The 144,179-nt window shown below is 41.4% G+C and overlaps 1 protein-coding gene and 2 long non-coding RNA genes across 12 annotated transcripts; all 3 read right to left on the reverse strand.

The window, feature by feature from the left end:
- Positions 1-14,884: 14,884 nt before the first annotated feature.
- slc6a9 (solute carrier family 6 member 9) lies at positions 14,885-85,726 on the reverse strand. 5 transcript variants are annotated; one of them, XM_079647260.1, is made up of 14 exons: positions 85,586-85,726; positions 78,717-78,967; positions 38,634-38,790; positions 35,463-35,594; positions 31,480-31,750; positions 28,990-29,122; positions 28,463-28,597; positions 28,253-28,356; positions 23,857-24,094; positions 22,724-22,858; positions 22,542-22,641; positions 22,056-22,156; positions 20,824-20,994; positions 14,885-19,743 (listed from the first exon to the last, which is right to left on the reverse strand). In XM_079647260.1, exons 2-14 carry the CDS (start codon positions 78,744-78,746, stop codon positions 19,486-19,488), a joined length of 1,965 nt encoding a protein of 654 aa, XP_079503386.1. In that variant the 5' UTR covers positions 78,747-78,967; positions 85,586-85,726; the 3' UTR covers positions 14,885-19,485. The 5 variants fall into 5 exon arrangements, with proteins under 5 accessions (XP_079503386.1, XP_079503385.1, XP_079503384.1 ...); XM_079647259.1 differs by lacking the exon at positions 85,586-85,726 and adding an exon at positions 80,294-80,451; XM_079647258.1 differs by lacking the exons at positions 78,717-78,967; positions 85,586-85,726 and adding an exon at positions 65,928-66,170.
- Positions 85,727-101,991: 16,265 nt separating this feature from the next.
- LOC307018586 lies at positions 101,992-106,912 on the reverse strand. 6 transcript variants are annotated; one of them, XR_013802450.1, is made up of 5 exons: positions 106,168-106,912; positions 105,694-105,800; positions 105,243-105,303; positions 103,271-103,394; positions 101,992-103,091 (listed from the first exon to the last, which is right to left on the reverse strand). It is a non-coding gene; the product is annotated as an uncharacterized lncRNA (long non-coding RNA). The 6 variants fall into 6 exon arrangements; XR_013802451.1 differs by having other exon boundaries at positions 105,243-105,800; positions 106,168-106,873; XR_013802452.1 differs by lacking the exon at positions 106,168-106,912 and having other exon boundaries at positions 105,243-105,298; positions 105,694-106,044.
- A 3,815-nt stretch (positions 106,913-110,727) lies between these two features.
- LOC307018589 lies at positions 110,728-113,756 on the reverse strand. The gene is made up of 3 exons (XR_013802457.1): positions 113,697-113,756; positions 111,803-111,882; positions 110,728-111,269 (listed from the first exon to the last, which is right to left on the reverse strand). It is a non-coding gene; the product is annotated as an uncharacterized lncRNA (long non-coding RNA).
- Between the last annotated feature and the right edge of the window lie 30,423 nt (positions 113,757-144,179).

Below are 144,179 nucleotides of genomic sequence, written 5' to 3' on the forward strand. Positions count from 1 at the left end.
ACGCCTAGCAGGCTCATAATTATAAGGTTGTGGTCCTTCATATGCATTCGAATATTCATGTTCAACTTCTTCTGTGTCTTCTGTGTCGAAACTAGCATTGGGATCCATGTTTATTAATACGTTACACCGGCCGCTCTCCCCCTTGTTTCCCCCATGTTAGGTCACACGCGTGAGGTCATGTGCCGAGGCTTTTTTATACGGAAGTGAACATTTCTTACAAAAACGACGCCAGATGTCACTGTAGTGTATATTTCTGTATATTTTTTTGAAAATCTAGTGTATTCATCATTTTCCTACACATTTATTCACAGGTGTCTTTAACCTGGAAGTTGCTCTTTAAATGTGAAACACCACGTTTGCAGAGAGTGATTTCAGCACCATGGACAGTGGCCTTGTATTTTATTGTGAAGGGTTACGGTCGTAAAATGTGATCCTCCTCACTCTGCCACTGACAGAGTGATCGGTTATACTTCCTGCAGTGGCAATGGCAGACAGACGTGTGGAGAAGCGAGGGGATGGAGTGAGTGGAAAAAGTGTCATTTCTGTCTAGCCAAGGGCAAGGGAATTCAAGCTGAACCGTGGCCCCCCTCCATATCCTGCAAAACCTTATTGCAGTCATAGCAAGCGGCTACACTTCATCAGTGGCTGTGAGGGAAAGAGTGAATTACTTTCTATATCCACCACTTTAAGGGCCCCTGTCTGTGATTGCTCGCCTTTTGTCTCCGAATGCTTTGTTGGAAGGACTTTAATGTTAGGGTTCAATAATAGAACATTGGTTCCCAACACACAATCCTGACAGATGAACCAAGGATTATTTTCATCAGAGGTCAGACAAGCAAGGGAGACCACACAGATAATACTGGATTAAATTACAAAAAATGTAGTCAACCAATATTACACACAAATATTTTCAAAACAAGTAAATCCTGATCGTTATAGTGTAAGGAGTGCATGGATTTAGAAAAATGTAATGTTGGCAAAAAAAAAAAAGTGGAAAATGTAATACATTCCAAAACACCACTCAACAGAAGCCAGCTCGCTGGGAGGAGAGAGACAGAACTGGCATGAATCTCTTTCACACATAGACTACAACATTTTCTAAATATAACCCATTAGTGCTGTATGTGAGAAAGCACATTTAAATATCATACGGACTGGACGGACTCAATGTGCGTGTAATGTCCGATTGAGCTTGGGTGTGAAATTAGGAAGCCTTTACATCATTGCAGTTTATCAGGCAAATGGAGTATTTCCAGTAAGTGGTAAAGCTTGTGACATGGAAAACATCCTGTTGTGTGCTAGAGAAACACTCTCTGAAGCTCATTCTCCAGACATTATCCGGCTCAATAGGAGAAAAAACTTTATCTGAATGCATAATTTGCTGTAAAGTAAAATGTATTTGACAGAGGCATGACACAAAACAAAAGTTTGCAGGGCAGAAAGTTATATGGCTATAATCGGCTACCAGAGTGCTTTTAATAATGTATCCATTAGGCCAACTTCTGCCAAGCTGTTTACTTCAGTAACTTAATGACATCACTGTGTAACACTCGCGCTTCCATTGGCTACCGTTCAATACATTGTATGTGATACATCTCTAAGCGGTTGACCAATCACAACAGAGCCAGCTAGCTAACCAATCAGAGCAGACTGGGCTCTGGTTTCAGACAGAGGGTGAAAGAGGCAGCACAGGCAGTCTGAGAAAAATAAATACCTTTTTGAACATTAAATCATGTGAACATGTCACAATAGAGGCAACAAATACAAATATCCACCAAAAATGTTGCATCAAAGTCCTCTTTAAGTGCTTTTTAGCTATCGACTTATGCAACACTTTTATCTAACCTCTCTTCTCTATTGCTAGCTGATTTAGTTCAGGTGTTGATTTCACATGTGGATATACTTTTTTGTATCAAAAAGAATTTTTTCTCTTTTGGTGAAATAAGTTGAGCAACTCTTCTGCAATCTCCCCACATGATCCTTGGTGACTGCTGAAGCAAACCCTTGGGTGCGAGGAGACAAATCCTGTTTGGATATCAAAGAAGTCTGGGAATCAAAGAAGTCAGTGAATACCCTGTGCACGAGCTGCATCTCTGATGAGGACTCGATCTCACACTAATCACTCCACAGTGGATGAAACTGTGCTGACCCACATTAAGCAGCACTTCATTAACAGTTGCGCTCGCGTGCATGCGCGATGACCCATAGCTGCGTGTGAAAAGGTTCCCATGCCTGACCAGGTACATTAGTTTGTGTCTAATTGCGTGTCTTTGTAATGCCGCAGTGTGTGTGTGTGTGTGTGTGTGTGTGTGTGTGTGTCTGTGTGTGTGTGTGTGTGTGTGTGTGTGTGTGTGTGTGTGTGTGTGTGTGTGTGTGTGTGTTTGAGCTAGGATTTTAATGATCTCCTCCTACCCCCGCTGGGCCAGCACAAGCTTATTTCGACCCACATCAGGATAATTAACATCACACTCAAGTGTCTGTAAGAGCACAGGGCTCATTTTCACCATCTTTCCTCTCTTCCTTCTGTTATTAACTCGCCCTTTTTTTAGCTCACAGGAAAAGCAAGCAATATTGAAATTCAACCTATGGGCTATTTGTATGCATGCAAAGTGTATTTGCACATTTGCCATTTGGTCCATAAACTTTGCTTACAAGTTGTGTTTTGCAGCCATGAAAAATACAAGCACCCCAGCCTCAAGCTTAACATTTTTGCTTCATGGTTGCCAGTTTGAATCCCCACATACAGTATGCAGTCAGTCACTTCCTCTTCCCAGACTGTTAAACTAAGTGCACTTTGACAAGTCACAGTTCCATTAGCTGCTCTGTGGCCAACACAAGAAGACTGAGGTTCTCTTGGCTGTATGCAGGTGCGTGTGTGTGTGTGTGTGTGTGTGTGTGTGTGTGTGTGTGTGTGTGTGTGTGTGTGTGAGAGTATGTGTGTGTGTGTGTGTGTGTGTGTGTGTGTGTGTGTGTGTGTGTGTGTGCGCGTGTGTGTGTGTGTGTGTGTGTGTGTGTGTGTGTGTGTGTGTGTGTGTGTGTGTGTGTGTGTGTGTGTGTGTGTGTTTGTGTGTGTCTGTGTGTGTGTGTGTGTGTGTATGTGTGTGTTGTGGACTCACAGCAGCACGGTCTAATAACATAAGACTCGCTTAGCCTCCATTCGACTTTATTGGACAATCCCCTCAGTGATTAGTGGAACAAATGTCTGCTCGTCGCATTACAGCTGTTGTTTTTGCGGCCATTTGTAAAGCTTTCATGTCCTGCTTGCTTTTTTATTAGGAGATCATCACATCACACCGTGTTTGTTTGCCTTAAATCACTGTTATCCCGAAACATCTGTCTAAAGAAAAATGTAATTTCCTTAACTGTTTTTTTCCCACATTTATATGGAAATTTCGTTCATTTAGATCGTTCCATTAAGCGGAAATTATACTGCACTGTTTTTTTAATACTTTGTTTTAGATGAAATCACTCCGATCCCCATCTGTCTGTGAATCAAGTCGTGAAAGTGTATCTCTGCCTGTCATTTTGAAAATAGCTCAAACCAATTTTAGTCACAAAGAGATGGATGATTCAGTCCAAATGATATTTTTCACACTGACAAAGCGCCTGCGTTCCAATATTACTTATTCACAGTTTCCATGAAAAATTAATCCTTGGTTTTTCTAATTAAAGCGCCAGGACAATAAAGGAACAAAGACACACCCTTTCAATGTAAAAGGTGGGAAAACCCTTCATACTGTAGCAGCCAACACACACACACACACACACACACACACACACACACACACACACACACACACACACACACACACACACACACACACACACACACACACACACACACACACACACACACACACACACACACACACACACACACACACACATACACGCACACACATATGTAGAGGATCGGTCTGTCGTGGCCCTCACACCTTGACAGCTTTCAGAGATTTTGACATGTGAGGTTGCAGCATAAAGGGATTACACTGATCTGTGATGAAAAGGCATGTTCCAGGCAGAGTTCTCCATGTGTGTATGTAACACACAATAAACAAGGTGGGTTATACAAGCTCATGGGCAGATCAATTGGTCTCAATAAAACAACAACAAATCTGATTCATCATAGCTATTCAACTTAGACTAAGACAACACTAAGACATACTTGTATATATTACATGTTTCCTTCTGGTGTTTTTTTGGTATGTTATTACATCATATACAAAGGCCTGACATACACAAATGCACCAACAGGAACTCTACACATTAGTGGAGCGGTGTCAGAGTAATGAGGGGCCTTTCTCAAGGACACCTCTGCAGTTTCTGGTTGGCAAACAGGCACCTCTTTATCTACTAGTTTGCACTCTGTTTTTGAGGTCCCACCAGGACTTGAACCGGTGACCCTTCGGTTCTCCAGCCAGGTCCCTACAGACAGAGCTACTGCCGCTGGAAGGTAGTTCTCCGATCGGGAATTGAACCAAGGCCGCAGCAGCAGGAGCGGAGAATCCAACCACTACAACAGAAGATCATTTGAGTTTTGCATACCAGTGTACGTATTTCTGAAGATAAATGGTATTTGATTGGTGATGCTCACAGCATTGCAAAATGACAGTTTCCGCATCTCCAAGAAACAATGTCTTCGCTACTCTGTTAAACAGCATGCAAACTGTATGTGTTGTTGTGTGAGACCCAGAAAGGCAATAGATTTGTTAGAATGAAAGATTGTTTGTTGGGAGGTAAAAGGTAATGGATATGAGCCAAGAGTTAGCTGAGCAGAGGGGTGGCCTCAGGGTTTGGGGAACTGGGATAATGGCTGGTTGGGAAGCAGGGGGGAAGGAAAAGAAGAGTGTCCAGAGGGAAAGGAGGGTTATTCTGAGTCGAGCCGATCCAAAAGGGAAACTCAAGTGAAGCTGAGCTAAGTCGGAATCAAGGCCAGGGACACAAGGCCAAAATGATAAGGACTGGAGACCAGAGCAGAGTAAACTGCAGAAACGGGAGAAACAGGATCTGCCTGGGGTAAACAGGAAATAAGCTAAAAGTTCAACACGAAAATGCAGAATTACTGAGCTGCAATCTCGCAATATGGATGTGTCAGAGCTGTGTCTTTGACGTAGTCTTGATATCTGGATGGAATGCTTCTGTGGCTTCTGATACTGGTTCTTTAAACACAACACAAACAGCTACACAGTTATATATAAAGATCCTTTCAGATAACCTGTGTTACTTCGGGATGGACAGATGGGTTTCAGGTGGTTCAGGAAGTTGCCACATTACATCAGAAAAGAAGAAGAAGGCAGTACGGAGCATCAAAGGAAGGTTACAGGATGTCTATACGGTGACAGGGGTAAACGTGCTACAACGGCCCAAAACACTTACATTAGAGTTCAGAGTTGGCCAACAATCACTGTCACTGGAAACTTCAAATGTTAGTTTTATTTGCTTACTTCAACAATGTGATCCGATTTCCTTCGATATTTTTGTAGCTAACCTAGTCATTTCAAATACTGACAAGACACTTACAATTATGAAACAGTGAGTGACAGTTGGTCAACTTTATAATTCCCCGAACGTCAACAAGCGCTGCGGTCCATGCTGTGTGCATCACTCATTCTTAATTATTCCCCGTTTCCGTTGTGTTATGAGCTTCTTTCAGCGTTTTTTTATGCAGCGCTTTTACGAAATGCTTTTCACAAAACCCTACAGCATTTCACTCACAAAACCCTACAGCATTTCACTCACAAAACACTACAGCATTTCCTAAAACCCTACAGCATTTCACTCACAAAACACTACAGCATTGCAAAAATTATGGAAAGGGTATTCCTTTAGGGAAAACACTTCTTGTTTGTGATTGGACAGAGCCAGCCAGAGAAGCACTGCTGTGCCTTGCTCTACCAGTCTACACTCCATATCTTTTGGTCCGATCGGTATGTGAACCGGCGACCCTTTGGTTCCAAGGCCAAGTCCCTGACTGAGCCGCTGCCGCCTTTGTACGCATTGTGTTGTCAAGTTGGTGAAGATGTTTCTTTGTTTGCATGTGTTTTGGCATATCTGTGTTTTTGTATTTGCAACGTTTCTCCTAGTGTAAGTGTTTTTGGCCTTTGTAGAAGGTTTTCCCCTGTTGGCCACCGTAGCAGTGTGTACAAAAAGTTGGTCAAGTACTAATATAAAAATATATTACTCACCTTTAATTATCAAAATAACTAACACCTGCACAGGTTAAAACATAACAAAACATCATACATAACATCTGTCTCTGGCACACCTGTCTTCACTCGACAATCACACACACTAACACAGAGAGAGACATGAAGCAGAGGGCTTGACAGAGAGCTGTGTTCTATGGATTTATCCGCCAGCACTAGGGAGGGATGTTGTCTTCTTTAAAGCTGCATTAATCAATATAGCTCACAGAATCAGAATGGGGAAATAGTCAGAGGGGAATTATACTATTACATTCAAATCAGTCTCATTATTTGTTGACTATAAATATATATTTTCAGTTATTTTATTGTTTTTTGGTTGATTAACCAGTTATTGTTTTTTATCTGGTAATTTATTATTTTGTTGTTGTTGTTTTTTCTCAAATTGTAGCTTACTAACACTTACGTTCAAGGGAGGTTTGCTGTATACCCTGAGTTCTTGTGTCACATTTCTTATTTCTTTATTATCTGGATTCAATGTGTACAAATAAAGAAAAAAAAAGAAAATGGACGACTTGACTATCTGTACTGTGAATGGGGTTGCTCCGGTTGCTCTTTGCAACAAAGCAGTTGCATCTGACCCGCCCACAGTTGCCTATAGAGTGGCGAAGTCACGCCCATCTACTTCCGGTCCATGGGACCTTATTTCGGAAAAACAATGGAGTCAATGGAGAGAGAAAACTTATCTTTCGATCCCGTTTGAATTGTGCCATGAATTAGAAAAAGAAATGCTAATGCTAGCATCGGCGATCGCCAATCTTTTCTACTTCATGCTATCTGCACAAATGGTTGACATTAAACATTAAAAAGACCAGGCAGTTCAGAGAGAATCAAAGGAAGGCAGGCAAGCAGCTTTGCATTACATTCTTCTGGACGTATTGCTTGTTGTGATAGTGAGGGTAGTCAATCGTTTTGTTGACAAGACAGTAGTAACGGCCATCTTGGTGACGTGTGAGACCAGAGATGTAGTTCATTGAGCGTTTCACACAAACAAATGTGTTACTTCACAGTTTTATGATACTTTTTTTTTTTTTTTACTTACAAAATTATCTTTTAAATTGACAAACATCATATCTGTAATTCGTGGCACAATTCAAACGGGATCAAAAGATAATCTTTCTCTCTCCATTGACTTCAATACATAATTCTTTCGAAATAAGGTCCCATGGAGGTCCACCGGAAGGGGAGGGACTTCACAACTCTATAATATCCTGAATTGTATCTGTGTCAATATGATGAGGTGAGGTCAAATAACCTTTTTATTGCTTAAGAAGGTTTCTAACTAAGTGAAATGACCCAGGAGTATTAAATGGCAAACATAATCATAGTGGATAGAATTCAATTCAGAATGCTAAAGAAAGGTAAAGAAAGTGTTATAGTTACCTAAATTGGGCTGCCTTGTGTTAGTTACTGTACTCTTTTACTTGAGTGCTATGAATTTAGGTTGGTAAAAGAAACGAAAAAGGGGCAGATAGATTCTCTTGGCACCATGGTTGCTTTTCTGACTCCTTTGAATTCTCTTCCTCATCTTTCCTTGACCTCATGATGTTTCCCCTCTAGGTATAGGAGAAGAGGTTAGGAAAGACATAGGACGTTGTTTTTCTTCTTAGTATTCGACTGCAGCCTTAATCCAATATTGACTCTCTGTTAGCTCTGCTCCACCAATTCCTGAGGGAATGATCCAACTCTTTAGCTGCTAAATGCTCCTCTTAGTTCACCATTTAGTCTCTATGTGTCTGTCCACTGTTTGGGTTCGAGCAGGTAGTGTACACTTCTGCGTTATAATTAGCCTAATCGGTAAGTGTGTTCAGTTTGTGTTCAGTTTGTGTTCTGTTTGTGGAGAAAGTATGTCTTTTCGGAACAATGGGCCTTCAAACAATGCAGATTTTTTCCCCCGGGATAACGTGCTTCCAGACAAATATGCTTTTGGTCCAATAATATATTTTCTGATGGGATGGGTTTTCTGAATATTGCATTTTTTTTTTTTAACAATGCCCACTCCCTGGTTAAGCTATGTTCACGATTAAGCTGCTACAATACTTTTCATGGCATAGTGAGAACTAGGGAACTAAAAGCCAGAGAGTATGAATTAAAAGTTAAACACACTTGTTCAGGGTAGCCTATAGATCATGTTTACAGGCAATTGACAATAGGAGGTCTGTAATGGGACACAAACTCCAATTCTGTGAAATTAATGAAAGTTGCAGCTACATGATGCTACTAGTACATTCACATCATCTTTCTTCTTACAGGACGCACTACTTTCATTTGATGTAAAAGTCGGCATTGGACACAAACCATGTTTAATATGGACATAAATCCAAGTACACCTGGCTAGTTTATTATCAGTGATGCTGTCCCCTGTTGGCCGATTGAAAAAATGCAGGCTTAAGGCATTTGGGCATTGGAATGACCTTTTAAGCTCCAGAGGTCGTCCCTTAAATTATAGACAGCTGTAAAGGTCCCTTGTTGTGAAACGTAAAATAAACATGTTTTTTTTAAATATATTTAAAGCATGTGTGGGTGTCATATAAATAATGTGAAAGTGTGTGTTGCTAAACAATTTCCAAATGTCATGGGGACTTGCATTTAAACAAGCCGTAACCCTAACCCTGAGGACTTTCATAAGGTGGTGATGTTACTATGGCGTTGCTTATAAACACAGTTCCGATCATTTAAATTGTGTTGCAGAAAAAAAGTATTTGTTAGTCATTCTGTGTTTGTGCTTTTATTTTTCCACCCGTACACATTGTGCAGTCAAAGGCACGTCCAAACAGAACACAAGGTGCCAAAAAGCAGAGCAGAGGTGTCTTCCTCTTCCTGGATATCCCCAGTTGCCTTCTCTTCTGTGATTTCACAGGAACTACATTACTATTGCAGACGGGTACCTTGCTTCGGAAACACAATCAATACTCTTCCATTAAGGTGATGAACGGTCCGTTTCTCCAACATTCTGCAGTCAAGACAAATTCTCAGGAACCACTGATCCAAATCAGTCAATGTGGCCATGACAGCACTAAAGCCAGGCGATGTGAAGGGTAAAGAGAGTTGCTGAGTGAGGAAGTGCAGCCAACTCCTCCATCCCTACTGCGGCAGTCATCTCCTGTAAAGCATGCTATCATTCAGCAGTCAATCCATACAGACATTTATTCCTCAAATGTAGAGCGAGGGATACATTTTTTATCCATCAGCTCTCTGAGGGTTGAATCTTGTCTAAGAGGTAATTTCAAACTAAATTTAAATTGAGTCTGGCAGATCATTAACGTAATTTTAAGCTTTAGAAGAGAAATGTAGATGTTGGTTATTTCCACCCGCTTCTGGCCTGTAATGGTAACTGACTTGGCACCTGTGGAAATGAGAAGTAAGTTCCAAGATAAAATATTTCCCCAGAATATTGTCAGCCAACATTCCTATCATTGCTTAATAGCCAACAAAAAAAAGACACTTTGCTTTAATTTATAGAAGAAATGCAAATGTATCCTTCAAGAAAGAGGAATTAGCTTATAACAGGTAAATATGTTGGGAAAAGCTTGACAAAGGCTGTTCATTTAATAAGGTCAGTGTTGTTAGCTTGCTCGGAAAAAGAGTTTGCCTTTAATTTAACAGCTGACATATTCTACTTGGGTAAACTGAAGAAGCGAAATGCAGAGTGGCAAAGCAATTACTGAGTGACTGACAGGCTTGCAGCTGAACAAGAAGCAAAACCGAGAGGACACATTCTGAATAATGTTCAAAGAAAGTCCACATTTTCCTGTGAAATAAAGAGAATGGTGTAAGTGTAAATGCCAGTGCCTGCTAAAAATATCCAATTAGGATCATTGAATTATAAAAATGGATCTATTTTAACAATTACAAATACATATTCGACTGCAACATTACAGTTTACCGCTCAAAAGCTTGAACACACATAATAATACCATAGAAGTGTCAAAGTTACAAAGATTTCACATGTAAAAGTCAATAGATACTCATTGTAAAGTTGAAAGAAAAATCTGCTGCACAAACCGCAGATGTTGATTTACAGGTGTTTTCTATGCAGGCAGGGAGAATCTAATTCAAGACATTGTTGAGAATAATTAGTTGAAAAGCTTAATCCCATAGAGTGCCTAAAGTTTTGCTAACAATGATTGTTTACAAAAGAGTAATCATTTAGCCTTTCATTTTCAAATGATAAAGCCAGACTACGAGTTCCAGTCACAATAGCTGGATTTATGAGGATGTACTTGGTTTGAGCTACATGCTAACATCCCCATGCTATCAGGTAACAATAACAATGATGTTTAGCAAGTAAGATAAGGGCATTTTGGCTCCAGATGCATTTCTTTCTGACCCTTAGACATTCTTCATGACCAACAAAGTCAAGACAGAAGTACTGCTCTGTTTTAAGCTGCAGCCGAAAGGAGGACGATAACGGTCGTATCCGCTACAGTTCTCTATCAGATAGACGGTTCGGCCACACGAGGCCGACAGGGAAACGCAGATAGCGATAACGATAACGGGTGTGTGTACAACATTTCTGTTCAAAGAAAAAATTGTAAGAAATGTTTCTGAGATATTTCAAAAGAAGCTGCTCCATCAACAAACAGGATGGTTGTCATTGCCAAGACATTTCACAAGCATGGCTCAAATCCCAATACAAGTACCTAGAGTCCAAGGTAACTATAAAGAACTTGTTTTGTCGAAAGGTAAAATAATAAATATAAAATAAATGTGAAAGTCCTAACATTGCATAAACTGGAACCAATGAGTGTTTGCTACTTCTGTTTGATAAATGACTTAAAAGTGTTCCAATGAATTATCACAATTTTTCTTTGTATCTACGGTAATTGTGACTCTTGCTATTTCTAGACCTCTGTGGTACTTTCTCATAGTAACTCCCCCTGAACTGACAAAACGTCCCTTAAACTCTGCTTTAAAACACTGTCAAAATCACTGCTGGTGCTATTTTGCAAAACCGCATGGAACAAACTGAATGACATCAGGATGAAGGACTGTCCCGTTAATTCATTAATCTCCGGCTAGTGTCAGATGATCTGAATAACAATAACATCCACTCTCACTCTCTCCCCAACCTAATTAATGAAAGTGTAACGTTGTGGTGTCAGGCCGCAGATACGTCGTATATTAAAGCTGGCAGGAGCCACAGCCTTCTCGCTGTGACCCTGAGCGGTGGCTGCATTTCAGTTCTGGTAAAGAGAAATGTCGGGAACTGGAGTCACCTTTCAAACCAAATGCACCAATGGTCCCCCAAGCTGGGCAATTGCTTTCCGTCAGAAAAAAACACTCCAGTGGCAGAAATGTCCTTCAGCAACCCCTGATACACAAGCTGAACAACACTCCACTGCAGTGTTGTTCAGAGGGAAACAGGAACTGCATACAATGATTATAATCAACAGTTACAACCTCCACAACTGCCCCCTGTCTGCTACTGTTTGGATCATACGGGCTGATTCTCCTCTTGTTGTTTCCTATCTTCTTCCAACAGCACTGTTCCAGCTGATTGTGTAACTGAACAGACTTATGTAACTGGAAAAACAGCAAGCCAATAATGAGTATAAGAAATGTTGTGTTCGTTGTGCTGACACCTAACAAGCCATTGACATATAGCTGTGTTCAGTCAGTGGCTTAATCCTGTGACCTGGTTGCACCCATGATGGATGCTGTGGCCCTGTGATAAAATGGCTTGGCTGGAGTAGCTGTGCCTGTCAAAGGGTCTCTCTTATAGCCACTGTCATGCTGCCCTCTTCTGATACCATGTGATAGTGCATAGAGAGCCATCCTGTCAGTGTTGGCCATGGAATTAAGCATAAAGATTTGTCCGTAACAATCAACAATTATGTGCACCAAGGAAGTTATGTGTCTGTCTACAGCGTTACAGAAAAAATGAATGCCCTGATTTTCATGAACTTTGGTGGAACCAATTCGAATACAAAAGCTTGCACATGTATTGTTTTTCAAGAATGAAAAAGGCGAGTTACTTAGAGCTTAACGTAAAACATCTTACTTAAAATGTATGTGATCTCCTCAACTCTCTTTCATCACCAATGTACAGTAAGTTTGACGCTCTGGGGCCTTCACAAGGTATTTTAAAACTAACTAAAGCTAAATGCCTCCATGAACTCTGCTGTGGAAATTCCTGGTTCCTTGGAGACAAATGATAATATCTTTCGTGACACCCCGGTCTTTCATTGAATAAAACATGGCCAATTTGCTGGTGTAATAGTCAACTGAGAAATAAAGGCACTGAAAAATGCTTTCACTGCTGCAACACCCTTAGATTCTTATTTCCTTTATTATAAAAAAATAATACTTGCAAAGGCCATAACCAGGTCTTTAAACAACATTTCTGGTGTTTTCAAGTCTTATGCTAAAGAGTGTGATCCACTTTAATCCAGCTACTGGACATTTTGAAGAATTTGGTTGCTAAGCCATGTTTGAAGAAAAGCTCTCCTTAAAGGGATGTCCTTCTGTTGCCTGCATGTATACTAGTTTAATTTGATGTCATGCTGCCCTCTTCTGACTCCACGTGGTAAAGTGGTTTTCCATTGGTGCTTGATGATTTCATTCAGAAACCAGGACACTATTGTTATTTAGCTGACAACTTTATCCAAAGCAACTCTCATACACCTCAAAACAGAAAATGGGGAAATATTAGTCCCAAACCACTGACTCTCTTATTAGTAAATCAGCAGATTATAACCCCTAAACCACAACCATAATTTTCACAGTCATTTACCTATTGACGATTTAGTAACATTCACATTATAAAAACAACCAATTAAATACTTGTGTTTCTGTGGCAGGAAAACCAGGTTGCTTACATGTATAGCCACAAATGACTGATTGCAAGTGAAAACAGCTAATTGACGTTGACAGCCTATTGAAGTTTAACCCTAAAAACATTTTTTAATCAAGGTAATTAACTTTCCAACCTAATGTAGTTGGAAAAAAGGGCGTATGGGCTCGACTGTGTCACATTTTAACCCAATAACGTTGGGTTTTTTCACAACAGAAGATATAAGTTACCCCAGTGCAGGAGTTACTCTCTGCCTAAATGGTAGCGTTTCAATCAAAATAGTATTTAAGACATTCAAGAACTGTTTAAATAGTTGGCATAGAGATACGCCAATTTTCTCACTTTCCATTTCACAATGCCTATACTGCTCTGCTTGCTTTCAATAAATGGCTAAATTCTATTAAATCTTCTCTCAGTTCAGCCTTGCTTTCTTCTTGGCCTCCATTTACACACCCCTGTAACTCATTTGTGTCTCTGCCACTTAATAGACGGTGTCTGTATTTCACTCCAACACCCTGACGAAGGCTTTTATCTTTTATCTGAAGTGTGTGGCTGTCAGCCATGTAATACGCTTTGTATTTTACACAGTCAAGACTTAAAGTGCCTGGGGTTATTTTATTCCTCAGTCACTGCTTCGCTTTAAAGCAAGACTATACATCTGTTGCTGAGTTTTGTTTTTGGGGAATCTTTGGCATTTATCAACCTGGAACCATTTCACCCTGGATTTTGTGTTTTCATTTTGTGTCTGAGTAACTAATGGGGACAACAGTTTTTAGAACTGTTTAGTAACTTCAAGCTCCATCAATTAACATCGAATAAATTGCTTGTTTTTCACGGGAATTCTCCTTGAGAGGTACTTGATTCGACACAAAAACCTTTCATAATGTTTCCAGACAGTTGTTACAACAATCTGAGCCTGTCAGTGGAAGAACAAGTGGCACTTTATTACTGACGTGGTGGAATTGCATTGAAGATTGCAGTCGTGTTTTGTGGCTGCAGTTTATTGCTCAATAATGGACCAATTCCAGAAATGGATGTCCCCATTTGTTCATTAGAAGCAAAAATCTTTGAAAAATTTGTCAAAAATAAAGTTAATTGCTCTGCGGACATCATCACTATGACCTGACCGGGAATGGCCTTTCTACAAGCAGGAAACAACAAATACGTCTCCAGGGGAAATGTGATGTGCTTACTTGCTGTTTAATGTTGCTTTATGTATGTAAGACCAAATTATTTGTCTTTCTGTTATAGTAAGACTTAATGTAGCTAACATTGGCAGATCATTTACATAGTAAAGTTAGTATAAGTTATAAGTAGGCCTACAGTTTTAGCCATAGGACTAAGTGAGATATGTGTGAAGCTAGCTAATAAGCTAACGTTAGCCACCATTGCAACTAGTTAGGCTATCGCTAAAAGTCCTGAATGTTTGGAATTGAACAACAGTATGTGTATGCCTTCTTAAATCTACTTTTAGTTTGTAGGAAGAACATCGATTCTTCTTTTAAAAAGGTCTATAGTTGCACTATCCCAAATAGTCTGTCATCATTTGATAATTATGGGCCATTTTTACAATAGATTCTATACTAGGCCTACAAATGTGCCAACATTATATTAGATATTTGCTGTATAGTCATTTTCTTACTATAAAACCTATACAAAAAAACAGATATAGTTCTATAATGTTTGTACGCAGTTTGAATAAATGACAAATAGTCCTTACTCTTTAAAAGTGACAACTCCATAACATGGTAACTCAGAGGTTCATTTAAAACACAGACATCCTATTTATCAAATCTGTCCCATAAAACGTTCACAGACTTGCATTTTGAGTGGTATGAACTACTTTAAAAAACACATCATGAAACACGTGAACACTGCAGCACACTGATCTTTAAAATAGATTTTATTTAGCATTTTGTAATTCAACAATTTACGATATACAGCTGACAGGACTAAGACATTTCAATGGATTTTGGCCCTAAAGGTTGAAGAACAGACATCGTTAGATTGACAGATATATATGATAGAGGATACCAGAAGGACTGTTCTCTATTCTCACTTTTTCTCTCCACTCCTCCCATGAAACAATGTACATTGGCATAGCAACAACACAGCATTTGTCCACTGACACCAGCACAGTTTATTTCAAACAGAACACTGAAAGTAAGACATTATTTACCCAACTGGGTTTCTTTTTTTCAAACGATTATTCTAATTATGTTTTTTTTCCTGTTGCTTAGACGAAAAACGAATGACTTCTTTAAAGTGCTGAAACATAATGGTATGTTTATGTGAGCAGTAGTGAGAAATTCAAGAGGTAATGTTCAGTAATTTACAGAGAACCACAGAAACAAGGTGAAGTCACAGTTCTTTAGTACAGTAGAACATTTGTGCAGTGAATTTGTGTATACAAATGGTCAAATGCTTCACGTAGTTCTTCAACATCAGTGTAAGATGACAATAGGCAATAGCATATTAGTATCTGAAGACATGGATCAGTTATGAACTATTTTCAATTGTGTTGATCTCTTTTTTTAAGTGTCCTGTAGGACGTAGTTGGTCCTTCTCTTTTAGTAGCCAGATAACTGAAGGTTTACTTTACCAACAAGAGAAATAAGTCAAAATATAATAGTCACTATACCCTTGTCTGATGGCACACAATTGTCTAAAATGTCCACATAAAACAAAATGATGTCCTGATATTATAATTCAGAGCTGCACAAGAATGAAAATGTGAGTTAATGGGTCCTGATGCTAAGTCAATGTTAGAGGCTGAGTAATTTTGGTGTTTTGATTTTGCTAATATTTAAAAATATTGTAACAGCTAGACAAAAAAAAGTTCAGTTAAGGGCCACTGAATATTAAACAGTAATGTACGACTGTTGGCACTGCACTGTGTACAATGTAGTTCCTGTGATATTGTTCTTTTAAAAAAAGCATCGGCATGTAGCTGCAGCCGCCATCTACACCAGAGCTCACCTTAAAAACGAACCATTCTTTCGTAGTTCAAGTTTCGATCCAAAGATTTAGTTTGGAAATGCTTTTTTAATATTAGCTGGCTTACTTTAACGTTTCAATGAATACTTCAAAAACAACAAAAAAGTAATGACATTTAACATTGGATAAACAATTATTAAAATCTGAAGATACAATGTATAGTTTTCTCTCTCTTCTTTTAGTACAACAATTATTTTTCTTAAAAGATAGACTATATAATTAGCAGAATAAGACTTGGCTAGTTCTGATGGGTTAGAGGTACATCGACAACACTTACACTACTCCTGCTCTACATGCAGGCTCAGCAGTACGAGCAGATCCACTACACAGAGTACACAATACACCTGACGTTTTCTACATTACACTACAAGAAAAATTACAAACCATAAAACAAAATTAAACATTACCCGCCCTCCCCGAACCCGCAAAAACAAACTTACCCCCCCTCGAAATAAAAGCAAAGATGAACACACACATACACAGTCCGATTATATATTTTTTACATTACTGTACAAAGGGAGGAAGAGTTGTGGGGGGCAGCGGAGTAATGGTAAGGGGTATGTAGAGCGATAGCATGGAAACTATGGTGGCTAAGCCTCACCTACTACAGCATGAACACTAGACAGGCAACCGTAAAAACAGGAAATGGTCTGCAAGCTGTCCCAATATGCACTGAGAATAATAACTTCGTATTGACCTTTTCAGCAAACAAAACCTCATCTAGAAAGTCCAGCACTCCTAAGATTGGAATTTTGACTTGGAGTAAGCAATATGTTTAAATTAGTAGGTGTTGAATGTATTGTTTGATAGAGCACCAGAATGTAAAAAAAGACAACTAACTACCAACCAAGGATACAATTCTCCATATATGGAAACAGCCATTGATTGCACTGTATGTTTCTCTTAACAAACCTGTTAAAAACTTGTGTAGAAATGTGCGCTTTTTCAGAAGCTCACTGTGCTTATCATGATTTATTTGAACTACTGTGCTTAGCATTGACCACCCTTCATCGCGTCCTTAATATGTAATACTTTCTGGTGTTGATTTTTAGTTCACAGTTCCACCTCTGTTGTGCGTACTACCCTGAGTGTCAGCATCACCCCATCTTGTGGATCACAGCAGGAAGTGCACTGTCATGTAAACAAAACTTCTAAGTAAATCATTGTGGGGAATAGTGGTCAAAGAAAACAAAGAATGTGCGGATATAATCTGAAGTTGTGCAACATTATTTCTGAAAATTGTTGAAATGACTAATAAGCATCAACATACAGAAATTATTCATGGCAAATATGCTTTTGTGCTTTTCTTCTTAGAATTGGAAAATAAATGAATACCTCTCTGAAATACGAAGTTGGCGCTCACATCTGCTCAGCTTGGCATAAATTCTTTTAGTCGTTATGCTAAGCTAAGCTAGCCAGGTGCTGTCTGAAGCTTCATCTTTACTATAGACACATGCAAGTAGTATCTCAATCTTCTCAGCTAACTCTCAGCAATACATTTAAAAATAGTATTATACTCCTTTAAGTCTCTCTACCCATAAATATGTTGTTTACAACCTACAATTTGTGTTTTATGACACACATGCGAATACTGTTATTGTAGCCCCGTAGTTCATCAGACGTGAAGGAACATTACAGCAAGACCTGATGCAATCCAAAACAATCCTCCCTGCCTGGAAAGATAAAAGACAAAGGAATGTATGATCTTCACACAGCTGTCTAGATGACAAAAAGCACAACTCACGTATTTGTTCTGTATTTAGACTGCCAGAAACCTCTACGACCACACTACTACAAAACCAATCCAATTGTGCATGCTATAGAGACCCCCCTCTCTGTCCCTCCACAACAAAACCACAATTAATCAAGTCACAGACGAGGAATGGTAAACACGGTTAATTATGATTCTGTCGTTTTACATGTTTTTTGTACAAAATAAACATATGCTGTCTTTATAATTATTTACTAAGTTACTTTACAATAATGAGAGGTAAAAAGGAGATGTTTACTGAGAGAACGATACTATACAGCTACATTTAAATCTACATCATTCATTTAAGATTTTTTATTCTGTATTCTTCAGGAAAAAGCTACATCTCTCTCCGTCTTTTGTCTCTCAACCAGTCACAGCTTGATTCAGAGATTTAAAAGAAATACCTGTAAATACATTAAAGGTTCCACTGACTGTAATAGACTGACACCATACCAGCATTTCTGCGATATGCAGTATATATATAATGTTGCCAAAAACATGTGCAGGTAACTCAGGTAATGTTTTTGGTAACATGCCTTAATGGGACAGATTGTTATGACCTATGGGAGAGACAGACTACGACACACCTAGCTTGGTCCTCTAGCCCGGTACCTCCTTCACATTCCCAAGATGCATTTCACTCAAAAATAATGCCTGGAAGACCTAAGGAGAGATGGCTCTCCTATGAACAGAGTTCCATCTGTATGTTTCATGTGTATGTATAGGTGATTTTAGACAGCGGGGACAAGTTAAGTGGTTTCGGTCCGCATATATTTAACAGGCCACCTTAGTGGTGTCAAGCGTTCCACAGGCAAGGAACGACAAGAAACCAAAAAGTTTGTGTGTGTGTGTGAATGCAGAGGCAGAGAATACAGCACTGTTAACTGATATTCCTCTGCTGAGTTTACAAAGTTTAAGCAGCTTTAGTGGAAAAGAAGTTACAAATGGAGGACATTTCCACAGAAATTCAGTGTAAGTCGCCATCTCAGGTGTTAAATATGTGTGCTCTGTAAGAACTTTTTGAAGAAGCAGCAGCATAAAATAACATATTTAGTCTTAAGCTGAGATCAACTATGGTTGAGGTCAGTGTGTGCTGTAAAATGTACAATAGTGTGAATGTACTGGTATGAACGAATGTATGCACGTCTTTTCCTGACCGATGCCCATCTTGCCGCATTATCAAACTGCAAATGGCCAGTTCAGGCACGGTTCACCCTGCTTCTCTTTATTACAGCACTACTGTGTATCACATTTCAAGTCTCCAGCTGTCAAAACACTGCTGCTAGAAAGTCACCAGTTCCTAAACAGACAAGGCTAACAGAATAAAGGAGAACAGTGTTTGTCTCTATGTTGCTGCATGCACAAAGCCAACAGCGTCACAATTGTACTGTACCTCTAACTGCATATGAAGATGTACACGTTTTACAAAAAAAGTGAAAGGAAAAACAAACTGCATTATTAAATTATGCGTAACAAATTAACAACCCACCCACGCACCCAATTTTTTTCCTTTCGTCTTTTTTGTTCTTCTTCGTTTTTTCTAGAGACAACACACAGATGGATAGAAGAGGTTAGGATAGATATAATAAGCCCTTACAATATGTAAAGGTCTCCAGCGAATGGGATCTCCCCCACAGAGGACTGTGGGAAAGTGGGGTGAGGATGGAGGAGAAGGAAGAGATGGTGGAGCACTGGGGGGGCGCTGCCCTGGATAGCACTGGCAGAACGGGGGCCGTCTATGCGCTGGGGTTGGGGCTGTTGTGTGTTGTGTTGGTGGAGCCGTTGCTTCCCTGGATGGTGAGGCTGATATCATCCTTCCTCTCCGTCTCCTCCTCCTTCGCCTCTTCCTTCGGCTCCTCATTCAGCTCCTCCTTATCCTTGAGGGGGCGAGTCTCCACAGTTTCTTCGGAGGCCAGAGGGGCGTAGCGGCCTGTCCGGTGCTCCCTCAGTGCAGGGCCCCACTTTGGATGTGGCCGGCAAGAGAACTTCAACCGCTGAGATAGAAAGACGAAGGAGTTACACATCAATCAGACCAATTTATAACAAGGGGAAAATGTAAGAGCGAGTCAAAAAAATATAAAAAAGCTGTTTGTTGGGCTCTTAATCCAAGATGAATCAATTCAATTAAGGACTGAGCTGGAATTTCAACAACAAGTCATTTTCATGAGAGCATAAGGTTTTTTTTTACAATTAAGGTCCCATTTATAATAAGCTTCGGGGGGTGTTGTCCGGTTTGGTTGTTGTTTCCATTTTGGTCCTAAAACCATTTCATTGGATAATAATCATTTAAATGTATGTACCGTAATTTTCGGACTATTTTTTCCCATTTTTCGACCCTGCGGCTTATATAACGGTGCGGCTAATCTATGGATTTTTACAGCTAACGGCCACTAGGGGACCTCCTAAATCTATGGATTTTACAGGTTACAGTCCACCACCTTTAACTCTATGGGCTCTATGGCCGGTCCGCGCCCCCCACCTTTAAGCGGCGGGCTCCAGCAGGAAAAGCTGGAGGCCGGAAAAGAGTGAGACAGGTAGCGCGCAAAAGTAAAAGTGGAACCGAGAGTGGTACGAGAGACAGAACGAGAGCAAGACAGACAGACATTACGAGAGCGAGACAGTTTTTCCCCGTACCACTGGTTTAAAACCGCTGCTGTAGATCACTGCCGGTACGTGCGCTGGGAGCGCACCGTTTAAGTTTGAAAGTTGAAAAGTTTGTGTGTCTGAAACGCTATGTGATACAGTACAGTTTACACAGTACATGTTCTGTAGCTACTATTGCACTAAATGGTCACACTTGAATACATTATGCAAATATGCAACTTGTTTGTTGAAATGTTAATAAATGGGAACTTCCTCAAACAGCCATCTCTTTCCCGACAATCCCCTCTGTGCACGAACCCTTACATATGGTAATTAAACATTAAAACACCTGCGGCTTATAGTCCAGTGCGGCTTATATATGTACACATCATTCAATTTAGCTGCTGCGGCTTATATTCAGGTGCGCCTTATAGTCCGAAAATTACGGTAATGTAAAGGTACAAGCAGGATTATTGGGTAACATCCTGTACCTCTCTGAAGGTGGCTCCTGGGGACCTTGAGATCTTGTAGAGGGCATAAATGGGTATGCAAAGCACCGAGGACATGGCCATGCAGAAGCCGATATACAGAGACCAGGTGGGAAACACGTAATCATTGTAGGTGATGGGCTTGTACTGGATCACTGTGAAGATCAGGATGCACTGTAGGGACAGAACAGAGACAACATGAGAAACCATTTACAGCAAGTGTCTGTATAACTAATGGAAATGATCTTAAACACACAGTATAAAACAAAAATCTATCTGTAACTCACAAAAAATAACAAATGGGTAAGGTAATAAAAAAATATGGTAAATCAGTAAGCGTTTCCCATCTAAGTTACACTAATGGAGGTAAAAGTTCAGTACAAGTTCAATCATTATATAATGGGGTGAAGGAAGATACTGGATTATATTATGTTGGATGTTATAGTAAATGTGATACAATTGAATGAACATCCCACTGTTCAGATTCATTAAAAACATTTTTAATTTTTTAGAATTTTACACACTTGGTGGTTCGTTCTTAATACCTAGACAGTTTCCCATTGAAACAGAGTATATGACTTTGCTAACAGTTTACAAATATATTAAACTGTAACCACTGTATCCTGTTACGTATTGTATCATCAGATTTTTGCCCCGCTGTAAACAGCAGTTTAGCAGCAATGTGTCTTTATTCAAAAGTTGCAGATAATTATAGTATAACTCATGACTGTTCCCAACAGCATCGAGTTTACTCTCTGTTCTAGCAGAGGCCCTGCAGAGCGAAGCATTAATCTGTGTAGTGAATTGAAAGAGAGAACAAAAGTGGCTGAAATACAACCAGTAATCCAAAACAATGCATTTCTTGGTTAGCCCAGAAGCTTAGCGCGCTAATATGTCTGCTTGGGAACTACCATTGATAGCAGCTCCATGTGTCTATTTCTCAGTCAGAAACATTTACTTTTAGAAGTTTTATGTCAAACCAAACAGCCAAAGCCAAACAGATTAGTGTTGACAGCTGCTCTAAATGTAGGCCAGGTCTCTAACAATGTGTCAGAAACTCACACTGAACGTCCTTCACTTCAAAGTCTGGTTTGATTCCTGGTATAATTTTTACAACAGGTATGTTTGCACGTGTGTGTGTGTGTGTGTGTGTGTGTGTGTGTGTGTGTGTGTGTGTGTGTGTGTGTGTGTGTGTGTGTGTGTGTGTGTGTGTGTGTGTGTGTGTGTCCACTTACAGAGATGATGACAGGGGAGATGAATCTCCAGCAGACTTTAAAGAAGAGAGGAGGAGGGAAGCCCAGCATCATCTCAACGTCTTTGAAGTATTGCTTATGGCCTGCGAATGGAACAAAAGTCATCCAGTAAGGTCAAAGTGTGATTGATCATTTTATTGATTGCGGTTATTAGTTTTTTTTTTACAATGTTGCCACACTATGAAGACAAAATAAATCATTTACTTGGAGCTTAACAGTTTGCACACCGTTGTTTGCACCCAAGTTTTTTCCCCTGGATGTGCGCACACTTGCTCTTCTTCTGACATTGACTCTACTATTGTTCTATTTATGGAATCATTTTGACAGAGATAGGATAATTCCACCACCAAACCAGAAATAACACCCAAATTGCAAAGCACATAGTCAATATTTTTCTTAAAGAACAGTTTTTATTGTCACAGAGTTTCTTTGAAGTATATAGTACCAAAAAAAAGTATTCCTCCTCACCGTAAACATACATGACGCAGACGCACATGATGCAGGAGATGATGACAAGAGAGAAACTAGCAGCGTAGTTGTCCATCAGTAGCAACCAATAGATTCCTGCCTGTACACAGAAAAAAAAGAGATTGAATGAAGACCCCATGAGAGAAAACATGCTGCGATTAAAGAGCGTGTTTGGAACGTACCCGTGTTGTGAGTGGCACTCCAAGTAAGAATCCAATGACGGCCACCGACAGTGTGACGACGGTCTTGTTCCTGATGATCCAGTCTGTTCCGATCTCATCGACGACGGCCGTCACCAGGGTCTCCAACAGACAGAACTGCAAGACAAGGGACGAAGGGTACATTTAATTTAAACATTTGAGAAACAAGTAAGTACGTTTTCTTACTTGATTAGGTTACCAAAAATCTTTATAGATCATTTGAGACGGTTTTTCCATGTTTAACAGTTACTAAATCATTTAGTGTAAAAAGGTCGGAATGTTATGAGAGAAAAAGTTCATGTTTAGCATGACATTTCTCCCATATTTAACATTTCTATAAACATGTTCAATGAAGTGCTTTACTTAATTATTACCTGTGAGCTGTGTCAAAGAGTTTCATCTAAAATATAAGGTAATTTAGGAAAAATATATATCTTTTTAAATAGGGTTGTATGAGGTACAGGTACCAACAGGAGATTGTGGTTGGAAAAAGATAAATGTTAATGCTTTAGTGGAACATTTGACAAATTCTCCATCAGGGATTGGTTGGTTTTTAAGACGGTTTTAATCTAATTTAGTTGAATTTACATTGGGCAATTCAAACATTTTTACATATCACCTAATACTAGTATGCTACCAGTTTCACAAATATGACTAAAAAGCTGGAGAGATGAATAGGCTGCAACCACTAGGGGGCCCCGTGGCAACGCTAGGCTCATTAGCTACTTAGTATTGTCCGGGATGTCAGTCATCAGAGGTTTGGTTGAAGTCTTTTTTGCTTTGGTAGATTTTTAGTAAAATGACCCAAAGTGGCCGCTATGATAAGAGCCGTTCAAAATCTCTAGATGATAGGAAAGGAGCTTTAATGCTTCCCTTTAAGAAAAGTGAGGAGATAATGTTGTCCCATTTGACATCTTTTGCCATATCTTGCTAAAATGTTTATATGGTTAAAACTGTATAACAATATGTTAAACCAAAAGGCAAACTATTAATGGAACACCACTTACTGTTGAAATTGTAAAAAAGTTATCCAATCACGTCAACATTTCAGCATTGTTTGTTGCCCTTTTCTCTTAAAATCATATGGGAAATACTGAACAGTTCTCGAGCCTCACCTGAGTCCCCAGTCCCAGAAGGATGAGCATGAAAAAGAAGAGCAGTGACCAGAGAGGGGAGATGGGGAGCAGAGTGAGGGCTTCTGGGTATGCAACAAAGGCCAGGCCCGGGCCGTGGTCTGCCACCTCGGACACAGGGACGTTCAGGTTGTGTGCCATGAAGCCCAGGATGGAGAAAATGACAAAGCCGGCATACACGCTTGTCGCACAGTTAGTTATGCTGATGATGATGCTGTCTCTGTATGGAGAACATAGAAGAAGAAACATGTTTGGGTTTAATTTAACTGCTGGATACCAGAATTGCATAAATTAGCGACTTTGACAGCTTTATATCCAGCATTGTTGAAATGTAAACTTTACCTGTTCAGGTAGATGAACGAAAAAAGGGGAAAATCGCTAAAAATGCACCAATTACATTACATTATTACATTACATGTCATTTGCTAGACGCTTTTATCAAAAGCGACTTACATACATTCAGTACTGTGGACAATCCCCACAGGAACAATTTGGGCTGAAGTGTCTTACCCAGGGACACAACGACATGTCGACTGCAGTGGAACTCAAACTTGCTACCCCCTGATTCGAAGTCTGATTGGAAGTCCAGCACTCTATCCACTGAGCCACAGCCGCCCCACATGTTTTATTTGAATTAAATATGTTTTCTACAGCGACCTACAAATAAGGTACAATCCAAAGAAGAAGAAAAAGCTTTCGAGAATAAGTGCGGTTCTATTTTACACCTGACACAAGTGCAAAAAGCTTTTTTATTCTCAAGGTAAAGGCTGACCCAGCAGCACCTGGCAAATCCATCAAATGGTCTTTAAAATGTGGACAAAAGTATTTAAGGTTGGCAAAGTGCACAGGAGTTTCTGCAATGTTTGAATCGGGACAGAGAAAATTTGAAAAAAGTTCATTGCAAGTAGGGGGAAAAAATTGCTCTCTGAAGTGCAAGGGAATATGTAATACAATAAGAAGAGAACATGCTCATTGCTGTAGGTACGTTGGTCCATGTTTTAATTTGTATTGTGATTAAATTAATAGCAAAGCAAAAAAAAGCCAAGTTTTATTAAATATGTGTTAATATCAAGATCATTTTTGATTTAAATGAAGACACAATTGTCTCAAAATCAGGGCTGTTGACATGGTGATTTTGACCCCAACTTCCTCTGTAATTCCAGCGCACAATTTCCACATAAATGGAATGGCAGTGAAATTGCATAGAGATCAGAGAAATTGCGACAAGCTACATGTATTACACTTATAGAGTGCCACAGTGACGCGTCCTAAAACCCAGAAGTAAGTTAGCATTTTACCACTTCCGGTTCCTTCGCCAAAAACCAATGCAATTTCTCCATAGGATTTTGGAAAATAGCTGGAAATAAGGTCTGTGGTTGACACAAATTGAAGAGACAGATCACGTTTTGTTCTACGACATTAAATACATCAGCAGTGACCCCACTGGGGATGTTTGAAGAGTTTACGTGTCTGAAAAATGATGGTTGTTACCAAGCGGCTGAATAGGACTACAGAAGTTGTCGCGGACGTTTTACGTCATTACGCCGAACACATAAACACTCCCACTAAGTTTGTTTTTCCCCGTGTTCTGCTTGAAAGGAAGTACCTGCCTCCTTCAAACTGTTAAAACAAACGCTTCAACTTGTACAATTTTGAATCTGTATTTTTGAATATGGATCTTAAGTTGGCGTGACGTTGAAGCAGCGACCCTGCTGTAGTTCGTTTATAGCATACATTTAGCATTTTGCTTCTGGCGACTGGATTTATGATTCGAAAATGATAAAAGTAGGGGAGACATGTGGATATTATCCGGCTGAACAAAACGTGATCCGTCTCTTAAATGTGTGTCAACCAAAGACCTTATTTCGAGGTATTTTCCAAAATCCTATGGAGAAATTGCATTGCTTTTTTGTCGAAGGAACCGGAAGGAGTTTACTTCCGGGTTTTAGGACGCGTCACTGTGGCACTCTATTGTAGACCACTGTAAATCAGTTAGAACCATCACTATCTCAGTGTAATGGCACATTACACTCAGGAAATATAAAACGGAGGAAAGACATTTTGCTGACGTATGCGCCAGTTTTTTCAACTGATACAGATAGTTCTCGCTCTATGGAAGGAACACCAATAATTTTTTCATACGTATGCCCTGTGTAGTGCACATTATACAGAGGGTGATCACAGCGGCTCTGACAGCAGCTTTGAGAAGGACTTGTCTAGGTGTTGAAAAATAGTTAGACTTATTTTTTGTACCATTTTGTCATGAAGTTATTTTAAGCAACACCACATGTGTATTTGTTTATCTTCCAAATGCATTTATAGTCTGTTCACTCAGAGTGTGCTTCGGTCCCTTTCTTCCCTTGAACGCTACTCACTCTCCCTGACTTGGACTTCAACAAGGTCATTTTGTGATTGCACAGTGTTTTGTTTCCGCACACCTCTTGTTGGAGTTATCACACAGGATGTCTTAAATGACTTTGATGCAAGTCTCTTTCTCCTCACAGACACCCTGCACTTCTGCGTGTGCACCAACTGGAGGAGTTAAAGGAGGGCGGAGAGCGACTCCACGGGGACGGAGCTGCAGAACACAAGCTGATTAGGAGGCCGTGCAGCTGTGAGCGCAGATAGAGCAACCTCCAGCTCCTGGCAGAGGAACAAATTATATCTTCAGTCTTTCTTTCCTCGCCGCCTCCATCCCCCTGATGCCCTCACTCTGTCAGCACGTGTTCTCAGGACATATTGACATATTTTCCTCTCCTTATCGCCTCCTTTCCTTCGTCTTAACCTTCTCCGTGGCCGCGCTTCCTCAGTGTTCAAGCACAGTGCAACCAGCCTCTTCACACATGTCCGAAATAAAACACTATCTCTGTCCCTCCTGCTGGCCTACCTATCTAACCTTCTCTCTTTAGACCTGTGGTCTTCAAGTCGGCTCCTGACTATTTAACCCTCGCCGTCCTCTCACTTTGTCCATCCCTCTTCTCTGATGCCACCTCATCTTCTCACTGCCTTTGCTCTGACTTGTGCAAATAATAAGATGCTGGTCTGTGTTGCTATCAAATTGAGCAGCTCAAACTTATGCATAATGAGCATATGAGTCATAATGAGTCATATTTTCACGCAGATGCTTACACTGAAACTGCTTCTTTAGGCACATGCCGTAGAAGCCTCACATCTTTGGAGAGCTTTGGAGATGCATTAATTCAAACATGGGTGGTCAGTAGGTTGTCTTTGTGTCTGACAAGGACACATTTTTAGAAATTCATAGATAGGTGCTTGGCAACTGCATTGGCTTGTTCACAATTTGAAGCCCTTTTCACCATTAACAGAACTCGAAACATTACTAGGCTTTTTGTATCGGTTTTCCCCTCAATTGAGTGTCAGCTGACCTCTTATGGGGAGACAGAGGTAAATATAGTAAACAAATAATGTATTCAACTAATGGATATCATTATGTTCATTAATTACATTTAAACTATTATTTTGATTGAAATTATTATTTGTATAACAATTTGGTGAAATTGTATGTTGAAATATGCAAATTAGCCTTAGGAAAGGTCTAATTTGCAAATGTACATTTGATGAGACAAAGGTTTCAAATTCTTGTTTCGTTTTGATGACAGTTAGTCAAAGGTTTTTACAGAAGGAACTATATTTGAATCACTTCATAAATGAGAAAATATTATGAACAGACACAAAAAATACATTTTAGCTATGTTTTTAGGATTAAATGTGATATAAATCAGACAATTAAATATATTAACAATTGCACAATAAAAAAACCTCTTATAATATAAATATGAATATAACTGGAATGTGTGATGCATGTAAGTGGAGTTTTCTGGCTCAGAGGATGAGAACAAAAAGCCTTCTACAGTTTTCAGGGCAATAGGCTGAGACAAATGTACTTCTGCATATCACCATGCTAACTTCCCCAGTTGATTGCTTTCATTAAGATACATATTTGTTGTTTGACATGAGTTCTAGAAGTAGGCGAATTAGGCATTATCCAATACTATGTGGTGCAATGTCCTGCCTTAAAGGAAAAGTTCACGTGTTCTGAAAAATAAATTACTTATTCTCAAAAAGAAAGTTAAAGGGGCCCTTTATTTTCAAATGTGTTGTTTGTTCACAGCATGTTTACATGCTGTCCAGCTCCAATCGATACGTCTCAGGAAGGGGGGAGTGTGGGTGAGTGAGACTCCCTCTACAGAGAACTTTGGGATGTTAGCCTTTGCAGACCACACAACACATTTAACACACTATAGGAAAGGGAGGACCCATAAAAGCATAATTGGTTCTTTTTAAAAGTTGTATTTGTATCCCAAATTTGAACAACTCCTTTAACACAGTCAGCTTTAGTTGAGTCTGGAGTACCAACCTGAAGCAGTTGTTGTGGAACTTGTTATAGGAAGCCATGGTAATGAGACCGCCCCATGCACAGCCCAGAGAGTAGAAGATCTGTGACGCCGCATCTCCCCACACCTACACAGCCAAAAACACAGTCAGAAGCAACACGAAAAAGTTACATCAAATCCATTCCTATCTGCAATTTCCTCTTCCCTGTCTGTTGATGTGTTTGAGTCCATACCTTTGCATCAAGGACCTTATGCCACTGTGGAGTCAGGTAGTACTTGATGCCGTTGACGGCTCCCTCCAAGGTGATGCCACGGATGAACAGGATGGTTAAAACAACGTAGGGGAATGTGGCTGTGAAGTACACCACCTTCACAAACACAAAAGTACAATTATTTATTAATAACAAACGAAATATCATCATTTCTTCGTCACTAAAATGTTGCAGCTGGTAAAGTTAGAACTCATTGCAATTTCTTTATTTACTGCGAGGTAGTTAAAGCTTTAGTTAGAGATTATCATTTAAATGAATATGTTGTATCAATATTATGAATCTGCAAAGCGGTCAGATAAAAAGCAGATTTCTCGAGTAGAAGCTTATAGGAGCATGAAGGACCTCATATTTGTGCTCGACTTTGGTACTTGAGTAAATACACTTAGTTGCTTTCCACAACCGACTGCCTTAAGCTTTAATGTCAATGAGTGTGTGTGTGTGTGTGACGTGTGAGTGTGTGAGAGAGAGAGAGAGACAGTGAGGCTGACCTTTCCAGAGGATTTGACGCCCCTGATGAGACAGAGAAAGACGACAAACCAGGACAACGCCAGACAGCCGAGAATAGGGAGACGAACCTCTCCAAAGTTCCCAATACCATCAGAGATGTTCAACACATAGTGCCTGAGAAAGAGAGAGAGGGAGAGAGGGAAGGAACGTTTTAGTTCATCTGGTTTCAGGTTGACAATATTTAGACCATTTGGGTTGTCTCATTCCTATGAAAGTTGCCCAGTGACGCATGAAGCCACAATGGCCTGACTCTCGAGAACAATAATGCCAAGATCCCTGGTGTCTTGGGCACACAGAGCATGCACACTTGCAGCCTGTTCCCAATGTTAGTCATTGGAATAAAGTATTTTGGGGCCCATTGACGTAACTCGACTGACACAGAGGTTGTAGTATTACCATTCGGCAACTACGAACCATTGCCTCAATGCTAGGCTTACTTCATAGGGACTTGACTGACTCCACCCAGGGGCGGCGGGTACTGTAGGCTAGGGAAGGCTAAGCCTTCCCAAATATTTGTGTCACTGCATCCTGGTAAAATAAAAATAAAATGTATACTGTTTGTGTCTTTGACATTAGCGCTGCTATGCAGCCACCTGTGCCCTGTACGAAGCCAGTTCAACATACCCTGGATATGTCTGAGTTATCTTAACTAACCCTAACAAACGCGCTCTCGCTAAGCGGTCCTACGACGCTGGTTATCAACTTGGTAAATCAAGCCAGGGTTTCTCTCTCCAGCTGAGAGCGCATTCACATGAAAGGGGCAGGGTTAGCTACATTTGACCAATCACAAACAGGGACAAGTATACTGACAGCTCAGCGTCGTACTTAATTATTAATGAAAAGTAAACTAACATTAGACAAATATGAACTTTAAACATCCATGATTTAAACATATAATCCAGGATACAAGCGACATAGTTGCACCTGCAAGGTGAATACAGAACAACTGGTTAAAAAATAAGTGTGTTTGAAAGCATACAACAGTTTTATGATAGCACTGCCCCATCTAAGACACGAGTGGATCTGACTTTAATTACATTTGAGTTGAGTGTTTCGTAACACTTAAGTAACAACACAAGTAAGTCACATTAAGTAACTTAATGTTTGCTTAAAATAATAGGTCTGCATATATGTGACAATGTAGGTGATGCACGGCCAGATACGGCTCGAGAAGCTGGCTCAGATAAGCAAATATGATATATTATATGATCGATGATCTGATTGATGACGTGATATGAATGATAAGTGCGACACGTCGGCGTCTTCTCTGCATACGGCAGTTTTAAACTGTATTTCCTTTATCCTGTAATATGACTTGATAGATTTAAACTCCGCACACTAAGCTCTGATTGGTCAGCAGGCGGTGCTTTCACTGAGAGTTGATCTCTTTTCTATAGACGCCGGAGGCGGGCAGCGTCAGGTAAAAAAAAGTGATTTAGCCTTCCCAAACCTGAGCCTCACGCGCCGCCTATGACTCCACCCCTTTTAATCTTCAGCTGCACTACTGTTCATAAACTTAAATAGCAGGTGCACTTTGAAAGCCCTTCATTGACTGTGTATACATATCCTATCAATGATACTGATATTAAAATGGAGTTGCCCAATATACTGAACAAAGGTACATCTCCTTCATGTCCCACACTGCTCAGAAGCTGCTACATTTCAACTTAAATCTAGTAGAAATATTTAAATGCTTGCCAGTAAAACAAGCCCTATTTTTGGCAAGCTTATAGGAGCTAAGGATAACTCACTTGATTACCTTGGAAAAATTCAAAAAACTAAAAGGAGAATTGCATTGTTTTAGCAGCCGCTGAACCTACATAAATACGAGCTCCTGTGCTCTTTGCACAAATTAAAATGCAGATAATATGCATATATTTGGCGCAAAATGTGCCTCTTTCTATGCAAATGAGCCTCATTGAAAATACTGTCAAGAGTCTAGAGGTAACTGCCTCACATTATTATAAAGAGGCTCCTCTTCATTTTTTTATATGGGATGCATTGATTGGATGCAATGACACTTCATTACATAATAATATTAAAGCACCTCTATATGTCAGATTCAACACTTCATGAGGGAAAAAAGTTGAAATACATAAATGATAAACAATTAACCATTTTGTTCCTTGTATCCCTATCATTTCTCCCTACTCTTTCATCCTCCTGTCATTGTGGGGATTTGGATGGACGTAAAAAACCCTGCAAACCTCTCCGATGGGTTAGGGATGTGATAACATTTGCGCAATAACTTTTGAGAATCAGCGCCTGAGAAAAGGTCAATGATGTGCAGATCATGGTGCTATTATCAAGCACCCTATCGGTATCGTGCCGATCCTTGCTTTACTATCTATGATGCAGATACTCCTTTACCATATTCCTGCACCTTGGAGTTTGACGAATATAATCAGAAATGGTAATGCTGAAGGACTTTGGTTTTTACTTGTCGTATTACTGATGTATCAGAGACTTACTTCCAGTATTCCTCACTGGGGCTGGTCCTCTTGGTGCGGTTGACTACCTCGGTCACCCCTTCCACCAGGCTGGTGCTAACGTTAGCCAGCCTGGTGGTGAAGTTGCTGCTAAACACGCCACTGCAGTCCGGTGTGTTCCAGGGATTGTTACAGTAGGTCCATGGCAACAAGTGTGTCATTGACTGGAAAAAGTAGTAGAAGGATATACAAATGACCACGTTGTAATAGATCCCAATGTAGGTGGAAACCACCATCATGCCATAGCCCACACCTGAAGGGTAAAGAAGACACAATGGGAACACGTTAGAATGAAAATGTGAAGCAAATGCAAAGGCTGCATCCTTAGGAAGCAAATAAATAAATGTTATTTGTAAAATGAAATCAAACAACTTTAGTGAAACTTTGTACGACTTCATATTGTATTGAAGTGTCTCAAAATGTCTAACTGGTTAATCCTCACTTTCCTGCTATAACACATAATGTGTTTGTAGGGGCATCCAAAAACTATGGGTGTTTCTCAATCTCGAGTAAAGCTGCTCCAGAGCCACTATTTCAAGCATACTACGTCATCGAGTGCCGCCGAAGTACTGTTCCAATGTGCAGTATACTTGGAATTCTACCGAGCCCGGCGTGCTTCGTTTTGAGAAATTTCGAGGCTGCACATGTGTAGACTCCGCGGTCTTAAAATCCCCATAATGCTTTGCGCACGGACCAATTTCCCCAAATCTGTGGCGGAAAATGTAAGACGGGCCTCTCATATGCACACCTGCACACTTGGTCGCCTGTTCCACTCTTCGTTTTCCGAATGCCAGGAAGTATTCTTGCCTCGCTTCTGAAGCAAGACACTCGGAAGACATGTGCTACCAAGCAAGCGTATTCGAGATTGAGAAACACCCTATGTTTTGTTAAGTTTCTCTTCACTTCAAGCTGATACATTTGTATATAAAAGTGAATTGACCTCACATTACACTCACTGGTTCTTTACATAAAATCACATTCTTAACCATGGGTGAATGCAAAGATTGCCAACACCATGTGCTGAAAGATATCTATCTTAAGATCAATATCATAAGACCTGTTGACCCACATTACATTGATAACATACAATTACAAATGTTCAGATGCTCTCACCACATGCCCATCTTATTACTTGAATTGTTGCCTGCCCTGAATACGACACCAAACATACATATTAATGTTTAAACTAAGCACAGAATGATTGCCTCTTACTGTGTATTGCTTAAGGTTAAGGTTAAGTTAGGGTTATATATTAAAACATATTATGATGTTTCATGTTTTAGATTGAGTCAGACCTTACAAATAGCAGGTTTATTTTATTATTTCTTTACCTCCACAAGTTTGATGGTAAGAAGAATACTCTTTATTATAAGCTTGATGACAACTTGATGCCCAGGAAGTGACCTGGCCCCTGCCTGTACCAGTCCAAACTTTTTACTTTTGGTCTGATCAACACTTGAACCGGCAACCCTTCAGTTCACAAGCCCAGTCCCTACAGACTGAGCTACTGCATCCAATGCTGCCCCCTAGTTTCACAACAGAAAACTGCAGGATACATTTTAAGGAACCCAGCTATGACACATTGCAGTCAAGTGCGCTGTGCAAAGTGCTAAAGGCAATTTTTGGTCATTTCACAGCCGGGCTCACTTGGCTATGAGGTAGGATCAGTAATACATCTTTGAAGAAGTTGTTTGCGAAGAAATAACTTCCCAAAGTGATTCACAAGTTTTGCTCAAACTGTGAAGTGTTTACAATGTTTAACGGTTTAGAATAATTAATAGAAAGCACACACTTAACGTGCACATAAGCACAGGGGGTTGTGTGTTCATTTACAACACTCTGATGCTGCAGGGTTAGTTGGTTATGTCACCCAGAGCCTGATACATATGGATCGACTTCAAATCCCAAAAAACTATTTTCCATCTTCTCCACCCTCTTGGACCCCCCCAAAGCCCCTTCCCCCTCCTCCCTTCTGTCAAGCGACTTTGTTAACTACTTTGAAAAAAAGGTTGATGATATTCGCTCTTCTTTTTCTGACTCACCTTTACTCACCGCTGGGTCACCAGACCCTCCTTTCACCCACACACTAACCTCTTTTTCCCCTCTCTCTCCAAGTGAGGTTCTTACCCTCATTACTTCTGCTCGTAGTACCTCCTGTCCTCTGGACCCTATCCCCTCAAACTTCCTTCAGACTATCGCTCCTGATATTCTACCGTTTCTCTCCCATCTCATCAACACTTCTCTAACTTCTGGTCACTTTCCAAACAGTCTTAAGGAGGCAAGAGTAAACCTTCTCCTAAAGAAACCCACTCTCAACCCGTCTGATGTTAGAAACTACAGGCCTGTCTCTCTCCTCCCGTTGCTGTCTAAAACACTTGAACGCGCTGTCTTTAAACAACTCTCCTGTTATCTCCATCAGAACAACCTTCTGGATCCGCACCAGTCTGGTTTCAAGGCAGGTCACTCAACAGAAACTGCTCTCCTTGCTGTCTCTGAGGAACTGCACACTGCTAAAGCAGCCTCCCTCACCTCTGTCATCATCCTTCTGGACCTGTCAGCTGCATTCGACACGGTGAATCATCAGATCCTCCTTCGCACTCTCCAAGCATTTGGAGTTTCAGGCTCTGCACTTTCCCTCCTCACCTCATACCTCAAAGACCGGTAACTACAGGGTAACTTGGAGAGGGTCCGAGTCCGACCCTTGTCAATTAACTACAGGGGTCCCTCAGGGCTCTGTTCTTGGTCCACTCCTCTTCTCTCTGTACACAAACTTGCTCGGATCTGTCATTAGCCCGCATGGTTTTTCATACCACTGCTACGCTGACGACACCCAATTAATTTAGTCCTTTCCCTGCTCAGAGACCCAGGTCGTCGCACGTATCTCTGCTTGTCTAGCGGACATCTCTCAGTGGATGTCTGCTCACCACCTCAAGTTCAACCTTGACGAGACTGAACTGCTTTTCCTTCCGGGAACAGATTGTCCCACTCTTAACCTAACAATCAACATCGGCACCTCTGTTGTTTCCCCGACTCAGACTGCAAGGAATCTGGGTGTGACCCTAAATAACAAACTGTCCTTCACTGCAAATATAGCTGCTACAACCCGCTGCTGCAGATACACGCTTTACAACATCAGGAGGATACGTCCCCTCCTGACCCAGAAAGCGACGCAGGTTCTGGTCCAGGCTTTCGTCATCTCACGCCTAGACTACTGCAACTCCCTTTTGGCTGGTCTACCTGCATGTGCCATCCGACCTCTGCAGCTCATCCAGAATGCAGCGGCTCGTCTGGTCTTCAACCTTCCAAAATGTTCCCACACCACACCGCTCCTCCGCTCACATCACTGGATTCCAGTAACTGCTAGAATCGACTTCAAGACACCGGTACTTGCGTACAATACGGCGAATGGATCTGGCCCTTCCTACATCCAGGACATAATTAAACCGTACACCCCAGCACGTGCACTCCACTCTGCAACGGCCAAACAGCTCGCTGCACCAGCACTGCGAGGGGGACCCAAGTTCCCATCAGCAAAAACACGTCGGTTTGCTATCCTGGCTCCAAAATGTTGGAATGAGCTCCCCATTGAAATCAGGACAGCAGAAAGCCTACACATCTTCCGGCGCAGACTGAAAACTAATCTCTTTCGACTCCACTTCGATCGATAGAATTACTAACAAAGAATTACTAACAAAGCACTTATATACTAATAAAGGACTGGCTTATCTAAAGCCAGTTGAGTAGCACTTGAAATGTTTTAGCTCTATGAAACCTGATGTACTTATATAATTCTGTTTTCTTCAAGTTTGTATCTTGTTGGTCGAATGCACTTATTGTAAGTCGCTTTGGATAAAAGCGTCAGCTAAATGCAATGTAATAAAAATAAAGCTGGCGGCGCTGCCAAACCCCACAAACAACAAACAATCCCAAATGTTTATTGGGAGTTCAAACCCGTTGAGACTTACCTTTGAACACGGGGCTGATCTTCCATACTCCCAGACACCCCTGGCTGGCGAACTGACCAAAGGACAGCTCCAGGAAGAAGAGAGGGATTCCACAGAAAACCAGCATAATGAAATAGGGTAACATGAAGGCACCTGCAGGAGAGAGGCACTCAATCACTGCCTTTGTCTATGATCTGTGGGGACTGAAAGTTGTATATAAAATAGACAGTAAACAATGTTATGTTTAATTGTGTAGGTTTTAGTGCTTTATTACTGGTGTGTGAGCACCTCAAAATGTATTTTCTGCTGATGGATAGTAATCCAACACACCAAGTAAACATTCTTTCAAGCATTTTTGTGTGATTTGTTGGAAAATCCTAAAAAACATCAGTCTAGTTACTGTAAAAACTCTTTTTTTTAAGCTAATGTCTAACTGCATAGTACCCTCAGCACTAAAAATATAAGGTGAAGAAAAATGGCCGCCATCATTTCCACCTCGGCAACCAAAAGCTGATGCCTAGTTTCCTGGCAACTTTTAATAGTTAGTGTTGAGCACTTTTGTGTAATGTCATCTAAAGGCACAAATTGAAGGAAATTAATAAAAGAAAGAATAGAACATAAAAAATCAAACAAAGACCTCATCTATCATGGCAACCTCCCCTGGGTAAGTGGAGAGGTCACTGCGCGAGTGTGTTCAGTGGTGCAGCAACTCTCTAGTGGTTCAGACTGGAACAGAAACCAGACAATCATCCAAAGGGAACGTCTGTGCGTCAGGACAGTCATCTGTTTTTTGAGAGTGTGTGTGGTTTTGTATATATGCCCTTTTGCAATTTGGGTAGGTGCAACCAGCTGATACCAAAACTTCCTCTGTGTGTGTAAGCTGCAGGTAGAAGCTGATGTGAGACCTACTGCCTAGTCCTTGCACATGAATTTAGGTATTTTACAAGCATTAAAATATTTGAAGCACGGAGTCATCGACTTAGAGTACCTCGACTAAATTCACAACGTTTCAGTATAGTTTAGTATTTTTCTAGGAGCCATGGAAAAAAATGTCATGATGATCCAGGCCAAAGTAATTGCGATTCACCATATTATCAGATACCATCAAAATTATGCTTAAAGCTCTTAAAATGGCGCCAAAACATACTGGAATAACTTCACGTAGCATATTGCTAAGATACAAATACTGTTGTGCTGTAAAAGATTGTTTGTAAAAATCAAGAATCAGAATCAGGTTTATTGTCCTACATACAAGAAATGTGCTTTGGTTTATACCTAATCAGAAAAAGAGGAATTACATTTAGAATAAAATAAGAGCAAATACAGAATTTTTTAAAACAATAAAATGTTCTAGAAGAATATGTACAGTATACCTATAACACATCATAAGACTCCACTGCATTGAAAAGGATAAACTGATTTTCTTAAGGGCAACATTGAATTGGTTTGCTATTTCTACATTATTATTCCTTTTATTTTAAATCAGGCTATAATGTTCACTTATCTGCCAGGAAAGCGTGCAACATAGAATTTTCAAGTAAAAGGATATTTCCGGCTATCCCGATAATGTCAATTTAGAATAATTTCTTGTTTTGTTTTATTACGATCCATGATCCTATATCAAGCTTTCCTTATTTTCAAGAAATATTAAGTACATATTTGTATCTATTTCATTTAATAAAGCCTCTTTTTGATGCATTTAACTTGATGGCAGAAAGACTTTAAGGGCTTGAATACAGTTTGTTTTAATCAGGGTCTTGTGCTTTGAATACAATGGCTGCATGGCAGATATAGCACGTCAGCGGAAGCAGCTGGATCCACTCGGTGCACTCAGACACATTTTGACAGCATTCACAGCCCAATTAACAATAATGTAGTGACGCAAATCTAGACCCGATGCCTAAAAAGACACGTTGTATTGAGGTTATGTGCATAAAGTGTGAGAGCAACATGGCTGGTTCAATCAGACAGACGTGATTTAGCTGTGAAAAGTAAAAAAGGTGCACTGATGTGGAATACAGTTGATATACAGGTGATCTGTTAAGTGATGTGAAATGGGTCAATTAGTTTTATAATCACATTCCCTACACAAGTCTATAAATATAGCTAACACTGAACACACATGGATTTATTTTTGTTTCAATGTATGAAAACCAGAATGTATTGTTTCCCCTTTTAATCCGTTTAGTTTGGAGGTTACATTACAGCTGTTTTGACTTCCTGAATAGTTTTTAAAAGCCCACAGATGTTTATTAGGAACAATTGTATAAAGTCTTTACTATCAGATACATTCCTTAATGGTTAAAGTAGTACACTGATTTAATAAATGACTAGTTTGAATACAGTTAGTTGTAAATAATCTAACATATTTCACACTAATTTAGCTGATGAATTAGCATAGTAGCTATCCACTCTTTCCTTTATGTTCAACCTATGCACTTTCTAGGCTTGTTTTGAAAAACTTGGTTTTGTGAGAGCTGTTAAGAGTCAACCATTTGCACCAGTGAACATAAACATGACTTTTGTTTCAGTCAAGTTGATAAAGAAAGCTTCTAAAATATAGCTTTACGGAGCTAAACATTCCTTACTTACAGATAGTCTACAGGTTTCAAATGTGTAATTGCTACGGGAGTTAATATCTCGGTAGCTCACAATTCAATATCAATCATTGATTCCATACCCAGGGGTGCTAATTTCAGGACATCCTCAGAGGTAGTGTGGCAAATAACACTATGAGAATATGCGTGTTATAAATATAAGAATTATGAGGTTTTTACATTTGGAAAAAATAACTGCAACTATGTAAAGACATGAAAACAAAAAGGTAACTTTTATTCACGCTAAACTTGCTCAATTGAAAAACATTTTTTGGAAAAATATTAAAGTACTTTTCTTGGACTTTATATTCAAGCTATACAAACAATAACAAGGTTACCTGCATACATTAAACTGAAAGGTTAGCTGCCTTTTTATGCCTCGAAAACTTTCCAATTATTCAACTGAATTTTCACAAAATAACACTGTTATTTTATTTATAAAAAATCAAAACGAATGCTTTGTAAATGTTACTTGGCATGTAGTATTATGACTGAGGTTCTTTTGTGGAAAAAAATATGTTTCACCCACTTCATCTGTACACCTCTCCATGTATGTCATAGGTGGTCAGCATTTTAAAAGTCAAGAAAGACATACCTCCTCCATTTCTGTAGCAGAGGTAGGGAAACCTCCAGACGTTGCCCAGGCCCACCGCGTAGCCCACGCTGGTGAGGACAAACTCAATCTGGTTCCCCCAGTTCCCTCTCCGAGAGTTTTCATCCTTCTTCACCGGCTCACCTGGAACTGCTCCATTCTACAACAAACAGAGGGACAACACATGTTAAAAGCACTTTCTTTACAATCAATCCCATGTGTCTGAAATGCCACATTTGTGGAAGCACATTCATTCATACGATGATCGAGAATAATTAACATCTTAAGGTTGCATGTGGAGTCGAATTATTCATGTTCTACAATATTCCTGTAACATACTATCTGCTCTACCCCAGAGTGCAGCATAAGGTGTGTTAGCTGGAGCAGACAGGATGTAAAGTGAAATCTGCGCCTTAAGATCAGCCGATAAGCATTTGGTCTTGTCGTCCTGATTTCGAGCTTTTCCTCTCCTCCCTCCCTCCCTCCATCACTCCATCTGCTGGCATCAGATGGTCCCTCTCCTCTGACCTCCTTCCTAACCTCAGCTGTGTCGGACTGTCTGTGCTTTTGTGGGTGCACATGAACACACTCGTGCAGAAAAATAAATACAGCTAATTGTGATGAGCTCGTTTTTGCACAATGTACTTGTAGTACTCTCGGATCAGTCATCAACAAACTGAAATTGTGTAATAGCTTTGGTTATTTTTACAAATGTTTTCAATCTTTTGTGATTTAGCTGTGGCTGATGATTCTAAAAACATAAAAGGTGTATGGCGTAAACACAGTTCTCGATGGGCAAAAGGACCATTTTTGAGGTTTGTGGATTGTGATGCTTTCCAAAAATAAAAGGTTTAAAGTAGAAGTAAGGATATTTACTCATATAAAAACTAAATTGTGGCCCTGGATTACATGTAACATTGTGTATATCTAGAAGCCAATAGCATTTTGATGCAACATTTTGAATTTGTGTGCCTACTAAAGTTATTTTAAGTTGGGCAATTCTAACATATTCCTAGTTGTACTAATTGGTAAGTGAGTTCAAATTAGTTGTTTTTTTTGGAACAAACTAGGATGAATTAAGGTGTTAATTTTTAAATGGAAAGGTTTGACTAAACCATTAAGAAATCTGGAAAGCGAATGATTGTGCCTCAAAGGTCTAGGAAAGAAGGCAATATGGACTATTAAACTAGTTATTTTTTCCAGCAATATATACTTAATATTTTGTCTGTGGTTCATAACATTCCTTGATGACAATAAAAGGTCTAAAGATTTGATAGTGGGAGTTTGTTTTCTATTTTTTGAGTTTTTATTGTAGTTCTTTTAATATGTAGACGCAGCTCTCAGGTTTATATGCATTAACAATGTCTATGCGGGCTAGGCGCAGTTGTATGCATGGAGCCATAATGAAAACGTATTTCCCTCATTCATGCTGCCTGTGTTATCTGTGTATAGCAGGGCCAGATTTCCAGAGGCTCAGTGAATGAATAGCTCGAGAAAAATGTGAATTACTTGTCATAAAAAAAAAACCCTCTTTTATGCAGCATACAGTTCATTTAACTGCAAAAACATCTTTTTAAAAAATCACATAATCTTTAGCTGTCATTGGAAAATAGACTACGTGCCTGTAGACAAGTAAACCATATACACAAGAATGACAGTTTTTCAGCAAAGTTAAACTGCTTTGTTAACAGTTTTATTTGTGGAAAAAATAATAATATAAGAGCCATAGAGAGACATTTATGTTTTGTTCCAATTACATGAAACTGCTGCAGGACAGACACCAAGCCCAGGGGAAAGCATGTTGACACACACACACACACACACACACACACACACACACACACACACACACACACACACACACACACACACACACACACACACACACACACACACACACACACACACACACACACACACACACACACACACACACACACACACACACACACACACACACACACACACACACACACACACACACACACACACACACACACACACACACACACACACACACCCACCTCCCAATAGGCCGTGCTACTTCCAACACAGAGCAAAATCTTGTTCATCAGCAAAAATATCAACAAAGCAACCACAATGACACAAAACAACCTCTACACTATGCTCCCATTGGATTCAAAGTTCAACTCTGAGGCAGCGCTAAGCACAACTAATGAGAGAGTCAGTAAAACAGCAAAATAAAACAAACAGCTGCCATGTTTTTCCCAAAGGCTTCATCTTACTTGGACTCTGGCTGTGCTTGCATGTCAGGAGGGCAAGACAAAAGACCCTTGACCTTTTTTTTGTAAAGTAGAGTGGAGGCTGCAGGTGGGACAGACAGGAAGATCAACAAACACAAGTGGTTGATAGTGAGGAGTGAAGTCACGATCACAGCAGGGTGTAAGGAGCAACCCTTTGGAGGGTCACGCGCTACAATGTCCCCGCCTGGAGTTCACTGTGGAAGGAAAAGCAGCAGAGGAGTCGTGTGCAGCTGTGTGTGTGTTATTTTTGCACCCTCTATTCGGCACTACAGCATGTACATCTGACTTACCTATCAGCAACTAGGTGTGTGCCTTTATAAGATACACAAGCACATGCACGAGTGCTCAGGTTGACAGCTTGGTTCAGGTCTGCACCCTGACAAACCAAAAGGAGAGACAACTCTGGGAATAGCAATGACCCATGAGTCTATGGTGTACACTCTTTCAAAATCGACCTGACATATTGAAGACAGGCACACGGTCGGGTTTAAATTCAGTGGTAGAGTGAGTGAGGTGAAAGAAAGTGGAGGGCATGAGTGGAGGATGTTCTTTTACAGTGATAACCAGACACTGGGCTGTTGCAGTGTAGTTGCTAAATTTAGTATCAAGTATGCTGACATTTGCATTAAAGCGAGGATGGGCAATCTGTAGCGTATAGAAAGCTCTAGAGAGCTGGTTTAAACCTTGGATGCTTTGTATTCGTTTGAATTGTTTTGACATGGTGTCCCATGAATGTTATAAGCATGCATTCAAAGCATCATTTAAAGCCATCTTTTTTAGTACTGAAAGAGCAAAACTAAATCTCAAAACAAAGCTTAAAGCCATGAAAAAATATATAAAAATTAGGGCTGTCAAGTTAACGCGTTAATAACGCAATTTGTTTTTAACGCCACTAATTATTTTAACGTGCGATCAACACATGTGTATTTGTCCTCGGCCCGCCCCGTAGTTTCAGAGCCCAAAGGCTTGACGTTGTTGTTGTTGTTAGTTGGATGGTGTTTTAAACAGCAAGCCAAGCACACAGAGATGCTGACAGCCCCGCTCCTACCGCTCGCTTGCGGCAGACCACGCTTGAAAGTTTGCTGGGGAGACGCCTAGACAGTAACAGCGATAGCTAAATGGGTGACTACAGCTTAACATTGTGGAGGACGAGGGGCTGCGTTAGATAATTCGGATCGCATCCAATGTGTCGACTGCACATCACAGCGCATTATTTTGACCCACAGTGGGAACTTCAGTCCCATGCTTCGACTGAAGATGATTACAGAGGAGCGGCATTTCGCCGACAACTGTAAACAGGCTTGTCTGTTTGAGCAACTGGCTCAGTGCAAAAAAGTAGACTTTTTTTTTTTGTTGAAGTTTTTCCTTGTACGATGTGAGGGTCTAAGCCAGGACAGAGGGTGTTGTATTGTCATACTGATATTCTGTACAAACTGTGAAGACCACTGAGAAAAATGTAACATTTGTGATATTGGGCTATATAAATAAACATTGATTGATTGATTGACAGGGGTTGGGAGAGAGTGTAAGAGAGAAAGAGAGAGAGAGGTTCCAGGTTGTTTTATTGAAAACATTTATTGGTGGGGTTGAGGAGCTTGATGCTCGTGAACCATCAGCAGGAGGAGCCTCGCTGCACACAACTTTCTCAGTAAGGTACTCAGATGAGTACCTGGAGTCAGTGTTTGGCACTCCAACTTCTGGCTCCCCTCAAAATTCCCATGAAGCCCTCTGTATCACGAATGTCAGCGGGGGGGGGGAGTATGAAGTATGAAGCCCTCTGTATCGCGAATGTCAGCTGTTTTAGCGCAGTGCTGCTGTACAGACCGATGTTAAAAGCAGCCCTGTCTGTGCACAGGGAAACCGACTCAAATGCGCTTTGTGACACAAGTGACAGTACGCATTTCAGATTGTTGCAACGCATTCGTACCTGCGTACCACTTATGTGGACCCCTGGTTATGATATTAGGGTCATGCAGAGTGAGATGAGATCGCTGTCCCTTTAAGAGAGAGAGAGAGGGGTGTGGCTTGTGCATGTGTGTTTGTGGATGGTAGAGAGACAATAAGGCATGGGTCAGCAATAGGCAGCCCATTGGTGGCCCGCCAGCAATAATATTTGGCCCGGAAAATTATTTTGAGAATAAAAATTTAAAATTAAATTGAGATTTTTAAAAACTACTTTTTTACAATATATCGGACTGACAGTCGCACATATAGGCTATAATTTACGAATAGAGAATCTACACCTGAAGAATGCTTATTGTATTTGTATCCATGTTGAGAGTGAATGACACACAGCACAGGCACAATCTGGCAGCGGGGTGCACTGACGCTGATAGTGGATCAATAAGTAGGTGGACAGCGTGTGGTGCTGAAATAGCCAACATGCGGTTTGTGGTTTGAAAAAAATAATACCAGCTCAATAAATCATTCAAACATAATGTTTACTTATATGTGAACAGTAACAAAGTTCAGTCAAAACATTGACAACAAAATCGGAGAAGCCGCTTGATCATGGAGGGCGAGGGGTGATGGTGCATATGCTGCCACCCCAGTTTGCAGCTTTGTTTTGAAAGAAAACTTGTGGCTCATCGGACATTTATGAGCGAAAATCCCTAATGTCCGAGTGCAAGTGAATGCAGCACAAGACGCGAGCCTTGTAACCCCATCCCCCGGCCCTGGCGCGAGCATGGAAATGTGATTGTCATTTGAACGGGACGGCGCAAAACGAGAAGCATTCGGTCTACAATGACAGAGACTGTCAAGTTTGGCTGTACTCAGCATTGATTCAAAACGCACTAGCTTTGGATCTTAATAAGCTTGTGAGCAGTGGCGGACTGGCCATCTGTAGAATCACAGAGCGGCACCGCACAGAGGCTCCCCCCCCCTTGACAGTTCACTAGCACCCCCCCCCCAAAGCATTCGAACGTGTCATATGTTTTAACAATCAATTACTTAAATAAGCCTTTGATTATGTTCTGGCCCGCCATCTAGTGGCTCAGAAATTGCCGACCCCTCCAGTAAGGGAACGTGTGTATGTTTCTGGAAGTGAAACGAGGATGCAGAAACACAGAGGTCTGTGATGTATTTTGTGAAACAGAAGAACAGCTAAATAAATGCCACGGCCTCCGAAGAAGAGCTTGCCTCTCTCCAGTCATTTAAGCTAAAGTGGGTTATAGAACCTGAAGCTTGTTGCTTCTGACCTCCTCGACTACGGTCTTGGAGCCGACAGGAAAGTTCAACACACAGATGGCCAGTCCGCCCCTTTGTAGAATATTATTTCAATGAGAGATCAGCAGATGGCCACTGGGCTTTCAACTAAAGACACAGCCACGCAAAAACTGCTGCATTTGTAAGGCTCCTTATGGGTACTGCAATTAGTGAAGTGCTTTCCTCCGTGGTGAAACGATCAGCACTGCACCACGGAGGAAAGCGGCAGAAAGTCATCTGGAGTTAAAGAGAGCGGGGCTGCGTTGCGTGCATGGCTTCCTTCTGCAGGTAACGGGTAGACGCGCTCTGGCGGCGGTCTCGTTCAGGATCCGAAAATACAATTTAAATATGTTTGCACACTTATTCCACTTATTCCTAGTGTGCCACTGGTTACGGTGCCGTGTGCCAATGGTGGCACGCGTGCCAGGGGTTGCCGACCCTTGTATTAGACTGTTGGTCAAGTGATACAAGCTATTTTAATTATATACCTTGGGTTGCAGAAGAACACATGTTATTTTTATGTTTTTCTGACATTTCCTAGGCAAACCAATTGATTAATTTATGTATACATAATTGTCTGATTAATTCATATTGGAAGACAAAATAAACTGCTCTTGAATGTAGCTATAAAATGTATGACGCATTCATTCAGTCCTTGCAGCCAGGTTTATTGAGTCTTATTTAACTCTATATGCTAGGAACAGGGTTAGTAAACACTCAATTATAGCAAGCATCAGTGTCTGCATTAGCAGAAAAGAAGTTGGGTTGATACATATACATTTTTCAATAACATATGGCCCAAAAACAGGATACATGTTTACATGTATAGGCCTACCTATACTGGAGATCAACACAATCCAGTAGAAATCAGACTGTATCAAACACTAAGTATTGGCTGAGCCCTCTGTTCCAAAGTTGAACTGTGTTTATAGTTTCATCCCTCTCCCCTTCGACTGACCCCAGGTCTGCCTCTCTCAGCCCAGGTGTTGTAGCCTGTGGTGTTGGCTCCCGGGAGCCCCCTGTCAGCCAGACAGACAGACCCTCCTCTCTCCCTCTCCCTCCATGTCTGTCACATGCTTCTCTGGGACCATCTGGGCTTTACATAAGACCACACATGGTCTCCCATCCGTCTCTCCTTGGATTCAGTTTGCAACTTTTTTATATTTTTCCAGGGTGTCTTCAAGTCACAGCGCGATCTTGTTTGTTCCATCAGGACAACAATGAAATTATCCAAAGAATAGCAGCAAATGTTGAACAACAGAGTTTTTAGCCCGATTTGTGCATTAACAGGACTTTTTTACAGAAAATTGAGGTTCAGAATTCACAGAGGGCACTCTTATGTTAATGCCTAGGCTGCGAGTATGCCATTTGTTTTGATTGAGATAAGAATAGGGGCGCCATGCTTGAACCAGAAAATGGTGATCCAAAAAAACATACGACGTAACTGCAATTCAGTTCAAGTTGTTGTAAGATTACTAACCGGAATAGTAAGTCTTATATCCACATATATTGTGAAATAAAAATGGTATGTGCTAGTTGCAAATGTGGATGTCACGGTTGGCCTGAATACCAAAAATGTTTTAGATGCCATACACACAGATAAGGAGCTATTCCCTGCTGTGACGGTATAGTTGGAATGTTCATCATCACAGCTTGGCAAGGCTCAGTTGCGTGAGATTGACCAGAGATTGACACGGTCACAATGGAAAAAAAGAATACTGATCTGATGCTGTCAATCAAAAAAGAAAGTTTAAGACAACTCAGAATGGGTAATTTGCCTCTACACAATTTGCGTCGCTCAACATTTTGTCACACTGAGATTCACAGATTGACAGAGCTGTGATTAGCTGGTGGCTCAATCACCAAATAATCAAAAAAAGGACAATAGGCATGCTAATGTTTATTTACGCACACCTTTGTAAAATCGATTGTTGCTATTGTAAATTAAGCACAAACAGTACATCGTTGTTGGCAGCAGAACAGTGGAAAAGTGTTTTCCATTTCGCAATCATAATGTCGCAGGTTTGAGACCAACAGTGTCAGACTGAATACACAATTCCTAACTCATCTCTCCGCTAAGCTGACCTGGAAAAGACTGCCAGCTCAGTGCCCGAAATGTGAATGAACAGAGAAACGCTGATCTGTGCTGAGCAGGCTCAGACTGGAAGTGACGGGATCAGTGTGATTTACCCCCAAAATCCTGTCGCTCCACAAAGGCCTGCAGGTGTGATGGAAGGAAAAAGGTTTAATGACGAAAACATTCAAAATCTAATCTTGAATTCTCCTGAAACTATTCCCTTAAATTCAAACTACTATGGTCAAGCACATACTGTAATTCGACCTGTCATCAGTGTTTGTTTTTTATGGTCTATAAGCAAACACACTAATGGATAAAGTGTTTTGTAAAAAAACAAATGACACCTAAACCGCACGTGGTATCGGTCTGTGGATCACAAGGTAGCCACACCCTAAAATATACACTAATTGACTTTATATTTAACTGTTAATGGAACTAGTGATGCTCCGATCACCAATTTTGGGGCCGATCGCCGGAATCAGTATCGGCCGATACTAGGGCTGCTCAATTAGTCGTATTTTAAATCGCGATTACGATTATGGCTTGCAACGATTACGAAAACAACGTAATCTAAATAAAACGATAATTTTTTTATTATTACTTCTTTTTTTCAGTTGAATTATACTTAAAGTTCAGGGTAATCAACTGTTAAAAACATACGGTTAAAAAAAAAAACTCCAATAAATGGATGTTTTCAAAGTCAATGAATATTCGCATTTAATAATCACAATTACAATTATTGACCCAAATAATTGAGATTATGATTTTTGCCATAATCGAGCAGCCCCAGCCGATAGCCGATCCCATCGAGTGGAACATAATTATTACATTCAAATGAAGTACATTATTCAAGTTTGGATAATAACACGGGAGAAATGAACGGAAGCGCTCTCTTTTCCTCTCTCCCCCTCTCTCTCTCTCCTGACAGCCTGTCAGTATCGTCTCATGCAGCTCACTGATCCAGTAATGAGTGACCCGACCGTGAAGAATAATATATATTTATAAATAGTTTAGCTTGTTCCAGAGGTAGATCAAATAGCTAAGTGTGTTAGGTCTAACTCTTAGTGTGTGTTTTGCTCCGCTCACCGGTCCGTCAGAGCGGGCGGAGCTGCAGGATTTCTGCTTCACACACGTTGCATACCGCTATTTTACTGTCTTTTTCGGACACCTTAAAATACTGCCGTACTGGTGAAGCCATTTTGGCGAGCTTGTTTTGTTTTGGCTCTCCAGATCGGCATTTATAGAGAACACCGATCGGCGGCCGATCGATCGAAGCATCCCTAAATGGAACCATCATTTATTAAATAAACCTCACTTTATAAAAAAAAAAGGAATAAGTAACAATTGAGAACATAAGCTCATCAGGAGGTAGTAAATTAAGGAAGAATTAGGTTAATTTTCTCATAGACTCCTATCCAATCGACATAACTGGAGCTTGGTTGGGATGCATCAAGGCCGCCAAAAATACCAACTTCATTTTTTTTGTTTAATCAAATAGAATAAATACTATTACTCTCAAATAGTAAACGTAGATGAGTAAAATACAAGGTTTTTCCCTCCTCTCTACGCTGCTGCCTCTCATCCTCCCTCCACTCACACTGCAACCAGAGCACTTCAGCTTCATAGACAAGCATAGACATGCACTCAAATACACCAATGGTGGAGGAACGCCAAAGAGTTTACCCATATGCACAAGAACAGTTTGACAGACGCAGCAAGAACCTTCAGACAGAGGTCTCTTCACAGCTGCAGACATGTCTGGGAAAGACACTGACCAGAGAAGTGTAGCAAGAACTACAAACGTCTTTCTAGCTCATGGCAACACACATACTTAAGGTTTACTTCCTCGCTTTGAAATACAAATATGGTTTGCATCTCTTGCACATTTCACTAGGTCAACTTCTAGGCTTAAAAAAGGTGCATTACATTTCTTCATGCAACAAGAAGGCACACAGTAGAGTGCAGAGCTCTGCAAAGGCCTGATAATCTTGCTTGCAAAATACGATTTGTAAATGTCATTCAGTTGCTGACTGTGCCTGTCATTTCCAGCCTTAAAAAAATCCATTTAGCGACACCTCCTATAGAGCGAACGCATTTTACTGACAGCTCACTGCTCTCACCCAAGCTGTCTCTTATACGCAAATCTTCCTCAATGTAACTTTGAGTTGCTCCTTTAAGCGAAAAACATATCGTCACATGCTTTCGAGTGTAGATTGAAAAGCATGATTGATTGGGGGAATATTTATTTAAAAAGGTTTTATGAAAAAATAAATGTGACTGCTGATGAAGATTTTCTTTTCATAAACGTTGACGTATACTGAGGTGGTAATGTGATATTCTTTACACCCCACAGCTGTTTTGAAAATGATCATTAACATGTCTGTATTGACTCACAGTTGCTCTCTGGGAATAATACTGAACACACAGAACCGATTTCTTCCTTTATTCTCTTTTATGTTATGTACAAATCTTTATATTTAGTTTTGAGAGGACAAAACAAGACATTTAAAAGATAGATTGTTATTTTTCTAACATTTTCTAAAAGATAAAAGGAGAACAAAATCTGCACAATATGTAAGAATTACATTACTGTGATGATTAAAATAATATATATCACTGAGGATTACATTGGAATTAGGCATAATGGTAAATAACCTTTGACAAGGAAGATGTCAAAAATCTTCTTTAAGCCTGCGTCACACTGTCCCGAAATTGACACCCGATGGACACACGATAAAGGAAATGTTCAAATTCGGCTCTGATCGTAACAACATCGGGCCATTTGTGAATGCATCTTAAGCCATCGTATGACCGTCGGTGGAGTTTCTCAGGCTCCGGCAGCAACTTCGTGAGCGGCAACTTCGTAAGGCACTCGTCGTGAGGGCATCTTGTCAAATCGTGTCACCTTCTTGTTATCATCGGTGCCATCGGGCATTCGCCCTCACTCTGATCGGGGCGAATGCCCGATGGCACCGATGATAACAAGATGCCCTCACGATGGCCTTACTAAGGGCAAAATTGACACACAAATTCAACACGAAAATTAACCTTCGCAAGGTCTTTCGGCAATTTTTTGGCATGCCAAAGATTTTGCCACCGCTCACGAAGTTGCTGCCGGAGCCTGAGAAACTCCACCGGGGGTCATGGCTTAAGATGTCCTCACGAATGGCCCGATTTTGCTACGATCAGAGCCGAATTTGAACATTTCCTTTATCGTGTGTCCATCGGGTTGTTTTATTGCACAACAAAATCATGTAAACATATTATGTAAATAACCCAATTTGTGTTCTGTGAAACTGAAAACTATATACTATATTATTTTGAAGGCGAGTTGACAGGAAGTTGTTGTTGCTATGGAAACAACATTACAGAGAAAACTTAATATCTTCTACATATAAAGACGGATAAAGTAAAGAACAAAGTCTGAAAATATCAGTACAGTATCATAGTTACTTTAACATAATTGTTTTTGTTACTTTCGTTGCAGTTGTATGTCTTAAATGTAATGTAAATGTTGCCTTTGTGTGTGGTTTGGGGCCATCTTCGTGCAAAATTCACAATTCCATATTCGTGTGTCCATCGGGTGTCAATTTCGGGACAGTGTGACGCGGGCTTAACAGAAACTGCCACTCAGTTGTGCAGATCTTCAGATTAAGGTAAATTCTATTTGATGTGCACCACAGGACTCTGCCTTTTATCTGCTGGTGGAAGCTGTCAGATCCTTCAGTCTGTTGGTCTTGGAGAACAGCAAAAAGTAGAATAAAGTAGCAAAATAGTGGCATTTATTCCCCTAAAATACCTTTTTTGTCAGAGCATAGACTTCTAGACAGACACCGGTTTACGAGGTAACAGCCAACAATTCATTGAGCAGTTTATCGAGCTTACAAAATAAATCTTTATAAAGCTTATACAACCCTAAAAAGAAGAAGTAAGCTAACGGCTCTTATTTCTTGATTTTACAGTGGTGGTTACAGGCAGTGAGTTTATAATAAAAGGCAATTGTTATGTTTTATTTAGGAATTATTGTCACAGATATAAAAAGATGCCAGCTAAGAATATTTAAGGTTTATACAAAAAACAATTTTACTAACATATTTTATACCATCAAACGTTTACATTCACAGTCTTTTTGAGAAGAGCCCTACAATAGCTCTCGAACAAACCAAAAAAGAAAAAAATCTACAACTTTCACATTTTGCTGGGAGTTTAAGATGCTGCTATACTTGAGTTGCTGATTAAGCACAATGAAATAAAGACTAGATAATGTGTTGTTCTTAAATCTAATCCCAACTCAGGTAGCTATTATTTTTGTGTATGCGAGTGGGATACAACAGTGTGAGAAAAAAAGATCAACACCTGATCCAACGTGTATTTTTTCTAAGGATTTGTAACAAACTGTTGTTATGCAATGTGCTAACTTATGGAATAAATGTATGAGGTTTAAAAAGAGACAGAAGCTGTGGTCCCAAAGCAGAACATTGGCAGTATAAACTGGCCAAATGATGTTAAACTAAGATGGAGCTGGCTAGTATAGGACGGAGAAAGGCCTTTGAAAAGGTCCTTGTGTGTGCATATTGGTCTTTGTTAACACCTGGCATTAACATGCCTCTTGGGTGATTGAATTATACAGTAAATGGTCAGCATAAATAGTATGGGTCCAGCAAAAAGGATCCGACCACTTGGACAATGTTGGAAGATGTTCTGGGCCACATTCTTTTAGAAATATGTATCTGAGATCCTCCTGGACCAAATAAAAGAACTGGCTAATCAAAAGTCCTCGGCATAAGCAGGTGGTCGTACTAAATCACGTGCCAATGGAGTTATAAAGTGCAACATGTCTGATTTTCACTTTTTTTCCCCACATCATCTTAGACTTTTTCTGCAACCCAGGGCCGCGGGAAAGGGGGGTGCTGAGGGGGCTGCAGCACCCCCATCTGTTGGTGGAGAGTTGCAACTGCAACGCCAAAAAGTTCACTAAACAAATCAATACAAATGTTTTATTTTGAGTTACTATTTTTGAGTTAGCATTTTAGTGTAAGCAGTCTATAAAAAGACTCACTATATAAGAGAAAGTGATAATGTGGTGTGCTTCTTCTGTTGCTCTGCTATAGAAAATAAGCTTGTCAGTGCAGACAAGATCAGGGATGGGAGTTTTGTGAAAGCAGGGTTTAACAACTGGCGAAAGACAGAGGAAACATTTAGGGAGCATGAAAAGTCCCATCAACACACAGGACGTCAACAAACTGGCAGCATTAAAACGAACACCGATGAATGCACTGCTCTCACAAGCTGTTGCTAAAGACCAAATTACTGCATTTAATAGGACGTTATTATACAGACTAAAGCCCCAAATGTTTTTTCTGTAGCCCCGGACAATTCTCCCTCAATCATATAATACATTAACCGTGCTTTACCTGAACCTCATCATGAGAGGGCGGCAGAATTGTAATTTCCCGTGTTCAGTGAATGCAACAGAGGCAAGACACCAGACCGACCAGAGAGTTGAATGGAAATAAACATGTCTTATTGGCTGACAGGTACCTATCATGTGAGCTGTGACAATGTTTAAACTGTCAGTCGGACTCAAGAGTTTTTGAAGATGGACATAAGAAAATGTTTTCTTAAAAAAAGACGACAATTATCATGTGGTGGCTCACACAACAACCCCAGAGCCACCACTTGAGGCAGGTAAACAAGGTATGTAAATGTCAGTAAACTTCCAAGTTATGCAAACATGTAAGCAAAGCATAAATTACAGCTACGTTGACGTTACTTTGAATCGCGGGGGTAAGCTAAACCGTTAGCAAGTAGCTATAGCTAGCCAGAGATATTAAATAAACACTTTGTCATACAATCTAAATGTAATGTTTTTAGCGTTACCTGGTGATTTCAAAGAAAGCTCTCTGGGAAATGTTGACTTACTGTTCGACATGAAGCTAGAAGCTACTTTACAGTACACAGTTGAGTCCTGTCAGTTAAAGTTTTCATAGTTAGCTTAGCTAAGCATCAAACTAGCACTGAAATATATGGATGTTATGTGACAGTATTTCTGAGAAAAAGTCAGCTGAAATGGTGGCATAGTTGCCACTGCTTTACGTGTCGACAACATGTTTGAATGTATTTGCAGCAGTAAATGTGGCTGTTTGGCCACTGACGTTGCCATAACAACACCTGAATTTAAATGTGCAACCTCTTTTTGTGACAGATTTTTGCATGAAATTTTAATTCTTCTGAATGATATTCCTATTGTCAGCTAGTTACTATGTGAACATTATGAGATGGACAGCCAGAGAGAATAAATGAAAAACAGTTGTGAAATACTAAATGACTAAACAAGAATACAGTTTAAAAGGGTAGTGATTTGTAAAATATAAGAAAAAAAAAATCTGCTTACAGTTCTGTTTCAGATGGGTGTTGAGAGATATATCCATAGATCTCTTAATTTTGCTCTCAAAGTGCACCAGATTGATGTTTTTAACTTCAATATTTAAAAAAAAATCTTCCCCCTCCCACCGCATCTCCAACTCTATTTTCCCGCGTCCCTGCTGCAACTTCCACATTTGTTAAAAGGCTCATAGAGATATATTACAAGTGCATCAACCTTGTTGGGAACTTTAGTTGGCCTGGATTATGGGAAGGAAAAAACCCAGTCTGTATTTGTAGTCTTCTTTCTGGCAGACTAGGCGATGGAAAAGCACTGCTGCCTCCCACCGAATAAAAACAACCCCACATTTGGTCTATGCGAATGGAACAATCTTGATGTGTATTTGAATATAGAGCAGAGAAGGGGGATCCGATCACAAGTGGTCACTCGAGATGCACGAGACGACACATTCTAATGCCATGTGTAAACTGACCTACTTGGAGCTGTCCACTCCTGATCGGATCACCCGATACAAGTGTGAAAAAGGCCATAACATGGCTTTGTCCCAGATGGTGTCTAGATCGAGTTGAGACCCATTGCAGTTCACAACTGGCACAATTGATCTAATCTTTAAAAACCTTTATATTTTGCTATGACTGCCAGTGACAGCATTAGGTACTTCATTTGAAATAATACAAAAAGTGTTTGCTATACTATTTATTTATATTTATTTTATTTTTATATTACGTGTTTTCTAAAGCTCAGCCAAAGTTAATAACTACTACAGTTTGAAGAAGTACTTTTCTCTCTTTGATTATGGTCTGATTTATGGTACTCAGAGCTTTCCATGACATTTCTCATATACTATTCAAGATAAATAAAAGTGTACTTTTCTGAGCAAGCACAATAACCCTTGAAATAAATAATAAAACGGCTTTATAGACAGATTCTATGTCTTAATACCAGACCCAACAGTGCATCTTGGGCAAACTTGATCAACTCTCCTGCAAAAGAAAACTACACATTTTAAGGCATAACCACTTCAAGATTGGTTGCCATCATTGAAATGTTTGTTCATTAAATTTACTCAATATTCTCTTATATTCAAATCACAATCATCTGAGTCTATGCTATCAGAAAATAATATAGCATAGAGCCGCTCCTGATACTGATTTTCTTTCCCCAGCCAATATTCAGGCCTCGGTTTTTCAAAGTGGCACACGTAATCTCCACCTATGCAGAGTTTAGTAAACATGTCTGTCTGCAGTGACTGAATCCACTCGGCTATTATAGGACAAAAAGCCCACCGGATACCCCCAAAAACAGGCCGCTCAAAGCTCTCTTTATGAGTGGGCTGTGAGGTGAGAGTAATAGGCCTAAAGACAGTGTAGACCGTGGCTTCTCAACCTGCTACCATTGGGGCCACATACCAAAGGATCCCATTGGGCAGGGACTGAATAAATTCCCCCTCCACGGCTGATTAATTGCAACCAATGGATGGGTTGTCAGGAGGAGGAGAAGGAGAGAAAGCCGAGCCCTGTCAGATGAAGGGTGGGATAGATGGCCGCCCAGAAGCTAGGGGTCACCAACAGGTTACATTATTCCTTACATTCAGAAAGTCGTTCAGCAAATCAGGCGTCATTTGTCACACTAAAACGTGTTTAACTATGCGCTTCTGTGTGTACACACTGGTCTGCGTTTCCATCCAAGTTTTGGCGGTGAGCATTCTTTGGAATTTACGCAAGGTGCAAATGAGCGAAAGACAGGGGGATACATTTCACCATTCACCAACTTTATGTCCAACATTCAGGTGTCATGTTGAATTAGACTTGGTAGTTTTATCCAGTGTACATAAAAACGTTATTTGTTGTGCTACCGTTGTAAAACAGGATCTGCAAGTCACTTGGTTAGACAGTTTGGGCCCCAGTATGTAATTCAATGGCGCAAATAAAACCTGTCTCTTTTAGAAAACATAAATAACATTTAAGAAAATAGAAGGAATAAAGGTCTATCTCCATTCTCTTGTTTGTGCTACATGATTACAATCATTAACTGAAACTGCACACGTTAGCTACTACAATCACCACACAACTTATCCTTGTAAACTCAGATGTGCTCCTTACCTTGACTTTTTCCATGGTGAGGAACTTGATGCAAGCACAGCATCAGCCCATCTAATAATCCCAATGATGACTGAGACCAAAATCTCTATGATACTTATAGCACAAACCCTACCAGGCTGTAATCCTCAAATATCTTCTCTTAGGGGGAGGAGGAGGTGGGCTAGTTTGGTTGGTGTTTTTGTAAAAAAGAAAGGAGGGGGGGGAGGCCAAAAGGGGTCCGAGAAGGGACAAGAAGGCAGGTTGTTTCTAGGGCAAAGGGCAAGGTGTGGGCATCTGATAACAGAAATATATCTTGCACTAAAAAAGATGTTGGTGCGACTTACTACATGTGCATTCACTTGTGGACATGTTTATATGTTCATCATGAGTGATCGATTATCCTACTTAGGTGTGCATGTATATGTGGGGATGTGATTTCAGGAAATAATATGAATAATCACAGATTCCCTAATTGTCATTGGATTTTCAGTAATCTCTTTGCATCTCAGCTCCATACATGGGACATGTAAGTAGCATGGATCTATTATAACATTTTTGGTAACCACTCAAATTCTACGCAATCTGTTTTGACAGTCTCTTTTTGCAATTCATTTTCTGCGAGCGTAGGATGACAGCACCCTGTCAAAGCATCGTTTAGACAATCTCCCAATCCATTTCAGAAATAGGTTGTTCTCTAATGTGACAATGGGATAACGTGAGAGCAATTGAACAAGCGAGATGCGAAGAGACGTACTGAAATAGATACGGACACTGAGAACTGAGAGAGAGATAAAGTGCAAAAGGAAAGGAGTTGTAGAGCGAGGCACAGGGGGCACTGCAGCCGTGTGCACCGTCCACCCCCCCCTCCACCCCACCCCCTCTCGCTTGTTCACTCATTTGCTTAACAAGTTCATTTGTGCGTAGGCCTTCATCGGGTATCAAGTGATGCGCGAGACTGGCCTGCGGAACTGTTGGCTCTCGCAAGCTGTTCACCTGCATCCCTCTCACCCCTACACACCCACCCTACCACTCACAAACATGTAGAGACACTGACACACAACCAATCGCAACAGCGTAGATTATTCACTGGCATACATTAGGGCCAATAGTGTGAGTAAATGGTGCGTGAATACTTGGTTCAAGCTGCAACATTTCCACGACATCAGCTGTGGAGCTTAGATTGAAACTGTTTTGTTTATTGTTCTGTTGGTTTTAGAGCTGACATGATTTGAAACTAGACAGTAACCTTAATATATTTGGGTTTCTGATTTTTTGTCAGAAGATTCCGCATTTCTTGTGTCGCTATGGATGATAGCTTGAGTATTTAGAAATTGTAAGTTAGTGCATGATGCTTTCTTGTCATTTTAGTGGCAATCTCTTCTCACCAATTGGTTGTCTACGATGTTTTAACTCCATCTTCTTGAATTAGCTAAACCTGCTTGGAAACTCAGACTAGGTGGTACAACATTTTTTAACCAAGTACTATCCACAACTTTTGCTTACAGGTTATGTAGAAACATGCTCTACCACGCAGGGAAATGTGCCAATAAATTACGATACAAAGACTTCAAAACAGACTTCTCTATTTAATGTCCTTCCCCATTCCATGGGCAGCATAAGACGTTGGCACAACACATTCAGTCAGTTGTCTGCCAAAAAAACATTTATAAATTAAACCAGAACGGAAGTTTTTATGATCAACTTTTTATTATTAAACAATATCTTATCATATTTAATATGTTGACAGGATCTCCATAGTAACACAATGTTAACAGCCAAAACCCCAAGTTATCTGCAAATCCAAGCAACTGTTAGTGAGCGTAAAGGGTACTTGCAAGGCAATGCTAATGAAGGCATATATTAATTTGAGGTCATTCATTAACAAATCCTGCTATTCCTTTTTACATTTACTTTATATCGGTTCCCTCTTTTTTCTTCTTCCCAAATACATACAACTTTCTACATTGTCCGTCCTTGTTATTCCTCTTTGTTTTATACCTCTTCACTTGAGGCTGTATTAACAAGCATCATCTGTGAAGAGTTGCCCTCAATCCTTGCACTGCAAGTGTGCAAGGCAAGCACACATGCAGCCTCAACAAGCATTATCCCCCCCCCCCCCCCCCCCCCCCTCCCAATATCCCCTGCTAACAGTGAGAATGCTGCTTCAACAAGCCTCATCATCAGCTCTTTCTCCCCTGGTTCTTGCCTCCACAGCTGGGGAATAAGCCTCATCAGCCTTTTCTCTTCACCTTTTTTTAGAGTATTGCTCACACTAAAAATAATCTTCCAAAAACCTCACCATTGTACTGCAAATGTTTACAGGTTGGAATAGTAAATCACGTTTGAGTACTGAGTTGTGTGCTCTGTTGTGATAACGCAGATCATTCATAAAATGGTCCATGTTAGGCTTTGGGCATCCCACATAGAGTAGGGGGTATGGTTTTTAATGTACCCAAGGTGGTCTACATTAAACCTTAATAATACAATCCAGTTAAATATCTTCAATGTAAAAATGTGAAAGTTTGAAGTAGACCAGTAACTAGATGTTGAAATCCGTGATTTAACAAGATTTCAAACATGTTTTTCCAACTGATCAATGTTTCCTAATATCTGAGCAAAAAGTCCCTCAATTCTTCACTGACAAAGACTTCCAGGACAAATTACAAGAGCTAATCAGTAACAACAATTATTGTGAATGTCCTTTTTTCATATCCAGTAAACCTGTATTTTCTCTTTTTTACCCGGTGTTATTTTCGACTTTACAGTAACATGGCACCGGAAGCAGGTTAATTAAGCAGTCAAAATGTTTTGCTGGTAACACATATTTTTTATATCTGTTACTTATTAAGCTAGTTTTCAAACTCTAACACCATTTTTTAGACAGCAGAAAGACGGAATGAAATACTCACACTTAAGCAAACAATCTGATATGGATAACAATGTTCCAATGCTTCATGATCACATCCTAAATATCATCAAAGGAAAATAAATCACCTCTAAAACTCCTTTTGGAAAAGAAAAGGAACAAGAATGTTTTAGCATTCAATGTATCCGGACAAACTGACTATATTGCCTATTATAACAACCTAGTGAGGCTGTCCAACAACATCATCTCTGACCCAAACCATGTTCTGAACAGTGAATATGAACTGCTACCATCTACTCGGAGATACAGGATCCCACGTTTCAATAAAGTCAGACTGAAGCACTCCTTTGTGCATCAGTCAATCCTCACAGTAAACACAGAGCTAAATCCCAGATCAAATGCACTCTGAAGGTTCTTTGAGCATGTTTTCTCTCACTGATTGTGCTGTTATGTTAAATGTTTGTTGTTTCTGTTTCCTGTATTGTGTCTGGATACTTTGTCTGTTGATGTTGGACATGGAGCTGCTGTGACGCAAGTCAAATTTCAGACTTGATCAATAAAGTATTATCGTATCGTATTGCTATGAGTTTGCTTACTTGTGTTTATTTCGGCTGTGAGCAACTTTGCTTACATTATGGGTTACTACTTCTTACGTTTACTTAAAGCAAATGGTTTGGATCAGTGGTTCTTAATTGGTCAGGCCTCGGGACCCACTTTTTCCTTTGTCAATAAATTGCGATTTATAATATATACGCTTTTCAGCATACATTATTAATTAAAGTGAAGTACAGTGCATATATCCCTTGTATCCCTTCACAGAACTAAAGAATGCTTTTAAATAAGGTTTAATGAGATGATGGAATCAAAGCTGAACTGTATAACATAAAGAGAGCACTTTCACTATCCGAAGTGTTTATGATGCGCCAGCGGACGTCATAAATGTGCGTCTGCTGCTGTGGGGAAACTATGGAAACTACAGTGTTCTATAGCGGACTACAACATGGATGTATAATAAGAACGAGGGACTACTGTGTAAACTCATCTAGAGACTCTGCACCGTGCTCTGATGCTGTTGTTTTATGCTTTATGAACGTGGACAACAGAGAAACATATTCTTCATGACCAAAGTTGGAATTGAAATAAAAAAGGAAAGTGAAACTTTTGCTCGTCACCCTCTCCCTCCGGTCCACATTAATACAAATGATCCCAATACGTATTATTGTATGAAAATATCTTAAAATCAATACAAATGTATTTATTATAAACGTGAGTCCTTAACATCTATTACTGTGTACATCACCATTCAAACATCTTTTAAAAGTTGAACAAACCCCACACAGCTCAGTGAAATGTTGACTTTATTTGATCATTTCAGTAAAAACTAACGTTCATATTTCTCTTTTTGATTATAATACTGATGAACGTTCAGAACAAAGCACTTTGGGAAGTTACCACATACGTTTTAAAAAGCTTAATAAGCACCGTAACTTTCATGATATCATATCTCGGTGAAAATCGGTTGTTTCCGTGAACGGCCGACTGTTTTGTGACGGCAAATGCTGCGGCTGCAAGGCATTGTGGGGCAGCATTTTCAATAAGGACGCACGCCTGTATACTGGAATGCACATTAATTTCCTTACTACAAAATAATAAAAGGAATACCTGGTATGCAGGATTTATTCATTAACTATAATCAGCTGCAGGTTAGTGGCAAAGTCAACACAAAAATGTAACAACTATGCATCAGTTAATCCCTGGAACGTGTACAGGGTTGGTGAATATGCTGGAAAGGAAGCAGACTCATGCACAGTTTTAAAACCCACAGACAGGCCTACGAAACTGGGAATATTTAAAATCGAACAAACAAACAGAGAAGAGGCATTTAGTGTAGACCATTCCCGGTTGCTTTTGGCCAATTATTTTAAGTACCTTTAAACAATCAAGCTGTTGAGTGCACACAATGCTTCATTCATAATTATACATATTTATAATTAAATATAAACAATATACATCATGCAGTATGTTGTATGTTTTTTTTTTAAATTAAATTTAAGAAAGGATTTTTTGTCCTGTGGACTTTTTTGTCATTTACAGATTTAAAACCTAGCTCATATTTCAGATTCTGACCAGTGCAATTTAGACTAAAAAGGTACATTTAAATAAAAGTCTGAGCCATTCTTGTTATGAAGTTCTTGTAGCTGTGCAGTTATTTCACAATAACTGATGTCGTAACAAGAATAACCTCCACAATAAATTCATTCCAGTTAAAGGTTTTGTTTGATATCAATGACCTTCCATACTATTATCGCACAGCCATTTCACAGGGGAAAGCAAATCTGAATTCCCCACAATGGTCCAGTTAGGTACGGCTTGATATAAAGAGTTCCGGGAACTTGAATAAATGGGTAACCAATACCAGTTTGGTAGAGTCAAAGTTCAGGGTCTTCCAAGGTAACATAAGATAGGATGTTCCTCGCAAAGGCTTTGCTTGGAAGCAACTATCACCTGGAGTTCTTGGGAACTTTGGTTGGTTGTTTTAGAAGAAAAATCTAACATAGCTATTTTATGTCTTATTTATTGGTGTTTTCTTTTTTTTGCGTAAAGTCGGGGCTAAACAGGCCTTCTTATAGACCGCTGAAAATAACCCATATACCCGTCAACCCCTATCCCAGTGGTCAAAGGCTTCAAGTTGAAAAAATGTTGCCCTATGCCACTGAAGGCTCATGGCAGTTAACCCTTACAATGACCCCTGTGGGGGAAACTTCTGAAGCAATTGGAGACAGGACTCAGAGAAACACAAGGAGAGCTGGAGCTTTGATGGCAAACAGACGGTTTATTTGGAGCTTCGGCCGGAGAATTCACAAGACATGTCATGGGCCACGATCTGACCACACGGTTGAGATGCCAAAAACAATTCTGAAGAACCCTCCTGTAGCTCGAGGTTTTAACTAGTTCAGAGTGTAATAATCAACATTCTTCAATAGATAGACTGATCAGCTGAGGACACTGAATCACATTTCTTGTCGCTTATGGCTCGGGGTCATCTACACCCCGAGAAGGATGTGTTCCAGGTGTCCCACAACAATAACTCTCTCTGACCGAGAGTTACGCAGTCATAAACTGATAACAACAACAAAATGCTAGGCTCTCTTAAAGGAGATAGCATGCTGCCCAAGGCTGGGCATCTGCGTCAGAGTGCAAAAGAGAACATGCAGGGCAAAATATTGCCTGACAACCCCAACCTTCTTTAAGTTTTTGCTTGAGTAGGGTAACTCTAGTATGGCTACAAACTACTTTCACCTTTCCATATATGTATACGTTACTTAAAACCCTTATTACATGTTTACATTTACACAGATTGCATGCAAAATTAAGAGACATAACAGTACCTTGATTGACAGCTTATGTGTTGCTCAATATTGAACCATCTAAAAGTTTTGACCCCCTTTAAACCCAGTCAGGATAGCGACTCACTTCCTTCACTTGTCTTAAGCAGTTATGCAAAAATGCTGTCATTTTTATTGCCCCCATGGTTAGAAGCACATACTGAGACTTCTGCGTGTCTTATTTCACTTGACTAATTTAGCAACTTTCTTAATTTTTGGGATATTGACATCAAAATGCATTCCAGTTTTCAAGAACTGTACATTTTTAGACTATATAAGTACAATTTGGTTTTTTTTATCTGAAAATTGAACTGAATTGAAAGAACCCAATGAATATAAGTCAAAAGGGTGTCTCCCCAAATGTCTCATCAAAAAACAAAGTAACTTATATTGGTTATATTGGCTTATAAAAATTAGGGGTGTATTTGGTTGTGAATTGCAGGGTTCTGAATATACTACAGTTTAGATTTGCATTTCTGGCAAGCTTCCTCTCCAAATCAACTGTGGTGGAGGCTCACATGTATTGTAGTATTTGGAGCTTTTAGCCGTCAAACATGCAATTTAGTATGTTTAGACTATGGTTATAAAATAAACATAGGCTTTTAATTATATCTCCTGCAACTCCACAACCCTAAATCCCAGCATCATTAATGTATAGCAGATACATTGTACAAATATAATCCTTAATTTCAAGCCAGTCAAACAATTGACTAACCCTAGTGATTAGGGTTAGGGCTAACCCTAATCACGTCCAAATAAGCACAGAGGGAGGACAATGATATGTCCCTCCTGTTAGGGTATTTATTCACCTTCCAGCCAGGCATTATCCACTTTAATTCCTCTAACTTATCAGTCAAGCTTGCAATTATTCGTCCACCCAACCATGCATGTATTTATTGTATGACTGTGCTTCTGCAAGGCAGCTGTGAGCCCGCAAGCTTAACTTAGTGAAGTCAGAGGGCGACTGAAGGTTAGGGCCATCACAGGGGGATGGACAAGGGCTACACACAAACAGGACTGTGGAAACCCACACAACCATATGTATTCCTGTCTCTCTTTTCCACATGTGTCTGTTCCCTTGCTTGCTAAGCCTCAGTGCAGTGAGTAAACATAGATACTTTGCACTTCCGCTCCATAAACTGCAACTCCTGCCCCCAGATGAGCAGAGTTTGTGCGTGTGTGTGTGTGTGTGTGTGGGCCCCTGCTGGCTTCCACCGCTAAATGTAATGTACTGAACTACATAGCAGCTACTATATTATATTGGATTTCCGTGGATGTTTCAATTCCAATTCCATTTCAAAAGTTTTGGGATAATGTGTTTTTGCAAAATTCCGGCTAGAACAAACACCAAGGGTATTTAATATCACACTTTGACAGCCTGCAGGGCAATACGGTAAATATGTCTACTTATTTTCCAATAGGAGACAAAAACAGAAAAGGTAGGTGTTGGAGTGCAACAGTGATCTGGATAAATGCCACTACAGCGAATAATTTCTGCTTTTCTACACAACAGGCCTCATTAGCTTATTGGCAAGGCCTGCTATGATCCAGAAAATCTGCTTATATACAATGCAATAATTTGGGTCAGTCTATTAAAGCAATTCTTTGATTTATGACTATTTCAGGCCTGTGGTATCGACTAAGGATTCAAGGATTATTTATCGTTATTTTTCAAACGAAGATTGTACAACCAAAAGAAGTTTCAGTCCATTTTTTCACACAAGAGAAACATGACAACAACCAAAACAGTATTTCCTCCCTGTAAAGCGTCTTTTACATTTGTGTCAGTAGTTACCATAAACGGCAGTTACAAAAACAGCGAGCTCTCTCTGCAGATTATATGGCAGGCATCTTAACGTCTATGAAAATTCGACATCAGAACAATTTGAAACATTGTCCATCAACTTTGAAAATTGTATTTATTTATTTAGAAAAACTAAAATAGTTTATAATCCATCCTAATCGTCTCAAAGTGTGCAATTACAACAAATACAACATGCGTTACTTGAATAAAAGGGTAGCAATAAAAAAATGTATGAAATGGCATATAATATCCTGAAACTAAATGAAGTCAAAGCAATGCGTGCTGTTGTCGGGATATGGAAATGGCTCCCGATCTGATCTTTTCTTTCAGTAAAAAGGATGTCAAAGGCAATCACCAGCACTCACTTAGCAATTAGCAAATTCGTCTGAGCTCCTTATTACTCCAATTATTAGTCGAGCATGCCCTAAACGCACACATGAACTCGGATTATTGTCCCAACACCGCGAGGTCAGTCTACCGCTGAGAGGACGGATGCGACCCATGTAATGGCCGAGGAAATTAAGAAGCGGGGCTTTGATCGGAGATGGGCAATTCTTAATTTAATTGTTTTTGCAGTCAGAAAAAAACTACTTTTGATCGGGACTTTGGGTGGTTTTAAAAAACGGTAGAAGATTCTGTCGAGAATTTCAGAGATCATGGACGTTTTTGGGTGGGGTTGGGAAAGAGGCGCTTACAGCATCAGGTTCCTACATCTAAACACAATTGTATAAATGTATTCCAAAAAGTGCTATTGGTTTGTTGATTAATAGGGGGTGTTCAATGAGTGCTTAAAAATGTATGCAACCCAATCTAGTTTCTGTAAAAATAACTACGATTGCAAAAATAAATAAACACAGGCAATGAAAAGTGGCACAATTTTTTCTTTTGCATTTTCGCTAATTAAAGCACAGAGCAGCAGCAATTAAAAAACAATATGTTAATAAAATTGTCCATTTTCTTTTATAGGTGTTTAACTTTCGGAACTGCTCCAGCTATGGTATATATTTTCAGCATTATTATAAGTTTGTGTTGTTTAACACTGAGTGAGATCATCTAAAATATTTTTTAGAAACCCACCTTTTAATGATTCAAATTCAACCTTCTGACAAATTTAGCTAAACAAAAAAGTACCTTGCCCACACAAGACCAAGTGGTTAATTCACAGAAGACTTGAGTCATAGACTTTAAACTTAAACCACAAATAATCTTTGGGTGGTTTAGAGTTTAAACATAAAGCTGTGTTCTTATTTTAATAAAATACTCTTAAATGCCCCGTTTTGAAATAATTAGCAAGTTCTAAAATAATATAGTTGAATAAGGAAGAGCAAGATATATATATATATTCATACAATTTGGGACCTGTATCAACTAATTACCTGATGTCCAATGTGACCCGTGTTGAATGTATAACACTGGTTCAAAAAGGTATGCATTTTTAACAAAAGAAAGCTTACTGTTTTAATGAACAAAGGCATTCATGTTTGCCCTCTATAAGAATAGTGACGTGACTGCTGAAAGCTGTATACATACATTAACATTCTCACTGGCCTGCATAGATAACCTTTTCCCCTCTACCGTTTGTTTCTCAATATCAATGGCAGAGCCATATCAGGTGTACCTGCATCAATGTGTCTGGTTTATGACATTTAACATAAAACACATCCACAAATCCAATACCTTCAACAAAGCTGATAAGAGTTGCTGTGGAGCAAGACGATTGTGTGAAGTTCACCGGAAAAACTTCAGTGGGTTCCTGATGATAACACTCATGTATTCATATTTATAATTATGAACCACACAGTCCTGTCAGTCAAAGCTTTGGGAGAAATAAAAAAAACGTGTGTTAACAAATAAACAAGGTCCAGAATCAGTGGAGATGTGTCCTTATTTAGCTTGAATAAAAAAAGCACCTTGGCTAGAGTCAGCGGAATAGCATGGGGACTGCTGAGTTTTTAGTTGTGAATGCATACACACAAACCCACACACACACCTGCATACACACTATGCAAATCGAAGTACCTTTAACCTCCCACTTAAAATACATTCTTGAATTTTCTGTGTGAGCAGATGTGTTGGTGTTTTACATGTGTGTGCACAAAAACTGTTTGCCTATCTTTTTATGTGAATGTTTATGTGTGTGTGTGTGTGTGTGTGTGTGTGTGTGTGTGTGTGTGTGTGTGTGTGTGTGTGTGTGTGTGTGTGTGTGTGTGTGTGTGTGTGTGTGTGTGTGTGTGTGTGTGTGTGTGTGTGTGTGTGTGTGTGTGTGTGTGTGTGTGTGTGTTTGCCTCCAGAACTGTAGCAAGCTGACTCAGCCTCGACAGTAGCAATCGGAAACAGGAGACAAGGACTTGGCTAACAGCATCAACCGGCAGCAAGGTCGGATGCACACACACACAGAACAACAAAGAAACTCACACACACTTTTTGTTTCTACCTGCCATACTGGAATCAACTGTATATCTTATCTTAAACAGATCAGAGGAGTTAATTGTTTCAACGTTTTTCAAAGTTAGGAGAGAAAAAAGAAAGCCAAGCAAAGGATGGATGTGCCAAAGTGTGCGATTAAAGCAGCTTGTGGGTGGGGGGGAGCTGGAGGGGGGTATAAATATCGCCCTTTTCTGGACACTTCGGCTTTTCTACTCTGTCACTCTCTTTCACACACACGGCGGACCAGCCCACTTCCTTACCAACCCCATCCCTCACAGCGCTGCCCAGACTTCCCACTGCAATTACTTATAAAAACTTTTCAGGGCCGCCACACGTGGTCAGGTTTTTAAAGAGCTGCGTCCCCCTCCTCACGTGGTGCGGGGGGTATTGAGTCGTCACAGACCCCCTGAATGATCACCGAAAAATAAGGCAGCGTAGACAATAGCTCGTCTTGATGAATTCAATTCTTTCAGGACCCTGTACCGTTGTCCAGGCAGCTCCGGACAAAACAATCGTTGCCTTGATAGTCCAAGAAAGACACATTCGCTCGGTTGCTCTTAGAAACTTCCTCCAACTACTTCCGAATTGGGATCTAAAGATAATATACATCTGACCGGAACTTGTTAGGTTCTCTCAGTCCAAGAAGTCTCAGTTCGAACTCTTTTAACAAGATGTTTCCTGCTGCTTAAGCTGGTTTGAGGCGCAACTAATAAGAGAAGAAAGATCAACACGCTCGCTGGTGATTCCAGTAAAAAATAAAAAAAAGTTAAAAAGCAAACAAAATGACAGCTTGAACTGACCTGGTCTGCGGTGGTAGCGGCAGTGGTGTTCGAGTCGGACATGATTTGACGCTGTGACCCAGTGGTGCTTCTCTGCTGGCCACTGTAGGCTCCTTCATTCACACCTTGTCTTTCAGTTCCGCAGCGAAAGAGGGGGGAGAACACACAGTATACCCTCCCTTTTGCCCTGGCTTGATTAATGCCTGAATTACTTTCACCTCATTTCATCTGATGGAGCTCTGCTTCCTCTCCGCCTCTCTTGCTCATTCGGCATGGTAGCCCACTCTCTCTCCCCTCTCTCTCCCCCCCCTCCCTTCCTTCTGCCATCCCGGCTGTGCCATCCCTCCCTCCTTTGCGCTCTTACTTTTTTTACTCACCCCGCCCTCTTTCCTCTCTCACTCTTTTACTTTCTCTTTCTGCCCCCTTTTTTCTGTCTTATTTCACCATTTCAGGAATATGTGCCATCCCCCCCTTCCCCCCCTCCCCCCCCCACCGGTCCCCCCTTTTTCCCCAACTCCCACCAACCCCCCCCCCCCCCCTGTCAAAAAAAGAAACACAGGAGAGATCCACAGTCTTTTCCCTCTACCTCCACAATGAATGGCTCGTTGTCACTCCAGCACCTAGGCTGAATACAGAGCAAGTAAGCGGGAGAGAGGATGGGGGCTGTGGTGATGGGGACATGGTGGTGGGGGGTGCTAAACTTCTAGTTAAGCTGACCGGAGTAAAGTGGGGGGAGGTCTCGAGCACTCATGGGCTACGGCCAAGCTTTCTCTCTCCCTCACTCTTTCTCCCAACAGATTAAAGCGGGGGGACCCAAAAAAAAGTGAGGAGCCCACAAGTGAGGAGCCTGCACGCCTTCCATCAGACTCCCCTACCTCCCCTGCCTCCCCCCTCCACTCTTTCTCCCCGTCTCTCTTATTTCTTCCGTTTGTTTTCAGAGGCAGCTGCTGCAACTCTGCAGACCACCAACAACTTCCCTTTCAGCGACACTTGACTCTTCCAAATCCTTGTCCGTCTTTACACCCTGACATTGCCAATGCTCCCCCCCCACCACCACCACCACCACCACCCTCTGCCGTGTCACACCGAGAGGCCGGCGGAGCCAAAGCCCTCCTCCTCCGCCTCGTATGCGACATGTTCACAGAGTTACACCCTTTCAAATTCAAGCGCTTCCCTCCTGAGCCTCTGTTTTGTCGCACACACATTGTTATGCCTGTTAGCCACCATATGGCTACCCAAAACAAAAAGAAGAAGTGAGTGTGAGAGAAAAAGGTAAAAGTGCATTCGCTATAGAGCTGTGAACAAAAACATCACTCGTGCAGCAGAACGAGACTCGTCGTCAATTCTCTGACAGGATTTGGTGCTGGTAATGTCAACAGTTGACAAGCAACTGGCGCCTGGCCTAATGGGTGTTTGATAGCCGGGGACAATGGTCGCTGCCGCTTGAGCGGAGGCCCTCCAGTTAGGTTTAACACAAGACGAGCAACGCAGACAGGATGCTATTCATTTGTCTATCAATTCAGAGGATTAGAATCTCACAGGGGATCCAATGAAGGAATCATTACCATATACCCGCCCTATTCAGTGTGCTCAGAGGAAGTACTGAGGGCAATGAAAACAAGTGCCCGCACCAAACAGTCAAACATCTTGACATGTAAAATGTACAGCCCAGTATATAGATATTTTACAGGGATAAAAGGCTTTTAAAATTACTTCTGTCTGACAAAATAGTAGATTAACCATCGTCTGGCAAATAACAGTTTTCAACGTTATCTTTTCTTGGGTTATGGGTCCAAACCAGTTCAGACCACATTTCATCAGTCAAACAAACAAGTAGCTTATGCAACCTACATTCAACACCACACAAACGCACACAAGCACCAAGGTACACAAGAAAAAGTCAGGCAACCCCTTAATCACTCATATATATATATATATATATATATATAGATCCTTAAGAGGATGCTCCTTCTGGCTTTTGTTTTTAGTTCTGAAAGTTACAGCATTGGATACCCAATTGTACAAAGGTATCGCACATATTGATCTTCAGGACAAAGTCATCTTTGAACTGGCCTCTATAAACAAACATACTTAAGTTTAAGCCAAGTGGCCTGAATCAGAGCTTGTAAAAAACAAAAGTTAGTTTTCCTCGCGACATGAATGCGTGTAGAGGCTGCAGCTGGCTGTTTGTGGAGGGGGAAGGATTTGTTTCATTACTTAATTACCCTATTATTTGAGGTCATTTAACTCTAATTAGAGAAGCACAGATGCTGCTGCTGATAAAAACACCAACTTGTTTAAATTCTCACTTGTTTCTTGATGCTATCTACAATACAGAACGGCCAGTGTGAGAGAGAAACAATGTGGACAAAGTGTATGTTCGCTACATGTTGAAAACCACTGAGGCCTTTTGATGTTAAAGAGCCTGAACTGTTCTTATTTGGACTCTTTAATTTACCTTCACGTCCACCGACTGCGTACAAGCATGGATTTACTACCCGTTTTAAATATGGGGCAAATATTTCCAGAAAGACTCTACTGACAATGATATTCTGTCATTCAGATGTACATTCAAAACAATGACAGATTGTCCGTTTCAGAGGGTTGCATAAACTGTTGGACGCAGGGAGGGCTACAGCTAACAATTATTAATCCTACAACTGTTTTCTCAGTTAAGAAGTTAAGCGGCGGGTTCAAAGTTTAATTTTCAGGTTTTCACAGCGATACGTTTGGATATTGCTTTTATCTCTCCATAAATTGCCTGTGCTATTGGCCTTAAATAACTCATTAAAGGATTCATTGAATATTAAAAATAGTTGATTCATCTTTTGAGCTGTAGATTCTGTAGAGTTTCCCCTGTAAACCACGAAAAGCCAACATTAAAAAGGAAAAGAGCAGAAAGACTAACATAAAAAGATCACTGAGAAGGTCGGGAAGAATTTCCTCAAGGCTTTCCTGTCAACCACCGAGCACATCCCAACATCAATTACAGGTTAACCTGGGGCAAAACACACACATCGATCAAACAAGCCATCACTAAACATACAACACATGCATCAATCAAAAGGAGATTGAGTAATAAAATAAAACATTTAAAAGCTAAGAAGGCTTCCCTTACCTGATCCTTTTTAAACTCCAGCTCTGACAAAGCAATATACAGCCTGATGACCGTAACAAATATGCAGTCATTTTAAGATTAATGGAGCCCAGGTCTCTCAATTAGGCTTTTTTACGAGACTTTAAATCAAGAATGCAGCATGATTGCAAGCAAGGTGAACTGAAATTAAGATGCAGTTTGGAATTTAAGCGGACAGCAAATGTAGCTACTGCTCTTAGTTTAATAAGGTAAGTAGCTTAATTTGACACATTGGATTCAAACTGCTTTTGAGGACACTGAAATCATTTATTTTACACTCTTTTTATATGCAACAGGTCAGCAGAAGTAATTAATTTGGCTTCAACGGGGTATTAGTGTGTAACTGTGTCATAAAAGCAGCAAATGTTTTACAATTAGATACAAATCAAATTAGTTTACAACTAGAGCAAACCATGCTTGGACTGGATGTCTGTTGAAATTGTCAGCAACACTTTTTATGATTTTATGTCTTGATGCATTGTCTTTATCGCTGTATAATCAAAGTTATAAGTCCTCAAAAATATGATGCTTTATTACAGTAATTTTAACACAGTATAATGCATTGTATAATGACTGATATGTATCATAAGACTTCATCAATTCTGTAGCTGCTTCAAAATAAAAGCATCCCGCTGTTCAGCTTGCAGTAAATAAACACAGCTCTATTATAGCTGTTCAAAAGCAATTAGTAAACACTTATTGTTCAGATATCTCAATTGGAATAGGAAGAAATAATTATTTAATTATAATCAAGTCTGTAAAATGGTAGGTTTCCTGTTGACAGCCGGCCTCAGATGCCCTGTACTTTATTTGCTTCGGGAACATTTAAAAGCGTTCTCTGCAAAGTCCACACTTCACAGTCCAGGGTTTAACATTTTGCAATGTGTATATTGCAGTGAAGTTATGGGCGTCTGAAGAGAGAAATACTGAAGTGTCTTTCAGACCGTGAAGGACAAACTTGTTTTGGGAGCCAATGACTCCATAAGCAAAGTGGAAAAAAACAGCAGGCTGGGGGTAGAGGATGAGTGACAGATGAAATCAAGACAAAGGTGAACCATCAAACATACAGACAGGGTTCCGGGAATAGAAAATTATCTCCTTTCGTTTGAATTTTTTCCACTTCATCTCCTCTCTCATGTTTTTCTCTTCTTTTTTTCAAAGCACTCTTATCTGTGTTGACTAAGAAATTCAAATATCACCAAAATGCTCATGTAAGATATATCTCGCGCATGCCTTTCTTTTATGAAAGTTTGGTGACCCAAAAGGCCAATGAAACACAATTAAATATTCACTAGGGATTTACCAAACCGTGCAATTGTACATAATGTTATCACAGTTGGAACACTGTGGGCTTTCTGTTTCTCTGTGTTTGTTTTGTGTGTGTTTCCTCCCCCAGTCCGAAGGCGATGACCTGAAGTATGAGGGGACTGGGTCCATCTGTGATAAGTACTGTTTTCTTTTTGTATAACCTGGAAAGTTATCATCTGATAAGAATTACATGTTTGCTGTTGGAATGGATCAGACAAAAGCCATTTAAATAATTGTTTGTCTAAAAGATAGTAGATTGAGTTTAAGTGATGTTACATATGCAAGTCAGCATTTACACAATTATGCCCATTCACGCAAGGGTGCCACCTGCTCAAGGACACTCAAATTCACACACCATTGGCCATGCTATCGAGAGGAACTTGGGGTTAAGTATCTTGCCCAAGGATTCATCGACATTTTGAATGCAGGGGCTAGGAATCAAACCAGTGATCTTACAATTGGTAGAAGACCACACTATCCGACCACCTTTCAATAGTAACAAAAACCAGGAGCTTATGCAACTTAGATTCCACTTTGAAGTTAGCACACAAACACACACAACCACCAAAATACACAAGGCAAGGAGAGCAAACTCCAATGCTGACAAAGCAAACTAAATGTCACCCTTTAACATGGTTGGTAGTCGGCATAGTGATGGCATTACGGGTACTGTTGAGCTTAACCACCTCCCTATGTATTCTACTTTTCCCAAAATGTATAAACCATTTTATGAACATTTATAAAAAGTCATCCGTATGACTTAAAAACACATTAAGAAGGGCAGCTTGATGAAATTGTGTGCTGTTGGTGAGATGGGCTTTAACTATGTGAATAAAACTGTACACATTAAAAGAGATATATAGCTTCTTGCCATAAATCCTTATTTCTTGTCCTTTAATATCGATGGATCAGGATGCTTTTACCCTGAAAGGCTATTCCTTGAGGGAACCAACCGCCAAGTCTAGGCTTATTACATCATCCTCGATCTATATATCTGTCCCTTAAAGCAATCTGGTTAATATCTCTTCACCTCTCGTTAGCTCAACATGCCTGTGATGGGACGTCTAACTGTGAAGGGGGCCTTGAACTGAATGAGGCGTCGATAGGCCGGACATTTTCCCCCGTCCTGAGCACTACACGTGAGGAAACGCTAAGAGAGTATGGCAGAACAGTCCAGAGGAAGATATGATAAGAGAAGTAATGACAGGATGAAATAAGCGAAGGGACGGGCCGTGAGGAGACACGGGCCGTTTCTCAATGTCGAGTATACCTGCTGCAGAGCCACTATTTCAATTATACTACGTCATCGAGTGGCGCTGAATGCTGGGCATTTAACATGCATTTAAACAGTCCTTCTGCGCCACTCGATGACGTAGTATACTTGAAATAGTGGCTCAGCAGCAGGTTTACTCGACATTGAGAAACTGCCAGAGAGAGAGAACTTCACAGGGTTGAGGTTCACAATAGGACAAGCAACGCAGAATAAAAAAGGGTAGAAACACAAAAAAGCTCAGTTTTGCAACAGCAGGTCGGCTTTGTCCAGCGCAACAAAAGGAAAAAATGTATTGAGACTGTGTTAGAGGGGGAAAAAATCAACCTTTCTTGTTCAGTCCAAAACAACCCAGCTATTAAATTGGAAGCGAGGAAAGCAAGTGTGTGAGGAAAAACAGGCATAAAAAACATCAGTTGCAGAGCAGATAAAAAGAGAAAAGATCATAGAGATGTTTTTGTTTGGAAGTCAAGCTGACCTGAGCCCAACACGACCCGACAAGGCCACGCTGGACACCCAGGGGAGAAAGACAAATGACGGAGAGGAAGACGAAAGAGCAAAGAAGAGGGAACAGAGAGACATTTCCAACGCTTGGTTTAACTTGAAGTTTTCATGATAATTTCTCTACCCATCCCTCACCACTTTGGCTGGGAGGGCCCCAGCTGTTCGGTCTTGTATAAATAGCGTGAGGCTTCAGCTAGGACCCCCGGGGAGAGCGGGGCTCATTGGAGAGAAGGCATGGGAACAAATCGGGCTGGAAAAAGCACACAACATACACATTTTGACAAACATATGGGACATTGCTGGGGATGAAAGTGAGGAACATGTGACTGAAGTAGGCCTCACGTGGCAGAAGTCAGTGTCGCGCTCGGAATGTGACGAGAGGTAGAAAAGCGGAAGGCAGAAAGAGATGTGTCATTTTCCATTCATCTAAGCAATTATAAATCGTTGCAAAGATTCTTGATCATCAGCAACTCCTCTACAAGGCGTTTGCAAAGACCGCAAAATCCCAAAACTAGATTTTCTTTTTACCTTATGACATCTATTCGTAAATATATTGGTGATAAAGATAAAGGTTTAGTTTACCTAAGGCCTTGTTTAGACTTCCGATTACAGCCCGACCGAATCAATAGTTTTGTTCAGTGTCGTTTGTCATAATAGACGACAACCGTTGCCACATCAAAAACAACGAGTGAATTTCCTGACAGAAAGCCTAACATGTTTGATTCTTTTGGACAAAACTAAAGGTTCTATCAGAAACTAACCAAATCTTATCCAGTGATGATTAATAATTGGTTAAATGATTGCACAATACTGAGCAATTTAGTATTTTCAGCTTATTGTTTTGATAGTCAGAACAGGCCCACAAGTTTCATGTGTTCCTCTTCACAAGTAGATGGTTAACAATACATAGCATTTGGAAGCTAATGAACAAGATCAGTGTGAATTTAGGACGTAAATTCAGAAATATGACACCAAATTAATGCTAATGTTGCCGTGCGACTATATGCATAGCAAACTGCTTGCAAACACGCTCACGAAAACTATGTCAATGCTGTGTTTTCTGCTGCTCCCATGTGTCAAAAACTAATATTACAGTTGATAACCGGACACTTTTATTTTCAGTAGTACATAAGTGACAACTACTGAAAATGCCAGAAAGGAAATTGGCTTGCTTTGAAAATCGAAAATCAAACTCCAATGGCTTGGGCACTTTAGGCTTGTATAAAAGTATATTGGAAAAATGATAAAAACAACAAAGAAATACTATTATGGTTACTCTCTCCCTCTAGAGTGTGACTCTAGAGGGAGAGAGCCACCGCCCAGCACTGTAGATAGTCAACATTCAAGCTGCGAAGATAAGCAGTCAATATAAAAAGTCGAATATTTCATAACGGCCTGTTTGATTGCCCTTTTTCCTTGATGACTTTATTTTCCAAATAACAGATGTTGGCTGCTGCACCTGGATCATGTTTGACCACAGTCAACTGGGAACTTTTCTGTAAAGCCAAATAGCATTTCTTGATTCCAGATCAACCCACCAATGTTACAGTTTCCCTGTCTGAATGGAGCTAAAGAGGGGAAGGAACAGAGAGGAGGAAAAGTGATAAATAACATTAAGGAGTTTTGTCCGCCCCTGAGAAAAGCACCACCCCCCCATACCTAAATATGGTTCTGAAAGAGCCTTTGAAAATAATTCAATTGGAAACCGTTGAAAATGATAATAATACCAAAGGAAACAAAGGGAGATATAAGGGTTCCATTGTGTGGACACAATGTCAGAGCCCTGTCCTTAATTTCACTGACTTCAGAGGACGGAGAGGGAGAGTCCCAATTTTTTCTGAACTTGCTTGTATTTTTTTTTTGAAGTCATAGGGAGGGGGACCCATTAAACCAGAAACAGAAAAGGAGAAGAAGAGAATCAGAAAAACGACATTTTCTGCCCGAGTCGTTTTTCCAAATGAAATCTAAAAAGGTCCGAAACACAATGGAGCCCCTTTTTTTCCCCTCTCTGTGTGTGCGTACACGGGGGGTTGGATGGTGGTGGGTTACCTTTTAAACAGTGCCCAGCAGTGGACGTGTTTGGCATTTGTGGCCCTTGTCCCTCAATTGTACGTTTGCCACAGTGGCTGCTGTTAAACTGACGTTTGGCGCTGCCTGTTCCACCGTACGGCTGCTTGTAGAAAACAGTTATTTCCTCATTAAGCTGGTAAGTCAGAAGGCGAGGGAAAATCAGAAACAGAAATCATGTCTGACTCTTCTTCCCCAACCTGCCCTTGCGGCTGTTTCTCTATATCTCTCTCTCTTTTGGTTCACATCTGTTTGTTGGCTCCTCACCCCAGAGGCAGTCAACACGGTTGCTGAGCACTCATGTTAACTAAACTGGCTCACTGGCAACTCAATATGTTTCTTACATAAGGACCGAAAGAGGGAGAGCGGGACATAATCCGTCTAGCTTCACCTGTAATAAGTGCACTCCTGTTATGTGGGGCACTTTCGGTAAAAACATAGCTCCAAAAGTCATAAGCAAATACATATATTTGGCGACTTTATCACACACATGACTACAAACAAACCAAGAGGGGGGAGATCAAATATTGTGAGTTTAAAATTGGCCCCTGGGTCACAGTTTGGGCTTCACAGTTTTGTCGAAGCTTTGAGGAAAAACAAGTTACTAAGGTACTAAACATATTGTGCATGTATTATTTTATAGTGTGACATATTGTATGGTAATTGAGGTTTTGTTCATATATTGTTTGGTAAATGACCATAAATGAGTAGTGTACAAGACTTTGCTCATGTATGTTTTATAGTGTGAGTGTGAGTGTGTGCGCCCAGGTTGTGGGTTCCAATATTTCTTCCCATTTAGTTTCCACTTCACAGCTTACAGCACACATTAGCCTCAAAACCTCTGGGAATTATGGCCACACAAACACTCAGTGACAAACTCATTCTCTCTCACATCCACGCACACACACAGATATAACACACAAAAGGCCCCTCACTCAGGAAGTAGAAAGAACTAGTGGGTAATAGGGCTGTACCCGAATATTCGTTCATTTGGGCTTCAATTTAGTTATTCGGATATTCGTTTAGTTAGTTTTTACCCCCGGTTTTTTTTCAAATTGAATTTATTGAAATCTCCAATATCAACGTAAGAGCTTGTGCCTCTTCGGGGGTGCTAACACTTAACCATAAACGTTATTGTTTACTTTCTCCATCTTTATATTTAGATATTACTTTTCTTCGTTAATCTCCGTCACGTTGTTTCCATAGCAACATCAACTTCCTGTCAACAGCGCTAACTCTCCTTCAAAATAAAAGCATGTCCATGAATTGGAAGCCAAGCCAAATTACACTTAAGACATATACAACTGCAACGAAAGTAACAAACACAATGAGATATCCTTTTCAATTTCAAAGAACACAAATTGAGTTGTATACATTAACAAATAACTATAAAGCAAAAATACTGTAGAATAACTAAATGAATGCCGTGAATACACGTGTTGAAGCGGTTCGCTGCTGATTTCTAGATGGCATGGCATTGAAAAAAAAAAGTTAGCCTATCATCCATCCTTACTATGGCATTTTAAACTTGATTGACGTACAGGTAAGCCAGTCTGAGATCCCATCTTTTCAAACACGCAGTTCACCACGCATTGGCTGCAAATCACAGACGAGCTGATTACCTAGTTAGCTAATTTATACAATTCTACTAAAGAAAGGGTATAAAATGTTGTATGGTGCCATACGGGTTCATGCACTTATGAGGGGGCCTCGCCTCCTCTTCTGAAGCGCAAATGCGGCGCATTATTATGCGCTTATGCGGTGCAATTTGTGTAAGCGCGCCACAGTTTACCCACCGTTTAGTCCACTAACACAGATTGGGCAGGGGCGGCCCTGTAGGTAGATCATTTGGGTGTCATTTTAAAAGTAGCTCCCAAGCTGAAAAAGTGTGGGCACCCCTGCTCTAAACCATTTAATAATTGAGGATGAAGAAGTCTAACTTTAAAAAGGTTTGCTAATGATATCTTTGATCAAAGGTCAGTTTAGGGGACCTCTTCCTCCATTTGGCCTTCATGGTGACTGAGGTGCAGTGGTGGTGTGCACGGCCAGACAAATAAACATGTGCTCAGTAGACAAATACGCAAAACCTACGTCCAACTCCTCCTACTCTCACATTCTCTTTACGTGTACTTAAAAAGTTAGGCTGCCAAAAAGGAGTAACTAAGGAATAACCACAAAAGAGACAGCTACCCACACAGTAAAAGCTAGTGCCAGGGCACCATCTGCTCATCCGTTGGGTGGAAGTGGTGGCTTCCAGAGTAGTCAAAGACATCGCAAGAAGATTGAGGAGAAGGGGGCTCCCTTTGAACGAGTAGGGGAATTAAGTTTGGACAGAAAGAGTCCCGGCAGAAGGCTACCAGCCGAGCCAAGCGGTAGCAGGAAGCGAGCGCCTTGTGTGTCGCGAGATTTACGGTGACGGGTACATCCACCAACCATCTGGACCCGCCATAAACACATTTAAGCAGACTGCAAAGAAAGGGCAGCGACTTCCAAAAATAAAAGGTGTTTAGAAAACATAACAGGAAGGGTCATTTTCACTCTCCGAAAAAAAAGAGAAAGTTGAGTGGATTTAGCATGTGATGACAAAACATCAAGAAGAGAGGGGGGAATGGAGGAAACGTTGAAGTAACAGTTGGCGATGAGAGGACAAGGTCTAAGATTCAGTCATTAATTCTCACTCGAACAAATACACTTTCTTTCATTCTTTGTTGTTTTCTCTGAGACACTGACATCACTGTCTAACAGGCGAGTAAACCAGTCCCAGCCCCGAGAAGTGACCAATCAGGAGAGGCGGTTTGTGAGCATGAGCCGTTATCATCATGCATGTTTACCAAGACAGATAAGGTTTGTGGGTCCGTTACACTCTAACCTCTTCAGTTCTCTTTGAGGAAAATAAGTGACTGATCAATGTTACAAAATCATTCTAAATTCTTGGCTGGTAGCTTCTCCTAGGTAATCTAATTATTATATTTTAAGAGCAAACAAAGACTACCTCGAGTCAAAAACATTTATATGACTGATAATAGGAGGTTATGGCCAAGAAGGGGGACTGACAGTCACATTTCAATGATAAAACGAACAATTAGGAAGTCAGGAAGTGTAACCAGGACTGCATTCTCACAAAATCATCCTCTTCAAATTGACCGATGACACATTTTTTATTTTCATATCAAAAGTTGTAACTTTACAAAGCTTTTATTTTGGCATTACCGAATGATTAACTGCTCCTTTTTTCGACAAAAACATCCGTGTGTTTCAAATGATGCTGTTAGATGTGATACACCTCATGAAATTAAACAGCAACCATTTAAATATGAATGTCTTCTGTTGAAGCACTCCATCCCTGTTTGCCCCAATCCCCCTATTGGATATAGGGTGAAATGGCATTCTTTACTTTGTGAATAATCTATGATAGGTCATTGTGCCATCTTTGTGTTTGCTTTCCTTTGTGTGTCTGAGGGGAGTTAATAAAAAGGTACTTCATAACTTCATATTGACCAAAGAGTACAAAAACAGGCACAACAAAATCTCTTCCATTGGGAAACAATTCAAATCTTCTGTGTGATATTAAATTACACTCCCATAGGTATCCATATCTACCCTGACAGAACTTGTCCAGCAACCTCTCAAAGGTTGATTGGCACACTGTCACTGAGCTGAAATCGCAGACAAACTAACGCAAAAAAAAGACAAGAATAAAATCTCCAGTCACCTTAAAATACTGTGAGAGAGCGAGAGGAGGAAGCAGACTGATACGCTGTGTATGCAAGCAAGGCTTCAAATGTGCCAGAATGTCAGAAAGTGGTTGGGGCTCAGATTTTGTGTTTATCGCCGTCTCAAGACGGACTGAGGAACTTGGACCACACTGAGAGAAGGAGAGAGAAGTGACCTGACTGCTAACAATGACAAACCTCAATTTAAAGCTTCCCACTTGCAGAGCATATCCCCAGTCACTGACACATTTACCTCTTGGCCTTAGTCTCTTATAAGCAGCCAGAGCACACAGAAAACATGTTTATTGTCTGATAAATGTGAAGTACTGTCAAAGCACGGTTGAGAGTTGTTAGCTGCAGGTGAAATTGTTGGGACTTTTCAGGACAGTGTTAACATTGATGAGTGCTTGAGCTCTGTGGAGAACAGCAGGTGATGACAGCTCAGTTAAGACTGAACACAACGATCACTCGGAGGTAAAATGCAGGATTTTCATTGAGTGCAGACGCGTGTATCTTTGTTGGAGGTGCAGATTAGACAAAAAGTATTACCAGAGTTAAAGTGGTTGTAAAACCTGGAGTAAACTAGAGAAACGTTGTGAACGTTTAATAAAGAGCAATGTGTTAAATAAGCAAAATAAAAGCTTGTTTGAGATCAAATGTGACCACCTTGACTTTTTGATTAAATTGGGGAAAAAGGGAGTAGAGTGAGACTCAACTGGTGGTCCAGCAGCTGCATCCCACCAGAGATGAGACTGTATCCATGTATAACATCTGCACTTGTGTGTGTGTCACTGAACAAAAGTTCAACTCACCACGATCCCGGCAAACTGCTTTGCTTCCATCCTTCAGGACCTTGTCGGCAAAGATCCCTTGCCTCTCTGCTGCCGTCTCTCTCACTCTCTGGGATGGACTCGTTCTGCCTTTCCTCGCGATCGGTGTGTTTCGAAGTTTTTGAAGAGTGTCTTGGTCCCCCTCGTGCCTCTTCTGCGTTGTTTTGCGAGTGTAGCTGGAGTGGCGTCGCCGCTTTGTGTTAATTCTGCCCTAATCCAGAAACTTTTCTATGCTGTGAAAAGAACATGTGACAGGCAGAGAGAGGGGGGGTGGAGGGGAGGAGTGGGTAGGGTGGGGGGGGGGGGGAAAGGCAACACTTTTTTTAGTTTCTTGTCCCCTTGGTCACATTCAACACAATGCTTCAGTCTTTGTACATGACCTGCTTCGAGGTAAAAAAAAATCAAATGTTTGCACTCAGAGTTTATTTAATAAACTAAGAAGGTAACTAAGAAATTAAAATTCATGGAAATCTGTTGAAAGGTTGCCGACAGAAAATTTAGAAAACATGTAGTAACAGATTTGCATTTTGTAGCAAAGCAGCTGCCATAACAAAGTGCCCTTTTGTTTAGAGAGATTAACTGTTAGGGTAACGTTTAGACTGCTCACTGACTACCGCTGTGGGACAGCCAAACTGGAAAAGAACACTCAAAAACAGCCCGGATTTAAAAGAAAGTGGGAGAAAAATATTTGAATTAATCTGAAAAGTTCAAGTTAGTGAGTCACCTCAAAGTTTGACCTTTGATTTGTATTTTTCACTTAAAGCCAATAAATATTTTTCTTTTGATTACTTTATTGGTTTAAAATAATTGTATACAGTAAAAATGCGTGGATTTATTTTGTTCAAATATAACCTTTCTGTAATGATATTTTAATCCGAAACAATAATTTGTGACTGAATTAGAGAATTTAGCCAGGATGAAGTGTAAAACAACGTCTTTCTCTAAAATGTATTATTTGTAACTGTTGTTCTGTAGATTATTCTCTTGTTTTATCAATTTGTCAATATATCCGTCACAATTTCCCAGAGCCCAGTGTGACACTTTGCGTTGCTTGTTTTGTTCAACCAACAATCCAAATCCCAAACATATCAAATTTACAAAGGTATACAACAGAAAGGACAGAAATACTTGCATTAAAGTCTGTCAAGTAATTTTTTTTTTAGACAAAAGAACTTTAATGCTTTATCATTCCCGAATTTTAAATAATCTGCTTACATCCATTATTTGTGGCTGATATACTGCAGTTCTTAGTCATCTTGAACTGTCATGTGGACACTGGAGAGTGTGTCAAATGAAACTATGCAGCATGTCTCCCTTCAACTGACTGTCATAGACTCAAAGAATAAAAAGCCTAGACAGTGTACTAAAAGCATCCCAGCAAAAGGAGAGAAAAAAGTGGTCAAATATAGCTACCATTGTCTTACAATCATACAAACACACATTTATGTGCGTGAGCGCACAGGGACCCAAAATGCCCCGGGGCATCCATCATACACAGCACGCTGCACATTGATGAAAAGATAACAAGAAACAAAACTAGGTTAAAAAGTCAATCTTACCGTCAGTCCTAAGATGTTTGAAGACGAAAAATATAAAAAGGGAAACCCCAACTTCTACATCAAGTAAAGAAGCAAGCTGAGCGGTGAGAAACTAACAGGTGTGAAGATAGAAGTCTGTGATCAAGTCACAGCACTCTGACTCAATCCCACGGGTTGACTCTACTAATGTATGTACACAAGGCAAGAGTTGACTCAAGCCTATTGGGCCATCCCAGGAGGAGTGGCAGTAAGAGGTTGACCTGACATGTCTGTCAGCTCTAATAAGGGATGTTGCAGCGAAATAAAACTTCCAGGAGCAGGTTTTAAATTGACACCGACATAAAAGCCAGAACAAACATGTTATATTTTATTCCAAGTTATTTGGCGTTTGATTTCTCTGGAATGCTTTGTTCTATTTGATAATAATATTGCTATGTTAGGCCACATGCAATAGACAACATTTTTTACTTTTTCCCAGACGGCAACTGAGGAAAGTCTTACAAGGGAAGGGAATCAGAAAGTACCTTTAACTTAAACTGTCTCTAATTAGACCCTCCAGAAAAACACGATTCTGCGATCGCAGAATTTACCGCATAATCAGCAAAATGGCGCAGATTTTTAAAAGGCCGCATATTTATCAAAAGGCCGCATAATCCCCGCATTTTTCCACACAAAGTTGAGAAAAAAAAAAGTTAACTCGTCTTGACGTGAAGTAGTGATGATGATGACGTGAAGTCATCAGCTCGCGCATCACAGAAGGTAAACACCACCGTAGAGTGAACGTGTGGAACTCACATGAGAGAGAAAACACCAAGATGAAAAAATCTGATCCATCTCATTTACCGACGAACATTTCTGCTAAAGACCGGGCAAAGCAGTACCCCGATGTCTTGCCCGAAAGTGGGGGGAAACTATTCTGCACCCCGTGCAACTGTGTGTTGGAGCATACGTCTCATACGTTCGAAAATGCTTTCTGCTGCTGCGGACAAGAAAGCCAAACAACTCACGTTCACCGAGGCATCAACCTCCAAAACCCTTTCGAGGGCTACAAGAAACGAAGTGAGTAGCCTACAAGATTGAAGCTGGTCAGATAACGAACGAGTAAATGAAAACACAATGAGGCGGAGAAGTGTGTGTGTGTGTGTGTGTGTGTGTGTGTGTGTGTGTGTGTGTGTGTGTGTGTGTGTGTGTGTGTGTGTGTGTGTGTGTGTGTGTGTGTGTGTGTGTGTGTGTGTGTTTAAAATAGCCCCATTGCTTTTACAATAAATAAACATTGAATGTGTTTAATTGAATAGGAAAGGGGTTTAACGTTAGTGGCAGGTTGTGTGTGAGAGACAATAAATAAGACAGCCCAATATTTTAAAAAGATCTATTCTTTTTCACAACTTTCCGCAATTTCACCGCATAAAATCACATAAAAACCCTGCATGTTTAATCGCATAATCAAGGATTTTAGCCCGCATAATCAAGGATTTTAGCCCCTGTTTTTCTGGAGGGTCTATCTAATACTCAATATCCGACATCGGGACACTTCACTGAACAACAAGTCTGGTTGTATAAAAGTCTAAGAGAAAAAGTACCCATATTTCTCAGTTTCAAGTCTTCTTCAGCACAGCACAATGTTTATTTTATAAGTGATTTTTTTTTTTTTGAAAAGAGTGAATGTAGCGCATTGTTTGCTTTAAGATAGGACTGCCTTCTGATTGAAAAGTAGTTACAATGGTGTTTTCTGGTCATGGTGTATTTCAGTTTCAAAGTTCTTTGTGTTTTTGTCAATGTCTAACCCATTCACAGTGTTTCCAATCCCTAACAGTATTTCTAACATTTTATCATCGTAAAATGTATTTTTCTGCATTCTGTTGTGGCCAAAAACCAAGGTGGTGACGACCAAAGACCAAGATGGCCAACACCAAGATGGCCAACGCCAAAATGGAAAACTCAAGGCATTATGAGTGTAGTCCACAAACAACTTGATTGCGTAACAGTGACTGCAAACTTAAAGAGTTTTAGCACCTTTTTGCATGTCGGGAAGATATGTTGCTAGAACAACAAGTGTTTGTTTAAAATACATACTAAAAAGGTTCCAATTTCTGATTGGCTGGGCAAATTGCAAACCACGCCCCGTACAACTCAGAAAAGTTTTTGTGAAGCCGTCTTTTTCTTTCGCATCAGCATTATTAGCATTAGCCCAGCGCACCAACGGGGAGAGACTAACTTATGGCAACACAAAATAAAACATGGGAGCAGTGGAGTGATGAGGTGTCGGTGCTTCTGGCGATTTACTCGGAAGGCTTCAGTAGAAGCTGCTGGGAGTCTTCCCAGCAGCTTCTACTGAAGCCAGTCCCCAACTCCGGGGACTTCTGGCCGGGGACTTCGGGTGGCAGTATACGCCATGAAGTTGTTTGCAGCCTGCCAGTAAATCCAAAGCGGAAGAAGAAGAAGCGACGTCAGCAGCTCGGCTCCCTCAGGGACTTATTCCGGTGTGAACACGATTTACTAGATAGTTCCAGGAAATAAAAGTTCCGCGGAACTAAGTTCCGGGAACTATTGCTGGGAAAAGTACTTGGTGTGAAAGCGCCTAATGGTCCTTTCACAAAGTCTTGCATATTGAGTTTTTACCCCATCACAAATCTTTAGTTTAGGCAGCCCAACTTACATCAATTATGCATTAGAATTGTGGAATTATTCTCCTGTTGTTGGTCAAAAGAAATGGGAGGATGCCACATGGTTACACATTAACCATCACGCAGCGTCCACACGGCAGCGTGCGTTGAAGCTTGCCGGTGGGCTTGTTTGAAACTCGACCAACAACCAATCACATGAATCTCCCGCCCCGGACACACAAGCACGCGGTTTGATTAGCTAGAGCTTGTACTGGCATATGATTTGATTGGCTGACGCTTCCGTCGAAGCTTCAAAAGTTAAACGTTTCTCAACTTTTGAAGCGAGCAACGCGAGCAAAACTAAGCGACGGAACCACAATGCAGTTCGGCAAAGCATGACGTCACTCCATTCAAAGTGAATGGGAAGAAGCGTTGAAGCTTCAACACACGCCGCCGTGTGGATGGGCCGTCATGAGTATTTCTTTGTTAGGGCTCCACTTTCTGGGGACAGGGTGACCTTTTGAGGCACAGAACTGCAACTCAAGAGGCACACAGCTCAAAGATAATTAGTTTGGTTATATTCTTAATTTTGTTAAGCCATCATCAAAGAAAAAAAGAAACTGAGGTTAAGACACATAAGAGGAACACACTTATTAGTTTCCTTCATCTGAAATACAGATGAAACACAAGTCTTCTGTGCTCCCACAATAATACAAGCTTTTTCTAGATTTGGACTCTGCATCCACACTGCAGCAGTGTGGGGTCCCTTGGCTCACCGTCTAACATGATGTATGACACAGTGGGTTCAAGAAAAGAAATAGCATCCGTTTTTGCCATTTTCAATAAATCGTGTTTTTAGGCTTGCACAGCTGTGTCTATTATCCATAATGTCAATATGCAGCAGTATGATTGGGACTACAAAAGCTCTGTTTTGTCGTGATAGACAGCGTCTTTCTTACACTGTGCACAGAAAGGTTAATATGACTTGGGAATTGGGAAAGCACTCAAAGCAGCACCAACTCTAGACTTTTGTTAAGCATCCAGTAAATAGCAAGCTCTGTTAGACAGCAGAACAAATAAGGAATTCTTACAATAAGGAAATGGCATTGGGAATGAGAAGATAGGGGATTTAAAAATTAAGTGCACATATCAGGATTTTCAATCGTGACAATCTAATGATGTTTACAGCTTAAACAGATAAGTGATGATGGAATGATGGCACTAAATAAATCAGTAAAAAAAACTCTGGCAAAGTGAATTTTTGGGGGGAATTATAATCAATGAAAATATGATTTAAAAAAAACTCTGACCATTCAGTGCATATACTCAAGAAGTGGTCAGCATGGCCACTTTGAACGCATGCCATTTCAGAGATTGCCTTGCCCCCATTGGTGCTGCTTCAGTGTTGTCAAGAATCACTTATCGGATCAACTTCTCAGAATTCTCTAATCACTTGGTTCCTCTGCATGAAGTGGCATGAATGGGTGTACTTTATTTTTAGGTTACACCCTTGTTTTTGGTGCACCGTGTTTCCTCATTTTGCTGTTTTCAAATAATCAGCCATGGACTACTTGCACATAATTAAAACTGGCCATCCGTGGTGACTTGATTAAACTTTAATTTCTAATTGTAAGAGTATATGTCTGTTGAAAGACAAGAATATGATGGTCTGGCAACAAATGCTGATACTTAACTCCACAACCTTTAGACTGAAGCAAAATGGTGTGCTACCTACAGATAGCGCACAAGGAAAGCAAACAGTGAACTCTAAGGCGGGATGAAAGAAGGCCCCTCTGTGTGTGGATATGGATATAGTGGGATGAGGGTGGACGCGTGTGTTGGGGGCTTGGGAAGCAGCCATTCATGCATGCAAAAGTACAGCCGACCCTACTTTGATGAATCATTGGAGCTGCCAATTTGCTGTACCAGTAATACAACTGAAACATGTATTTTTTTATGTCATGGACTTCATTATCAATTATTCAGTATTTATTTTTATATTTTTGTGATCAGTTATATTTGAGATATATTCAAGTCTGATGATTTAATAGAAGTGTTGGTGCTGATATAAAATCAATACAAATGCAAATTTGAAGAAAAAACTGATTTTAGATACTGAGAAGTGACTAATATTCTGAGTTGAGGTATTAGCAATAGTGTTGAGAGCGAAAATAGTGCTATCTGCTTTGTTGTTATTGTTTAAATGATGTTGCCTGGTGTGTCTTTATTAGAGTTCTGTAGTTTTTGTTTTCATTTCAATATCATAAAAAATGTTGTAGTTGATCCTTGAATATAAAGAATGTAATATAGCATGTTAGGGAATACTACAAAGTAAATCTTCCGTTATGAAAATAATCTACTCTCCTTCTTACGTAGCGTCACAACAAGGGGAGGGGGCCACGGCTAGTGCCACGTGGTTCGCTGCATTGAGATAAAATAACGTATTTTCAAAAGTCAGCATCACAATATTGATCACTTGGCATGGGTTCAACTGAGTGTCCCCTTCACTGACACGTGTTTAAATGCTACCAATACATCGATTGTCATTGTAGAACAGACTCAACATCAAACACTAGGTTGCTCCTTTAAAGAGGGAATTATCACATCATAGCAGATGGTCTGTTGACCCCCCCGAAGCCGCATACTACTTAGTTAAACCACAACCCACTGAAACACAACACACTCTCGTGTTTATGAGAAAGCTTCTTACCGCGGCATGGAGGAGATCCCTCTGCTGTTGCTGTCAGTTTGCCGGGTTTTTTGTCCGCCACTAGCTTCTTTTTTTTAATTTAAAGTTGCATCACCTTTAATCTTCCGTCTCCCTTCGTGTCAGCCTTGCCAAAAACTTCTTCTTAAGCCCCTCCTTCTTCTTAACCAAACTAGGCGGTGGTCGGAAACATGTGTGTAGTAGGGGCTCCTGTGTTGTGACACTAAACCTGGCAGACATACTGGGTGCTATCTCTACCTGCCTGACTGTCACCCATCATGTTAAATGCATGGATGTTAGATGCACGGATGTTAGATGGTGTACTTGCCATTAAGGACAATAATAATAGGCGTATATCAAAACAATTGTGAAAGAGGATTTCTACATATTAAATACAACGTGCCATATCATTATAGGAGTAAAGCTATAATGTATGTATTCTTTTGACAAAAGGCAGTTGTTTCCCCTGTAAGTACGTGTTCAGTGAAGGAATGAATGCAAGTGTTGATCATTCTTTTGTTAGAAGAGCATGCATGCAGCAACAATTCCTCACAGGACCCCGTGGGATTTTCTTGTGTACGAAATCAGATGTGATCGCATCTGTTCTGTAGAGTGAGCTTTCACAAATAATGCGAATTGCTTAAAGCCCTCCCTCAGCCAAGCCAGAGGTACAATGAGTCAATGCGATGCCCCACATAGGTGTGGTAGCCTCGGCTACTGATGATAGAAGCAAGCCTTCACATGAAAGAAAACAGAGAAAGTGAGACGGATGACAGATGCAGCCGAGGGATGGATGATGGCAATCCGGAGGTTTTGACATGCAGATTCGGGCTTTACCTTGTGTTTTTTTTTAGGGGGGGGGGGGGGGGGGCGACCGATCAGGTTGCAGGGCTGTTGGGAAGGCAGAGTAGGAGGAGACACGCAGGCAGGCGGGAGGAGGGAGTGAGGCGCTAAACATTTTTGGGTGACGGTCAAAACTGTTTTGCACAGCCTTAAATGCTTTAGGTGCACTAATGATCTACTGGTGCCTTAAAGGCAGTGTTGGGGAGTAAGTAGCAGTGGCGGTTCTAGACCAATTTCACTGGGGGGGCCAGGCTGGGGCCAGTTATTTTCTGAGGGGGGCACAATAAATGCAGGAAGAAAAAGACAAAGGCATTATGAAGTAATTGTGCATAAGAAAACAATGCAATACAGTTATTGGTATTTGTTTCAGTGCACATATTTACAGTGGCGAGCCGTCAGGGCCCTCTAGGCAGTGGCGGAGCTGGGGGTGGCCGTGGCCCTATTGGCCACCCCAAACACCCTCACCACGGGGGCCCAAACAATTTTAGAACATTAAGAAAAACATGTTTAAGCAACCTTTCCTCATTCATCAATAATTAACATTAATATAATGTTATATTGATAATGTACTCACTAAACGTACAATTCATTTAACTTATTTCTTCCAAAAGTTAATTATCCAAAGCCTCTGCCGCACTTTCTAGCAGAGAGTGAGACCATGTGAGGAGGGATGCTAGTACTTATGTGCGTACCATGTCTCAACGACTAACAAAGTCAGGCTTTCAAAAAGAAAAGAAAGGAGACAAAGAGAAGAGAGAGGGACTAAAGGGTGACAGTATGTCCCCCAGTTTTTCAAGAGAAAAGGTGGGTGTGGTCCATGAGTGGTGGAAATTAGTCTTTTAGCTAAGCGTAGTCCATTGTAAATAATAATTTGTATGTTTTTTTTTTTACTGACATTAAGTACTGTTAAAGGTTAAAGGTAGGGTATGTAAGTTTGAGAAACTGGCTCGAGATACACTTTTTGTTATATTCGAATGCTCTTAACATCCCGATAGCAATGAATATCTTAAGTACTTTGACAAAAAATCCATCTGTGGAAGCCGTAATACTGTAAAATGTACGACCAATCATTTTAGCCGGCCCGGCTAAAATAACTGGATGGCCTACCTGCCTGTCAGCCTTCCATCTGTACACAAACTTATGTCGTGCCCTCATTCGTCATGTGCACATTCGTGTGTGTTGGAGGAAGGGCTCTATAAGGAAGTGGCAGATTTTCTCCGGTCGTGTATTTTCAAATTCTAGCGATCTCGAGCCGGTTTCTCAAGCTAACATACCCTACCTTTAATATCTACAAAGAAAATGCAGGGGTTTTTAATTTCAATGCTCTTTTAGCTGACACATAACAAATGCAGGTAGATTTTTAGCAGCTATTCATACTAAATCAGTTGTCCCTCCCCCTGGTGCAAGGTCCAACAGATCCACCTTTAGGCTCAGCAGCCCTGTCCCCCCATAATGCTGAACCTGAACCAGCTTTTCTCCCAACTGAAAGAGGTGAGCAGCATTGTGTTGAATGCCGCTTAACATATCTGAAGGGAGACTGGAATACAAAATATATACAGTGGGGCAAAAAAGTATTTAGTCAGCCACCAATTGTGCAAGTTCTCCCACTTAAAAATATGAGAGAGGCCTGTAATTCATCCTAGGTATACCTCAACTATGAGAGACAAAATGAGAAAAGAAAAATCCAGAAAATAAGTATTTGGTCAATAAAAAAAGTTCATCTCAATACTTTGTTATATACCCTTTGTTGGCAATGACAGAGTTCAAACGTTTTCTGTAAGTCTTCACAAGGTTTTCACACTCTGTTGCTGGTATTTTAGCCCATTCCTCCATGCAGATCTCCTCTAGAGCAGTGATGTTTTGGGGCTGTCGCTGGGCAACACAGACTTTCAACTCCCTCCAAAGATTTTCTATGGGGTTGAGATCTGGAGACTGGCTAGGCCACTCCAGGACCTTGAAATGCTTCTTACAAAGCCACTCCTTCGTTGCCCGGGCGGTGTGTTTGGGATCATTGTCATGCTGAAAGACCCAGCCACGTTTCATCTTCAATGCCCTTGCTGATGGAAGGAGGTTGTCACTCAAAATATCACGATACATGGCCCCATTCATTATTTCCTTTACACTGATCATTCGTCCTGGTCCCTTTGCAGAAAAACACCACCCCCATGTTTCACAGTAGGTATGGTGTTCTTTGGATGCAACTCAGCATTCTTTCTCCTCCAAACACGACTAGTTGAGTTTTTACCAAAAAGTTCTATTTTGGTTTCATCTGACCATATGACATTCTCCCAATCCTCTTCTGGATCATCTAAATGCTCTCTAGCAAACTTCAGACGGGCCTGGACATGTACTGGCTTAAGCCCCAAGGTCTCCGCCGGCGGGGACCCTGGTTTTTTTTTTCACGACACTGTGTCTCAGGGCATCTTAATATTTAAGAACCTATTAACGGAAATAATCTCAGCTAACTGACGATATAAACAATTTTTACCAGAACAAAACACAAGTCTCATAAGAAGCATCTAAATGACCCCTTAGCGAAAAATGCTAACGGACATTGGCACAGAACTCAAGATAAAAGTACCCTTATTACCTATCGTAGCTGCACATACAAGATATCCGATTAAAGCTGAGGTTCCACAGATTATTTAGGTATATAGTATCATCACTGAGTGATCCGAACTTGCGACAGGGGAAGCAAACACAGACATCACAACACGTACCTTTACGGAGCTTCTAGGGAGATCATCTCACCGTAGCTGTCAATCTGATCAAAAGACGTGTTCAATGGCATTAAAACGAGAAAAAACGCGGCTGAATCGGTTAATCCATAGGTTGATAAAGTTTCTGGGCAATAATTTGTCTTATTTATAATCCATAATTCCATTTTTATGTAAAAATTGAAGAGCAAAAGTTAGCTGCTAATGGTAGCCACCAGAGTGGCTGCTGCTTCCGGTCTTGGCTATGCGGCAGTCTAACTATAGGTTACTTACGTAACCCCAGTTCTCAGAGTAACATGAAGTGAGATGTCTCACTATGGGATGCGCCTCATCGCGGAGCAAACAGAAGCATCAATCTCATTTACGCCAATTCTGATTGGCGGGTGATCTCGACGCCATCGTCAGGGAATCCACCCCCTATAAGTAGCTTGCGCCACGACGCATGCGTCATTCAAAATAAGCACCTCTTCTCGCTTCACCATAGCAAGGAGGGCCTTCTGGTGAGACATCTCACTTCATGTTACTCTGAGAACTGGGGTTACGTAAGTAACCTATAGTTCTCATTCATAACACTCTGTTCGATGTCTCACTATGGGAAATCGTAACTCCCGTATTGCCAGACGAGCTTATCTTGAAAATCACCAAACCAACCAGAACCTAACAGGTACAGCTCTGACTCAGCGGGGCGCCCAGCACTGCTCGGGCCACACTGGGAGCAGAGACGTCTAGCCTGTACAGGCGGAAAAAAGTGGGTGGCGAGGACCAGCCCGTCGCTGCAAAAATGTCTTGGATGGAAACACCCTTGAGCAAACAGCCAAGGGTGTAGCCAGACCCCGAGTCTAAAGAGCACGCAACCCGAAGGTGCCCGCAATTTCCGGCTCGTATAGGCCAAAGCAATGGTCTCTACCATTTGGTGGGAGAACCGTCGCCTAGTAACGGGCCTATCCCTGTAAGGGTTAGCCCAGGACACAAAGAGTTGGTCATTATGACACAAAACTCCCTTGATCTGTCCACATAAGTGCATAAGCACGGGCTAGACATAGCAAATTCAACTGCTGTTTCCCGGGGGGACACAGCGGCGAAGAAAATTGCCTCAATGTCAATTGGGGTATCTGAACCAACCACCTTAGGATAAAGGTAGGATTGGGCCTCAGCAACACTCTAGTTTGCCCTGGGACGAACTAGGTCCGTGGAGGATGCACAGATAGCGCATGAATTCACTGACTCGCTTGGCGGATGCCAGAGCCAGTGATTGCACTGTCTTTAGTGACAGATGCTTCATGACAGCTTCTCCCAGAGGCTCAAATGAGGTACGAGTGAGCCCACCTGAAACCACTGTCAAGTCCCATAAGGACACTAGTGACCTGGAAAATCCTGTGCCTCCAATTAGGTCCTGTGGAAATGATAGAATCACTCCACCCGGACATTGAAAAGAGGTGTGTCCCCTTTTAAGGACATCATTCCTCCCCATCTTCCACTTTCAGTCATAACGAGACACAGTGGAGGAAACTTTCACACTCTGAGCAGTGCTCATCGCCCCTCGGGAGACTCACTGTATTCAGATTGCACCACCTACAGGTCAGGTCCATAGGACGAGACACCCCGGGTGTGGGCGAAAACATCGTCCCCCCCGCCCCGGACAGAATGTCCCTGGGGGGGGGGCTGTCATGGCTGACCGCACAGCCACTGATAAATCCTCGCCTGCCAGTACATTACAGGTCAGTGCGGAACTATCAGGATCAATGCGTGGTGCTGTTCTCTCACTCTGGTCAGAGATGGGTTCTCTGAGCCAGGGGTGGGAATGCGCGCGGGAACCGGAGGTCAAACGTGCGCGAGTACGCCTACACCCAACGGTGCGTATTAGACCGCGCATTGAAAGAACAGCTGATAATGAGCATAATCTTTTTAATGCGAACAGATCTATCGCGGCTCAGCCGCGACACACCCACAGCTGACTCACAACCATTTGATGTGAAGTCCAGTCTGCATATGGTGATACGCCTCTGGGCAGCAGGGCTGTCCCGAGGTTCGTCACAACTGGTGCATGTCTCACTCTCGAGGAGAGGAGGCGACCGCGGCGCCACAAGATCAGTTTGCGTGCCAGCATGTAACTGGGGAGAACGCAAAACCTCCTTAATGGTTTACATACGATATTGTCGTATTATCCATCCTCACGATGGCATGGTGTCCTCTGAGAGAAGACATACAGCGTTTTAGGGTGGGGAACACCGCTAAAACTCTAGGTAATTTACGTGCGACCGTTGGAGGTTCCTGTTTTTCCAGAAAACCCCCTCCCAGGTCGACTTTTGTAAATACCTCTCCAGCCCGTCATACATGCGTCCGTGGAGATCGCTCTTTGCGATAAGACAGTACCCATAAGCATGCCCCGTACTAGTTAAAGTCGGGTGCAGCCGGCGGCGCAGTGCCATTTTACGCATCTCATAGTGACCACTACTCTCCGCGCGCCCTGACGCGCGGGGTTCAGTCTGAGGGCAGCTGTCCAGTGCTGAAACTCCCTCGGGGGAAGTACAGTCTGGGCTGGGAAGTACAGTCTGGACTGGGAACAACATGCTCCCTTCTGTGTTTATGATGAAACTCAGGTCGAGCAGGTGTATTACGGGGACATTTGTCCGTGTAATAACCCCCTGTTTTGACTGTGCGAGAAGCAACCAGTCGTACAGGTAGGTTGCCAGGCGAATACCCTGTTGTCTTAACGGGGTTATCGCGGCTTTCGTACATCGTACAAACCCTCCTGGACTGAGAACAGACCGAAGAGAAGCAGTCCGCACTTGTAAGGGTCACCCTGAGATGTAAGTCACAGATATTCCCTGTGTGGGTAATATGCTGGAGTGTGTAAACATGCATCTCCCAGGTTGACTGATGTGAGCCAGTCGTCCTTCTTGTCACACGAGACATATTAAAGATGTGTGAGTGAGCATTTTGAAGCCGTATCTTTTAAGATATCTGCTTGGAGCTCAACAATCTCAATATTGGCTGAGTTCCGTTCCCTCTTCGTTTGAAAACGGGAAAATACTTGGAATGAGAGCCGACGGGTATCACAGATATAGCCTTGTTTTCTATAGGTGATAGAATCTCCTCTCTCAGAAAACGGGTTGACTCTCTCCGGGCCTGTGAGTACAGAATGCCCGAGAGCGAGGGAGGAGGGGGGGGTGACATTGGGTTGGAGGCCGTAGCCTCGTGTTACTGTCTCGAGAAAGTCCCCAGCAGACATTGTGAACATCTCCTGCTGATTACTCTTTAGAGTCAGCAGAGATGAGATGTCTCCCACCCTCAGAGTCTCAATTTTGTCGCGTTCTTGGGGTCCAATCCCCACCAACACTGCCCATGCGTGTGGTGGTGGTGTTTTTAACAACCTCAGCCGTCACTGCGATAGCACGTGATGGTGGAAGCTTCACAGTACCAGCCGCCACTGCGTGTTGCACGTGATAGTGGAGGCTTCACAGCACCAGCCGCCACCACGCTTGCACGTGATAGTGGTGGCTTCAAAGCCCCAGCTGACACTGCATTTGCACGTGACAGTGGAAGCTCCACAGCCCCAGTCGCCACTGTGTCTGCACGTGACGAAGGCGGCTTCAAAACCCCTGACGCCACCACGCTCAGTGGCGGTGGCTTTAAAACCCCTGTCGCCACTACGCATGCGCGTGGCGAAGTTGCCTTCACAGACCCGTTCTAATGTCCGCCTTTTGAGAGATGCCGTAGCTGCTCTCAAAAGGGGAACAATAATAATAATAATAATAATAATAATAAATGGGATTTATATAGCGCTTTTCTAGACCCAAAGACGCTTGATAGGCGGACTGTTTATTGGTTTTATTGTTTTTTATTGTTTTTCATTTCATTTTTTGAGCTGCGCCCTCGGTTTTAGCCTGGATGCGTCAGCGGAAATGGTTTATACAGAAAATAAAACAACAATATTTGACAGACATGTGTATTTGTGCACTTGAGGACGGCGTTGAGGCAGCTCTCGAGGCAGGAACACATCTGGAGCTGGAGAACGCAGCTCTGTCACAGAGGGGAGAAGAGGAGGCCGTCAGGTTGCTCGCTTCTTCCTTCCCGTCAGGTGGCTGAGGATCTGGGTCGGTCGCGCCTGCGTGGCTAATGCCGGAATCGGAGATCTGCTCGGCCAGCTCGCCCCCGTCTCCTGCCTGGGCTGGGGACTCGGGTCGGGCTGCTGCCTCAGCTGCCTTGGTATCATAAACCGAGCAGGGTGAGGGGCATTTCGGGCCGGGGGCTGCCGTGAGACCGTCGTAGGTGGCGGCTGGACCCTCCGAGGAAGATAGAGGAGGAGGGCCTCGTCTTCTCTCCTTTTCGACTCCTGTCTCCGTTGTAGTGAGGCCAGAGCAGAGCCGAAAATGCCCTCGAGAACGATAGGCATGTCCATCACCAGAGTTGGGTGTAACGCGTTACTGTAATAATATTACTTTTGTCGGTAATGGAGTAGTGTAACGCGTTACTTTTATAATTCAGTAATCACACTACAGTTACTAACATTGCCCCGACACGCGTTACTTCGTTACTTTTATAAAATAATCACACTCACTGACAGACAAGAGGGGTTTCCGCCGCCGCAGGTTTGTATACATGTAGGCCTACGTAATCTGCGCGATTTACCCGTCCACATCTCCACGTGCAGTGCTGCATAAACATGGCTGAGTCATTTCATCTGTAAACTTCCTCAACGGGGCCGCACGCTCTCTTTTCTTGATTGCCCTCTCACGGGTGAACAGTTCAATGTCCCGCTTCATTGTAGGAATTCTGCCATGTCTCTACCACTTTAGTTTGACCATCTCTGTTACTAAGTTATGGAAAACTAAACAAATAAGTAATTAGTACCTTACCGTTACTGCGCTCATAAAGAATGATAAGAATAAGAATAATGCGTCTTGAACTGGTTTAATTAATTAGTGTCTTTAAGTTTCACAGACTGTTAGCTTGTTGTGGTAGGCTGGTAGCCTATTTTATTAAAGAGCATATCAAAAGAAAGACTTGTGTTATGTCTTCCTTAATGCAATAGTAATTGGGGGTGCAAGTGGAGTCTCGCAGAGGCAAAACTGTGGCGCACTTACACTGTAGGTGCGCCGCAGTCTGCGTGATCTGCCTGTAGGGAGGGGCGGGCCGGCCATGCGAGTAAAGTAACGAGTAAAGTAACGAGTAAAGTAACGAGTAAAGTAACAAGTTACTTTATGTAGACAGTAACGAAGTAGTGTAATATATTACTTTTTTAAAAAGTAATATGGGGACTCGGGTACTTTTTAAAAAAGTAATATGTAATATATTACTTTTTTTTAGTAACGACCCCATCTCTGTCCATCACATCCTCCTTTTCCCGGTCTGGGAGGTTGGTCCGGCCGAGCCACCTGGCTCTCTCCTGCACCACCATTATGCCCATGATCTTGACCGTGGCCTGGACCGCGCGATCTCGCCCCATAAGGCTGGCCCAGACCCGCTCACCAGATCCCCGCAGAGCTCTGCCTGGTAGGCAGTTAGCAGCGAGGAGATGTTGAGGGCCCTGGCGGACAACGCTGCGGCCTTGTAGGCTCGACCCGCCAGCGTGGACTGCAGTCGGTCCACCTTCACCGGCAGCGTGGGGTTCCTGCTCGGTGCAGACGCCATCCTCGGGAGAAGGTGAGCTACCACCAACGGTTCCATTGGCAATATGCGGAGCAGGCCGAGCCTCTCCATACGGTCACAGTCCAGGGAGGAGGCACCCTGGATTGGGGCCTTGTTACTGTAGGGACGGTCTCTCCAGGAGACCGACACCTCATCCAGCAACTCTGGAAAAACCGGCAGGAGTTGCCTCTTTCTCCTCGCTGCTTGGGGCACATTTTTCCCCTTGTAGCGGGACCTAGAGGTCTCCTTGGCCATCTCGAGCCATGAGATGTCTAGCCTGGATGCAGCACGTTGGCACACGGCCTGAAGGTCCACGCTCAGACAGGGCGAAGCTGGTGTGCTATCGTCCGGCAGAGCAGCCATCGCTCCCGGCATGTCAGCTGGAGCTGATGGTGTGAAGAGACTTTCCTCCTGCTCATCCGAGTCAGAGAGCAGGAACTCAGAGGTATCCTCTTCGTTCTCCACGTCTTCTGACTCCGGGGTATCTATCGTGAGTGTGGCCATGGTGGGGTCCAGCTGGTGGGCCCAGCTTGGTATAGCGTGGGGTCCCACTCTCACGTCCCTAGCCGCTACCGAGTACCAGCCTGATACAGGGTGGGACTCCGGTTCTGCGGCTGCCGCCGTTGATGGACCCCAGACCGACACAGTGCGGGGTTCAATCTTAGCAGGGGACGTCCTCGTGTCCTGATAGCCATCTGACGCATCAGAGTATGTGAGGAGGTCCCATCTCGCCAGGCTAGTTTTTAGCCGTCGGCGGAGGCTCTTTCGGGACATGCGGGAGCAATGCCCGCACGAGCCGGGGTCATCGACAGCCTCCTGGGCGTGTTCCAGCCCGAGGCAGGACGAGCAGACCTGGTGTGCGTCTGTGTCCGAGATCTTGAACCCACAGCCACAGAGCCTTGCAACTGAGTTCCCGGCTCCTCTGGTGTGAGGGAGAGAGGCGTCCATCTTGTCTGCCGTGGTGACGGCGTGGAGAGGGCCCGCTCTCAGCAGGAAAGTTGCCGGGGAAAAAATCTAACAACTCATCCTTAGTCCGGAGAAAAGCGACGGCATAGATTTATTTACGAAAGGGGTATTAACTGGTGTGTTAATAGCCCTAAATTATTTTTCTTCTCTGGTATGAGAATAGAAGAAAAACGTCCTCGCCGTCGTGGTATCGATAGCGAGGGAGACAAGCTAGCGGCGTGGTGTGCAGCTAGCTTGAAGTCAAAACCTTACATCTCGATTTCCGGAGAAAAGGAAAAAAGGTGAGGTTGAATGTGGTACTAACTGGTGTGTTAGTACCTACAATCTCTTCGAAGAATATCTAAGGGTAGCTCGCGAGCGTCCGTCGACCGAATTTAGCTAGGACAGCTTGGTTCCGTCTGTGGACAGTTCAGCTGTGCGGGTGCCGATAAGAGATGTGCTCTGAAGCGAGAAGAGGTGTTTGAATGACGCATGCGTCGTGGCGCAAGCTACTTATAGGGGGTGGATTCCCTGACGATGACGTCGAGATCACCCGCCAATCAGAATTGGCGTAAATGAGATTGATGCTTCTGTTTGCTCCGCGATGAGGCGTATCCCATAGTGAGACATCGAACGGAGTGTTATGAATGAGAACCATAGCCATGGGAACATGTTTCAAAGGGGGGGTGCTGTGGGGATGACACAATATAAACGGGGGGGGGGGGGGGGGGAATCCTACTCTTAACACGTAAGGAAAAAAAACTAAATTGTATGCTGCAAATGTGGTTGTATGTTTTTTTTTCTTTTCTTTTTCATTTAAAAAATAATAAAAGATACTTAATGATTACGAGCAACAACAGCGACTGGGTACTTCCGCCGAAGCCAAACTTTAATGATAAAATAGCGACTACAGACACAGGATGATTGGATACACGAACTGTAAATCCCTCCCAAGCACGGGCAAACACAATGCCACAAAAATAATAAACGCATCAACCACTGACATATTGCAAACTGACATATTGCAAAACTGACATATTGCAAAACAACCACTGACACAGGAAAAACAACGGCATCAGATCTATCTTAAAACTAAAAATAGCAATAGTAGGCCTAGGCACTTTACATGGCGTTCGTGCATGACAAAAATGTCTTACCTTATGCTAATACTCCGAAGGTGTTCTTGCGCTCGGGATTCATACTGAGGAAACTTTTCATCATGTCCTGTATATCCATTTGTTCAATGATGTCTCGTGCACATGCATGAGTGTAAGGTGTATAAGTCTTTTCTGGGACATGCTGCTCCTCAGCCAGGTTTTAAGGCGTCTGAGTGTGGAGAAACTTCTCTCCGAAGATGCAACTGATATAGGAAGCCAGTGGCGTAGCCAGGAATTATTGTGTGGGTGGGCCTGGAGAAATGTAGGTGGGCCAGGGGGAGACATATTAAGCGTGGGGTCTGAGTTGAAACTTCATTAATGATTTTAAGGATTTTTTAATGCACTAATAGAACCGAAGCATAAATTAGCAGTGAAAATAAAAACATAGGCACGGCAGCCTCAGAATGTGTGTAAAACTGACAGGGATGGGTATCGTTAAGGTTTTAACTTTTATCGATAGCGCTTATCGATCCGGTCCTTTTAACCAGTGGTGTAGTGGGAGTTGGATGCGGGGGTAAATAGTCTAATACATCTAAAATCATTGCCAGTGTTATCAGTTGCAAGTGTGTGTTTGTTGTATTAATGACGAAAACATAATAGGCAGATTTCACAGTAATTATAATAAAAACGTAGCTCAAGCATTTATGCAACTTGATTTGAAGCGTGTGTGTGTGAGGGGCAGAACCGTGTGTGTAGGGTGACCAGGTGTCCCGCACTGTGCGGGACTGCACACACAGCATTTTTATTATTTGTCCCGCGTCCCACACATTGAGACTATGTCCCGCATTTGAGTGATAGTCGCGCAGAAAGCCCTTGAGTTGCCTAGAGCAAAAATAGTTACAGCATATATTTCGTGATTTTAATGTTAACAGATCATTGATGCAATAACGTTTTGACCCAATTTGCCTGACTTGACACATGGAATAAAACATGGGCGTAGGAAGCATCCTCAATGTGGGTGAGACCATTAAACAGGGGGTGTGGGCAGGTGGTGGACCTCACCTCTTCTAGGGGGGTCCGGGAGCAAGCTCCCCCGGGAAGATTTTTTAGTAAATGTTGAAGTTAAATGCATCTGTTACAGCCGCAGACGTCCCGCCCTCGCTGCATCCGAAGAGGTGATTGGATGAGACGTTATCCAATCCCCGCCCTTTCCGGCACATTCCCCGGGGGGAGGAGTACAAGGCTGGGAACGGAGATCATTCGGGAGGCTCTGTGTTGGGAGACAGACGCCTCTAGCATTGCGATACTTCTTGTGTGTGTTATACTGTTAGCTCCCCCTGTAATCCGCAGATACTTAGCCGAGTGCAAGTAGAGTGTTGTAGCTTCGTATTGTGTAACGTTGTGATCTGTTTAACCCGTATTAGCTTAGACCCAGGTGAGTAGCACCTGTTGACCAGCTGTTGTGATCTGTTTAACCCGTATTAGCTTAGACCCAGGTGAGTAGCACCTGTTGACCAGCTGTTGTGATCTGTATAACAAGCATTAGCTTAGACCCAGGTGAGTAGCACCTGTTGACCAGCTGTTATCGTTGCCAACCATATTAGCTTAGACCCAGGTCATTAGCACCTGTAGACCAGCTACAACTGTGTGTGTGTGCAGCTTCTTGAGTCACCATTTGTACCCCGTGTAACGGGAGGGTTTTGTTGTGTTTATAAACTTCCTTGTTAAAGTTCTCTCTTGGTGTAATAAAACCACTTATAATTATTACCAATACCACTCTGGTCGTGTTATTTCCCCTTTGGCTCCCCTAGCCCAATAGGGAACGTAACAGCATCAATCTGGTGCACTTTTAGAGCAAAATTAGGGACTAAATCTATGGCAGTCAGTAGGGGCTTGGACTGTGAGCCGTAGGGTCACCGGTTCAAGTCCCCGACCAGACCTACGTTTGGAGTGTGGACTTCTACTTGGAGAGGTCCCAGTTCACCTCCTGCCCTGCCGTGGTGCCCTTGAGCAAGGCACCGGACATCCCCTTTCCCCCCTCACTCCCATTGCTCCCCGGCGCTGTACAATAGCTGCGCACTGCTCCTAGTACTAGACTCCTGGTACTAGTGTAACAGGGACAGTTATGTCTCATTTGTATATAATATATTATGTAAATATGTCTATATAATTACACAAAATCTGTGTTTATTCTTGTTTCATCTTGTGTTAATACCTGACGCAGTAGGACTCACATCAGTATGTGGAACTATAATTTTAGCGTGTACCCCTACGTTCCTTATGTATGTGACACTGTTCCCCTTTTTTTCGCGGGGTTCATGCATCGTTCTCCCCTTTTGATACTGATCTCTGTGGGAGAGGTAGGCGGCTCTTCAGCCAGAAGCAATTTCCGTGTTTTAGTGTCGACTTTATGCAATTTAAGTTACTTTTTATTACTTATTTTTGTTGTAGTGTCTCACGGGTGTTCACAATGTATTTCTGTGTTGTTTAATTTGTATAGGGGCACGTTAAAGAGAGTACTGACTGGAGAAATGTTTTCTTTCTGTCGCTGTTTCGTCAGGTATGTTGTGTTACTTTTTACGTTATGCCCTTTTGATACTGATCTCTGTGGGAGAGGGGCACGTTAAAGAGAGTACTGACTGGAGAAATGTTTTCTTTCTGTCGCTGTTTCGTCAGGAGTGAAAATAAATGTACATCCTGAATGAAGCTACACGTCTGGGTCGTCGTCTTTCTACACAACACAACGCAGAGTCAGACACAGCCGGTTACACTTGGTGCCGTGACGACCCGTTGTATCCGCGACCAGCGCCGTCTGGTCCCCGGGGTAAAGCTGCTGCCCACCGGCGGGAAGAAGGAAAGACTGGAGTGTGTGTTTTCTTTTTTCCTCTTTTTTTTTTTTTTTTTTTTCCCCCCCTCTCTTGCTGCGACGGCAGGTGCGTTAAAGGGACATGAGCGTGTTGTTCACCGAAACCTGCTGCTGCAAGTCAACTTCCTTCCGCTGGAGGAGGCCTCGGATGGTGAAGATGATGCTCCTGTGCCCGCACCTACCCCTAGCATGACCGATACCGCTCCGGCATCTGATTGGCATGGGACAGAGGTGTCCGAGTTAGACACAGCAGCTGCAACAGCTGGGCCATCCCTAGCTGGTTCCCTCTCGGATGTTGACGGGGAGGATGGCCGCACCGCCTCATGGGTCCTTGAGCAGTCCCCTTTTGATGACTCTGTTCATCCAGACCACCCACCACCTCCTTCTGTGTTGGTCACCCCCGTTTCTAGTGACCCTGCAACTGCTGTAGAGACCCCAATGGCTTTCCCAGCTCCTCTGCCACAACGGCCCCCTGCCAATAAGCGTCAAGCATCACATGTAGATGGCCAGGTTACCTCACGATTCGGCAGAGTCATTAGACCTGTGCGCCGCTTCATTGAGTCCATGGCACAACTTGAGTCCCTTCTTGAGGGTTGAGATAAGGCCGCGTGCTGTTATTAATGTGTGAAATGTGGCGTGTTAGCCATTATTTGTGCTCTGGTGATATACTGCTGTATTGAGCCTTTTTTTATTTTTCGCTCATCCACATCGTTTGGCCAGGGTGTGGGGTGTAAACTGCACCTCACCTTGTCTGTAGAGTACTGTGGGTTCTTGCTGGGCCCAAGCGAGTCCCTCATTCTCTTATCCTTTAGGTAGGAAGCTCTTATTGCTGTTTCATATGGTTTTGTTGCTTGTTGTAATGGCCAGTGTGTTTATATGTGGATTGTTTTGCGACCCAGAATTTTGCATAATTCTAGCGGGGTGAGTGTAACAGGGACAGTTATGTCTCATTTGTATATAATATATTATGTAAATATGTCTATATAATTACACAAAATCTGTGTTTATTCTTGTTTCATCTTGTGTTAATACCTGACGCAGTAGGACTCACATCAGTATGTGGAACTATAATTTTAGCGTGTACCCCTACGTTCCTTATGTATGTGACACTGTTCCCCTTTTTTTCGCGGGGTTCATGCATCGTTCTCCCCTTTTGATACTGATCTCTGTGGGAGAGGTAGGCGGCTCTTCAGCCAGAAGCAATTTCCGTGTTTTAGTGTCGACTTTATGCAATTTAAGTTACTTTTTATTACTTATTTTTGTTGTAGTGTCTCACGGGTGTTCACAATGTATTTCTGTGTTGTTTAATTTGTATAGGGGCACGTTAAAGAGAGTACTGACTGGAGAAATGTTTTCTTTCTGTCGCTGTTTCGTCAGGTATGTTGTGTTACTTTTTACGTTATGCCCTTTTGATACTGATCTCTGTGGGAGAGGGGCACGTTAAAGAGAGTACTGACTGGAGAAATGTTTTCTTTCTGTCGCTGTTTCGTCAGGAGTGAAAATACATGTACATCCTGAATGAAGCTACACGTCTGGGTCGTCGTCTTTCTACACAACACAACGCAGAGTCAGACACAGCCGGTTACACTAGGATGGGGTTAAAATTAGAGAACACATTTCACTGTGTGTGCTGTGTGCTCTGCATGTGTGACCATTAAAGAGGGTTTCATCCCTCCCAATTCTTCTTCTTCAACACCCATATAAAACAGAACTGTAAACAGATTTACTTTTTCTTTCAACATTTATTTGAACAGCAAGTGGAGGCAAAAGTGACTGCACCCAAAACAATAAACCTGCTAGCTAACTAGCCTAAACTCAGTAACAGAATGTGGGCAACACGTTCTTCTCCACAGCCGCGCGACCTATGAGTCAGATGTCACTTCCCCCTTTTCTATCCTACGGGTACAGCCGTACAGCCACTCCCCCTGAACCCTGTTTCCCTGCCAACCCCCTCGCCTATGCAAGCCCCTCCCTCTGAACCCAGGGCTCGCTACAATACTGTATATACAAACCAGCGCCATATAGATAGAAGAGTTACGACAGCGGAAGTCCAAAAACGGTTATCGTCACGTGGTTCATGCAGACGAGGATTGTTCCCCGGAAGTTCACGGCGGGCAATGTGAATGCATTGATAACAGGAGATAGAACTACGATTTTTGGTAATTATTAGTGAATAAAGGTTTTGATTTGCAATATTTATACAACAAATCGATATGTGTATGTATTTACATCAATATGTTTTAAAAAATAAAATAGAATTTACTAATATTAAGTGATAATATTAGGATTAGTGTGAACCACACCATTGGGAAAGCTTAATGTTTTGTTTAATACAAAAAAACAGGGAAAGGCTTGAAAAACACAGAGTTGAGACTCAGGGTGCAGGGTGAGGGTCTCAATGCAGGTATTCAGGCTCCATTGAATCCCCCTCTGGTTCTTGTGCTGAAAGAGGGAGTAACAGACAGGAGAAAGGGTTATACACACCTATATAGCACACCTATTGGATGGGAAATTGCCTTGGGGAGATAAGGTGTGGTCTTTGTTCCCAACTGAAGTTATGGAACTTTATTATTTGTGAGTTTAACAAAGTATGACAAATGGCATCAGTAACAGATGTGATATGAATTTCTATAAAGTTGTCTCACATTCTTGGTCATATTTGATATACAGTATGTAATGAGTATAACATGTCCAGTAAGTATAAAGTGTTTCCTAATACTGTGTATTCAACCACTATGGAATATGTATGTGGGCAGACAAAACTGAGTTGTTCTGTGTGTGAAGTAACCTCAAGTCACTCCGCAGGCACATTTTGATGCAGACCAGTTTGTCAAGACAAAAAAGGGCAAGACTAGGCTGAGAGCAGAGGCTATACCCACCATCTTCGTGCATCGCCCTGTGGTCAAAAAGAGAAGGGCCCCTGCACCACGATTCACCCCGGGACCTGTATCTACAAAGCCCATAGCTCATGATCACAGCTATAGTGTGAAAGGTGACACAGGTATAATAAGTATGAACTCTTAGTAACAAAAGTCATATTTCTTATTTTTAAGTGGTATAATATTTTAAATGTTCGAAAATCTACAGTGCCATGTCTTCTACTTACATTAGTCTCAAAGATTGAGGGAAGAAGGGATGACGAGACTGAGAGAAAGGAAAGTGAGGGTGAAGAAAGAGAGGACATGGCTAGTGAGGAGAGACAGGGAGGGCGGACACCACCCACTCAGCCAGCAGCCAGTCGGCATACGAGGGAACCAGCAGCCAGTCAGCATACGAGGGAACCAGCAGCCAGTCAGCATACGAGGGACCCAGCAGCCAGTCAGCATACGAGGGAACCAGCAGCCAGTCAGCGTACGAGGGAACCAGCAGCCAGTCAGCATAAGAGGGAACCAGCAGCCAGTCAAACAGATCTATTAAAAAAATTAAAGAGAAAATTAAAGAGCCAAGAAGGAATCACCAAAAAAGCAAAGTCTGCACTAAGAAAAATCAGGAAGGAAAATGCAGCTCTCACGAAAACAATGAAAAGTAGGGACAACAAATATAAGAAAACGTTTTAAAAAGACCAACTTAAGGCATTAGGCAGACTCACCACAAAGGGGATGAAATGGAGCAATGATACAATTAAGAAGGCTTTAAAAATTCGCTTTGCGTGCGGACCAACGGGTTACAAAACTCTGCAGGAATTGCAGATTCCCCTTCCAGGAATAAGGACACTGCAAAGAAGGATGCAATGTGTTAAGTTTGAGCCTGGTGTGTAACAGCTAACATCAATGCCCCTCCACCCGTAACATCACTGCCCCTCCACCTGCCAACATCACTGCCCTCCACCTGCCAGCACCCAGCTAAAGGAGCGCAAACAACAAAAACAAGCAAGGTATCCCGTCATGTACCTGGAAGTTTGGGTTGGCAAAATGGAGTAAGAGAGGGACTTGAAAAACCTTGGTGGCTCTCTACTCATGTTGTTACAGTTGTCTTGGTTGCAGCACTCAAGTTTTTTTTTGTGCCATTTCCACATCTTTAGAAAATATGAAATAAATGAAGTGAAATCAACCTCTTCTCTAGAGAACAAACTTTGATTTCTCTGTCTTGTGAGTTTGCAGTCTTGCAGTTTTGCTCCTCCACCTGTAACATCACTGCCCCTCCACCTGCCATACAGTAAGTTATGAAGGATTATTTGAATTATTTGAAGGATTAAAGTAGCGTGTTATGGCAGGAAAGTTAAATCTGGTATATTCATTTTAATGTCACCTTATATATATTCATGTGTGTTAAATTTGAAGGGACAAAGTATCTTTTTCCTCCCCCAATATATTGAGGTGAAGTCCTTGTGTATAGAGAGAGAGGTGAGAAGGGGACACCCTTATTTGGGAATAAGGCCAAGGCTCTGGAATGTTTCCCTCGTAAAAAAAGGGTGTGCGTGACACAATCTTGTAGCAGATGTGTATGTGTTTTCATTGAAGTAAATATAAATGCTACATGATTACTGGTCAACTATACCTCTGTTCTTATTCTTTCATGTGTGGGTACTAAATGGCTACAAACATTGTGGAGAAATTAGCTTAAACATCTTTTATTACTCTATATGAAATGGAAGCAGTTTTTATGACAGGGACGAGAGAGTTGGAGGAGGGTAGCGCATTCCGAGGAGTTTCAGCATATCAATTGTCAGGGGAATCGACTTGTTTTCAATAGAGGTGTGTGGTTGGTTATTTTGTATTAATAATAACAGTATGTGTAAAGGAAGCTGGAAATATACAATGTGAAACCTTTTATTTGAAGTAAAGATGTGAACAATAGCTCAAACAAATGGAGGGGCTATAGGACAAATGAGTGTGTTCTCCATAGGTAAGCCTGTGTGAAGTTTGACTATTTGAAAAGCATCTCTAATACTGCTTAAGAGCATAGGTAATGTGTTCCTCGTTGTTATTGATATGAAAGTAATTAACATGTATTACGTATATTTAGCCAACTATAACAACTATATCTTAAAACATACTTTTAACTTGTGTGTGGCAGTCAGGAGGCGGGAAGATGGACTCAGGGACAAAGGGCCATAAAGGAGATGTGTGTGTGCTGGCTACAAGCTGCTGTGTCGCACTGATTGGGTGCGACAGGCCATGTGTTGGTCTCTGCCAATAAGATGACCTCTGGGGGAAAGCACGTACACCTCCTCCTCCTGTGTTTTAGTATGAAAGACTGTGTTTTCCTTTGGTTCACGCTCTTGTTTTTCACCGGCCGTTCCTGAGACCTGTCTCACACGGGGGGTAGAACCTGAGCCCGGAGTACTCTGCAGAGTGCTTCGTGATTAGGAGATTGGGTGATGTATTTGTATTGTTACCTTGTATCATTAAAGCCGGATTATTGTTTAACGTATTCTGGTGTTTCTTAATCCCTTCCTTTTTTACGAATTCACCCAGCTTAGCAAACGACACGCGGAGACGAGGTTGGTTTTCAACATCCTCCAAATCTCCAACAGTTACTAACAAGATTACTTATATAATACAGTGATAGAATACATGTTTAGTATGCTTACTTATATAAAAAAGTAGTATTAAACTTACCTTGTGTTTTCACTCTCACTTAAGTCCCTCTCCCTTTGCCATCAATCCAAAATCAGCTGAGCTGCAACATTATACAGACAGGTAATAATCAACATAATCACAAGGACACAATATGGCTCTGCTAAAAACACTCACTCTTACACACACCAAAGTTATATTGATCTAATATTTAACTCCCTCCACCCCCGCATACAATCCCGTTTAGAAGCCCCTCTTCTCTAATTCAACAACGTTGGACGAAATGACATTAGGAGAACGGAATTTACAATTAAAAGGCTGTTCAACGTGTGTTGCTAACTTGATCCGGAATCCTAGCTTTATCTGTTATCTGTAAACGTTCCCTAAATCTACTAATTTAGGGATAATCCACTGACATCCTTTAATACACATGTTAATTTGAATCAGATGTACTGATAATATCCGCAATATAAATCTTTAAACTTCTTCTTACCTTTAAAAGTCCGTCACGAACGGTCTATTATGCTGCAACTCTACAGCTCTGCTAGCCTTGGCGCTAACTTCCGGGGAACGATTGAGAGGCTCCACGATCCGCCATTGCTGTAAAAAAGTGGTCCATTGGAGTGAACGGAGATGACGTAACTCTCAGTCTATACGGCGCTGATACAAACTATACAAAAGCGCCTTTACGCTTTGGAGCTTGCTTATCCATCTGTAAGCAACTGCCAGCTAGGTCTTTCAGTCACTCACTCCTGATCGTTCACTGCGCAGTCACAGCTGCTACGGGCCTGATGTGTGAAATTGAAACTGATAGATAGAACAAAGGTAGCCTATCAAAACGGCCCAGCCCAGCCCAGTGGGCCACACCCCACTGGGCTGGGCTGGGCTGGGCTGGGCCGGAACACCTGTGGGCCGATAGGATTTAGGTAAGCAAAAAAAAAAAAAAGGGAGTGGCCGGAACACTTACAAATGTGGGCCGGTAGTGTGTGTGTGGGCTTCTACTGAAGCCAGTCCCCAACTCCGGGGACTTCCGGCCGGGGACTTTGGGTGGCAGTATACGCCGTGAAGTTGTTTGCGGCCTGCCAGTAAACCCAAAGCAGAAGAAGACGAAGTGACGTCAGCGGCTCATTTGAGTAATCTTCCCTCAGGGAAAAGTACTCTGGTGTGAACGCGACTGGTACTTAGTGCCCTGGGGTACTAAGTGCCGGCGCACTAAGTACCGGCACACTAAGTACGGCAAAGTACTTGGTGTGAAAGTGGCTATTATCGTGGACTTTACGACAAGTTCCGCACGCTGTGAAGCTTTTCTTGTTTCCATAGCAACAACAACTTCCTGTCAACAGCGTAAACTCGCCTTCAAAATAAAAGCATGCCAAATTACACTTAAGCCATACAACTGCAACGAAAGTAACAAACACAATGCAATATCCTTTTCAATTTCAAAGAACACAAATTGAGTTATTTACAGGTGTTGTTTTGTTTGGTAGAGGGTCGCTTTCATTGATGTGTTTCGCACCCCGGCCGTTGTTTTGATATTCCGCTGAAGTATACGCTGTGACGTAATCATTCTTATTTATTTTAAGGGGTGGGGGTCAGAGGGCCTAGGTATACATAGGCTTGTTTGAGATGAGCGAGACCGACGCAGACCTGCGCAATTGCGATCGCCGTCTTGCTAGTGCATTGCATGATGGTTAGTCATCTTGTCCGACATGCTCTGGAGGCTCGCCTACTTAAGACCATGGGCGCGGGAAGGGGGGGGGGGGGGGGGGGCTGAGGGCGCTGCAGCACCCCCTAGCGGCAGGCAGGGGGTGCGGAGCTCCCCTGTCTGAATTATTATTTGACGGTTATTGCTGCTCCCGCTGTGTATAATCTGTGTAATATGTAGCCAATAAATTCCACATTGTTGGTAAAATAATATTTTGGCCTGCCCCGAATATTTTTTCTGTAGCCCCGGACAATTCTACCTCAATAATATAATACATTAACAGTGCTTTACGTCAACCTCATCATGACACTAGAGAGGACGGCAGGACTGTAATTTCCCGTGTTCAGTGAATGCAACAGAGGCAAGACACCAGACCAATCAGAGAGTTGCATGGAAATAAAAGTGTGCTTGTGTCATTCAAGCTCGGCTCTCTGTGTGTGTGTGTGTGTGTGTGTGTGTGTGTGTGTGTGTGTGTGTGTGTGTGTGTGTGTGTGTGTGTGTGTGTGTGTGTGTGTGTGTGTGTGTGTGTGTGTGTGTGTGTGTGTGTGTGTGTGTGTGTGTGTGTGTGTGTGTGTGTGTGTGTGTGTGTGTGTGCGGAAATAGCGCATTTAGTGTGTGAGAGAGGGAGAGAGAGAGAGAGGGACCGGTGCCAGCAGCAGGGACCGTGTTGTTAGCATCTGGTTAGCTAGCTGTACTAACGGACATAAGGAGCTATTTGTTCCACAACAAGCTGGAGGAGAGTCATCTCCTCTCAGACTGAGAGGCTCAGGTGAGCTAAAGGACTCTCTGAGTGTTTAGATAATTAACTTTAGTCTAAGTTATCTCAGTGGGTTTCAAACGGTTTGGTCACAAATTATTCAAAAGATTATTTCCGCAGCACACCTTCATATGATCATTCTAGTTATAAAAAAATAAGAGAATAAAGGAAAAATAGTTATGAAATACTATATGGCAGTAAAACAAGAATACAGTTTGAAAGGGGAGTGATTTGTAAAAGATCCATAAAGAAAAAGAACATCTGCTTACAGTTGTGTTTCACCTGGGTGTTGAGAGATGTATCCATAGATCTCTTAATGTTGCTCTCAAAGTGAACCAGATTGATGCTTTTAACTTCAATATTTAAAAAAAATCTTCCCAGGGGACCATCCCCCCGGACCCCCCTAGAGGAGGTGGGACCCGCTCCCCACTCGTAAAAAATAGCACTTTACCCCTGCCTATATGCCGTGAGCTGATTATCGAGCCTTCATTGTAACAGTCGCGGGTGTGCTCTGTGTTTCCGTGTGGGGAGTGCTTTTGTGCGTGCTCTATAGTGCCCGTAATAGTGTTCACTGGAGTCCAGCACCTCAGCACCCCCACTCAAAATACCTTCCCGCGCCTCTGCATGAAACGTTGAAATCTATCTATTCATCATTCAATTCATTCTATATTTTATTCTGTAGATTTTGTACATTACTTTTCACTTTACAACTTTTTGCACTCCTGGTTAGAAGCTAAACTGCATTTCGTTGTCTCACTTGTAATTTGTGCAATAACAATAAAGTTGAATCTAATCTTGAGCAGGAACAAATGTATAAGAAGAAGAAGAAGAAGAAGAAGAAGAAGAAGAAGAAGAAGAAGAAGAAGAAGAAGAAGAAGAAGAAGAAGCCGACTAATGCAGGGGTGGGGAACCTTTTTCCGGTTGAGAGCTACTTTCAAAAACAAGACGTGAGCTACTTTTACTCCTCTTTTTTTTTGCAGTGTATATATGTAGCACATTTCAACATTATTATATGCTTAGCTTTAACCTTCAGTACTGTTTGGGTCTGTGGGACCCGTTTCCAGTATTTACTAGAATAACATGTATGCAATTTAATTATTTTAACCTGTTTTATTTGGGGGTGGACCTCACATCCTCTAGGGCAGGGGTGCCCACACTTTTTCAGCTTGGGAGCTACTTTTAAAATGACCCCGCCCAAGTGATCTACCTACAACTCAGACTGGCTTACCTGTACGTCAATCAAGTGGCAAATGCCATAGTAGGATGGATGACAGGCTAACTTTGAATTTTTCTTTTTTTCAATGCCATGCAATCTACCCACACTACCCTTGCGATCGACCGGTCGATCGCGATCGACGTACTGGGCACCCCTGCTCTAGGGGGTCCGGGGACATTCAACCCCGGGAAGATTTTTTTTTAAATGGTGAAGTTGCATCAATCTGGTGCACTTTGAGCACAAAATGAATTTATGGATATAGGGATGTAACGATATATCGAATATCGCGATATCGCGGTAAATGAATGTCTTATGATGTGAGCACTTGCCGAAAAAGAATCTGAGCTTGTGTGCATACATTTACACTTGTATAACATATCCACGTAACTGTGAACCAAATGTACACTTGTATAAAATATCCACGTAACTGTGAACCAAATTTGAAGTCACAGAAGAAAAAAGAAAGTTTTGTAGCTTGTAGAAAAAAAATGAACTTAGTTTTGAAATGTTCACTTGCAGAAAAATACATATTTTTAAAATATATTTTCCATTACAACTGCAACTTGGTTATTACAACCTCTCAAATCAGTCATTGCAACTTGACGAATCTGCTCTGTGGCAGTATAAATCGACGAATTGCTACACTTCTTGCGATAAATGTGTCGCAAAAGTAATTTTCACCTGTAGATCAGCTGTAGATGTGGGGGGAGGGATGGGGGTTGGAGCGAAGGGACGGGGCTATCAGAACGACGAGGCTTGACTGCGGGGCAACGGTTGTGTCGCTACCAGTCCGCTGAGATGGCGCGCCAATCAACGGTACATTTTGCCCATTACTTGCCCAGTATTACTTTGAATATTATTATTGTTATTGAGGATTAAATCCGCTTTGAAGACCACCGTTTTATATCGGGCAGTTTAGCGGCAAAATAACGTCAGTTAGCCAGCTAACGCTAGCTGAGTTTATGCTAGCTAAACAAGTAGTGGTTGTAGTCTACAGCAGTAATTCATATATTATAGCCTACTGCTGAGGCACTAACGGTTGATAACTGTTTATGAAAATAAAACCAATTGAACTGTACTGAAATAATGACACGTTTTATAATTGTCTTGGGCTCCTGCTGTGTTTTTAAAGCCTTTGTAAATTATCCATGCTATTTTCTATTTAGAACGAAGACTTCAGAATCTTAAAATCCCTTGACGTTTGTATGCAATTGTGCTAAATTCAACTCTGGAATCAAGCAAATATTAATATGTTTGCATGACATTAGTTATTTATATTTTGCCATCACTTAATTATACGTTTAATACATTTAAGTCAAGCTAAGGTACATGTGATGGTAGCTAGTTAGTACTCTTACCTGTGAGGCCTCCTCCAAACAGCCTAATAACCAGACTGTACCATTAAAACTAAGTACCAGTTCTAGATCCTTGACTTTAGTTTAGACAAACAATTCAAGAGACAACATGTATTTAAAGACCAATCTTTATTTGAATGTTCCTCTTAACCTGATATATTAGTTATACAGTAATAGTATTGACAATCTAAAAAAACTGAGCAACTCAACTGTCAACTTTATATTTCTTATTGTCTAAAGCATTTATTATTTGCTTATTATTTTTTCCCCTCATATTCAGTGTGGACGGATTGAGACAGCGTGGTATCCATAGAGCTGCAGAGACTTCAGGGAGAAACCTGTGTGATGGACGTCCTGTCTGTTGGTTTGGAGAGGACTGAGGGTCTTTCATCAGCAAGGAGGTCCAGGCCTGATGGAGGAGCCCATGCTGGGCAAAGCTGATACCAACTGCACAGGCCTAGTCTGTCACGTTATTTGACTAAATGTGTTTACTTATACATGTAATAGGCTTTACACCTTCTGTCCATATGTGCTTTTTATTTAAAACATTTTTGATTAACTTTTGGTTCACATTTCAATAAATTGTATTTGTATTTGTACTCCTTTCGTCCATTATTCTTACTGAAAATGTTAGATTACACATTCACATCTGATTGAAGATTGGCCCCATTTATTTGTGATGTTGCAAACTCTGCGGTACAAGGCACAGGTGATGTGAAGCTCATAAAGTGAGGAAAATAGAAATAATCAGCTGATGGAGTGTAGATGTGGAAATAGATGCATCCCATCAGCTGACTATGTTTTTCGCCACACTTTATAAGCCTGACTATAACCACCCCTTCTCTGAGGTGTAGGCAGCGTCACAAACAAATGATGGTCCTGATAGACTACAAAAATATTCGGTGTGCAGAAGTAGTTTCTTAGTAAATGTCCTGTACTGGTCTTAAAATCTCATAAAATCAGCTTTTAATTTTCCTCTTGGATGTTCTTCTTGACCCTCAGAGAAAGAGGAGATGTCTTTCAGGCATGTCCTTTCCTAACAAAAATGACAGGAAACATAAAACATATTATTGCAGAACAAGTGTGTTATTTATGAAAGCGGTGTGTTTGTGTGTTTAGGGGCTGTTGATATAATTATTTTTTAATTGTAATCAGATTATGAATAAACAGTATGAAATTCATCAACATTGAAATATATTTTATTATCAAAGTAATATTTAACTGTTACAAAACGTAGTGCAACTGTAGAAGCTTGCTCTGTTGTCTCACTGAAAGAATAACTTTTACCACGTTTTTACAGACAATATTGAGAGATAAATAGTAGCAGTTCTCACTATGTGTTAAATATCTTTGCCTTCAATACATTAAATTAGAAAGTTGACAAAATCATATTGCTTGTTAACATCTAAATGTAACTTTTTGCATGGAAAAAACCCTCAACTTCACTGATGTAGGTGATTTAGTATTATTTAATGGAATGTATATCAGTGTATTAAAGTCAATACTTCATTTATGTAAACCAATATCTTTCTTGATTCTTAGTACAGTATGAAAAAATTGTATTTGTACCTGTGCTGAAGTTCACTGCTGTGAGGAGTCCAGTTCTGTCTCTCACTCTCTGGTCCAGCCTGTCTGCATCACCTGGACACCTTAAACAAACGGACATATATATATTAGGGCCGGGACTTTAACGCGTTAATTAAGATTAATTAATTACACAAAAATTAACGCGTTAAAAAAATTAACGCATTTTAATCGCACTTATTTTTGTACCGCGGAACGTTTCTCACTGGATGAGTTTCAGGGGTACCGATTATACTGGAGCACCAACTAACGTTCATGACTTCAGACAACAACAAACCACAGTGAACAATAGTCAAACGTGAACGAAGAAGCTGATGAGACCGCTTTGGTTGGCCCCATGGATGGGACATTTTGTTTTAAAAAACGGACGGATGGAAGCGTCGATGAGAGCAAGGTTGTTTGCAAATTATGCAAAAAGGAATTTGCATATCACCGCAGCACATCAAGCCTCAAGTATCACCTCAATGCAAAACCTATAGCAGCTAGCGTGGAAGCTAGCGTGGACGTTAGCCCGACTCGGAGTACAAGGACCCACACCCAATTCGCGTTGATCAAACAGTGGCCTATGCAACAGGGAGATTTTATTTTTCATCAGGATATTGGAAGAATAGGAGGGATTGAGGTCAATCACTGGCACTTTTTTATTTTATTTTAAATGGTACACACTTTATGTTGAACTATTTATTATGTTGTTGGTGCAACTGGCACTTTATGTTGAACTGTTTATTGTTTTGGCCAAGGTTATTGAGAGAGTTGGACTGAAATGTATTAGATTTTTTAAATCAACTGTTGGTAAATCAACAAAGTCTGTTATGGCCTCTGAAGCAACAAAGAGATGTTTTCTAATAGTCAGGGTTTCCAATGTTCTGAATGTACTTGAAAGTATTGTGTTTTACTTAAAAAACAAAGTGTTATAGTTTACAGAAGGTCTACCTACCTATAGGCTACCTGCATCTCTGAAATGTACTATATTCCTAAATATGCTATTGCTACACTTTATGGCAAAAATTGCACTTTTCTGTTGGTCTTGGTTAAGTACCACCTTGAAAGAAATAAACAAATAAAATATTCAGTCATTATTCAATGGTATACTAAAATCCATGTGAAAAAAATTGCTTCTCACTATTCTCAGGTCAAATATTTATATGTGATTAAAAATGCGATTAATTGCGATTAATTAATTACAAAGCCTGTAATTAATTAGATTAATTTTTTTAATCGAGTCCCGGCCCTAATATATATATATATGTAAAGTACCATGTGTACAAACAATATAAATAATTATCTTCTGTTGAACATGTTAGATTGTGTATTGTCCGAGTCAGGGTCCTTTTTATTTTACTGTAACTTTGGAAGTTGTGTTACCAATGCTTACTGTTTATTTGATAGCCATTTGGTAATGCAATTAATAAAAACAACAAGGTTTGGGTTTGTTCTTCAGATATGACTGACGTAAACGAGTAAGCTCAATAATGAACTCCAGCTCAACCAACCATATTGTAATATCTAAGTAATCATCTTGAAATATGACATTAATAATTGTAATATACACACATCTTATTGTGAGGTTGATTTCACATACACTACTTCGACGTTAGCTAAATAGAAAATAGCATGGAAAATTTACAAAGGCTTTAAAAACACCACCGTTAGAGCCAAAGCAGTAGGCTATAATATATTAATTACTGCTGTAGAGTAGACTACAACCACTACTTGTTTAGCTAGCATAAACTCAACAAAGCTAGCGTTAGCTGGCTAACTGACGTTATTTTGCCGCTAAACTGCACAATATAAAACGGTGGTCTTCAAAGCGGATTTAATCCTCAATCACAATAATAATATTCAAAGTAGTACTGGGCAAGTAATGGGCAAAACTTACCGTTGATTGACGCGCCATGTCAGCGGACGGGTAGCGACACGAACCGTTAGCCCCGCAGTCAAGCCTCGTCGTTCTGATAGCTCCGCCCCTTCGCTCCAACCCCCCTCCCTCCCCCCACATCTACAGCTGATCTACAGGTGAAAATTACTTTTGCGACCAATTATCGCAAGAAGTATGGCAAAAGTCAAGACCGCAGATTCGTCGATTTATACTGCCACAGAGCAGATTCGTCAAGTTGTAATGACTGATTTGAGAGGTTGTAATAACCAAGTTGCAGTTGTAATGGAAAATATATTAAAAAATATGTATTTTTCTGCAAGTGAATATTTCATCACAAAACTCTTTTTTTTTCTACAAGCTACAAAACTTTTTTTTTTCTTCTGTGACTTCAAATTTGGTTCACAGTTACGTGGATATTTTATACAAGTGTAAATTTGGTTCACAGTTACGTGGATATGTTATACAAGTGTAAAAGTGGATTGCACACTTTGTTTGTTTGTGTGGATATGTAACACATTAACATTTTAATAGCACTTAATGAGTGACTGAATGGAAATGACAGTAAATGAAAATATAAAACGAAAAAAGCAATCATGAAAATGTTTCCAATAAATGAATACAATTATTTTTTACCACTTTGTTGTTCAGATATATCACATATTTGTAACTAAAGGATACATGAATTGAAACAAAACACAGTTTAAACTGAGGAGTGACTCTCGTGAGTTTCATTTATTTTCTTCACTCCGCTGGGGTACTGCTCTCATGTCAAGAACAAGAAGCATGAGATCAGTGCATGCACTGCATCGTCCAATCAGTGAGCGATACACAGTAAGGGGGCGGGGCGACTGGCTGAGGATTTCATCGGAGGATAGACTGGTGGTTCCTCCATTATCGCTCCTCCATTATCGCTCCTCGCTCCTCAATCCTCGGTCCTCCGGCAGAAATAAGAGCCATGGGACGGTACTCAAGATGGCGCAGACAAATCAACTTCCGGTGAGACCGAGGACCGAGGAGCAAGGAAATTCTGTTTCGGAGCCATAGCTTACAGATAACAACAGTCAGCTGCTAGTGGCTGCTGCTGCACTGGTTGAGGGCTCCTCTCTTAGCGCCCAGACGAGAGAGGGTAATGATACACGGGCAAGGTCAGGCAGGAAACATGTGACTTATCAGTAACTTTAGACATCGTAACACCATTTTAAACAAGATTTTATTGTAGATTATACATTTTACTGATACCAATTATATAATATTTACCTTGTTCATTAAAAATTAAAATAAAAAAAAAATATTAAAAAAAAAATATATATATAATATATTAATTTTAATTTGTAATGTGGGAAGAGGTGGGGCGGCGCCCCTAGCGCCCCTATGGGCCGGCCGCCACCGGGGATGGGTACCGAGCCCCGGTATTAAACGGGCCCCGGGGCTGAATTATTAAAGACCGTGGTACCGTTAATCTCCGACGTTAGCGGTCTTTTTATCGGTAGCCTACTGGAGACATCTACAAAATATATGTCATGTGTATTATTGCTACACAAACATTATATTGCAGTTTTATTGTCGCCAACTCCGTTTCTAATACGCAAAAAGACTGCAAAATGCATCTATGATTTTTTTTGTATTTTCGATCTCTCCCCCCCCGCCTGCTTGCGAGGGGGCGGGGCAGTTTACGCAGCTGCTACAAGCAACACACACACACACACACACACACACACACACACACACACACACACACACACACACACACACACACACACACACACACACACACACACACACACACACACACACACACACACACACACACACACACACACACACACACACACACACACACACACACACACACACGGAGGAGATGGCGGAGAGAACGCGCTCCGAAGTGTGGTTAAACTTTACCCGTCTCGATGCTCGTTACCAACAGAGCAATAAGAGTTTAGCATGTAAGGGCGGTAACACGAGCAATTTGTCTAAACATTTAGCAAAAGTGCACCACATTCAGACGGAGAAATGCACTGGGTTCGACTGTCTTTCTAGTAGCTCTGTAGCCCCATCCACGAGTAACGTTTCCACGTCAGGTGTTATGTTTGCTAGCAACACACGGAGTTAACTCAATTATACATGGGTTAATGATTAGATCTAACTGAGTTATTTATTTTGTTAAAGTTTCAGCTATTCTGTTTACAGTTCTGTCATCACATTATTTAATACGATTTGTTAAAACGTTGTTGTTTCTTTTGATGTGAAATATTATGTATTTAATTTAAATAAAAAGCAATGTTAGTTTTGTTAACAATTTGTTTAGTTAGTTTACCTTGTTTTTTTTCTCTAAAAGTACCGTTAAAAGACCGGACCGATAAGCGGTATCGATAAAAGTAGTAGTACTGTTAAAACCTTAACGATACCCATCCCTACATGTACATACCTAGAGACATTGACAAGTACCAACAGTATATTTATACCTCGCCCTGTCAATAAGCCTCACATTCTTGGCAAAAACTGTATTGTTTTCGAAGTGGTGGAGAGACAATGTGTAACGGAGTTAAAAATGTGTAGACATAAATATAGTTATAAATTACGATTTATAATGGGTTGTGAATTTTATTTTTATAAGATTGTTTACTTTTGATGTTTTTGAGTTATGTTTCTGGTGGAAACAATTTCCCGTTGCACATCTTTTTCTATTTCCTGTATGTCATTTCCCCTTTCCCCTCACATTGAAGTGAGTGCTGCGGAGGGTAAGCTGTGCTGGGAGAGGTGTTACAAATCATTGCAGTTTTGTGTGATGGACCGGATGTTTGGGTTGATGGAAGTGATGTGTGTTGTTGAGTGTTAATTTGGGTACCTTGTTGACCCGTTTTAGTTTGGTTTTCACCCCACAAAAGGCTCCCAGTCTCAGGGAAACTAGCGGACCTGTATTCTGAGGGAGGAAGTACAGGTCGTGTCACTAGCTCCCACACTGATGATATGTCAGATGCTGAGATTGTTTACAATTCAGTAAAAGACTCTTGTGATGGCTCTGTTGTTGTCTATCAGAATATCCACAGGGTTGGTAATAGTGACAGTCTTTTCTACACACCTGTTATGATGAATGACACTGTGATTGGTGGCATGTTGGATAGTGGTTCGATGGCCTGCAGCATTATGAAAATGCTGAAGTGAGACTGAGAGAAGCTGGAGTAATAACTGACCAAAAACGCATTGATGTAGATGTGGTTCTCATTGGATGTGGCGGACTACGTGTGAAGCCTAAATGTGCGTTTGATGTGGAAATGGAAGTGTATGGCTGTAAAATTCTGGTTCCCACACTTGTAGTCCCAGGGCAGCACGATGAGTTGATATTAGGAACAAATGTCATAAAACACATTCTGCGTCAATCTAAGCTGTGTGAGTCCTATTGGAAGACTGTGTCTGGTCCTTGTCCAACTTTTGACCCAGAGACTGAACGTTTCCTGTCCATGCTGTCAGGCTTGGACTCCTTGAAAGGAGAGGAGGTTCCCTTCAAGGTTGGTACAGTCAGATGTAACTCAGCCACTTGTCTTGAACCTGGTCGTGAGTATCTCATATGGGGAAAACTACCCAAAAACACAGTCATTTCACCTGGCAGTACTTTCATGACAGAGCCGACATCGTCCCGCTCTATTCCCAGAGGCATCATGGTTGCAAGGCTTGTTACCGCGCTTTGGGGAGATAGATGGTTTCCACTGAAGCTTGTCAACACAACAACCAAGTCTATTCTGCTGAGGCGTAATGCTAAGTTGGCTGATTTATTCTCCTGTGTTGCACTCGAAGACATGGATGTTGCTGAGAGCTCGGATAATCACCTGTCCTGTCACATGCAGAAAAGTGTGCCTGCTGCTCATACAGATTCAGCCAAAGATCGACTGAAGTCGATTGGGCTCAGTAATGTTGACATTGACTCGTGTGAAGTGTCGGCGGATTGTGTTGGAAAGATGGCTTACCTTGTTCTACAGTATGAGGACACATTTTCACGTCATAATCTGGACTGTGGTGAGGCGAAGGCTTTCGTTCACCGCATTCACCTGTCAGACAACAGACCGTTCAGGCTCCCATACAAGAGAGTGCCCCCTGGTCAGTAGTACCAAAAACTATGCCAAGTGTTGAATGAGATGGAGGAGAAAGAGATAATCCGGAAATCAACCAGTGAATATGCTTCCCCTTTGGTGCTAGTTTGGAAGACAAATGGGGATCTCTGCATCTGCACAGATTTTCGGTGGTTGAACAAGAGGACGCTGAAGGATGCCCACCCTCTTCCCCACCAAGGGGATTGTTTGGCAGCATTGGGAGGCAACTGTCTGTTCAGTACGATGGATTTGACCTCTGGTTTTTACAACATGCCCCTTCACGAGAATGACAAGAAGTACTCAGCCTTTACAACGCCAATGGGCCTGTTCGAGTGCAACCGGTTGCCACAAGGTCTATGCAACAGTCCTGGCAGCTTCATGCGCATGATGACCAGTATCTTTGGTGACCAGAATTATCTGAGCTTGCTGTGCTACTTGGATGATTTGCTGGTGTTTGCACCTGATGAGGAGACAGCTCTACATCGCCTGGAGATGGTGTTTAGCAGGCTACGCGGTCACAACTTGAAGCTATCCCCCAAGAAGTGCTTCTTCCTGCGGAGAACAGTGAAGTTTCTCGGCCATATCGTTTGTGAGAATGGTGTTTCAACTGATCCATCTAAGGTGGAGAGCATCGCGAACATGACGAGTGCAGACCTCGTGGAGCTGGATGGCAAGACACCGTCTCAGAAGAGGATAAGATCTTACCTTGGGATGGTCAATTATTATCCACATTTCGTGCCACGGTTCTCTGCTGTTGCCAAGCCGCTGTTTGACCTGTTGAAAGGTGTGAAAAGAAAGAGTAGGCGGCCTAACGTCAAAGGGTCGAGCAGGAGGTTGTGTGAGTCTGATTGGACTCATGAGCAGGAGCAGTCTTTTGGCGACCTAAAGGCTTCACTAATCTGCAGTGCTGTCCTGGCTCACCCTGACTTCACCCGTCCATTCTTGTTGTCAACTGATGCATCCCTGGATGGATTAGGGGCTGTTCTGTCTCAAGTCCAGGAGGGTGATACACGTGCCAGACCCATTGCTTTCGCCAGCAAGTCACTCTCTCAGTCACAGAAGAACTATCCAGCGCAGCGGTTGGAGTTTCTGGCTCTGACGTGGTCCGTGTGTGACAAGTTTATTCATTGGCTAAAGGGCCACAAGTTCACGGTTTGGACGGACAATAACCCGCTGACTCATATCCTGACAAAACCAAAACTGGAATGTTGTGAGCAACGCTGGGTGGCCGAGCTTCTCAGAGTGTCTGGCATCAGAAAGTCACACACAACCCCCTACCACCCCATGGGAAATGGGAGTGTGGAATGTTTCAACCGCACCCTAGGTGGTATGATTCGTGCATTGCCGCCTGAGGAGAAAAGTGACTGGCCAAGACGGTTACAGACCCTAACATTCATATACAACTGCACAGCCCACGAGACAACGGGATATGCGCCTTTCTACCTCATGTTTGGCCGTGTCCCTCGCCTAACTGTTGATGTGCTTTTTAGTACAGTCTTCCATGACTGCTGTGATGAGTTACGACAAATATGTAGCGTGTCTTGCTGTTGACCTGAAATAAGCAATGGAGGTCGCTCAGGCTCATGGTGGAAAGGAGCAGCGCAGACATGCACAGTTGTACAACAGGAAAGTGAAAGGCTCTACCATTGACGTTGGTGACAGGGTGTTAATGGCCAACAGGAGAGACAGAGGCAAGAAGAAGCTTGCTGACAGATGGGACTCTACTATCTACACTGTCATGGACATGAACAAAGGGACACATACATTCAGGATCTTTGACACGGTCAGTGGTCCGAAGAAAGTTATCCACAGGAACCTGTTGATGCTGGTTAGTTTTCTCTCTGTTGGAGACGGATCAGACGTTAGTGAAACATCTGAACTTGCTTCATTCGAGCCTGTTACAGATTCGTCGACTTCAGAGGCTGTCCTCGTGAGGGTAAATGAAGAGTCCGAATCTCAGGGTGGTGGAGTGTCTCCAAGTGCAGCCGGTGGGAGTCTTGATGTTGAATGTGACATGAACTCATCTGTGCCTGATGGCGAAAGTCAGAGCCCGTTGACTGGTCCGAACTCTGTGGATTCTGAAAGGAGAACCATAGCATGGATCACAGAACTGTCCACACCAGGTCCATCAGAAGTTGATGTCTCTGACCTGCAGAGCACGTCTTCTAACCCCCGAGGCATCTCGGTTCTGCCGGATGACACTGTATCCTGTGTTTCTGGGCTTGTGACTGCTGTGGACTCTCGATCGCAAGTGGGACTGTCGGACTCTGACACCGTGACTTGGGGTACTGACCCAGAGGTGTTGAATTCCGTTGACCAGATTTCACGAGCACAGTCTCTCCTTTCCACTGTGAAGACTTAGTTTAGAACACGACTTGGCCGGCTGGTCAAACCCGTGGACAGACTGATACAGACCATGTCCCGACAGGACGCTATACCAGTCAGGTTTAATGTTAAGTCGGTTTGAAAGTCTGCATTTCGAGCTTTTACTGTTTAAAGAGCAACTTCCAGGTTAAAGACACCTGTGAATAAATGTGTAGGAAAATGATGAGTACACTAGATTTTCAAAAAAATATACAGAAATATACATCTGGCGTCGTTTTTGTAAGAAATGTTCACTTCCGCATAAAAAAGCCTCGGCACGTGACCTCCCGCGTGTGACGTAAAACGGGGGACACAAGGGGGAGAGTGGCCGGTGTAACGTATTAATATATATACATATAAATATACATATATAATTGATGCAGTCTTTCTGAACACTTTTTTTTTTAAATACTGCAAATGAAGAATATTTTAAATTTTCTGCACAGAGAGTGCCCTAACTTACAGCAGTTGAAAATATTTGTGAAAGGATACATTTTATTAATAAATATTGCAAAAAAGGGCTCCAAAAAAGGCATATATCCTGGCCGGCTTAACGTGTAATTCTTCAAGCACCACAAGATTCAGAGTTTATACAATTCTGGGCCATTGATTGTGTCATTTCTCCAAACACATACAGTAAAAATGCCTGTTTTGAAGCCTTCAAATGGTGCAGGAAAAGGACTTTACATTGTATTATACTTAAAGATAGGGCTATTCAGTTAAGAGAAGAGAAAAAGGAAAGCAAATTGTTGTAATGGGTGATGTAACGATACGATACGATACGATAATACTTTATTGGTCAGATCAAGTCTGAAATTTGACTTGCGTCACAGCAGCTCCATGTCCAACATCAACAGACAAGTATCCAGACACAGTACATGAAACACAAACAACAAACATTTAACATAACAGCACAATCAGTGAGAGAAAATATGCTCAAAGAACCTTTAGCGTGCATTTGATCTGGGATTTATCTCTGTATTTACTGTCAGGATTGACTGATGCACAAAGGAGTGCTTCAGTCTGACTTTATTGAATCGTGGGACCCTGTATCTCCGATTAGATGGTAGCAGTTCATATTCACTGTTCAGAACATGCTTTGGGTCAGAGATGATGTTGTTGGACAGCAGATTTTTAACAGGTCGAGCAGTTTTGATTTTAAAGCTGCTGACAAATATTTGTACCAGGTAGTATTGCAGTACTGCAGAATAGACATGATCACAGATGTAAAGAACAACAGAAGAATTTCTCTGCTCGCCCCAAAAGACCTAAGACGGCGGAGAAAATAAATTCTTTGTTTTGTCCTTTTGCACAGATATTCAATGTGATCCTTCCATGACAGCAGATGGTCAATCATTACACCCAAGTATTTGTATGAAACTCCCTGCTTGATTTCATCTGTATGGATGAAAATGGGGACTTTATGGGAGTCAGATGGCGAGCCAAAAATGATTTCCTCAGTTTTCTTGGTGTTGATCTCAAGAGCATTGTTATCAGTCCACTCAACCACCTGATTTACAGCCTGTTGGTGCAGCTCACGGTCGTCTGTGTTACTGAGCAGAGATATTATTGCAGTATCATCAGAGTACTTAATGATGACTTGATTTGGTGTGTTGGTACGACAATCATCAGTGTAGAGAGTAAAGAGCACAGCTGAACTCACGCAGTCCTGGGGGGCCCCTACATTGGTTGTGATGGCAGATGACAGGGTTTTGTTAACCTTCACAAGTTGCTCTCTACTAGTGAGGAAAGCAGCATACCAGTAAATAAGGTATGAATTTACTTCCATTTTAGCAATTTTTGACACCAAGATGTCTGCTTGTATTGTGTTGAATGCTGATGAGAAGTCTAGGAAGAGGGCTCTTGCATAGGTGTTACGTTTATCTAAATGTTTAGTGATTATGTGAACCAGAGTGGCCACAGCATCTTCCGTGCCGCATCCTTGTTTATTGGCAAATTGGTATGGATCCAGTTTGTCTTGTGTTGTACTGATAAGAAATCGGAGCAGAATTCTTTCTATTGATTTCATAATCACTGAGGTGTGGGCTATTGGTCTGTAGTCACATTAATGACAGACATAATATGAGGTCCTTGGCATTCAGACTTTAGAGGGGTCAGTGTGTGATCATGGGGCATGGCCCTTACAGCATCAGGACAATATCATATGGAGTCAGACACTGGAAGTGTGCTGGAGGCGTTGACTGGGACTGATGGAAGGATGAGGCTGATGAGACTGAAGAATCTGCGAGGAACGAACTAGCGGCTGAGAAAGAATCATATATTAAAAGACAGCAGCATCATAAGAGGCCAACAAGATTGACAGAGTGTGTCAGTGTGCAGTCTACCATCCTCTTAAAATACTCTGTCCAACAATATCAGTCTCATGAAGAAAGGTTTTTTAACGCTTATTCAAAATAGCAGAGAAACATGCATTTTTGTTCTCAGGAGGGGACATTGACAGAGGATTGTTGGAAAAGTACACAGTAAGTACTTCATAGTACTTGTGGGGGTAGTTTCACTAGTAATGAGTCCAACAGGATCAATCTCACGAAGAACTAATGGCAACAAAAAAGAATTCCCTCATCAGAAGTGGCTTGATTTTGTTCTCAGCAGGGGACTTTGACAGAGTATTTCTCAAAAAATACACAGTAAAAGTACTTCAATGTATTGTAAGTAGTAGGCTAATACAAAGTCAAACAGTATCAATTTCATTAAGAAGTAATGGTAAAATTATATTTGTATCATTCATCAAAGATAGCAGAAAAACATGCATTATGGAGGGGACTATGAGAGGATTACTCACAGTAGAAGTACTTCATTTTATTTCTGGTAGAAGTCAAACTAGAACCGAGTCCAACAGTGTCCGTTTCCTTAAGAACTTGTGGTAACAAATATTTGTATCACTCGTCAAATATAGCAGGAATAATGAAGAGCAGCTGATTTGAAAAAACAAACTCGAGAGGCGGCTGAGTGACCGCAGTGCAGAACCGCTGTATAGTTTAAATCTCCTAACAATGTTGTCCATTTTAGACATAGGCTTTTTATGTTTACAGCCCTTATTAACATCCATTCTCTGGGCTCAATATGTGTCTTGGCTGTTTTCTTTGTGATCACAAAATTCCCCTTGTTTATAATAATCACCGGTTCTTCAGCAGGATACTGTAGTGATTCAAAGTGTGATTTTAGCAAACGAGTGCTTTTGTTTTGAAATCACTTCCGTGAGTTTGGCCCCGCCCCTCGCTCCAATGACCATTAGACCATTTAGTAAGGTAAAAAGCAAAAAGCAGAAAGGCCTCTCAGACGCTCTTCCGTTTACAATTGGATGGTAGATACACGGATTATTTCCTTTCAAGAGTCTCACGACACAAGAGAAGGACCGGTATACGGTATATAAATAAGTATTAGCACAACAGGTCAGATATCCTAACGCAAATTTGTGTTGGGAGAAGTCAAGTCAGAGAGAGTGGCCGAGGAACTGCACGGCTGTAGCTTTGCTCCCGTCTCCTCAGGTGGACCAATCAGCATGCAGGAGGTAGCTAATCAGCTAATGGGCACCACCTGCTTGCTCACACACACACACACACACACACACACACACACACACACACACACACTCACACTCACACTCACACTCACACTCACACTCACACTCACACTCACACTCACACACACACTCACAGACACAGGAGGAGGGAAAAATGCACACACAAATGACCTAACGACCCAGGGTCGTAACACACATGATACACACAATGTCTTCTACCTACGCTATTACTAGATCTGAAGCTTTACAGAAGCCGCGAATAAATCAGAATCAGTTTTTTTGCCAGGTAGGTTTTCATGTATGGGAAATGTACGTATGGTGGCCAACAGGTGCAAATGACAATAGACAAAAAAGTTTCCATTAGGAAAAATGCACTGCAGTTTCAAAGACGATGGAATTATAAAAACACAAATGTGCCAGAACTCGTGCAAATTAAGAACTTCTTCACCCACTTGAAAACACGTGCACAGAATTTAGAAAACATTCACCCACCTGACACATTTTAGTATTAGAGTACAATATACACATGGGTTGCGGTGGAATAGTCCATTTAGCTCAGGAACCTTCCTAACGAAGTGAAATGACCCGGAAGTACCTCAGTGGCAGCCATGATAAGTGCCGTTCGAATTCTCTATATGATAGGAAAGAAGGTTTCAAACTTTCTTTATAACCATAGTTTATAACCTCTTTTAGCTTAGGAACCACTGGACCTCCCTTTACAAAAGGAGAGGAGAAAATGCTGCCCCACAATGCCTTGCGGCCGCAGCATTTGCCGTCACACAACAGTCGGCCGCTCACGGAAACAACCAATTATGACCGAGAAATTATATCATGAAAGTTACGGTGCTTATTAAGCGTTTTAAAACGGTAACTTGCCAAAGTGCTTTGTTTTGAACGATCATCAGTATTATAATCAAAAAGAGAAATATGAACGTCAGTTTTCACTGAAATGATCAAATAAAGTCAACATTTCACAGTCTCTAATGAGCTGTGTGGGGTTTGTTCAAGTTTTAAAAAATGTTTGAATGGTGATATACACAGTGATAGATGTTAAGGACTAACGTTTATAATCAATACATTTGTATTGATTTTAAGATATTTTTATAGTTCATACAATCATACGTATTTCGTAATTTGCATTAATGTGGACTGGAGGGAGAAAGTGACGAGCATAAGTTTCACTTTCCTTTTTTATTTCTATTCCAACTTTGGTCATGAAGAATATGTTTTTCTGTTGTCCATGTTCATAAAGCATAAAACAACAGCATCAGAGCACGGTGCAGAGTCTCTAGATGAGTTTACAGTAGTTCTTATTATACATCCATGTTGTAGTATAGAAAACAACAAGTCCTCCAACTCATACGACCAAATGGGCCGATAGTTCAAGCCCTTATTACGATCAAATATGTTGTTTGTTCAAGTGCTTAATACGTCCTATAACTACACTGTAAAAAAATATAGTAATTTTACAGGAAATAACTGTACATTTGTATAGTAATTATCATGTTTTTTAAATAACTTGCAAAATCCTGTAAAATGACAGATATTAACTATAAATTAACAACTCAAAACATTATTTTAAGTATTTTGACAATAACAACAAATAACGTTTATTTCCATTTTTTTACAGTAAATTTACTATATAATATATATATATATATATATATATACAGTATTTTTGCACTTTCAGAAAATACATGCAGCTGTACGTAAAATAAAAAGTATTATCCGTAATTAAATATGGAGGAATCCCTACAACAACAACAACAACAACAACAACACTCTCCCTGAGGTTTCTCCCATGTTCCCCTTTAAACTGTGGGTTTTCTCTGGAGGTTTTTCCTTGTACGATGTGAGGGTCTAAGGACAGAGGGTGTCATATTGTCATACTGATATTCTGTACAAACTGTGAAGTCCACTGAGACAAATGTAACATTTGTGATATTGGGCTATATAAATAAACATTGATTGATTGATTGATAAAGGTTAAAACTAAATAGACAAGTGTTAAGCGTTAAGTGGGATAATACTGTTGAACAAACGGCTTCTGTTTGAGGTTGATAAAATAAGGTCATCCTTGTAACTAAAGGCCCAGATACACCGGCCAGTCACCTGAGAAGTCGCCGACGCCGACACCGACTGTTGCATCGCCGGACTCTCCTGCGTATTTGCCGACTTCGCGCACTGGAACACACCGCAAATCCGAGCCGAGCACGTATGTGTCGTGTTATTCAATAATAGACGTGAGTTCAACTGTCACAATTACGTGTCTCTTTATTGGTAGCTCACATGCTAGAACACACCTAGCTCACATGCCCCGTTACCCTCACATGTCGTCTCCCTATGACGTCACTGAACCGTGCCCGTAAGGCTTCACTCCTATTGGCTAACACACACACATATATACAATAACACCACATCTCCCTTTTTATGAATCAATGGGTAGACTGCCATTGACTCCACAGACCTTAGAGCAGTGGTCACCAACCAGTCGATCGCGAGTGGTGCGGGTAGATCGTGGACCGTTAACAAAAAAAGTAAAAAATAAAGAAAAATAATAATGTTTGAAAAATATGTTTTTAGATGTAAACATATCATCCACCACCCCGTTAGCAGGTGCCACTTGATTGACGTATATTTGAGACACCTCAATAATATAATACATTAACCGTGCTTTATGTGAAACTCATCATGACACAAGAGAGGACGGCAGGACTGCAATTTCCCGTGTTCAGTGAATGCAACAGAGGCAAGTCACCATACCAATCAGAGAGTTGCATGGAAATACACGTGTGCTTGTGTCATTCAAGCTCGGCTCTCTCTCTGTGTGTGTGTGTGTGTGTGTGTGTGTGTGTGTGTGTGTGTGTGTGTGTGTGTGTGTGTGTGTGTGTGTGTGTGTGTGTGTGTGTGTGTGTGTGTGTGTGTGTGTGTGTGTGTGTGTGTGTGTGTGTGTGTGTGTGTGTGTGTGTGTGTGTGTGTGGCAATAGCGCATTTAGTGTGATAGAGAGAGAGGGCGAGAGGGAGAGACGGAGAGAGGGAGAGAGGGAGAGAGGGAGAGAAAGGGATCGGTGCTAGCGGGGACCGTGATGTTAGCATCTGGTTAGCTAGCTGCACTAACGGACATAAGGAGCTGTTTCCACAACAAGCTGGAGGAGAGTCTTCCCCTGTCAGACTGAGGGGCTCAGGTGAGCTAAAGGTTATTTCCGCGGTACACCTTCATATGATCATTATAGTTATACAAACAATAAGAGAATAAATGAAAAACAGGTATGAAATACTATATGGCAGTAAAACAAGAATACAGTTTAAAAGGGGAGTGATTTGTAAAATATCCATAAAGAAAAAGAAAATATGTTTACAGTTCTGTCTCATATGGGTGCTGAGAGATGAATCCATAGATCTCTTCATGTTGCTCTCAAAGTGCACCAGATTGATGCCTTCATCTTCAATATTTAAAAAAAAATCTACCCCCCTAGAGAGGGTGAGGACCTAGAGGAGGTGAGGACCCCCCTAGAGGAGGTGAGGTCCGCCCCCCACTCGCACATAGCACTTTACCCCTGCCTATATGCTGTGAGCTGATTATGGAGCCTTCATTGTAACAGTAATTCAGATGCAATTAACCTATATAAAAGGCCTCAAATTGGAAGCACTGTCTGGGCCGTCTTTTTCACTCAATTCTGCAATAGGTAGATCTCGCCTTTCACCTAGGCCGAGGTCGTTGATCTTGGGCTTAAAAAGGTTGGTGACCACTGCCTTAGAGGATTATTCTGCGTCTGTAGGGTGGAAGGTCTTTTCCTATCTGAACCAGATATAAAATAACAGTTAACTCCAGACCTTCATGAACTAAATGGAACCCTATGATATTTTGTGTATTACACAACATTAATGCACAACATTAATAATAACCAGTTTTTGTTACTCTCTTATAAGACTCTATATAATATCTCTTAGGCTTCTGGTTGTTTACAAGTCCAACCTAGCCGGTCTCACCACGGCTCTCCCAGACCTGGTTCTCGGGGTAGGTGGCAGATCTTGAACACCTGGCTCCGGAGGTTCTGCAACACGCTGCTCTGGAACACCTCCTGAATGCTGCTCAGCTGCATCCCTGCCGCTCTGCTCTGACCAGGAGTACATGGGGATGAGATGATGGCGATTACGCCGGACTGACCCATGAGGTCCCTCAAGAATGTAGGAACGTGGCGTGTTGTGACTTCCCATAACCGCTCCACTCGTCTTCTGATCCGTGACTCAAACCTCTTTTCCCGATGCAAGCCTCTCGAGACTTCTCACTTGATGACGCAGGTTGTACCGCTGTGCATCCTTTATTCTCCTCTCTCTTTCTCGCAGAACTACAGCCTCGCTGTCGGGAAGAGCAGGATCCAGCAGCGCTGGTAATTTTGGCACCGTCGTGCGAAGCCTCCTCCCCATGAGAAGTTGCGCAGGGCTATACCCGTTTTGTAGTGGGGTGGTTCTGTAAGCCAGCAGAGCCAGATATGGGTCTGCTGCTTTCTTAAGGAACTTCTTTAATAATAATAATAATACATAATACAGGACTGTCTCAGAAAATTAGAATATTGTGATTAAGTTCTTTATTTTCTGTAATGCAATTAAAAAAACAAAAATGTCATACATTCTGGATTCATTACAAATCAACTGAAATATTGCAAGCCTTTTATTATTTTAATATTGCTGATTATGGCATACAGCTTAAGAAAACTCAAATATCCTATCTCTAAATATTAGAATATCATGAAAAAGTATACTAGTAGGGTGTTCAACGAATCACTTGAATCGTCTAATTAACTCGAAACACCTGCAAGGGTTTCCTGAGCCTTGAAAAACACTCAGCTTGGTTCAGTAAACTAAATCACAAGTATGGGGAAGACTGCTGATCTGACTGCTGTCCAGAGGACCGTCATTGACACCCTCCATCAGGAGGGTAAGACACAAAAAGAAATTTCTCAAAGAGCAAGCTGTTCACAGAGTGCAGTTTCAAAGCACATCCACAAAAAGTCTGTTGGAAGGGGGAAATGTGGCAGGAAACGCTGCACAACCAAGAGAGATGACCGCAGCCTTAACAGCATTGTGAAGAAGAGTCGCTTCCAGAATTTGGGGGAGCTTCAAAGACAGTGGACTGAAGCTGGAGTCCAGGTATCAAAAGTCACTGTTCACAGACGTGTCCGGGAAATGGGCTACAATAGCCGTATTCCCATGGTCAAGCCACTTCTGAACTCAAGACAACGGAAGAGGCGTCTGACTTGGGCTAAGGAAAAGAAGCACTGGACAGTTGCACAGTGGTCCAAAGTCCTCTTTTCAGACGAAAGCAAGTTTTGTATTTCATTTGGAAGTCAAGGCGCCAGAGTCTGGAGAAAGGCTGGAGAGGAGCAAAATCCAAGTTGCTTGAAATCCAGTGTGAAGTTCCCACAGTCAGCGATGGTTTGGGGAGCCATGTCAGCTGCTGGTGTTGGTCCACTGTGTTTCATCAAGCCCAGAGTAAATGCAGCTGTGTACCAAGAGATTTTAGAGCACTACATGCTTCCGTCTGCTGAAAAGCTCTATGGAGATGAGGAATTCATTTTCCAGCATGATCTGGCACCTGCCCACAGTGCCAAAACCACCAGTAACTGGTGTACTGACCATGGCATTACTGTCCTCGATTGGCCTGCAAATTCCCCTGACCTGAACCCCATAGAGAATATGTGGGGTATTGTGAAGAAGAAGCTGAAAGACACCAGACCCAACAATGCTAATGAGCTAAAGGCCGCTATTGAAGCATCCTGGGCATCCATAACACCTCAGAAATGCCACAGGCTGATTGCCTCCATGCCACGCCGCATTGATGCAGTAATCCGTGCAAAAGGATTCCCAACCAAGTACTGAGTGCATTAATGGACATTTTCAAATGTTTGATTGTGTTTTGCTGTTATAAATCTTTTTTTTTTACTTGGTCTGAGGAACTATTCTAATTTTTTGAGATAGGATTTTTGAGTTTTCTTAAGCTGTATGCCAGAATCAGCAATATTAAAATAATAAAAGGCTTGCAATATTTCAGTTGATTTGTAATGAATCCAGAATGTATGACATTTTTGTTTTTTTAATTGCATTACAGAAAATAAAGAACTTTATCACAATATTCTAATTTTCTGAGACAGTCCTGTATATGCTTCCGTTAGGCAATATTATAAGGAATCATTCTGTAAACTTTCATTGTTATGCGGATGATACTCAACTCAAGACTGCCTCAAGGACTTAAAAATGTGGATGACCTTACATTTTTTTATGTTAAACACGACCAAAACTGAAGTTATTGTACTTGGCCCGAAGAATCTACGAAACAAATTATCTAAAGACATACTAACTATGGATGGCATTAATTTGGCCTCCAGTGAGACTGTAAGGAATCTTGGTGTTATATTTGATCAGGATTGATCCTTTAACACCCACATAAAATCAATTTCAAGGACCGCCTACTTCCATCTACGTAACATTGCAAAAATCAGGCATATCTTGCCTCAAAACGATGCAGAGAAACTAGTCCATGCATTTGTTACTTCAAGGCTGGATTATTGTAACTCCTTATTATCAGGGTGTACAAAGAAGTCAGTCAAGTTGCTTCAGTTGATTCAAAATGCTGCAGCTCGTGTACTAACCAGAGTTAGGAAAAGGGACCACATTACTCCTGTTCTGGCTGCCTTACAATGGCTCCCTATAGAACACAGGATAGAATTTAAAATTCTTCTTCTCGCCTACAAAGCCCTTAATGGGCAGGCGCCATCTTACCTTAAAGAACTCATTATACCCTATTGTCCTACTAGGGCATTGCGTTCCAAGAATGCAGGGTTGTTGGTTGTTCCTAGAGTCTCTAAAAGTACAATGGGAGCCAGAGCCTTTTCTTATCAAGCTACACTTTTGTGGAATCAGCTTCCAGTTTGTGTTCGGGCGGCAGACACCCTATCCGTTTTTAAGAGTGCGCTTAAGACCTTCCTTTTTGATAAAGCTTATAGTTAGGGCTGATTAGATTCAGCCCCTAGTTTTGCTGATATAGGCTTAGTTTGTCGGGGGACATCTTACTTCTTCCTTCTCTCTGTCTATACCTGTGTACTCTCATGTTCCGATTAACCCAGCTTCCCCAAATGTCTTTCTTTTTGGTGTCTATATACGCCGGGATCCGGAGTCATGGATGATCCTGCGGTCCTGTGTCATGGATCGCGAGTCCTGGATCTTGAGTCGTGGCTGAGGTCCTGGATCATAAGTCCTGGATGGATATACTCGTGGATTTATCTTCCTATTATACACACATGCATTTACAAACATTTGGACTACCTATGGTGCAAATATATTATCTTTTCAATTTACACGTCTACGTTATTGCACGTCTGTCCGTCCTGGGAGAGGGATCCCTCCTCTGTTGCTCTCCCTGAGGTTTCTCCCATTTTTCCCTTTAAACTGTGGGTTTTCTCTGGAAGTTTTTCCTTGTACGATGTGAGGGTCTAAGGACAGAGGGTGTGGTATTTTCATACTGATATTCTGTACAAACTGTGAAGTCCACTGAGACAAATGTAACATTTGTGATATTGGGCTATATAAATAAACATTGATTGATTGATGCGGCCCGTGGGCCGCAGGTTGCCGACCCCTGCACTGGGGGATCAACTACAGTGCTCACTGAATGAGCCACACAAAAGCAGAGCAATTGGGGGGGGGGGGGTTGAAATATGGCGCTCTGATGAAGAAGAGTTTGAGCCAATCAGCACCTCAGTGCTAATCTACAGTATCAGGATGCCTTTACACACCAGACACTCAGTGTCATAAAGAGAGGAGGAGAACGAGTCAGGAGGACATGTTCTTCCAGCTCTCGTACAAAGATAACATTTGAATTGAATGACCAGATGTTTACAGATGTACAATTAATGATTGTTTTTTTATATTTCCAATGACCAGATATGTGTTAAATAGTGGTGATAAATAGATATTTTGTCAGATCAGATTACACTTTCACACTAAACAAAATTAATTAATTTATATTTTCAGATTATAAGGTATTGAATAAATAAGATATTTCTAATATTATCACAGATAATGTTAATATCCTTAATTGTCCAGCAATCAGGCTTAACAACACTACTATGTATTACACATGCACAGACAGACCTAAAATTATGTTTCAAGTTTTAAGAATGTTTAATCCTTCCTTTCCAGGTTTTTACAAAAGTCTTTGAATATTAACAATGCGTCATTTAGCCAGGGTGCAGGAGGGGACTGACGAGCCTGCCGAGATGTGAGAGGACAGAGAGTCCAGAGAGGATGAAAGAGTCGAGAGGAGAGTTTCTGCAGCAGAGTTTGGAGGCAGAAGTTGGAACGAGTCAGAGGAAGGGAGGGCTGAGAGCCCCGATGAGGCAAAGGTAGAGGGGGAGAGGGAACGGAGGTTACAGCGGACAGGTCCAGAGTTAGAAGAGATTAGTTTGTTATGTTTGGAAAGGGGTAGAGAGAATGAAATGAAAAAGTGATCGGATGTGTGGAGCGGGTTTACAGAGAGGTTAGAAGTAGTGCAGTTCCTTGAGAATATGAGATCAAGGACATTGCCAGCTTTATGAGTTGGTGGGGATGGAGACAGTGAGAAAGCAAAGGTGGTTAAAAGAGATGTTAGTTCAGATATCTTCCCTGTCTGGAGGTTGAAGTCTCCGAGAACTACAGCGGATGTGTGAGAGGAGATTATCTAATTCCTCCAAGAAGTCCCCCAAGGCGCCTGGTGGACGGTAGCGAACAACAATGGTTAATTGTATAGGATGGGTTACTGTGACGGTATGGAATTCAAAGGTGGAAGGAGTGAAGTTAGGTAGCTTGAAGAGGGAAAAGCTCCAGTTGGGAGAGAGCAGGAGACCAGTGCCACCTCCTCTGCCAGTGGGTCTGGGTGTATGGGAGAAGGAATATGCTGTGGAGAGAGCTGCTGGGGTGGATGTGTTGGATGGAGTAATCCAGGTCTCAGTGAGAGCAAGGAAATCCAGGGACTGCAGGGAAGCTTAATGAAGTTAGCCTTAGGAACAGCTGACTGTCAGTTCCACAGGCCCCCTGAAACTAGATGTTGGATCTCAGTGGAGCATGTGGGATAGACGAGAGCAGGCCGGTTATATCAGTAGTAAGATTCATCCCGCTTTCATCTCATTAGTATGCATAGAGGGTGACAGGTGCTGTGACAGGTCACACCTCTACCTACTTATGCTAATGAGCTAAGTCCCGCCTCCCTTTGTTCGAGGTGTGAGATCTCAAGTAGGTGTGATATCCTAAGTAGGTGTGAGATCCGTCGATAGGAGGGGGTTGATGTGTATTCACAGGTGTGAAAAGCCCCCACTGTTGCGCCTTATGGTGTATCATAAAAAATGTTTCAATCACATTAGTATGCATAAAAAGTGACAGGTGGGCCCGCCCCCCATGTGTGTGTGTGTGTGTGTGTTTGTGTGTGTGAGGGTGTGGGGACCTTCACTGATGTCCTCCCAAGGATGTGTGTGTGTGTGTGTGTGTGTGTGTGTGTGTGTGTGTGTGTGTGTGTGTGTGTGTGTGTGTGTGTGTGTGTGTGTGTGTGTGTGTGTGTGTGTGTGTGTGTGTGTGTGTGTGTGTGTGTGTGTGTGTGTGTGGGGAGACCTTCACTCCAGAGCTATAGGTGCCTGTCTTAACACCCCATGGCCCTGCAGTCGGCCAGAGGCTGTAAAAAGTCCTGGAAAGCAGGCAGGCACCACAGAGATGACTGTGTGTGTATTAGAGAGCCTGAGGAGACACATTTTTACCGCCCATGCTTGACTGTTTATCTGTGCACTTTTCAACTGTATACAATACAACACAAAAATGCCCAGTGTTGCTAAGAAATAAGTTCAGAAAGCTCTGAAAGCTCTAACAAAAGTAACTCTCCAGGTATTTCAGACAGAGTATGCGGATTCGGTCTGATCAGAACAAAGAAAACACCTTTTGCCTTCCTAATGTCACACTTTCCTCTTTTCTGTGGCCTGTGTCTGTAGAGTTGGGGGAGACTTCCTCACCCCTTCCTTCCATTTCTCTCTCTCTCTGTTTCTGCTGATGTGTAAAATATACAAAATAACGTTTTATATACTTACTCTCTTGTTAAAAGGCGATGAAGTTTGCAGCGTATGCCAGCCATCAGTGTTCTAGTTTTAAGGCTTTGCATACCTCAAAGTGTGTCTAAAAGTATCTTGGCAAGAGAAAAAAAAAAAGCCAAAATTCGCCTAGGCCATTTAAAAGAAACCGAATTGCTGCTAAGAAATAAGTTCAGAAAGCTGGCCTTTTGTGTGTGTGCGTGTGTGTGTGTGTGTGTGTGTGTGTGTGTGTGTGTGTGTGTGTGTGTGTGTGTGTGTGTGTGTGTGTGTGTGTGTGTGTGTGTGTGAGCCTGGCCCTGCCCCCTCCTCCCCCCTTCCTGCCATCTTATCACTAGACAGAGGGGGGATGGGTTCTCTCTAAAACAAAGTGTCTGTAAAGGTGCCTGCCATCTCTCTCTCTGTTTCTGCTGATACTTACTCTCTTGTTAAAAGGTGATGAAGTTTGCAGCGTAAGCCAGCCATCAGTGTTCTAGTTTTAAGGTTTTGTATACCTCAAAGTGTGTCTAAAAGTATCTTGGCAAGAGAAAAAAAGCCAAAATCCACCTAGGCCATTAAAAAGAAACCGAATTCCACGTTTTACAAATGAACAGACACAAATGCAGACTTGACTACTTGGCAGTTGATTAAAGCAGATGTGTCCTTTTTCATCTCTCAAAGGTTTGGGTCCTGTTCAACACTGGGTACAGAAATATATTCAATATACAGTCATTTGTACGTAAAGATTTCTTAAGTTGTAAGCACTTAGAAATATACATTGATTGCATTTAAAGTGGCTGTAGACAACTTATCATAATGAAGTAATTGATTGCACAAATTTGTAATGGATGTAAAATAAAGACGACATTAGCATTTAAATTGGCTCCCTATAAGACTCGCTTTCTCTATGAAATTATGTCTGGTTCTGAGTAGTGGTCTCCCTTTCACAATAAAAAGCCCAAACACAATACTTTCTGAATCACTGCAGGAAGTAATGTGCTAAAATGCAAATACAAATAGCTTACAGTAGCTCCCAATTAGTTGAACAATCGGAAAACCGCAAGGACTGTGGAAACACCTACTGGCAAAGGATTGTGGATGCAAATTATGCAAAGAGGAAGAAAAAACATTCTATCTAAAGCTAGATAACACAATCTACGTATTGACAGCATGAGTACAACAAAAACATTATGCATGTTGATGCAAACCACGATGTTCAGTAAACGATCAATCAAAATCGAAGGATCAAATGTATTTTTAAATGGAGCAGAAATAGAACTAGTCTCCCAGTGCAAGTATCTTGAACAGGGAGTGTCATATTGGACTCGCACTTGACTTTTTAAGAAACATATCCAGAAAGTATCCAATACCATTAAATTCAACTTGCAACATTTTAAACAAATTAGACCTTTTTCTTAACTGTCAATGCTGCAAAGTCATACCTCCACTGTATGATTCTATCCCACATTGAATACTGTTTTACAAACTGGTCGTTTGCTTGTGCCACACACCTGAAACCCATAGAACAGCTGTTCAAGAGAGCTATACAGGTCACAAAAAAAATCACAATTTCTTGAGTTTTTGACATTTTTATGTCTTTTAAAAGTATGTGTTTTTAAAAAAAAAATATTTACATGGGCTGGCCCCCCTCCCCTTGGGGGAATTCATCCACAGAAAACACACTGGACGCAGCACTAGGTCAGAAACCAGAGGAGACTGTGAAGTCCACCACAGACGGACCACCTTTGGACAAAATGTCCTTTCCATTAAAGGCAGCTCATTGTGGAATAGCCCCCCAACTGAGATACGGGATTGTCCCACTCTCAATAGTTTTAAAGGTCAACTTAAAGAATGGTAGAGCAACAAACAGACGTGTAATCACCGCTAAATAAATGCACTTTAACACAGGGGTATCTCCTCTTGCACTTTATGTAGCGCTTTTATCTTATCTTGCACTTTATATATCATAGCTGCTACATTGTACTGCCATGTGGTAAATGCTTGTATGCTGCTCATGCTCTTTCTGCATATCATGTATTTTATTTTTGCTGTATATATATAAATGTCATGTTCTTATATGCTGTATGTGACGGGACTACAGATGGAAATTAGCTCAGAGCTAAAATCCGGCTCATTTACACTTGTAGGCATTATTTTTGTTTTAAAGTGTTCATCAATGTGCACTACGGTAGCCCTGAAGAAAATTAAACATTAAAATATGTTATCGATGTCCCCATTCCCAGTTTGTTTTTGGGAATAATTGTGATGTTTACTATGTTTTGGTAGCTCTTAACAAAACAGAATTTTTGTAAAAGACTGCGACTCTAAAAGGCAAGTTTGTGATTTTAACACTGTTTTGATGAAACAATACATTATACAATATTACGACTTTTTTGCCATATTTTTAACACAATCTTTTTTTTGTGGTTGTAGGGCTTCAAGATATTTTGCATGTCATGCATAAACACGGTGTCATCTTTTCCTTGAAACTGACGTGCTGCCCGTTTTACAAAACAAGTTATTTTTATGCTTCTTCATCCTCTGAATTTTCCTCCCCCGTCCCTCTTCCTTCAGCCAGCACAACAAGAATCAAGGTGGATCTGTGAAATGAAACACCTCTTCCCAAAGCGTGACTTCCCTATTGAGAGCATGCGTCTAGGGCAGTAGGGTCTAAACCAATTGGCCAGATAAACTAACATGCAGAACGTACGGTATGTTTGAAGACTAACCATTTATCCAGTTCAAGCTGTCTTTAAGATGTGACATTGCGCTCTGACTATTTCCCGTAAAATGGTGAAAAACTATTACTTATTCTTAAATTTGACCTCTTGCTGCTTGGTTGAAAATGATAGTTGAAAAATAACTTTAAAAAAAAAAAGACTCAAACAGCGAGGGACATTATACTGGTGAAAAAACTCTCAATTCTACAGATGACTCCCCCCACTCAACGCAATAAGTCCCTCCCTCCACTCAGCAAAGCATCTAAAACTAAGGACCCCACTAAGACGACAGTTTGAAAACTAGCTATGGATCTGAGAAAAACCAAGTCTCCCCCCGTGAGTTGCAGCCAGGAACAAACTCCTGGACTACCATCATCACCACCATTCTGGACACCCGAATCTTGCAGTACTACTGCTGCTTATTTTGCTCCTTGGGCCAAGACGTCTCTGTTTATGGACACAGTGAAATCAGTGTTGGTTGATATTGTGGAGGGGGTGATACATCGGTACAGAGAAGAAATATGCAACGGATGCCGAGTCATTCACCCCGGCCAGAGGCAACACGATTGTGTGAATGACATGCCCGATTTTTTCTTCAGAAACAATTACAACACGTTAATGAAAAGACTCTGGCTCACCGACTTCATTACTGAGATCAACCAGACTCTTATTGATAAAGAAATTTTCACGGATGATTGGATGATCCAAGGCGCTTCGGAGGCTTTTCTGCACAATCTCAAAAATTGTAGACGCCTCAAGGAGAGACTTGAAAAGATCCATGCCGAGTTGGATGGAGAAGAAGAAGACTAATAGCCTGCGGTTGGTTGAAGCCAGGGATTTTTTCTTTTTCGATACATTGACTTTTTCTTTAAAGTAAAATAAAAATGGGGAACTACTATGCAAAACGCTCGGTATATATTGATCAGAATGTAGTCAATACCCTTTTAATAAGTGTGGTGATGAGGACGATTGAAAACAGAGTGAATAGTGATCCCCGTGTAAACAGAATGGCTGAAGTTTGTAAACTAGAAGACATTTTGGATATCGTTCGTTCTGGCAGTACTATTCCTGGTCATTGGGAAACGATTGTAAACGAAACATTTAAAGTGGTCCTGGAATCTTCATTTTCCGAAACATTCTGTAACATTACCGAAGAAATGAAACAAACATCAAAAGTGTATCATGTGCTCTCATTGTATGCTCTGTTTGTAGATGTAATGCATCTTTGTGTCAAAAACAGCATACACATGAATATTTTGACTGAAGTGAAAAAACTCCATCATGATATTTCCAGTAATCTGGGGAATTCTAAGCTGGAGACGGTCCTGGGGATGTTACAATCAGTATAACTATTGATTTTGTGTGTGAAAATGTTTAAATGTAAATAGGACTTTTTTTTTTTTTTAAATAAAAAAAAGTGTTTTTTACATTTTAAAAACTGTTGTCTTCATTATAGCAAGGGGAGCGTGTCTGATACATGTGTATTACAGTCCTTCACATGCACTGTTGTCTTCATTATAACAAGGGGAGGGTAACAGTGAAGATGTATGATACATGTGTATTGAAACGTGCGTATTATACCCCCACAGAAACACAGAAACATGGAAACACAGAAACACAGGAAACACTGAAACCACTGAAACACTGAAAAAACACAGAAACACTGAAACACCGACACACAGAAACACCGAAACACAGAGACACAGAATTACAGAAACACAGAAACACAGAAACACAGAGACACAGAAACACAGAAACACAGAAACATGGAAACACAGAAAACACAGAAACACAGAAACACAAAAACACAAAAACACAAAAACACTGAAACACAGACACACCGAGACACAGAACCACAGAAACATAGAAACACAAAAACACAGAGAAACACAGAAACACAGAAACACAAAAACACAAAAACACTGAAACACCGACACACCGAGACACAGAACCACAGAAACACAGAAACACAAAAACACAAAAACACTGAAACACCGACACACCGAGACACAGAACCACAGAACCACACAAATACAGAAACACAAAAACACAGAAACACAGAAACACAAAAACACAGACACAAAGAAAACACAGAAACACAAAAACACAGAAACACAGACACACAGAAACACAGAAAACACAGAAACACAGAACCACAGAACCACAGAAAACACAGAAAACACAGAAACACAGAAACACAAAAAACACAAAAACACTGAAACACCGACACACAGAAACACCGAAAACACAAAAAACAGGCTTGTGTGCTAGTCTGGTTTTTGAATAAACACATCAGTATTTAAAAAAGTCGATGGGAGGCTGATACTATTTGACTTTTTAAAATACTGATGTGTTTATTCAAAAACCAGACTAGCACACAAGCCTGTTTTTTGTGTTTTCGGTGTTTCTGTGTTGGTGGACCAATTTAAATGTTTCGTTTACAATCGTTTCCCAATGACCAGGAATAGTACTGCCAGAACGAACGATATCCAAAATGTCTTCTAGTTTACAAACTTCAGCCATTCTGTTTACACGGGGATCACTATTCACTCTGTTTTCAATCGTCCTCATCACCACACTTATTAAAAGGGTATTGACTACATTCTGATCAATATATACCGAGCGTTTTGCATAGTAGTTCCCCATTTTTATTTTACTTTAAAGAAAAAGTCAATGTATCGAAAAAGAAAAAATCCCTGGCTTCAACCAACCGCAGGCTATTAGTCTTCTTCTTCTCCATCCAACTCGGCATGGATCTTTTCAAGTCTCTCCTTGAGGCGTCTACAATTTTTGAGATTGTGCAGAAAAGCCTCCGAAGCGCCTTGGATCATCCAATCATCCGTGAAAATTTCTTTATCAATAAGAGTCTGGTTGATCTCAGTAATGAAGTCGGTGAGCCAGAGTCTTTTCATTAACGTGTTGTAATTGTTTCTGAAGAAAAAATCGGGCATGTCATTCACACAATCGTGTTGCCTCTGGCCGGGGTGAATGACTCGGCATCCGTTGCATATTTCTTCTCTGTACCGATGTATCACCCCCTCCACAATATCAACCAACACTGATTTCACTGTGTCCATAAACAGAGACGTCTTGGCCCAAGGAGCAAAATAAGCAGCAGTAGTACTGCAAGATTCGGGTGTCCAGAATGGTGGTGATGATGGTAGTCCAGGAGTTTGTTCCTGGCTGCAACTCACGGGGGGAGACTTGGTTTTTCTCAGATCCATAGCTAGTTTTCAAACTGTCGTCTTAGTGGGGTCCTTAGTTTTAGATGCTTTGCTGAGTGGAGGGAGGGACTTATTGCGTTGAGTGGGGGGAGTCATCTGTAGAATTGAGAGTTTTTTCACCAGTATAATGTCCCTCGCTGTTTGAGTCTTTTTTTTTTTAAAGTTATTTTTCAACTATCATTTTCAACCAAGCAGCAAGAGGTCAAATTTAAGAATAAGTAATAGTTTTTCACCATTTTACGGGAAATAGTCAGAGCGCAATGTCACATCTTAAAGACAGCTTGAACTGGATAAATGGTTAGTCTTCAAACATACCGTACGTTCTGCATGTTAGTTTATCTGGCCAATTGGTTTAGACCCTACTGCCCTAGACGCATGCTCTCAATAGGGAAGTCACGCTTTGGGAAGAGGTGTTTCATTTCACAGATCCACCTTGATTCTTGTTGTGCTGGCTGAAGGAAGAGGGACGGGGGAGGAAAATTCAGAGGATGAAGAAGCATAAAAATAACTTGTTTTGTAAAACGGGCAGCACGTCAGTTTCAAGGAAAAGATGACACCGTGTTTATGCATGACATGCAAAATATCTTGAAGCCCTACAACCACAAAAAAAAGATTGTGTTAAAAATATGGCAAAAAAGTCGTAATATTGTATAATGTATTGTTTCATCAAAACAGTGTTAAAATCACAAACTTGCCTTTTAGAGTCGCAGTCTTTTACAAAAATTCTGTTTTGTTAAGAGCTACCAAAACATAGTAAACATCACAATTATTCCCAAAAACAAACTGGGAATGGGGATATCGATAACATATTTTAATGTTTAATTTTCTTCAGGGCTACCGTAGTGCACATTGATGAACACTTTAAAACAAAAATAATGCCTACAAGTGTAAATGAGCCGGATTTTAGCTCTGAGCTAATTTCCATCTGTAGCCCCGTCACATACAGCATATAAGAACATGACATTTATATATATACAGCAAAAATAAAATACATGATATGCAGAAAGAGCATGAGCAGCATACAAGCATTTACCACATGGCAGTACAATGTAGCAGCTATGATATATAAAGTGCAAGATAAGATAAAAGCGCTACATAAAGTGCAAGAGGAGATACCCCTGTGTTAAAGTGCATTTATTTAGCGGTGATTACACGTCTGTTTGTTGCTCAACCATTCTTTAAGTTGACCTTTAAAACTATTGAGAGTGGGACAATCCCGTATCTCAGTTGAGGGGCTATTCCACAATGAGCTGCCTTTAATGGAAAGGACATTTTGTCCAAAGGTGGTCCGTCTGTGGTGGACTTCACAGTCTCCTCTGGTTTCTGACCTAGTGCTGCGTCCAGTGTGTTTTCTGTGGATGAATTCCCCCAAGGGGAGGGGGGCCAGCCCATGTAAAAAAAATTTTTTTTAAAACACATACTTTTAAAAGACATAAAAATGTCAAAAACTCAAGAAATTGTGATTTTCAAGGATGATACAGTGGTGGTATGACTGTGGCTTTCTGTCAAACACCTGTATAGCTCTCTTGAACAGCTGTTCTATGGGTTTCAGGTGTGTGGCACAAGCAAACGACCAGTTTGTAAAACAGTATTCAATGTGGGATAGAATCATACAGTGGAGGTATGACTTTGCAGCATTGACAGTTAAGAAAAAGGTCTAATTTGTTTAAAATGTTGCAAGTTGAATTTAATGGTATTGGATACTTTCTGGATATGTTTCTTAAAAAGTCAAGTGCGAGTCCAATATGACACTCCCTGTTCAAGATACTTGCACTGGGAGACTAGTTCTATTTCTGCTCCATTTAAAAATACATTTGATCCTTCGATTTTGATTGATCGTTTACTGAACATCGTGGTTTGCATCAACATGCATAATGTTTTTGTTGTACTCATGCTGTCAATACATAGATTGTGTTATCTAGCTTTAGATAGAATGTTTTTTCTTCCTCTTTGCATAATTTGCATCCACAATCCTTTGCCAGTAGGTGTTTCCACAGTCCTTGCGGTTTTCCGATTGTTCAACTAATTGGGAGCTACTGTAAGCTATTTGTATTTGCATTTTAGCACATTACTTCCTGCAGTGATTCAGAAAGTATTGTGTTTGGGCTTTTTATTGTGAAAGGGAGACCACTACTCAGAACCAGACATAATTTCATAGAGAAAGCGAGTCTTATAGGGAGCCAGTTTAAATGCTAATGTCGTCTTTATTTTACATCCATTACAAATTTGTGCAATCAATTACTTCATTATGATAAGTTGTCTACAGCAACTTTAAATGCAATCAATGTATATTTCTAAGTGCTTACAACTTAAGAAATCTTTACGTACAAATGACTGTATATTGAATATATTTCTGTACCCAGTGTTGAACAGGACCCAAACCTTTGAGAGATGAAAAAGGACACATCTGCTTTAATCAACTGCCAAGTAGTCAAGTCTGCATTTGTGTCTGTTCATTTGTAAAACGTGGAATTCGGTTTCTTTTTAATGGCCTAGGTGGATTTTGGCTTTTTTTCTCTTGCCCAGATACTTTTAGACACACTTTGAGGTATGCAAAACCTTAAAACTAGAACACTGATGGCTGGCTTACGCTGCAAACTTCATCACCTTTTAACAAGAGAGTAAGTATCAGCAGAAACAGAGAGAGAGATGGCAGGCACCTTTACAGACACTTTGTTTTAGAGAGAACCCATCCCCCCTCTGTCTAGTGATAAGATGGCAGGAAGGGGGGAGGAGGGGGCAGGGCCAGGCTCACACACACACACACACACACACACACACACACACACACACACACACACACACACACACACACACACACACACACACACACACACACACACACACACACACACACACCAAAAGGCCTGACAGCCATAGGACGAGGTAAGGGTGACAGTAAGGGGTTGTGTGACTAACTTTTGACGAGGAAGGTGCTTTCTTTGTTCTGATCAGCCCCAATCTGCATACTCTGTCTGAATACATTGAGAGTTACTTTTGACTCTACCAGTGTTCCACTGGAGTCATAGCTTTCTGAACTTATTTCTTAGCAGCAATTCGGTTTCTTTTAAATGGCCTAGGCGAATTTTGCCTTTTTTTTTTTTTTTTTCTCTTGCCAAGATACTTTTAGACACACTTTGAGGTATGCAAAGCCTTAAAACTAGAACACTGATGGCTGGCATACGCTGCAAACTTCATCGCCTTTTAACAAGAGAGTAAGTATATAAAACGTTATTTTGTATATTTTACACATCAGCAGAAACAGAGAGAGAGAGAAATGGAAGGAAGGGGTGAGGAAGTCTCCCCCAACTCTACAGACACAGGCCACAGAAAAGAGGAAAGTGTGACATTAGGAAGGCAAAAGGTGTTTTCTTTGTTCTGATCAGACCGAATCCGCATACTCTGTCTGAAATACCTGGAGAGTTACTTTTGTTAGAGCTTTCAGAGCTCTCTGAACTTATTTCTTAGCAACACTGGGCATTTTTGTGTTGTATTGTATACAGTTGAAAAGTGCACAGATAAACAGTCAAGCATGGGCGGTAAAAATGTGTCTCCTCAGGCTCTCTAATACACACACAGTCATCTCTGTGGTGCCTGCCTGCTTTCCAGGACTTTTTACAGCCTCTGGCCGACTGCAGGGCCATGGGGTGTTAAGACAGGCACCTATAGCTCTGGAGTGAAGGTCTCCCCACACACACACACACACACACACACACACACACACACACACACACACACACACACACACACACACACACACACACACACACACACACACACACACACACACACACACACACACACACACACACACACACACACACACCCCCCCTTGGGAGGACATCAGTGAAGGTCCCCACACCCTCACACACACAAACACACACACACACACACACATGGGGGGCGGGCCCACCTGTCACTTTTTATGCATACTAATGTGATTGAAACATTTTTTATGATACACCATAAGGCGCAACAGTGGGGGCTTTTCACACCTGTGAATACACATCAACCCCCTCCTATCGACGGATCTCACACCTACTTAGGATATCACACCTACTTGAGATCTCACACCTCGAACAAAGGGAGGCGGGACTTAGCTCATTAGCATAAGTAGGTAGAGGTGTGGCCTGTCACAGCACCTGTCACCCTCTATGCATACTAATGAGATGAAAGCGGGATGAATCTTACTACTTATATCGATTAGAAGATACACGGGGCCAGTGAGAATTGCGAGAAGACACATTAACAGGAATGGAGAAAATACGAGTATGGATGAGGAGGACAGTTAGCTTAATCTTTTAAAGCCAATTAAAAATAGCAACTGTCATGTCTGGAAAACCATTCACATTATAAAGGCGATGAATGGTCCAAAACAATGAGTTTCTGTAGATCTGTGTACATATAGGGCTGGAAACAGAAGTAGGTACCTAATTTAGAGTCCATCTTTCTGAGTTGCAT

This window comes from Notothenia rossii (genome assembly GCF_949606895.1).
Source record: "Notothenia rossii genome assembly, chromosome: 9".
NCBI classification, from domain to species: domain Eukaryota; kingdom Metazoa; phylum Chordata; class Actinopteri; order Perciformes; family Nototheniidae; genus Notothenia; species Notothenia rossii.

What these genes read in the sequence shown, in the direction of transcription:
- slc6a9 (XM_079647258.1), bottom strand. Translation starts at nt 65,969, where the DNA reads ATGTCCGACTCGAACACCACTGCCGCTACCACCGCAGACCAG. An exon ending in CCCAGTGAGGAATACTGGAA is followed by an intron (nt 29,123 to 31,479) that starts GTAAGTCTCTGA and finishes TCTCTTTCTCAG; the next exon opens with GCACTATGTGTTGAACATCT. An exon ending in TTCTGGGACTGGGGACTCAG is followed by an intron (nt 22,859 to 23,856) that starts GTGAGGCTCGAG and finishes CTTGTCTTGCAG; the next exon opens with TTCTGTCTGTTGGAGACCCT.